Here is a 144,179-nt window from a genome sequence, read left to right as displayed (position 1 = left end):
GACACAAGGAGCCACAGGATGGGCTACTACAATATGGGTGATAATAGTGACAAAAAATTGGGTCATAAAACATAAAACCATCTTGAAAGAATATCTGTCACATGGGAGTGATCCTCACTATTCTTAATAATGCTGTTTTTTTCTAGGAGCATATTTCTGCTAAAAAACAATTTAATTTTTTTGATACCCCCAGTTCATGTCCAATAAATATCATCCATAGGTATTTTTAGATATAATCTGATTCAGTAAAGTGATAATAAATCTTGAATTTTAATTTTGACCTGAGCTAGGTCAAATTTTCTCAACAGAAGATGCTGGGAAAAATTTAATGAATAAAAGGCAGTAAATAAAAATATCACACAGGTGAATTGCACCTGGAGAAGCAGGTAGAAATATATAAAATGGTTGTAGCCCATAGATAGCCAGAAAGGGAAAATAAATGTAGAAACTTTGCAATCTCATCTGTTTTTAATTTATAATGAATAAAAAAACACCGTATATATTTTGGCAGGTATATTTTATGTCAGTAAAACATTAGGACAAAAACATTTTTGAGGCTTGGAGATATGTAAAAGATAGAGTTATAAGTCAATGTGAAGAAAAAAATGAAAATATAAAGTATAAATACTATTTTTCCCTGCACAATTGGAGTATCTTTCCCTAGGCCTATTTACAGGAGTTGCTCTAAAATTCCATATCTATAAGCATGTAAAGTTTTAACATACTATATTCCTGCTTAGATTCATTTAAAAAGGCTGATTGACTCATAAGACTTGTAAAGAAGTAGCAAGTTTGTCTTGGATGTCAGGTTTCATTTCTTATAAATCCCGTGTATCTCATTAGGGTTACCTGAGACTAAACTTGATGAAATATATGTGATGTATATGCAGCTTCAACAATGAAAAATATTTGTGGGCTTCTTTTAAATTAAGTGAAGTAATACAAACCATGAATGGGATGTTAATGAGGTCATTAAATTTGGGGAGTAATGCATTATCAGTTGATACAGAGATAGGGTATAGCTGGATTTATCCATGGGGTAAAAGAAGCCATGGTAATTATTTCTATAGAGGTTATACAGATAGTCTTAATTAAAAAGTTTAAAGGAAAAGAAATTATTTAAATGATCTATATTAAAAGTAAATGTATAGTAGAAATGAAATTATTTGAAGTAATGCCATGGTTTGTAGGGGTATATTTTAGCCTTTTCTTTCCTATTTTCCTCTCGTGTTAATTAGGTATGAAATGCCAGAGTGCTAGTACTTGTATTTTAGACATTAAATGATATATTGGACTTAAAAATAGACTGTTTTTTAGTATTTAATTCTTCTGTGGCAAAATAAAATTCTAAAGTAATAGTGTGCTTATAAGCTCCTTTTAACTCTTTGTTTTAGAGTTCAACTTCTAGAGTTTCAGAATTATAACCTTGATCTAAGAAGCTATTGAATTTAACAAATTTATGGTAAAACTTATAAAGCAAATGAAATCTATAAACACATAACATGTATCGTGTCTCAATTTATAGTTAATTCTGTAAACAATATTGGTTTCTTTTTCTTAAAAGAAGAATATAAAAATTTACCTAATTTTTTGATAAATTTCAGTCTCCTATAGATGAGGAGAGAAAGAGATAATTCCAATTACCTAAAGGATACCTGAATAAGTTTCATAGAAGAAATTTGAACAGGATTAGCCATGGCTGATGAAGTTGGTGTCTAGCCACCCCACAAAAAAGTCTGCCTGAATTACAAACATTCTTTATTTTATTGTGTCCAGAAGATACCATAAGAAGGAGTAAGAAATTAAGTCTTGAAGTATGCAGTAGGGGAAGATAAGAAAGGAAAGTTGGGGCAAATAGACAGTTGGCCCCAAAGGAAATGGACACTGTGATTTATCATGTATCAGCCAATGATCATCTAATTTCACTTTTGCATACAAGAAGCCCAGGATTATAAAATTTCTGGTAAAAAGAGAGAAGTAAAAAAGTATAGTATTTTCCCCTTATCTGCAGGGAACATGTTCCAAGACATTTTGGAAATGTCTTGGAAACTGTGGCTAAGACTGAACCCTACATATACTATGTTTTTTTCTTATATATACATATATATGATTAATGTTAGCTTACAAATTAGACATAGTAAAAGATTAACAACAATGAATAATAATAAAGGAGAACTACTATAGAAATAAACTATAATGAAAGTTCTTTGAAACTTTTAAATTATTTCTGGAATTTTCCATTTAATACTTTGGATTGAGGTTGATCCAGAATAACTAAAGTTGTAGAAAGTAAAATCATAGATAGAGACCACTGTAGTTAGCAGCTGTCTGTGGACTTGATTAGATGGGGAACGTATTGGGGTCAGTGACTGTGCCCTTTACCACTATATCCCAGGAGAGTCTGGTTTAGAGCTGTGTTTAGTAAATTATAGAATGAAGGGATTACTATATAAATGAAGCACCAAGCACATTTATATATAATCAAGGAAAAAAAAACAGAACAAAAGTTAGTGATTTGAGATTTGTATCCTATCATTAGTGAAATAAAATATTTAAGAAAAATAGAGAGACTCTCCCCCAAATAACCCCCACAAAACCCCACAAAAATACACCCTACTACAGTTATTCAGGATCAGAGACAATTAAGTTCTTTAGAGTTGCCCTCCTCAAATTGTGAGCTGCTGATCAGCACTAGCCTGCAATGAGACTAAGTGCTTAGAAACATTTATAGCAGACTGTCTCTTGAATCTAATAATGAAAAAAAATCGGGGCTTGCATTTATATGCCTCTATTTTAAATTAGTTTTTCAGTAATTAATTTTTAATGACACTTAAAATGATACCAATCTGTGATGGGTTGGAAAAATAACAACAAAACTGTTCCTTCATCATTAATCATACGAGAAACACAGCTATAGAGAACTTAGACTCTGAAAATACCGTGCAATTCCCCAAACTACTCACAATTGACAATAAAATCCCTAAATTTTAAAATGCATTTATAAAAAGTGACACAGAGATTCTTCTTAGATGTTTTGCTCTCTGTCTCTCTGGACCTTAAGTACTCATTCCATCTACCTCTTGGCTAATTTAACCTGGTGATGTGATTCCCAAATAAGATGAGAAGGGTAAGCTGCTTGTGTGGTTCTGATTGACTGTGTTATTTGGATTAACCACTGGGCCAGTGGGAAGAAATCTAATCCACATGTATCTGTGTAAACTAGATGAGGTTTCTTCTTTGGTAGGGGCCCATATATCCAGGGCACGATGGTGTTATTCTTGGTAATGAATTCCTGTTCCTAACATGGTTAAAACCAGTGACTCTCACATAGGAGGGAGTAGACAAGTTCAGGAAAATATAATTTAACATGCAGTTATCTGCTTTTTGTAATTTTCAGTTCAGGAATGAATAGTCTGTACTGGAGAGATTCTTTGGATTGCTCTGTCAAATGGGATAAATCATTTTGCTTGCAAAATGAACAGTGGGCTTAAATGAACATCAGCAGTTTCAGAGCTGGTGCACCCAATTCCACACTTCTGACTCTCTTAGAGCTCCCATTGATTTTAATGATGATGTTCAAAGATTCAGTCTGTCACACCTAGATGAGAACTGGCCTCATAAAATGTGCCTGAAGCTGGTGGATTTTATCAGTAGGTAGGGCAACACTGATCACCTTGGGGAAAATACTTGTAATTGGCTTAACTCTTGCTGTTTGTGATTAATCATCTATTCTGAAATAATATGATACGGTATTGTCTGCCCAGTAATTTTATAGTCACATAAAGCACTAGCTGGCTAGACAGCAAAAGTAAGTTTGAGTTCTTTATTTTAGCATTCCTTCCAAAATATAGTTAACTATGCTATCATATGTAGGCGTCCAAGGATGTCTAATAAACACAGCATTTTAATTACCCATTAAATAATAATGTACTAGATGCTATGGAGAGTACACAGGAGGGGAGCACAATATTTTAATGAATACATTTGTATGTGATTTGAACTACATTTAGTTTTCTCAAGATATGAATGCAGTATTCTATGTTTTTATTTTGGAGTTAAGTCATAGATGCCTCAGAGATTCCTGATACTTTATCATTTCTCAAGTGTCACAGAATTCCTGAGGGTCTGTGATAAAGTGAGGAATGGGTTAACAAAGAGTTGATAAAAGTTAATGGTTAAAAATCAAATGGTGGGCTGGGGATATGGCTCAAGTGGTAGCGCGCTCGCCTGGCATGCGTGCGGCCCGGGTTCGATCCTCAGCATCACATACAAACAAAGATGTTGTGTCCGCCGAAAACTAAAAAAAAAGTAAATATTAAAAAAAATTCTCTCTCTCTCCCTCTCACTCTCTCTTTAAAAAAAAAATACAAAAATAAAAATCAAATGGTTAGAAATACAGAAAAGCAGTTCCCCTCCCATTTAAAATCATATATAAGGATGTGTAACAATATTTGTAACTAAAGCAATCAGACAGGAAGATTTCTTCCCCTTCTAGATAATTCCATCAATTAGGGCAGGTTAGAGTATGTTGAGACAAGAAACAACATCTGAAATTTAGAGGTTTGGAGCTATAGAATTGTTTTCTTAGTCTGTAGTCCCCCTCTTCAAGAGTCTGAAGGACTCTTCAGATCAGTGGTTCTCTAACCTGCAAAACAGTAAATCTATCATTTTGTAGAAGCATCATCCGGGAGATTCTACTTCCTTAGGCAGTGTGGTGGGGGAGGACCAAGTTGTGACCAGCTGTTAACTTTTCCTATCTGGAATGACATATGTCAGTTTCTTTCTCTCTCCCTTCACTCCCCCACCTTTTTTTTTTTTTTTTTTTTTTTGTTGGTGCTGGGAATGGAACCTAAGGCCTCATGCATGCTAAGTCTATGCTCTACCACTGAGCCACATCTGCAGCTGGACAGAGGTCATTTCTACTTACTGGCCAAAGCCAGTCATCAGGTTCGACTTAACTTCAAGAAAGTGGAAAAGTATGATCCTCTTTATACGTGAAAGAAGAGACGAATTGGAGATATTGGTGAGCAATGGTTACATTTACCACAATTATCAAGTATTAAAAAATTTGGCAGAGTCATGAGAAAACAGAATTTTATGCACTGAGAGTATACATGAATTGATTCAATTTTATAAATGTCCACTGAAAATGATTAACAAAATATACAATTTGTTTTCTCTAGCAATCTCAGCTATGACTCTGGTTAACTTTACTGAGCTCTTGTATATACCAAGTTCTGTAATGAGGTATTTACATACTTTATTATATTTAGTGCTTACTTTGGGAGTTTATTCTAAGAAAATAAATGGACATATCTGTAAAAATCCCACAATAACTTATTTTAAAAAAGGGAAATAACCTATTTATCTACCAAAAAAGGACTAATTAAATAATATATCTACACAATGGAGCACTATACCATGGATCTGTGCTCTTGACCATTATCTATAATTTAGTGGAAAAAAGGAAAACAAGTATCATATTGTCCCATTTAAATGTATACAAAAAAAAGTTTGAAAAGAAAATTACTTAATTTTTAAAAATTTAGTTTACTTGGTGTGATAAGATTAGAGAATATTTTCTTCCTTTACACTTTAAAAATTTCCTGAGTTGCTTACAATATAGTGTACATTTCCTTTAAAATAAAGAATGTAAATCCTTTCCAGAATAAATTATAATCATTTACTTTTATTGCTTCAATTTGTAAAAGACATTGCTGAAACATGCACTTATAAAAGATATATAAAAGGGGTTGTGGCTCCGTGGTACAGCACTTGCCTGGCATGTGTGAGGCACTGGGTTCAGTACTCAGTAACACATAAAGATAAATAAATAAAATGTATTGTATCCCTCTACAAATAAAAAACTTTTAAAAAGGTATATAGATATAGATAGAATTGAATTAAAACATTTCCTTCTTGATGTCAGGATTTTGGAGGGAGAATCTAGCTTAGACATTCTTCTAAAAAATTGGTTGACCTACAATACCAAGCTTCCATATAATAAGAAAAAAATTATTGGGTTCTTCATTTATTTAAATTAGCTTTTTATTCTCTCCCCTTCCCAATACATCTTATTAATAATCATATCCAAAATTTTTTTCTATGTTGGGAATTTACTACATTATTTCTTGGAGAATATAAGTCAGTATAATTATTAAGATGTAAATTTTTTTCAGTTTTGGATGTAGGCAAAATTCTAGCATTCAGGTGGAAAGGATTTATATTTCTTATCGATTGCTTAGACAAACCATGTTTTGTATTAAGGGTACTGGATTCTGAACCAGATTTTATTATTTGTTTCATTATAAGCCTTCCGACTGTGAGTTGAAATTCTGTCCAGGTCCCAAGAACATGATTTTCTTGTGTTTTTAAATATCAATTTGAAGAAGCTCAGAGAAGGCTCCACCATGGAATTGAAATTTCTAATAAATTTGTACTGCAACATTTATTAAAATGCATAACATCAGGGCATTCTTTGTGGAGGATTTCTTTAAATAGTCAGATAAATTTAAAAAGTATTCTGGTTGTAAACAAATATTCTCTAGACTTGTTTTAAACCAAATATATTCTAAATAATTCAGTTTCAACCACAGTTGTTCTCTATCTGTAGCAGTCATACAGTAAATATATGTATAGTTCTTCAGTATTTTTCCCACTTAGGGCAGACTACATGGCTGAGTTGATTAGAAAAGTATATGCAAGTCCAGTACTTAATAGAAAAAAGCATGTCCCTATCGATCAAGAAAGCCGCACTGAATGGAACAATAAACAGCTTTGTTTTGGTGATTTCACTTTTAAAGATATTGTTGCAATTATTGAAATATATAACTTTACTTTTCTTTCCTTTCCTAAAGAAGAAATGAAAATGGTCCAAGCAAATAGTGAAATATTAAGTAGAATGTGAGTTTTGTATTCCAATTTTAAATGTGCTCAAGGAAAATTAAATGATGCTGATTGTAGCTCCAAGTTTCTATTGTACTGCAGTGCTAAATAATAAAAATGAAATACATTTTTATAACCCAGTAGTGCAATGGAGCTGTAGTTGGCTCCACCACATATAAGAAGCCTTGTTTTGGCTGCATTTTGCTGAAGATGCTTTGTCTATTTATAAGCTCAACAGTGAAGGCTACCAGGGGAATGACTACTTGGTGTGGCCATGTTTCTGTCAAAGAATTTATAAAAGAGGGTGGGGAGAAGGGAGAGGGAAAGGGAGAGAGAAACAGAAACCTCTGGCATAGAACATGCTGATCAATATGTAATGATATGGCTAGATCAATGACTCCTAATTTTCTTGGTTTGAAAAATGTCAACTGCACGAACATATTGGCAGATTTCAAAAAGTTTCTAAGTAGAACAAATGCCAAACTCCAGATAATTTTTATTATTTCTTTTATTCATGAGCATCACATTTTATTTCAGATAAAGTTCATAGTCAATAGTGTCTTCAGTCTGCAAATGTTACACTGTCCAAAATTTTCTTTTTTTAAACAATAGAATTTCTGTCTGTTCTTTCCCACAGTGAGGTGTTTACATTCACACTGTTTAATAGCACCCCAAATGAAAGGCACACATATCTGAGGTGGTAAATATCCTAACTTGTGAGGAGGCAGCAGTTTTCTTTTAGACATTATATTTTCATATTTTATTTTTATGTTTTTAGAGCCCAATTATAAATAAAGTTTTTTATATGTAAAATAGTATCAAACATATTACCTGCACAGCGCTACAACTGTATCCTGGCCTGTGCCAGGTTCTCTGTGCTGAGGGGATTTGATATGATTCCATGTTTCAGTGTATGTATATGAAGCGTCCCTCCCTACCTCCCTCTTTTTTCTTTCTCTTCCTGTCTTTTTTTTCATAATTTCTCTTTTCTTTTTCTTTTCAGCTTTGTTTTTTTAAAAAACTTTTAAAAAAGTTATTATAAAATGAATTCATGCTTATTCTGGAAAATTTGATCAAAATTAAAAAATGTAACATAAAAGTTGACTTCTTCAAAATCACCCATCATTAATATTTTCATATAATTCCCTTCAAATTTTTCTTTAGTAAATAGTTTTGTTTTATAAAATTGACATGAGGATATATGAGCAATTTTATATATTTTGCTTTTCATTTAGCTCACGTCAAATGTGATGTCAAGTCTGGTAGGTGATACCTTGACCAGCTGAATGCAGATGATGAGTCAAAAGCAGAGTATGCAATGTGATCATACAATTCAGTATCCGAGCAGGTCACTTTTTAAAGTGGAAGGATGCTATTAATTACTTGAGAATGAGAGGCATAAAATGAGACATGCTGGGTACCATAGTACACATCTATAATCCCAGCTACTTGGGAGGCTGAGGCAGGAGACCTCTGGAGGCCTGGAGTTTGAGACCAACTTGGGTAACATGGCACCTGCCCCGCAACCTGTCACCCAAAAAATATACCTATGGCCACTTTAATGCCAAGGGAGAGTGGGAAACTACATTTCCCAGTGTGCACTGCTTCCTGAAAGTTAAAAAGCTTGACTGACACAAAACACCTGGGACTGTGATTAGTACTATTTAGAGGTTTACAGTCTAGGGCTGGTTTGGGATATGACGACTTCTTTCTGTGAGACACTTAACCAGACACCAGCTGGGTGAGATTTCAATGGAGAATAAGTCTTGCTGGAACCTCTCTCTCCCCCACAAGTCATGCTAGAACAGGTATGAAGCTGGTGTGTGCTAGTCCACTGTTCTCCTGGGTGCTGACTCCTTCCCACAACTTCTAGTCTTTGGGGGGGTTCTGTTCCCACTACACTTCAAGTGAACTGTTGGCCTGGGCATCTTCCACAGAGGAATGTCTGCCAAAATCAACCTGGATATCCCTGTCCAGCTCTTTCATGTTGAGTTCCTTCAGAGATAGTGCATTCTCCAGGCCTTCTGGTTGAGGGAGGTGAGATTTGGGAAGTGCCTTGCTTGAGGTACTTTGGGTGAATCTGGCTCCCAGAAATCCTGAAGAGTGCAGCATTTACCATATGCCTTTTGCAGATAGCGCTCCATTTGGTCCCATACATCACAATGCAGCAGGGGTGAAGGATGCACATCTTCTCTCTGGTTGACTGCTACATTGAGCCAAGGAACTAACATGGCCTTTTGGGTCCTGTGCTGTCTCATAGTTGTATCTACCATCTTTCCTGGCAACTTTTTGCTGTTCTAGAGAACTTATTCTCTGAGAGCTTGGGTGGGATTCTGTGTTTGTTGCATTTTTTACAGAATGATTCTTAATGAGGGGGCTTTTCAGGGGGCCAAGACACTGCAGCTTTCGCGTCCAGGGACTGCTCTTACCCACTGCTGGAGAAAGCTGTCTTTTTTTTTTTTGAGATTGGAGGGACCATCCAAGTGCCCCTTCTTTGGAGGTTCTTAGTGCAACTTTGGTACTTTGCTAGGGGGATGGTTCTTTCTTTTCAGAAAGACTCTTTGCCAAGAACAGCGCTCCTTGACAGATGTGACTACTTGACATTTCCTTCTAATGCTCTTTTGGAAGCAGAGTTTTCCAGCTTTATGAGCAAGGCAGACTTGATGGTACGTGGCAGGAGAGCAATTGGGAAGAGCAGTTCACCAATGGAAGGCAGGTGAGGGACTCATCCTCTAATGAATCCCATTTTCCAATATGTGGAGCTCTGAAGCAAACCTAAGATTTGCCACACCAAGAACTTTAAGCCGATTTTTCAAAGTATAACCTGAATTTTTGGTCCCCACAAAAGCATGTCATTTGTTAAAAGCTTAGAAAAGCCTGCATCATTTCAGCATCTTTCCATTTTCTCTTTTATAATTGTAATCTTTTTCTCTCAATCACTTCAGTCTCTGTTCTCTTAAAGTATGCACTAGTCTGTCTCATCTTAAACATATTTTCTAATCCTATGTCCTTCTCCAAATACTGACTTTTTCCTTCTCTTTGGAGTTAATCTGTCCTCATTTTAGAAACAATTCTATTAAGACTTCTGTCTATTTAACTGCTCTGAAAAATGGCAGCACTGAAAGGGTGGTTCAATCCGTTGGTTTCTTACCATGACCTCTCTGTCTCTCTCTCTCTCTCTTTTTAATGGCTACTCTTCCTCTGCTTGTGTTAGTGTGCTTGTGTCTTCCAGGGCTCGGTCCTTATGTCTGTTCTCAAATTTCACACTCCAGTGATGGCTGTCACAACCTGTGTGTCCACAAACTTCAGACTCAACTTTCCATTAGCTACAAGATTCCTTAGTTGCTCTTTAGGTAATTTCAACTCTTTGTGTTTAAATGCCACTATTCTCTCATTTTTCTGCTTTGTTTTTTCTTGGATTCTCTTGTTTGCTATCCTTGTTCCAAAATCAGAATTTTGGGGATGCTTTTTGATCCTTTATTTCACCCACTGACTGCATCCCCTTCATTCAACAAGTCCAAGTGCTGTGAGACCCTCCTTCATCCTCTTCTCCTTTTCAAAGCCATTGCCTTGACTGAGTCTTATGATGTTGTTAGCCTGAGTACATCTGGATCCCACTACTCTGGCTTTCCTTTTCACTAGTGTTAGTGATCTTCAATCTACTTGCCAAATACTACTCAAATTTTAAGACTGCAGTTAAAGGTTAATTTTGTGCATATTCATGTCTTTCTCCCCACAGTTGGCTATGAAGCCTTCTACAGCAGGAATAACATTTACAAGAGTGTGTACTGTTTTCATATTTATTGTGCCTGGAACATAGGAGATGTACAGTGAATGGTAAATGAAAGCTTACTGCTTTTATAATATTTAATCTTTTTGTTTAGTCTTAAAAATATTTTCAATTTTCTGCCTATAGCTAATGCTGTAAAATATATCATAAATCTCATTTGAATTTTTCATTCTTTCCTAGCGATAGAAATAATCCCCAGAAGTGGAATTACTGAGAAAAAGAGAATGAATATTTTAATGAGTTCTAACATATATTGCCTAACTATGTATCAGAATGTTTAACATTTTTATAATTTGACCCAAATTTTAATAAAAAAGTTTTTAAAACAATAGCATAGTGAAACCATAAATTCTTTTGAGTTTTCCAGCTTGGAAGTCATTTTTGGATTGAGTAATATTCAGCTTCTATTTGCAAACTGACATAGCAACACACTGAAGTTAGTAATATTAAATTAGGCTCTACCTCCCAATGCTATTGAAAATATGGAAGGTAGCATTCAGAATAAGCCACATAGGCAATGTACAAAAGCTTATTTTTTTCCTTTCTTTGCCTTTTGTCACAGCCTAATAAATTCCTAGTGGACTTTGATTATTAAGACACAGTGCAAGGCCTACCTTTTTAACCTTCCTTTCTGAATAGACTATTGATTCAACTTAAACTGCTTTTTAAAAATTCAATATGCGCATCTGGGGAGTTTGCTACCCCTGTGCTTTACAGGAAGGTTGTGAAGATTAATACGTTTATAGAGCATTATGTGCTTCTTTGGATGAAAGGTTCGGTATAAAATACAACTCTAGTATTGTTATTTAAAAGCAAACTTTCTTTGGGGAAAGAAAAAAGGCTTCCACAGTAACTTTTGATTAAAAGTTATGTACTCCAGTACTTTTTTCCAAAGGCTATCTCCAAGGAAGTCTTGAAAATTGTACGCCTTGCCATCTGCTGACATGATGCGGCATAAAGGAGATGCTCTCATTTCTGTCCATCTATTTCAAGCCAGTGTGGGTTTGATTTGGTCTCAGCTTATCATGGTGGCTCTGAGTTTATTGTTGTGCTTTATTTACATTTTAAACTATTCCTTGCCTGATTTTAATTGTTTAATTGGACCTAAATTCACGTGAATAATTCCTGGCAGAACTCCCCTCCCTCTCTTTTCTTTTTCTCTCTCACAAAGAGATCCCATGTGATCAGGAATGCATGGGGTTTTGGTAGCTATGGTAACCGCATCATAAACCTTGATGGATGGCAGGTGCTTTAAGCACTTCAACTATTAGAACCTTATGGGCACTGGATGTGTTCAGCCAAGAATGACATTTGCCCACAGGGATCATAAAACAAAAAGAACCTTTACTCTTGATTTGGCAGCAAGGAGATAACAGACACGTACTAACGAGGATGTAATGAAATCAGATGAGGGTTACTCTGATAAATACTGCTAAAAGGGAGAAAAAGGGTTATAGCAGAGGGTATAGTTTAAATGGGGAAGCAGTGTAATCATTCTCTACACTGTAAGTTGCATCTGATAACAAACACTGTGTTTATATCTGTGAGTTCTGGTATCCTGAGTTGTGTGTGGATCACGAGTAAAAATTTTAGGAAGCAATTCTAAGTCCAAAACTTTTAAAAAATTATGTTTATCTGAAAGAAGGAAAAGAAAACATATTTGTTATGTTTTTGAATGACTCAGGAGTGTGAATGAGGAGATGGTAGGCGGCCTGTTAGATGACAGAAGTGGGATTCAGAATCACTCAGATGGTCTAAAGTGGGTATAACCCATTTAGTTATAATAGGAAAAATGGTTTGAAAGAGATGAACCAGCGGTCATGCTCAAGAAGAGGCATTTTAGAAAGATATTGAATATGCCCCTAACAGAAGAATTGCATTTAGGAGAATAGATTATTTAATAAGTCAAGAAATCCCCAAACTGGTAGATTTGGACTGGACAAACACAATACACACGGTAGTTTTAGAAGACTGCAAGACTGAAGGATCAAATATGAAAAAAAAATCAAATTAACAACGGCTTTCAAGAGCATGTTTTTTTGCCACTCAGAGCTCCTGATCCTAGGTTAAAAGAAACAAACTAAAACGGACAATAAAGATTTAGAAAAGTGATGAAGGCATTTCCAGAAGGTTAATTCTGTGAACTGTTCGAACAGCTTTAGTGGGGCAGATTTTCAAATTGTCTTCCTTAAGAGTCTTTAAAAACAGAATGGTAATTTTGTTGTTACTAGAGACAAGTGGAGTAATGACCCAGGCTGTACACTGCTCTCCCACAGTTCTCTCCAATAGACTTTAAACACGTTTCTGGGGCTGGGTGTAGGCCAAAGCAAGAGAGCATGCCTAGCATGCCTGAGGCTCAGGGTTTAATCCTCAGCTTTGCAAAAATAAATAAGTAAGTAAAAAAATAAAGCCCGTATGATTTCTGATCAATAAAACATAACATTCTGATGTGCTAATGCACAATAGGGTGACTATAGATGACTATAGGTCTCAAAAAGCTTTTAGAAAGGCTTTTGAGTTTTTACCATAAAGAAATAATTAATGTTTGAGGAGATAAATAAGTTTTATCTGATTTAAGCATTACCTGATGTATATATGTATTAAAACATTACATGGTACCCTATTAATATGTGTTAATATCTGTTTTTATATATTACTTAAGAATAAATTTAATTAATAATCACTTCAAACCTCAGAACATTTTCATTTTCTCTATGGGATTTGCTGACAAAATTGCATGGAATGAAAACTCACTTAGTCTAATCTATCATTTGCTTAAAAATTCTAAGTCTCAGGAGATCCCAGTGGACCCAATCATTGTGATAAATTGTCTTCTTTGGACATCCTTAACTAACCTGAGTCAGCAATTTTTCCTGTTTCTTTTTTCTTACAGACTTTTTCTTTAGTTGAAGCATTAATATACGAAATGTATCAATTTTTCAAGCTCTTTCATGATATGATGATAAGAATTTCTGTGACAGTTTAAAATTTTGTAAAAGTAACACTATTTATTGAACTTAATTGTTTTCTCAGCGTGTTGTGTGTCATTATTTAGAGTATTTTAATCTTAATTAAGGATCTGTTGGCTCATATAATATAAGCCACTTAAAGTATCTGAAGTTGAAACAGTAATTCATCATAAGACAATGAAAGATCTCATGGAACTAGAAGTACAGCTATTTCACTGAAGGATTGAAAGTAGAAACCAGATCCATGACAATTCATTTCTCTATGCATCTCATGTCAAAAATGTAGAGACCTTTAGTGACCAAAGTAATTGATATAATAACTTGAGCCCCAGTGTCAAATTCTCTTGAGAGACATTCTAAGGTCATTTTGGCTCAACTGTGCATCCTTGAGCTGATCAGTTTATGGCCTGGAGAGTGCTGAATGTCAGGTGCTTCTCCAAAGAGTAGCTTTTGGAAAAGTAGTATTAACATCATCTGGGAATTTGTAAGAAATGCAAATTCTTGTGCTTACCCCAGATCTTTAAGCAAATGATAGATTAGACTAAGTGAGTTTTCATTCCATGGAATTTTGTCAGCAAATAAGACCCTCTGGAGCTAGGGTCCATAAATTTGAGTTTTAACATCCCTTCATGTTATTCCAAGGCTTACTAAAGTTGGGAAATCTCTGTAGGCTAACCAACTTCTTTGTTTTTTCCTCTTGGTCTTAACCCTGAAAATCTGGCATCCCAGGAGCCACTCAATCTAGGACAAACCTGCATGGCTGGCCACTCTAGTCCAGATCTACTTATTTACTTAAAAAGGGCATTGGAGCCTGGGCTTGTGGCTCAGTGGTAGAACACTTGCCTAGAATGCATGGGGTGCTGGGTGGGGGGGGGGTTGGAAAAAAAAAGGTGTGTGGGGGGGTTTGGAAATAGATGGTAAGGCAAGGGGGCCTAGAAGACTGTTTTAAAAGAAGAGGATGTGTTATAAACTGGTATTTTCAATTTGTGTAAGACCTCAATTTAACTGGAAAAAATCAAATTAAGACCTGTATCTAAGATATCCTGTCATACTTAGCATACACTTTTCACTTAGCACTTCATGTTCTTAAAACATGACCAGAACTTCAAGGTTAGTTTATCAAAGTATCTTACAGAATGTTAAGTTTCCAGGTGGCTTTGTGTTGGCTCATTCCAAGAATTAAAGAGAAAACTGCTCAAATTAACCTCAATAACAGGATGAATAAAGCTGAGACACGGCTTCTGTTGTTTTTGAAAACCCAAGGTCAAAGCAATGTGTTTATAAATAAATTTTAATATATGAGAATCAGAATTTCACATTGCAGAACTGCAGCAAGTCAGAACAGTACTTTGTTGCCATGGATAGCCAAACATATTCCATTATAGAGCTCACTCTGGGGACCGGTGCGTTTCATTGTTTGTTCTTTCCAGAAGTCTGGGACTCAAGGGAGTTATCATTCTACATTAAATCAAAAACCTCTAAACACCTTCATCGTAATGAAAAAATCTTTCACAATGGACAGTTTGAAAGATGTAAAAGTTATTCTCTGTCACTGAGATTTTATGGGAAAAGCTGGTTCTAAGCACTACCTTTCTAAGCTTTCCAATAAATCAACACTATTGAAAACATTTAAAAGTGTCAGTGCGGCATAGAAATTATCCCCATAGAAAATTATGACTTTTTTTTCTCTTTTCTATTGCTTCAAGAACACTTTACAATATTGCCAATGCCTGTCACTCCTCAGAACCCTATAGTGGATGTGAACAGAATCATATATTGGAAAACATGATAGCTGAGCATTCATAAAAACTTCTTATCGAATAAAATGCATTAACACTTCCTAGCTGCATTGGGATTTATAGTAAATCATCAGGAATCACATTCTGTGAGATTTAAAAGAGACTTAGAATTTCCTGATTTTAAAGACTTAAAAGGGAGCTCCTCTGGGGATTTATACAGTTTTCAAATTTGCTAATACTGGAAATGCTATTAATTCTAGGAAATCTTTATTAACCAAAGTAAATAACACCATGTATCTTTCCAGAGGAAAATTTAAAACTTATAGGAAGAAAATCCTATGTAAGGAATAAAACTTGCTTTAACAAACATTCCATTCCATCGAGAGAGCTGTTATGACTTTCTGTAGTTTAATTCTTTTATTTAAGAGGCTCATTGGTGAAGGCTCATTCATCTTTTCTGATTTATGAATATTAATCCTGGATCAAAAAAAAGATTGATAGGAACACCTAGGTCAATTTATGGAATAGTTGCTTCACAAACACCTTGAAGAGAAATAGCAAATGTTTGGACATTTCTAAATTTTGGAATAATCTTCTTTCCCATATTTCTTAGGTGCTTTAATTATGCATCTGAGTCTAAGCAAAGACCTGAGAGGAACTCTCTACCTTGTCATTAAATTATTGAGTTGGAAGAGAATGAAGCCATTAGCCAACTTCCTAATTTTACACATGAGAAAACTGGAACCATGAGTTGACCAGGGTTATTAGGTGGAAGGTACTCATTTCATGGGAAAACACTGGTGATCAAATTTGACACCGCTGAAAATGAATTGTACAGCTTCCCCAAATTGTGTCCTATAGTTTAGAAAATGAAAGTTCAGTTTTGGGAAAAGAGACTTTAAATGGAATGGTGCAATATAGATACAAATGTATGCAATTATATATGTATGTATGTACAATTATATAGAAACAAATTCAATAGTTTTGTATCAGATATATGCAAAGTAGAATCCTTTTAAAATAACGTATTTTCTTCCTTCCTTGAGTCATCATTACTGCTCATCTGATTACTTAAAACTCTTCCCTATGTATTCCAGTCACTTCCTGTTTGAAACTTAATTGTCCCGAGGTCCATCAGGCTCAAGCATGTTTCTCAGTCACTGTTTGTACCTAACTCTGTTCAGATAGATGGAAGTCTCTCTCTCAGACTTTTTCTTCCCCTTTTCCTCATTATCCCATATCCCTGGTGGTGTCTATAGCAAGGAACTTGCTGTGAAAGATTGAGCTGTATGTTCTTGTACAAATCCTGGCTTAGTTTTGGGACAGATTGTATCTCATCATTAGTATATAAGAAATTGACTCTTTTGGTTACCCTATTTATTAGGTACTGTAGTTAATTGTGGGACCACTGTCTTGTTCCTTAATCTTCTAGAACAAAATCCATACAACAACCAATGCTTATGATTCCTTTGCCTTCCATGGTTACCTACCTCCATTATTTATGCTCCCATTTATGTTTCCAAGAGGATGCTTTGGTTACACACAAATTATACATATTCACACCCCACAAAAATGAAAATTTCTGGATAATGGTCACTCTTGGAATGAAAAGAAAAACCAAACCCAGATAGTGCAAAAGCACATTTTTCCCTAATATTTTTCTGTTCATTGTGCCACACTGTCATTTCTCTATAGTTTTCTTTTCTTAGTGCCCAGTACCAAGGCGAATATCTGTGTGTTCTTTCCTTTAGTTAATTTAAACTGGGAACAAGGAGGTAACTGGAGTTTCCAAGGTCTTGGTCTGCAAGTTTCCCCAATTTCATAACCAAAAGAGTTGAATGGCACCCTCAAACTTTTGAGGTGGCACAATGAGGTGTTTTTCCAAGGAACACCTTCTTTCTCCAATCCCCAGGCCCAAACATCCATTTATTTCAAATTCTTGAAGACTGACAAATACCAAAGTATTCATACTGAATCATTTACCTCATTCACATTTTTACTGGACTTAGGGTCTAATGTCAATTGGTAAAATCTCATTTTAATTCAGATTATTTCAGAATAAGCATTTTTTTTTCAGTTTGTACAGTGATCTATGCCCTCTTAGATTAACCATTAAGGAGGAAGAGATTTTGGGAAGCTTAAAAGAATAAATAAAGAAGGTTTTTAATGATATTTTAGATTCCATTTTACCTATGGTTTTGGATAATCCAGTATACATCAAGAGAGAAACATTAACTACATTAAACAATTATAATGATTTTATAGTCTGCATGTTTAATACTAGTCATTGATCAAGCAATTTAGAAACCAATGGGGAAAACAAAGAAATTTTCATTATATTTCATAGAATAGCTTCAAAAGATGAAAATAGAAACATTTAGATATGTAGGGGAACATTTTCCAAACACTAGCAAAAACTGAATTAAAAGTAGATCATGCCCCAATGAAAGGTTGACTGACCACAATGAGGCCTCTAACAAATCATGACCACCATTTAGTTAGCACTTATTATTGTCCAAGTACAGCTCTTAGTATTTTATGTGTATTAAGTAAGTCCTCACAACACTATGCAGTAACTTGGCCAGTCTCTCCTGACAATTTACTGAGATAATAATATGACTTGCCCACCTGGAACAGCTAGTTAATGGCTGAATTGGGATTAGGAAACCGGGTATCTAGTTTCTGACTCTGGGATACTAACCATTATATACCAGATGGTTTCTCAAAGATATCATTAAATCTGTTGATGTAACTTATACTACCATTAAGGGTATGGCATAAAGAAAGGTATCACATCATCCTGCAGTGAGTTGTCTTTGCTGGGTCTCATGGAATATGCCCCACATTGCTCCTGTCTCAGAAAGGTGATAATACTACTCAGTCTCTCCTTCCCTGGCATATTTATTCTAGGTCTTATACAGAGTTAATTCAGAAGGTTGGGTTGGCATTTCTGAGATCTGTAAACTTTAGATGGCGTCTAAATGGTTCTGGTGATGTGGCAGGCTTCTTTCTGAAGCTTTGTGTTTACTGATGCCCTTGTTTCTCTGGTGAGTCTGTTTTCTGACCTCCATACAATGCTTTTCTACATATTACAGGCAGAGAAACTAAGCACAAAGTCCCCAGAGTGGGGTTGAAACAAGAGTTACATAATGAGAAGTGGGGAAGGAAGAGAAACTGTGATCCTCAGTGTTGGATGCTGTAGGACCTGATGGGCTATGGTATGGCACTGTTTGCACTGAATTCTAAATAAAATGGAACAACATGGCAGATTTTTGTAGGGGTACATACCACCAAATTCAATATCTAACTATCAAATAAAATTTGAAGCAGAATTTTCATGGAAAAACATTTCTGTTAGACTCTCCATCTAGCAGGAGATAGGTAGCGGGGCTAGTTTTCTGAAGATGTTTAAGTTTCCTTAAATATTTCCAACAGCTTACTTTTTATATTTAATTTTTTATTATTTATTCTTTTTAGATATATATGACAGCACAGTGTATTTTGACATATTATACATACATGGTGTAATGGTTCATTTGAATTGTCAACTTGATTATATTAAGAGATGTCAAGGATTAAGAGGTTTATGGGGGTGTCAATGAGGGTGTGTCTATGAATGATTGGCAACTGAAATGGAGACCCTCTGTAAGCTTGGGCACCACCGTCCAATAGGATGAAGGCTTGGATGGAATAAAAGTTGGAAGAATGAGGAAGCAGCAGCTGATGCAAGCTCAATTCTTCTTGAACAGGTTCTTGATTGCTGCAGTGATCATGTGAGGATATGGGCCTCTCGTTTCTTCATTCTTCCACAGTGGACTCTGTCAATGATTCTCCAGAAGCCTTTGGTCTCGGACTAGTGTAGTGCTTTTGATTCCTCTTGTTCTGGGGCTTCAGCCTCTTGGGTTGTGCAGTTGCTGGTTCTTACAACTCTTCAATCTGAAGATGGCCATAGTGGACTACTCAGCTTCTGGTTGTGTAAGTGAATCTAATAAATCCCCTTTTTATAATTATACTTCCTGTTGATTCTGTTCCTCTAGAGAATCCTGACTAACACACATGGAGTACAATCCACTCCAGTTAGAATCCCACTTTTGTGGTTGTACATAATGTGGAGTTACATTGAGCGTGTATTCATTTGTGAGAAAGGAAACTATGTCTGTTTCATTCTACTATCGTTCCTTTTCCCATTCCTCCTCCCTTCCCTTCATTCCTCTTTGTCTAATCCAATGAACTTCTATTCTTCCCCTCCCTACCTTCCCCTGTTGTGGGTTAGCATGCCAAAAGCTTATTTTTTTAATCTCATATTTTATATGCAATTTCACACACTACTCTATTATGTAATTGAGACAGCTATTAAAATTTTTATGCTTATTTTTAATGCAAATTTTGAAAATATTACACTTTAAAAATATATGTTCTGGAATTTATTGTATTAATAGAAAATTAATACACCTAGAAAATTCCAGAACATATAACCAATTAACACAAAGCATAGTGGCTTAAAATAGCACAAATTTATATGGTTACAGTCCTATAGGTTGAAAGTCATAGGTCTTACTTGGGCTAAGACCAAAGTGTTTGCAGGACTTTCTTCCTATCTAGGGCCCCGGGGGAAATACATTCCCTTGTTTTTTTCCAATCTTTAAAAGTCACCTGAATTCTTTGACTCCTGAGGCCCTTCAAAACTAGCCATATATCTCCTTGGTCATTCTTCCATGGTTACATCTCTCTTGAGCTGGTAAAGGGTCTCTGCTTTTAAAGCCCCACGTGATTAGATTGAGCCCACTCAGATAATCCAGAACATTCACTCCATTGCAAGGTCCTTAATTAAATCACATTGGCAAAATCCCTTTTTCCACCTACGGTAACATATACACTGGTTCTAGAGATTAATATGGACATCTTTCAGAGGAGGGGCATTGTTTTGTCTACCTCACTATAGATTTAAATTTTATAGAGTTCCATATAACATAAAAGTTTGGAGCTGCTTTGAATTTGGCATTCTAAATAGTGATTTTTCATTGAGGTTTTCTTTTTTCTCTATGAGATCAACAAAATATTTCATCATTTTCTGAAACCTTTACCAGCCCTCTTATGCCTTAAATGTGTACAGAAGCTTCTATATTACACATAAATTGTTTTTCTTTCAATTGTTTCCTCTCCCCAAGTATTCTTTCCTTTTATTTGTGCATTATCTTTATGTCAAAGCATTTCTCAACTTGACATTTTCTTTCCAAGGTTTTAGCCTCCCCTTGCACAGGCTCTTTATTGCTTCACAGGAGAAACTCATCACAAAATTGTTTTTATTTGCTACCTGATTATGTTTCTTTTTGACACCAGCATCATTTTAACCTCTAAAAAATATAAATGTTTTGTATTTATTAGAAAGAGGTTTTAGAAGGAGACAATTAAAAGTCTATTGGTGTTCTTGGTTAAGTGTGCAATTTAAAATGGATTGATTTATTTTTTATCTGGTTTGAACACATGTCTTGAACTCACAGTGTAACTTAGTGATAGAGTGCTTGCCAAGCATGCACAAGACACTGGGTTCAATCCCCAGCACTGCAAAAACAAATGGCAAAACCCCATATGCACTGCATACATACCTATATTTATGTCTATCTATTTGGGTATAGATGGATGTTTTCTGTGAAATTTCACTTATAATTTCTTCATGTTATCTTATGACTTTGCAGATGACTCCTATGAGGACTGAGAGCCACTCAGAGTTCTACTGAGAGTGTAAACACATATAGAAAGGGTTTGGAATATACAATCATCAGCAGATTATATATGCTACTGCTATCTACTTCCAAAGAGTATACTAGCCTGTTATATCACAGTTGCTATTAACTCCTTCACACAGAGTTCAGATTTAGAGTTAAAGCTCTTTAAGCAAGTCTTTAACTTGAAAAGTACATGACAGCCCATTTTTGTGTCTCTTCCACTTAGTAGAAAGGACCAAAAAACTTCTCACACGTTTTGTCATTTAATTTGCTCTGTCCCCACATTTTTGTAAATGTTATGGCTGTTCTTTGACAAGTCTCTAATTTTTCAAATAGAACGAATGTTCATGGGAGGATTTCAATTTTGAGCACTTGGCTTTTTCTTCTTCTTCTTCTTTTTTCTCCTTAAATATGCAGCTTAAATTGTGAAAATGCCAGTTTGAACTTCAGCTTCGCAAATTCAAATATCAACTAAAGTCTCCTTAACTCCTGTGATATTTCATTTGTGCTCAAATCCCCCACTTTCTTATGGCACCTTCAGGAACTCTGCCCACCTACTCTTTAGCAGGAGGGGAGGAGAGTCTAATGTCTAGAGCATTCTGTAAACTTCAATTTTTTTTTCATCTTTTGTTTCCAAAGTTGAGAAATTATAGTTGAGCTTTTTTGCAGTTTGGAAATATACTTTGAATTTCCCAAGAGGTGGGGTGGGCAGTTGAAAAATGAACATAAAAAATTGACATCACCATTGTGTGGGGCTGCCAGGGAGTCCAGGTTTCAAGAATGGCTTTTAGAAAATCTGTTTTCTTAATCTCTGAATTAAAACATATGAATCTTTGGAAAAGTATATTTCAATATAAGCTAATATAATTTAAGAAAATATTCAGGACTTTAAAATAGTTACTGGGTAAATTTGAAATGATATTACTTCTCAGTTTGGGAAGATATTCAGGTCAACTTACACCAATTTGAAAATATTATATTTGCAGACAAATGGCACAAATATATCATAGGCCTAAAATTGATTTATAAAACAATCTAAACATTACATGCAGAGTCAAGATATTTTAAGGATGTGCTTGAGGGAGTGCAAACCTTCATTTCATGGGAAAATAAAGAACTCAGTGCTAAGAAAATTGATGTTATGCTAGAAAGTTCCCTATCTAAAATATGTATATAAACTGTGAAAGGGAAAAGAAAACCATCTGTCTAACACATGACTTCCAAGCCCTGTATCAAATACAAAAGTCTATACTGTAGTGGGTATAGCTCAATATTTTAATTCTTCCATTAAAAACCTTGTGATAATTAATTCTTAAATATTTCTGTATTGAGTGGGTGAACGACTGTGTAGTTTGTTGTGGAGTATTCAAAGTCAAATCCAACATAGCGTGTGCACTCATGGTCATTTAATTGGAGAGAAAAATTATTCATGAAAATAATTGTTGAACTAGTACAGTATTTAGTGCCATAAAAAAGATTAAAACCTTGTGGTGCTTCAGAGGACAAATGGTTGTATCCAGTGGGTACAGGAAAGGCTTAGTGAATTTGGTATGTGAAATCATCCTTAAAGGTTCCCCTTACACCTGGGCACTCAGAAGAAACCGTGCAGGGACAGCACAGAGGGAGGACTGCAGAAGTTGTAGCTGTAAGTGTGAAAGGACAGAATGCGAAATAGGACGCACAGTCCAAGCCATGCTCCTTAGGCCATATCTTTTTGGAAGATGTGTTTTCATTGGCTCAAGAAATATCAAGTTTTCTTTTGAATTAGTTTTCTACATTTAAAAACCTAAGGATTTTATCTAAAAATACAGACTTCTGGTTCCTCTTGAGACACCAGGCTAACCTTGGTGCATGGCAAAAATCAGTTGGACTTGAGTGGCTGCAATTCTTTTGATGGGGCCTCTGGTCTCTACCCCAAGACCACTTCACACATTTATGCCTCTGCCTCTCCTTTGCCAGTATTTGAAGTCTCAACCCCTGAGTTAGGGCCAGATCATGAAGGGCTTTGCATGAATAAGCTCATGTACTTCATGTTTAGCTTTTCCTGTAAGAAATGGTTTTTGAGGGACAGAGTGTCATAACCAGAAAGACCTGTGTGGCAGCTCTATTTTAGATGCAAAGCCACAAAATAAACAAGGCAAGAAGCTAGAAAAATGGCCACGTAGAGAAATTGTCAAAGTGGAATTTATCAGTTTTTGAGGTTTAAGAGGAAAGAATTAAAGTGTTTTATTTCCCTTCACCACCTTCTCCGTGATGCCTTATCTAGTCTTTAATTCATTCTTAAAGGAGATCAAAGGAAATAGCCCTATGAAGTTTTTGTTTTTATTTATTATAAGAAGGCTAAGAATATTGTTCCTATATTACACAGAATTTTTTTGGGTAATCCATGAAGGAAGTTTCTGTCCGATCTTTGTACTATAAACAGGTATGAAACTGTGGTGTGTCTTTTCTTTGTATGGACACTGTGAACAATGTTCCTATTCATATTTATTTCTCTCTCTCTTTTTAATCATCTTAATCATTTAAATGTGTACCATTCAGCAATGGTAAGTACATGTATGTTATTGTGCAACCATCTCTATTATCCATCTCCAGAACTATTCATCTTGCAAAACTGAAACTCTGTATTCCTTAAATAATAATTCCCCATTTTCCTCTCCCCCAGTCCATGAAAAATACCATTTTGTTTATGTCTCTCTAAATTTGACTAAGTACCACATAACTAGAATCACGTAGTATTTGTCTCTTTGGGACTACTTATTCCATTTAGTATAATGTCCCCATGATCCATCCATATTGAAGCATGTATCAGAATTTTCCTGCTTTTGAAGACTGAATAATATTCCATTGGATGTATACACTACATTTTGCTTATCCATTCATCTGTTGATGGAACTTTTTGCTTCCACATTTTAGCTGTTGTGAATAAAGGGGCTACGGAGACAGATGTACAACTATCTCTTCTTGATTGGTAATTGAAAAGACCCTGCTTTCAATTCTTCTGAGAATCTTCCCAGAAGTAGGATCACTAGATCATATGGTAGTTCTATTGTTAATATTTTGAGGAGCAGCTATACTGATTTCTAATTACTTTATAACATTTCACATTCCCACCAATAGTAGCACAAAAATTTCAGTTTCCTGATATTCTTGTTAAAAATTTATTTTCTGTTTTTATGACTGTAGCCATCTTAATGGGGACAAGGGAACATCTCATTGTAGTTTTGATTTTCATTTTCCTAATGGTTAATGATATTGGGCATCTTTTCATGTGCTTATTAGCCATTCCTGTATCTTCTTTGAGGAAAGTTCTATTCAAATCTTTTGCCCATTTTAATCTTTTTTTTTCTTTTCTTTTAAACTATTGTTGCTACTGAAGTTCTTCCAGGAACAATGCTTAGTACTCTGCAGCTCCAACCATCATAAGAGCTCTGTCTGGCTCTGGTTCTCACTTAAGGCCAGCAGCTAGCTGTTCATAGTACCAGAAATTTTGCCATTTTATTACACTTACCTTTATGTCATTCAGTGCTTTGTCACTTAATTTTCACAAATTATTGAAGTCAAGAGTATGGATTATCTTCTGATTTCACCAATATAAGAATGAGGAATTTTAGTTCCTTCTATTTCCTTTTCTATCATTTGTTCCTTCACCAATTGTCTGGATTTTGTTAACAAAATTGCAGTTTGTGGTTTCTTACATTTATTATGTATTTTCTCCATCTAAGAAAAATTTAAATTTTATTTATGTTTACTTATTTAGGATGATATTTTTAACTTTAGCATTATAGTGATTGCTTTTAATGAGCCTAGCCAGTTCTTTTATTCACCACTCATTAACACGAGAACTGACATTATAATTTTCTTTGAAGTCTACTTGAGTGCATCTTCAGATAAATTTTTAAGAAGGATACATAGAAGCTACATTTTCTGATCCCTTATGTTTATAGGAGTTTTCCCGATGACTTCGGGAAAGAATAACCTTAGTGAAAATTGAAATCATTATGTCTTAAGGATATTGTGCCAAGTTTTTATAATTATTGTCTCATTTATTCTGGTATAGAGGATGTTAGAAAAATATACCAATCAAGGTTTCTAATCGAGTTTGACTTTTGTTCTCTTTTGAGGTACATCTCTCTTATAACTAAATTAGCTTAGAATTATTCATTTGTTGTTTGTTGAATAACGTTTACAAATGTATTTTTAAAATTTTTATTGATACACGAGAATTGTACATAATAGAGGGATTCATTATGCCATATTTGCACTTGCACATAATTTGCTCATTCTCCTTCATAAGTACCTTCCGTTTCCCTCTTCTCCTCCCTTTCCATGATCTGCTTATTCTACTTTGCTGATCTCCCTCACCACTCTCTCTTTACTTTGTCTGATAGAGAAACCTCAGAGCTACATATGTGCCTACAGTAATTTTGCTACATGTACTTTATTCTTGGCTCCATCTTAAGTATTTTTTTGTAAAAAAATCTTTTTTTTCCTTTTGTTTTGCTTCTCCCCGCCCCGCCCCAATGCTGGGGATTGATCCCGGGGCCTTGTGCATGGTAGACAAGCTCTCTACCACTGAACTGCATCCTTAGCTCTATGCTACTTATTTTAAAAGTATTTGTGTAACATAAGGCATTTTAAAAATTGCTTTATATCCTCTTCAGTAATAATCTAGTGTATAAAAGATATGATCATATTAATTAGTCTCACATTTGAATTAGGCCTGATATTTCTTATTTTATGATTTTATAAATATAAAATAGGAAAATAATTGGATTTGATAAAAAGTAATTAACAGTAATCTTTTATGAAGATTCCTAAGGGTTGGAAATTCAGAAAAAAAATTATAGATCCAAAGACATATCAAAAATGGATACTCAGAAAAGGGAAACAGTTCATGGCAGGAAGAAGAGATCTTGTTCCAGTATAAAAAGACTATTTAAAAACAAATGTATTCCAATGTTCTGTAAGATAACATTTATTCTGATTTTCATGTAAGTTTAACCTGGAGTTACACCTGAAAAACATCATTCAGGTTTGGGAGCAAAAACAAAACAAAACACATAAACAAAAACAACAACCAAAAACCTGACTCAGTGACTAAAAAATGAATTAAGGAATACAACCCATCGAATTCAAACATTTTGCTAATAAGCAGATAACAATTTGTTGGTTTCATTTCTTGATTCTTTTTTTGCTTGGATTTTCAAACAATTACATACCTTTACTCATCATCCCTTTCACGCTTTGGAAATACTGAAATAGGTGTGAGATGTTTCTGCCCTTTGAATAGAAAGAAATTGATCCCAAGACTATGATGAAAATATTCATGGCAAAACATTAAGTGGAGAGAAATAATTCAGCATGCATTTTTTGTTTATATCAGGAAAGTAATGTTATTTGCAAGGTCTGGGAAAATGGTGTGTTATTACCTATTTTGTTTGAAGTTAATATTTATGATACGATCCCAGTTTAGAGAAAAAAAGCATTAGGCTGAGAGTCAGGCTTATTTTGGATCTGTTACCAATTGGCTCAATGATTATCAGCAAATTGGTTAATTTCTCTGCCGTTCATTTCTTCATTTCTGAAATGGCACAGATGTCTTAGAACAAGACAATCTGCAAACTCCCTTCCAATTGTAACATGGTATGATTGTCATCTCTATTATCCCTACATGGCAAAAAAGATTTATGCTGGACAATTTCTGTGTATTCATGATGAGATCTTCAGTGGTTTAAAAATTTCCTTTTGGTTTGATATTTGTGCTTTTGCTTTGTGCCTCCCTATTTTAAATTTAAAACTATTATTGATAGATTCACAAAATGAATGAAACTAGACCATGCTGAGCAGAAGGAAGACTGAAAAAAAGTGAATAGAGCAGAAAAATAGGAGAAATGTGTAGAAATTGAGAACATAGCTAACCAAGAGCAAAAGAAGAGAATGTTGAGAACCGTAGGCTCAAATTCTTCTGATGTAAGAGACATTTCTATTTGCTGTGACATTTTATCACTTTATTTGGAATTAAGTATATGGATAATTTTTTCAGACTATTTCTGTGTGTCAAAGTCCATGGGTCAGAGGTATTTGGCTAATCTCTTTCAATATGTACTTATTTTGTGCTTCTTTTTGATATCTGATTGTAATTTTTGTAGGCTCAGTTCATCCACCCATTTGTATTCAAATTTATCCTTAGCATATTCTTATAGTCATTCCTTTTAAGAATAATGATGAAAAACTCCTTACCTTCTGGGGCATACTTTTTTGCATCTCCTTCAACCTCCTTGACAAATTCATTTCCAGATCTTTTGCTGGTTTTGCTCGTCTTTGAAATGGACTTCTAAATGCTAGAATGCCGCAGGCTTCATAATGTCTTTTTCTTTATTGATCTTTGGGTGATCTCATCCAGTCTTCTTGTTTTCCATACCATCTTCATATGCTGAAAACTCTCAATTGTCAGAGTACCTCTACAGAGACCACCAAGGAAATTTGCTCATCAAGTGCATTAAGTTTATTGAACTGGATGACCAAGAGCGCTTCATCTCAACAGAGAGTCAGGAATCTCTAAAAAGGGGGAGGCTTAGGGAAGGGGTACATAGAGCTCTAAGGGCTGGAGTTAGTCCAATAGTAGTTGGATTGACTCACATTGAAGTGAGTAAGTGTGTCTGGGCAGGAATTGGTCAGGAATTGGTCAGTGTTAAGTGAGTTTCCCTTCCAATGCTACTTTGTCAGTGGCACTCTTGATCACCCACCGTACATACAATGGAACAACTTCACCTTGACGTTCTTTCACTGACACTGCTGGAGGATTCATGACATATTCCCATCACTTGACATGATCTATGTTGACCCATTTTTTAATTGTTACACTCCTTCCCCTGTCATGCAAGTGCTCTCCGAGGGCAGTGTTCTCATGCAGCACTCAGAACAAAGCCTAGTACGTTATCAGCGATCCAACATACACTTGTGAAAGAAGTGAGTAAGGGATACTCTTAATTAATGCTAGCTGTAATTACAACTTTGCCATTGAAGTCTCCAGTAATTAGCTATTTCAAGGATTGCATGTCAGTTGGTGCCTGCAGAGCTTCATCTGTCTGAGGACCAGTTTTCTTGTGTCCAGATCTCCTCTGTCACGTGATGATAGGTCAAGGGAAGTGTTCTGACACTGTGGTTAGTGGATTTGAGAGACATGACCCATTGTTTTCATTTCACTATCTTTTTGTTCTGTAAGACTCTATGAAAGGAAGCCAAAAGCATTTGTTTTTTGTTTTTCTAATTTCCCCCCCTTTTCATATCTCACTTGCCTCTTTCTCCCAGCTCATCTCCTTTTATCCTTTATGAGGGAAATTGTTAGGTTAACATTTACCTAACACACTGAAAAACAATTTGATCTAACTAATATAGTAGAAGAGAATGAATCATTGTTTTTAATTTCTGCCAAAGCTTTCCAGAACTTTCTCAAGGTTGTATTTCTACTTATATAAACATTCAGCTTTAGTATAGGTAAAAAGTGGAGTGTCTACCGGGAGTGCCAACTTGAGAATGGGCAGAATATGTGAAGATAGATTTCATTTTATGTGGTATCTTCACTTGTGATTTGTGCTGGATTCTGGCAGAATTTATTATAGATTTGGCAACTGACTAGAGCTTAGACTAACCAGGATTGAAGGGTTGAATTAGGATTTGGGATCTGGATATAAGAATACAGCCAGAATTGTACCTGAAGCTGTGAAGAAAACTAAGGAAGAAATCTTACTTTCATTTCATTCAGTGAATTTTCTTTTTTTTTTTTAATTTTTATTGAAGGCGGCTTTACCATTTTTAACACACTGTAGAGTATCATACAAAGTAAAGCATTTCAGTGTTATGTAAAACCATTACCACTGATCCAAATATTTTTGCACATGAATAAAAAGGTGTCTAAGAACTTAGGAATAACATTCTTATCACGACTCTATAAAAATAATCATGACGGATAAGTATTGCCTAATATTTACTCCATTGCCTCTTTGTGACCAAGCTGTAAGGGTATTTCAGTGTTGGTAAGGATATCTTGATTGCTGGTGGTGGTATTAACAGTTTCTATCTCCACAACAGAACCTTGTCGAATGTTTGCAAGGTTAAGTATTGTTTCTTCTGCAGTAATCCAAACATTGTTCAGCTCCCACAGATGCTAACACTGTACTGCTGGAATAAATAACATTTTTATTTTGATGTACTTTAATATACTTAGCAAGTGGTCACTTCTCATAAGGCATTTGAAACATGCTGGATGAACAAAATTCTTCTCATGTGTTCTCTGTGCCTTTGTAATTCATCACTTTGAGTAAATCTTTGACCATGGAATATTTTAGTTACACATAAAAGGTCACTCTCCAGAATGCCAATGCACATGTGCCTTCAGATGTGAGGTCTTCCCGTAGACTTTGCCATATCCTGGTACATGACAGATGTGTTGCTTCTTTTTCCCAGCATTGGTCCCTCTCCCATCACCTTCTTTACAGTTGGGATAGGTGCAAGCTACCCTCAGAAATATTTTTCTTTCTTGATGTTGTTGGTCCCTTCTTTACCTGCTCTCTTAAGTGTATTAGGTTATTGGTGTTCAACGAGGTGTCACTCTTCAGGATTAGGTTCTTCCTTGAGCCTACTATTGCAGGAATGTCAGCTCTCTGGATGTAGCTAGATTCTGGTGGAATCTATGGTTTATTATGACTGTGTATTTGGCAACTGAGTAGTGCTTAGACTAACCAGGATTGAAGCCAAAGCTCCACCTGCTGTGACTCGACCTAGCCCAAGTGTTTGAACAGGCATTGACATTATTATTTTTGGCAGTAGTATTCTGTATTTGCAAATTCTGCAAGTTCTGGACCCTTTGTACTTAACATGTTTGCCAAATTATCTGTCCAGGAATCACTATCTGTGCCTGTATTAAAAAGGCTTCAGGATTCAGTCTCAGGTAAAAATTTTGCAAAGCCTGTTATATTTTGACCACTAGCTTGCACACCGTGGCTTGTCTGTGATATAAATCTTTGTATAATTTGAGCATGATTGGTTGGCTGCTGAGACTCGAAGCTGTAGATGGTATACAATAAGCTGTGCTGCAGAAACCTGCATATTTTGTCTATGTCTCTTCAGAAACAGATAACTGGATAAAATTTCCCTAAGATCTGAAGAATGGACTTAGTGAAACTATTTGTGTCTTGTTGAAATGTACCTATACTGTTTATTGTAATAGGCAACTGTGATGAGGAATATATTGGCACAAATAAATCTCTATCAGTCTTAGTTTCATTAATATCAGGAGAAATCAGCATTAATCTTTTATGAATGTGTGAAGTATCCATAGCTTCTCCTGTGTTTATCAAGTGTCTATTAGCAATTAATCACTGCAGTCACTAAGAATTGACCAGTAGTCCCAAGAGTTTAGATCAACCCTATTGATGAGTACCGTGGTAATGGTTCCTGCAGACCAAGAGACACATTAGCAAGTACTTGAGTTTGATCACAAAAAGATGAACCAGCAGTTGCAACTCCTCAAACCTGAACTTGTCCATTCCACCATGAGATTCTGGATATTAACAGGAGGTATTCCCAGAGCAAGTAAGGTTTGATTAGAGCCACAAAATGATCTGAATTTGACTGCTGTCTTGACTTATACTCCATTATCTGAAGATCCTGTAAAATTATTCTGAAATTTCTGTCTGTTGACTGAATCTGTTGTGTTGGTTCATGTTGAACACTGGACACTGTGCCTTTTGATAAATCTGATCCCGGTGCAACTGAAAATGTTTGTTATTCTGGCAAAGTCTGAAGGGGAAGGACATAATATTCACTGTAAGTAGCAGCACTTGGAATCTATACTAGATTTATAACTTCATATTTTAGTTATAGAGTGTCTGATAAAACCTTCCATCTGTTTGGTGTTCCTCCCAATTTTACAGAAGCCAAATCACCTGTCACTCTAAGGGCTGTGGCTACACTAGCAGGTTCTTTTTTCTCATCTGCCAGTGAACTACGCACCTATACTCTGGTCTTGTTTTATTTTGCAATACTGGTTATTCTACCATTGAGACACAGTCTCAATCCTTAATTTTTTGAAATTGTTCAAATGACCCCAAACCTGAATCCTCCTACTTCAGTTTCCCAAGTAGCTAGGATTATAGGCAAGTGTCACCAGGCCCTACTGGCAGCACTTTCTGCAGGTAGTGGCCAGTAGAGCTAGCAGTGATGGCTGAGTGTCCTACGTGTGATCAGCCAATACATTTTTAAATCAGATAGACCTGGATTTGAGTGGTTATGACATTCATTGTCTGGATGAACTTGGAAAAGTTCATAAACTCTCTAATCCTCTATAAAATGCACCAGACATTTTTTAGTACTATTATGGGTATGTAATAAGAATTTGGTTAATATTACAAATATTAAATACTTAGATGACCCATTATCCCCTGATGTAAGAGTAAGCCTGCTATATAATGAACACTTTTCAATAATCATTCACTTTTTCTTTAGTATATACTTTTCCTTCTTATACATTCCATGGTATGATATAGCCTTTTAAAATTTTGATAGTGTTGATAGATTTTTAAATAGGAGATTAATATCATTTTACATCACAATAAAGAATATATATTTCATTACCCTGGAGCCAGCATTGGACACTTTTCTGATGTCTTTAATCTTTGCCAATCAGATAGTTGGAAAATAACAGCTCATTATTTTAAAATGTTTATATTTCTTTTTTTAATAGTCCTTAAATAGTCTTAATATATTTGATAATATTTTATTAGTATGAGAGCTGTTAAAATGTAACATTTTAGAAAAATCTATTTATTAAATATAAATACGCATAAATATATACAACATATATGTTCTAAGCGTTTTCTGTAAGATTGTTGGTCTGTTTTCTGCACTGCTTTTTTTTTTCTATAGAAGATGCATTATTAAATATATGCTGATATTTTGATGCAGTTTTCTACCTTTTGGAAGAATTAAACTTTTTGGAATTTTAAGCTCAGCCTGAGGAGAAGACTTGGTTTTCATCCCTTTATTACTGAAAGGATATATAGATCAATACAGCTGATATGTTTTCAAATTATAGATATGAGGTCCTTGGAGTCCTGCTGGGGCTCTGAGGTAGGTTACTTGACAGACATAACTTGGCAAATCTCACAGAAGTTTATGAGTGTGTTTTTCAGAATTTAAGATATGTCATTTTCTGATTCCATGCACATTCAGTCCAAAAGTATTTAGAAAACTCTTGACTGTAAGGAAACACACAAATTTGTACACATTGTTGATGATCTTGCTGCTTCCTCGTGAAACACTGTGGTTATATTAAATGAGATTCAAATGATGAAATGGTGTAGTCAAAGAAAGGTATCATGATCCTCACCACCAATTTCAGAAACAAAGATAAGAACTGAAATCTGCTGCCTAAAGTCTGATTCAAGTGAAATGGCATCTGTCTCTGCCATAGCTTTTACCTGTCATCTTTCATTGGCCAAGTGAAGATGCTGTAAATGAAAGTATTTGGGACCACTGCAATGATAGAGAATTTTTTAGAAACCATTTTTTTAATAGTCTGGTTGAACTTGCTCTAACCTGGCTGGTTTCTTGCTATCACTTTGTCCATCAAGGTATTTGACAAGATGGTACATTAGTTATTTAAAGTCGCTTGACACTGCCTTGTTAAACTTTTCTCATCACTGCCGTTCAAACTGTCTATTTCAAGTATGTCTATTGATATAAAATTCTGGAAGGCAACCTTATCTGCTTATTAAATTGGTCCCTAAAAACAATGTATATTTCCCCAAATTTCTATTAATATTTGAATACATTCTGCTTTCCATCTGACATTTTTCTCCAACATGAGAATTACTAAGCTTAAGTTAAGTCTTAAGTGTTTTCATGTGGCTCACAGATAGCCTTGGATTCTGATAACCTGCTTCAATGCACACTGCAAACTTGCAAAGAAAGCAAATCAAAGTAAACAATATTTCTCTTGTCAATTGAGATGCATAGAAAACCTTGACAATGGTTTCAGTGTACAAGGAAATAAAAATCACTGATATCATGACTAAGCAAAACCTACTAATAAGCAAGAACACTGAGTTTAATACTAATAAAAATTTCTCACTTGAAGTAGTTGTAGTTTACAATTTATTAAAGATAAACCATTGCCTTTTATTATCTACTCAAAATTTTATTATCTGTTCAATATACTGCATTAGGGGTTTGTGGTAAGAGTGGATATATTTTATAGTTTCATAAATTCTTCTGGTTTTATTTGTCAATATTTACTATTTTGAGATGTAATATTTTTATTAGCCTAGTGCAATTAGCTTTCAACAAAGTTCTTAAATTATAATCTGTGCTGCAATAAAAAAACTAAGATTTATTGTTGCTTTCTACTCTACTAAGTTTACTCAACATTTAAATTCATGACATCTACAAATTCTTTGAAGAAAATTATGTGATTCAGAACAATTTTTTGTCTTTGATATGTAATTTGCACCTGAGGGTTGTTTATATTTTTGAAATTTGAACAACTGTCTCTCAGACTTCACTAACTAGTTGTTATAGACTTGTATAGGAGGAAAAAAAATCATCTATGAAAATAACAGTGACATCAGGGGTCATCCAACTATGGCCTCTGGGTTAAATGCAGCCCAGTGCCTATTGTAAAGTTGTATGGGCACACAGTCAAACTCATTAGCTTTTGCATTTTCTTATGGCTGCTTTTATGCTACTTTGGAAGAGTTAAGTAGTTATGACAGACATCTATTGCCCACAAAATTAAATTCTATCCTATTTGGATCTGAAGAAAAATTTTGCTAGTCTCTGAGCTTGATTATTTTTTGAAGGCTGACTCACATGACCATCAAATATTTTATTTTTGATATACTGTCTTCTGTTTATTCAAAAACACACTCTATTTTTTTTAAATACACTATACTCACGTGATATAAAATTCAATAGAGAGTACAGTGAAAATTAAGCCTTTCTTCCATATACTTGTCTTTGAGTTCTCCCCCTGAAAGGCTACCATTTCATTTTAGAAATATTCTATATCAATTTTATATAATATGATTAGAATTCACATTTTTTACACTGATTAAACATTCTTTTCAGAATTTCACTATTTTTAAAAACTATGTATCTTACAGATTCACAATTGTACATGTAGAGGGGCATTTTATTTTTAGTTACTAATATTATTTCATTTCAAAAATTATAATTTAGGTAACACCTTATTAATGAACTTTATAACCAGTTTTGCTATTATAACATTTTTGGATAGGCTAGTATATGTTTCTGTGGACATGTGCAAATATATCTGTATAATAATTTCCTGATACTGATTTCTACACTTGAAAGATGTATATGCTTTAAATGTTTTTGGTTGTTGTTGCCAAACTCTCCTACACAGAGGGAGCACTAATTTACATCCCTAATTAGAAAGATGTAAGAATGCCTATTAACACATACATATACTAACATAGTGTTTTATTTGTTCTCAACCTTTGGCTATTGAGAAAAAAAAATGTATCTCATTGTTTCAGTCTGCTTTTCTGTCACTGTGACCAAGATGCTTGACAAGAACAACTTGGAGGAGGAAAGGTTTATTTAGGGTTTACTGTTTTGGAGGTCTCAGTTCTTAGACTGCAGACTCTATTGCTCTGGGCCCAAGGTGAGGAGCACATAATTTAGGGAAGGGCCCAGAGGAGAAAAGCTATTCAGCTGATGATTGGGTCTGGAATGAAGAAGGGGCAAGAAGGAGAGTGAGTGCCGCAGTCTCTGGCTGGGCACAAATCACGAGTCTCCACACAGCTTGTAGATTCAAACAGCAATTCTTTATTCCCGAACTCACACAGGCCGTCTACAAACACGTTCTGGGGAAATCCACGTTCTCTGCCCAAATCCACTCTCTGCCCAAATCCACTCCACATGGGCTTCTGTCTCCCAAAATATACTGTCTGACCCTAAGAACTCAAGAGGAACTCAGCAGCAGGATACGCCCTATTCTAAAGGGGGAACACCCTAATCTCCTATTATGCTAAACTGCCCTATTCTAAAGGGGGAACACCCTAATCTCCTATTATGCTAAACCGCCCTGGTCCTTGAGCAAGGTCACCTTTCAGAAGTCCATCCACAGACAGCATGGAAGTAAGCTGGCAAGGAGATTGTCTTACCTACTTGGCTGATGGCTCCCAGCATCTCCCCCCTTCTGATTAATTAAACAACAAGTAATATGGCTTAAGGACCGTGCCTGGTAGGTTGTCCAGTTCAACATATGGCCCTTACCCGTCATTGGAAAACTGACCTTTAGGCGTCAGCCTCCTGTCTTAGGTTGATACCACTGCAACTGGATCATACCCGTCACTGACTACCGGTCCAGCATACAGCCATACTTGTGGATAGGTCTATGCACCAGTGGGGGGGTGAGGTTCTTTGCCTCACCTCTGTTGGCCCCCAAATTTGGCCTTGGTGCCAGTGGGGGAGTGAGGTTAATGTGGCTTAAGGACCGCGCCTGGTAGGTTGTCCAATTCAACATATGGTTCTTACCCGTCATCGGAAAACTGACCTTTAGGCAACTGACCTTTAGGCGTCAGCCTCCTGTCTTAGGTTGATACCACTGCAATTGGATCATACCCGTCACTGACTGCCGGTCCAGCATATAGCCATTGGCCCCCAAATTTAGACCATCACTAGCAGAAGGGAGGAGGATACAGAAATGCCACGACACCAAGCCAATTGACAGTTCCTTTGGAAAAATTGCATCATTGGTGACACCATCAGCAAAGATCACTGGTGACACCATCAGCAAAGATATGCCAGCATTACCACAATTTGCTGCACTAAACGTAGTTACATAGTCCAGGCAAGTTCTGCAAGCAGTTCAAAGTGAAGGAATCTATCAATATGTCCGTCTCCTCCCAAAGTCCATTGCCTCCCAAAGTAAGTTGGCTCCTTGATTGAGCATACTTGTTGAGTTATATTCATTGGGATGAAGATAGGAATTCTGGCAATGATGCTAAAAAGACATTATCCTGAAAAGAATTATTAAATATAATGAAAAGGAAAGGTGAAAGTAAACAAACAGATCTGTTAACCTCCTTAAAAAGCAATCCTTAACAGCTGTTTACCTGATTTAAATTAAGCCATTTAAATCACGTGAATAAAAAAAAATAATTCGGATCCATTTTCTCATGAGCGCTCCTCATATATGAAATACGCACACACAGACATACAACACAAAACACAAATGTGCAAACAAACGTACAACACATAAGATAATAATAAAGGCCTTGTAGCTTTACCTAGGTGAAATCTCCATTGCAATGTTTAAAAACTCCACAGTCAAAAAATAAAACTGATCAAAAAAAAAAAAAATTAACCTAGGTTTGTATGAGCTCAAAAAATAAAAATAGAGCCTTATGATGTGGAAAAATGCAATAATAAAATAGATATTGAAAAAAGCATCCTGGTTAATCACAGTCGCAGATGTAAGAATGGCCAAGCTGGAGTTCTGGATATCAGCTGTTATGGATTTGAGTCAAATTATCTTCTTTTTGATCTGTAGAAATCGTTTTGGTTAGTCTTTCTGGAATCCAAATCGGCTGCTGTTCTCCCTGTGGAAACACGCAAACAGAGCCCCGACTCCAGACAATTACTGGGTCAGGACCTTTCCATTGTCCTGTTAGAATATCTTTCCAAAGAACTTTAGGCTTATGCACATTTTTTGGATACATATGCCTTTCCGCAGCACTAAGTCCTGATGAATCCAAATTTAAAAAGTTTAGAGTAAAAAGGGTTATTTTAAGTTTATCTTTGGGGGATATATACCCCTTTCCAATTCCCTCTTTTTGCTTTAATAAGCACGTTTTAATTCTATCTTGAATGTCTGTATCTAATAATTGTCTTAGCTTTTTGTATTTTTAATTTGAAATACCTTTACTTGACATTTTTAACCATTTTCTAATTCTTGTCTTCCTACATCTTTTCTAACTTTTTTCTTTTTAACTTTCTATACTTCTGTCTTTAAAGTTTTTCACTTCAAATTTTTAATCTTCTTTATCTAAATATCTTTTATCCTATTATCTTCCCATTATCCTGGGTTTTTTTTTTTTTTTCCTCCGTCATGAAGGCATCTTAACCACCTTCAATTTAACCTTTTAAAGCCTTTTAATGATCATCTATACTGTACTTTTAAATGTACTTTTTCACTACCTACCTACAGCTTCACTATTTTAAACGAGGCTTAGATTCTGTTTAAATCGCTTAATGTTAGTTTACATGGCTGCCCTTCAACCAAAGGCCTTTTTTACTCCATTAAGAAGCTTTGTCTCAATCTGCCATGTACAAATACCTTTTTTTTCTTTCTTCCTTTCTCAAACTTTTAAAGTAAGTCTAGTTTCCTCAAAATCTTTTTAAATGGCATTTTATAACTTTTTACTTTACCACACAGAGATTATCTCATCTAGAAACATTTCTTTTTCTTTTAACCTTCCATATTAAAATATATTTTCACATCTTCAATCTTAATATCTCTTTTCTAGCCGTTAACCCTTTTTATAAATTCACATTCTGAAATAACCCTTATAAAATTTTTGATCTAGACAAATTACTCCACTTTAATAAGATGAAATACTTTCATGTTTTGTTTTTATGGTACTATAATACTATAATTAAAACCCAACTGAAACTTCTTATACTCTTTGTATATAAATTACACCTGATAGAATCTTAACTCTTAGTAACCTTGTTTTAGCAAAGACACAGACCAAAGCAATATTAAACCTTTTTCCATTCACCAATTTATGAAAACACACATAATGATTAAATATATTACCTTATGGAACTTAATAAGTAAAGAGTACTTGATTTTATATTTAGTGGTTGATATTTTAACACTTTAGCTTTGTAAATTAATTAGAACTTTGTAGAAACCAAGATCTTAGACAAATGTAGTAAACAGAATTAGCCATCTATTTCTTGAAGAAAAATCCTTCTACAGGATACCATGATGGTCCAATTGATATATTTAATAACTCGTCTTTAAAAAGCCATGGGCTACATCTTTGTATTGTATCAACATATGCCCTAGCTGTTCTTGGTCTTACTGGGGTGCCTTTTTTCTCTAACAATTTCTCTTCCTCGGAGGTGAACAACTTCAAACTTTGAGTCAACCATTTTCCCCAGTTTGCCTGAGAAAGTTCTAGGAACAGGCAACTTGAAATAAAAACAAAATAAATTAGAACAAGAACGCATTGTTTTTTGAAATGCTCATCCATTCTTTCACTCTTCCTCAGGTGCGAACAATTTCACTTACCCACAAGCTTCAGGTGTTCCGCGTACGAGCCACCAAAAGTGAGAACACCAGGGAGAAGGAATTGCAAGGCAGATATACACTTGCAGGACATGTTCCCCAGTGACCCACCTCCCAGTGGATGTTTGAAACCACAGATAGTATTGAAACTATGTATGCTGTGCTTTTTTTTTTTTTTTCTCCAACCATGCCTTCTCACCTGTCTATAGTTACAACCTAGCCATTCAAACTAGGATGGACAGATTAGATTCTACCTCTAATAATCTAATTATCTCAACTCTGAATATTCCTGCATTAAAATGAGCTTTTGGAGAACACCTCATATGCAAACTACAACATTATTTTGGTTTTAATGTATGCATATCTTGTTATGAATGAGATTTATCATATTTTATTTATTTACTTATTGTCATGCTGGGGATTGAACCCAGAACCTTGTGCATGACCCCAAACCACTAGCATTAATTAATATATTATAAGACATACATATATATATATATATATATATATATATATATATATGTATATATTAGTCACCTTTATCTGCAGGGAATATGTTCCAGGACTCCTAGTGCATGTTTGAAACCACAGATAGTACTGAAACTACGTATGCTATGCTGTTTACTAAGCATACAACCTATAATTAAGTTTAATTTATAAACTAGTCACAGTGAAAGATAAACAATAATGAATAACATTAAAATAGAGCGACTACAAGAATATACTATGAAAAATCTTATTTAAAACTTAAGAATTGGGCTGGGATTGTGGCTCAGTGGCAGAGTGCCTGCCTTGCATATGTGAGGCTCTGGGTTCGATTCTCAGCACCACATAAAAATGAATAAACAAAATAAAGATATTGTGTCCATGTATAACTAAAAAAAAATTTTACAAAAGCTTAAGAATTGTTTGTTTCTAGAACTTTTCATTTAGCATTTTCTGACCATTGTTGCCTGCGGGTCAGTCAAACTGAAAAGTGAAATCAAGGATTGGGTGGTGGTGGGGAGAAACATTGTGTTACCTTTCTTGCGACTCGTTAGTTTATGCTACTGAATGTATTAGAATCAAGGAGATATATGTCCTGTTACCAGCCCCTTTCTCTCCCTCAGCTTTAACAAACAAATGCATGCTTGCTCCTAGAAGTAGGTGGGTTAGCTATTTTCATCTCTATCACTTTAAGTGGACTATTTTTGAGCTTCAGAACTGGGGGAGTGTTATGTTTAATTTCCTGTCATAATTTTGTTCTTGTATAAAATACATAACCTTTCTTTTGGGGACATGCAATTTAATATATTCCTATCCACAATTATTAGAAAAGAGAGGATAGCTTTCAATAAATGACAGCAAATTTAAACATTTTTATCATAGAACTATTTCTTTGGACAAATATCTTATGCACATATCTAAATATATGAAACAAATTTGTTTTTAAAATGGATTTTAGAAGAAACTACTTAAGATCTTGTCAAGTTGAATACCATAAACTCCTTATCACCTCTAAAAAGCTCAAATAAATCCTTAGAGGAGGATTAGGGCTCCACTGTAAGCCATGAGGAGATTTTCACCATAACTAGCCATGGTAAGACTTTGGTGAGTGACTCTATTAACTCCAGATTGAGTTTGACATCTAGGAAGACCATGTATCTTACCCTAATTACTAGGAAAAATACTCAAGCTTTTTAGACCTGAGATAACTTACTGATTATAAGCAGGTTATGCTGACTAATTTGGTCAGAAATACTGTGCTCAGACATACCAATGTAAAACTAAACATTTGCTGCAGTATCTGCACATTAGTTTTAATCATTCAATTATACAGATGTATAATTTGCATCCCATTTATCCTGAAGGATTCATCATGGACACTACTTAAAATTGGACTATGTAGAGTTGGGTCTAATGGTACAAGGGTGGGTCTTTAACTGGGGAAGGTTTTCTGCAGGCTCAGAAGCTTTAAGGTGAATGTGATACTTCTTTTCAGAGTCTCAATTTTTCTTGGAAAAAAATGTTAAATGTATTATAAAGGTATATATTTAAGTATATTATAAAGGTATATATGTTATATGTATTATAAAGGTAAATTTAATTAATGTAAAATTGCATATTGCATGTGTATTATATATGTGTCTACACATGACCTACTTATACCACTTAACATTTTTCCATACATACATATATATGTATATAGATGTACCTGTATATATACACATATATGTATACATATGTACTATATGTGTATATATATGAGAAAATACTGGAATTCTTCCATATATATATACACACATATATAACTGGAAAAATGTTAACTGGTGTATCTAGGTCATGAATTCTCATCTGGACCAGTGTTTCCTTTAATAAAAGTGGATAATCATTCTTGAGAGACATATAAAATATAGGTATGCATAGAGTACACAAGCAGATATACAGTATATCTACAGTCATAAAATTTTATTGGATGGGGATTGGCAATTAGGAAACAGTTTTGTTAAAATTCTTCTTAGGATGGCAGTATTAAAAAAGAGTTTGAAAACAAATAGTGAAGGGTATATTCATGATTATTGTACTATTCTGGTAACTTTTCTGAGGGATTGAAATGGTAGGCCCTGGTTCTAATAAAAAAATTATTTCCACTTGTTTCTTCCTTGGATAGTATTGGATAGTATCAAATAATCTAGGTGTAATTTACACATGTGTAAACATTTTAAAACTGGCTTTATTATAAGCCAAACAGCAAACTCCTTTTGGACCAATCTGGTTGCTGGTTGCTTTGATGGCCTAGAGAGACAAATAAGGACAGAGGAGCAAAAGTGTGAAATTACAAGATGGGTGCCATGACAGGCAACCTAGTACATACCTGCAGTGGAGCCCAGACAACCTGAACCATGCATTCTGGCTGATGGAATAAAGGAATGAAAAGACATGAGCACCACCATTTTTTTTCCCCGAAATCAGTTTTTCTTCTCTTAAGTCATGTGTTTTAACTTTTGATTTTACACTGAAAAAATTATTTTCTATAGATTAATTCAACTTCTTGCACCAATGGTTACCCACATATGTATGTTATGTTAAACATGTATGATTATGCCAAAGGTCTTCTTCATCCTATGATGTTTTTTTGTTTGATATAGTTGTAGCCTAAATTCTTTATTTGTGAGTGAGTTTGTGTGTGTGTGTGTGTGTTTGTGTGTGTGTGTGTGTGTACGTGTGTGTTGTGGTTTTTAAAGCAACCTTTGTTCACTTCCTTAAAGTATAATTTAAAAAAATTTTTCAGTTGGTAGTAACATTTGGGGATGAAAAGGAAACACTTCAGAGTATACTTGAAAAGTTATTAAAAATAAAACAGATAATGAGAGTAAACTCATGGCAATAGGAGATCAGCAAGGGTGAATCAGACCTGGCATCATTCCTGAAAGTCCTCAAAATCAGCTCTAAAGTGGTAAGTGTGTTAGCAATCAGCTACCCGTAACTGCAGAATAAAGATGTCAGATAAAGAGGAGTGTATTTTAAAATTCAAGTATGAAATTGTCATCACAGAAACACAAATGAGCCCAATCTATGTATCTACATTACATTTGTAAAAATGTATCAAATATATGGGTCTATTACATTTTCAGTGACATTTGCAAATCACAAAAAATTTGGAAGGAAAATCTTAGAAAAAGAGGAATATCTTGGCCAGAAAGAATATCAAAGAAAGTCCAAATAGTGGAATAAAGGTATTTTTAAAATCCTATAGTCAGTTTTAGTATCACCTTAAAAGGTATCTCTCCTGTGATAGGAATCACTGTGTGATAGAAATGGCTGAATCTATTTTGGATCAAAACCAGGCAGCCAAACTAAAAAAAAAGTTCCCTTACAAAGTACCACCTATTCTAGTGTGTGGAAAAGGCATGCTTTCAACACTGATTGAGAGACTCAGGCTCAGCTGGTTGGATAAAAGCAAGGATAATAATAGTTTGGCTTATTTTTAAAATTTGGCTGTGTTTGCTGTATTTATCATGAAACTTCTGAAGAAAGGTTATTTTGTAAAGTGCTTTGTAGATAATAAATTTTCGGTAAGGGGAGTTTAATAAAATTATCCAGGCATGTGCACAGATAGGCCAAATTTATTAAGGAAAAGAATGCATCAGGAACTCTGAATACACTGATAGCAACCTCAGTCTGCCTTCTGTACTTTTCACTATGAACCAAATTGATGGGTGGATGAAAGGATGAAAATTACATTTTGGGAAAAAAAGTTATTTGATTGCTGAACTTTTGGGCAACTTTATAAATTTAAAGCTACTCCCCCCGCCCACCAGTGGAAAAGAAAATGTAAGCCAAAGTCTGAAGAAAAGATGACTAAAATGAATGAATCTACTACTTAATTTAATGTGGCTGAAAATATCAAGAGCAACTGTTAAAAAAGTTTTTCTGCAAGAATAAAAGAAGTTTAAGAGTTAGACGCAGACAGTTAATTATGGGAACTATGAGTTATTTGAGATCCCAGAGTTGCAGTGAAAATTAATGGAGTTAATGAATACAAAATTAGATGCCCAACTCAAAGCAGGCATTCAAAAAAGATAGGTTGTTCCTCTTATACATGTTGAAAAATAAAGCATTAGTGAAATAAGAAACATAATTATTCACCTTCAGTGAAAATATCATAGCATGAGTATCTCCCCCACCCCAGGTAAAAGAACATCCAGTAGATCTGAGTGACCTGGCTCCTTGGTAGCTAAAAAGATAAAAATTTCCATTACTGGTAGCTAAAAAGTTGTATGCTGTATAGATAGTGGCATGCTAGAACCATCTTTTCTTGACTTGCAAGAATCAATTGTAAAGTTTTCAGAAATTTTTGTAAGCTGGTTGGTATCACATTGGCAGACTGAAATATGTCATGATGGGAATCTTTATACCTTGGAAATGAGTAAGCTGTATAACTCAGGGTTTTTTTTTCTATTGTATAGAACTGGTTGCTAAAATTTTGCTAGTTTACTACATACATATAGCCTCTTGGGCAAATTCTAGACTGCTCAGATTTAGCATCTAGCAGTTAAAAAGCAGGTTATTACTTTTATTCTTATATTTATAAATAAGAGTTTTAAAAAATATAATATCAAGTAGGAGAAAATAAACCAGATACTAAATCTGACGTACGGTGCCTCTTTCAACAATTTAGCCCACTTAAAATGACTTCATAAATGTAATATTATTTTTCCTGCTAACAAATTATTTAAAATGTGTAAGTTTTTAATTCAAAGAAGTGTGTATTAATTACAGTGTGAGAGCTAAATATTCATATGTATACCTAAGCTAAAATGAAGTATTTCAAAAAATGTTTTGAATTATAAGTGGATCGATAGTAGTTTTACCTTTTCAACTGTTGAAAAGGCATGCTTATTCTGTTTGGCCACTAAATATTTTTTCAACTAAATCTTTAAGAAGAGTAGATGTGCACTGAATAAACACACCTCTAAAATTCAAGTTTGTAAGAATGTGACATGAAGGAAACTTTTGTTTTAATGCATACCCTGCCTCACCTCAAATAGCCTTCTTTGTGAGGTTTCTTATTAGTTTCCTATTGTTGCTATAACAAATTGCCATAAAATCAGTGGTTTTTCTTACAGTATAAAGTTCTAAAGTTCAAAACCAGCTTCACTGGACTAAACTCAAGGTGTTGCCAGGTCTCCACTCCTTCTGGAAACTCCAGGGGACAATCAATTGTCTTGCTAATTATAGAGGTCATCTGCATTCTTAGACTCTTACTCCATGTTGAAAGTCAGCAGTGTAGCGCTGACATAACACAATTAGAATTTGGTGAGTTACTCTAGTGTCACAGCATTAGCACAAGGGTCACATTCCTCATCAAACTTTGCACACTCATACCCTCACATAACATGTATAAATGTTATGCTCCAATTCGGGACCCCCAAAAGACCACCAGAGACCAAGATCCATGTAAGCAGCAAAGAGGTGTTTATTGAGAGCTAGCTCAGTCCTCCGCGCACACACAGCAACTGGTGATGCTGAGAGGCCCCAAGCCCAGGGTTTGCAGCAGTTTTATACACTCTTTGGGGAAGGCAGGGACTTCACATACATCATAGCCTCTCTTAGCAAATAATCACACATAGTGGGAAAATCATAAAACAACTCTAAAACATGATTAGCACATTCACTGGCGGGAACAAATTGGGTAAGGCTGATTGGCTAGTACAAGAGGGGGATGGCTTAAGCCAAGAGGGGAGTACGTGCTGAACTACATGGTTTCCCAACATATTATCAACCACCATAAACTACTGGGAGGGTCATCTGGCATCCCGGGTATTTCCCTGCCTCATGCTGATTGGTGGCTGCTAGGGGCTGCTATGGATCTCCACCTAGCCTGACTGAGTCAGGGACACCTGGTGCAGCAGATCTCTCCTGTTATTTGTAGATAAACAACTCAGCAGGGTGGGTATGTGCCTAGGAGTGCTCTGTGGGTCTTTCCAAGGACAAAGGTCAGGCCCCCTTCCTTGGACAAGCTTTGCTCTGAGGTAGAGGCTGGCTTTTCATAAATTGTCAGGTTTCTTCAGAGAAATAGAACAAATAACACACACACACACACACACACACACACACACACATAAGCATATACAACACACACAACAAAATATATTTATTATGGAAGTTGACTCATATAATTAAAGGTGATAGGGTAAGTCCTGGATCAAGTTCAAAGGCCTGAAAGCTAGAGGCACCCAAAGAAAGGATGAAACAGAAGGTCGAACAGAGAAGGTCAATTCTGTCCTTCCTCAGCTTTTTTGTTCTACTCAGGCCCTCAATGGATTGGATGTTCACCCACATTGGTGAGGACAATGTTCTTTACTCACATAACCTATTCAAATATCTTCCAGAAGTGATAATGTTTAATTTATGCCAGTCAAGGGAAACACCATGACAGAATGATGTGTCACTGAGGAAGATTGGAAGAACAATTCACACACAGTAGGTAGGGAAGAACACAATGAGGATGTGACATTCACACCAAGTTATGGATGATAGGAAGGAACTAGTCTTTTTAAAATCTTGGGGCAGAGAATTGCAAGCAGTGTAACTGTGAAAAGTCCTAGGCAGGAATGAAATAGATGTTATTAAAGACGACCAGGGTGGCTGAAGACAGAGAAGATCAGATTGCTGGATCATAGGCGTTGGCAAGCTCCTTGTACTTAAAGGATTGTTTTTATCAGGGAGGTGTAAGTGACTGGAGGATATTAAGTGGAGGATGACTTGACTGTATTTGCATTTTGGAAAGATGTCTTTAGTTGATATACAGAGAATTAACTCTGTGGTGTGTGTGTGTGTGTGTGTGTGTGTGTGTGTGTGCACGTGCACACGTGCATGAATGTGTAGGGGTGCTCAAAAATGAAAGCTGTAAAGTTAGCAAGGAGGCTATTGTAGGAATCCTAGGAAAAATGAAAAGTGGGTTGGACCAGGGTGGCATCAATGGGGAGGGAAAGAAATAGATCTGGTTATTATTCAGAGCCAAAATTGCAAGAACTTAGGTGTATATGTGTGTGTGTATGTGTGTGTGTATGCGTGTGTGTGTGTGTGTGTGTGTATGTGCGTGCACGTGTGGGTATGGGAGGGTAGGGACACAACTCAAGGAGGGGCAGTGAGACTGAAATTACAGAATTTTACTAGGTTTTTGGTGTCATGAATTGGGTGAACCATGTGAAATGAAAATGACTAGAGAAAGACTAGATGTGGTGTGTGTGAGAATGTGTGTCTGTATGGAGGTGTATGTCAATATTTTTCACTTGAGTATGTTACATTTGAGGAATGTATTAAACATTCAGAAGGAAATGTAATCAGTTGTATATATAGATTTTTGGAGCTTGGTGGTAAGGCCAGGCATAGAGATCTGTATGTAGAAATATTTGACATAGAGCAGGTATACAAAGTCATGGCACTGGGTAGGATAATTTCTGGAGAAACCATGCATAGAGCATGCTCACATGTTATGATCATTTTCTAACCAGAGAGAAACAGGATTGGGCTTAGGGTTTAGGCTGAGACAGTTAAAAGAATTCCCTAAGGTGCTAAAAGGAAGTTCCTTAAATTACTCAATCTAACCAAGTTTACAAAAGTTTTAATGACAAAATTATATTTTGTTTTCAATTGGGCACTTCTCCTGTATCTTTGAAAGTATAGAATTCATGGTGAACTGTAATGGAAAGCTGTGATTATCAAATTTTCAAAACCGTGGCCACATGGGAGTTTCAAAAAATCCTTAGTGCCCTTAGCTTATAAACTATTACTTTCTAGTGGATTCTATCTTTGTGAAAAAAAATCACTGGAGAGAAAGAAAATAAATTGTAGTAAATATGTTGCTAGCAACATATATGAAGCATTTCTTTACTTTAATACTATTTTATTTTACAGAAAAATTCTCTGTATACTTGAATACAATCTGTAATCTTGATATAAGTCAGTAAGTTGAAAATTAAAAGTCCTCTAGGAAACAAATTGCTTTTATAAAATTCTAGCTTTTTACTAGTAAGTGGTACAAACAGTTTTTATTTAAAGTTATGAAAGTGACTGTCACTTATGTGTTAAGTACCTAAAATGGGATTTAAGATTTTCACTAAGGAAATCTCTCATCTAGGGAAGGGCATTGGGCTTCCCAGCCTGCATTAGGTTGTTGTGCAGAACCACATTCCTTCCTTATATTGTAGGGTTCATAGGAAAACTTTCTTTTGTAATGCTTGCCCTCTGGACAAATGTTAACTTGTAATGAGAATGTCTTCTTTTGGCCTCATAATCATTTGTAAGATATTTGAAGTTGTCCATTCTATATTATAAGCATGAAGTTGCAAATTTGTTTTAATGCTGTGCATAAATGATAAGGCTTTGGTTGGTTTTTGTGGAGTGCTTTGAGTTTTATAGTTTACATGGACATAGACCTTGACTCCCTGGTCTCCTAAAACTTGTTTTTCTGGGTATCCCAGTTTGTCAAAACTCTTATTTCCTCTGTTGATGTAGGACTCATGGAAGGGTTTCCTGTTCTCTGAAGCTACGAGGATGATGTCCACCCCTTACCCATGTGCCATCCATGTGTACAATGCTCCGTCCAGGTCATTCTGGGATTTGAAATTTCTTTCTCTTTCTCTGTGAAAAAGGTTGAAGAGATAAAGTGCTTAAATGTTTAAGGTAACTGGCATTGAAATTTTCTTTTTACCAAAATGTCTGGTAAATATGTATTTTTATACAGTTTCTGCTTTATGAAAAAAAATAGTTCTTAGTTTCAACTTTGTAACATAGAAAATTTGGCTTAAAATAGGTCAAGTCATTGCCCAAACAGGGGTTGAGCTTTCTAAACAAAACCCTATACAGAAAATTAAAGAGTGAGTAATTTACATTCCAAAGGGGGTCGGGGGGAGAGAACACAGAGACCAAAGTTACAAATGAACAAATAAAACTTTCAATGTTTTCAGTATTCATTAAAATTAACGTGGGCGAAATAAGTGAAGCAAGTAATGAGGCAATGAAGTAATTTTAACACAGTAAGTGAGTAAGAACTAAAACTGACCCATTTTCAGTACCTTATTTTGGTTCCTAGAAATTTATAGGGTTTCCTTTATGCTTGAGTTTATATTTTTCATGATACTGGGAACCAAAACCAGGAGCACTTTGCCACTGAGCTACATCCCCAGTCCTTTTAATTTTATTTTGAGACAAAATCTTACTAAGTTGACCAGTTACCTTGAACTTGGAATCCTCTTTCCTCAGTTGCCTGAGTCACTGGGATTATAGGCATGTGCTACTGTACCCAGCTTCTATGTGATTTTACTATGATGCTTATTAGTGAATTCTCATATATTGTAGAAAATATGTATATTTAGAGGCATGTGTGTATGTGTGTGTGTGTGTGTGTGTGTGTGTGTGTGTGTGTCTTGCTCCATTAATTCTTCTCATTATGGATTTTTGATTCAATTTTTAATTTCAGTATCTTGGGCTCTTTAATGATTTCAGATATCAATTAAAAATTGATGTTGAAGATGGGAAAAAACTTAGAGATTTTAATTTGTTTGACATTGTTGGGACATTCAAAATCCTCTAGTGAAAACATAGTCTTAATTCTGTTCATGGTCATTTCAAGCTAACCTATAAAACTTTTCATTTCTTTTTCTTTAACAGGGATCAGCTCATTCATTCCAGGGTGGGTGTTTCAGAGCTTTGCAGGCCTTCAGAGAAAAATCCTTTCGTCTTATTCTCTCTTTCTTTTCCCTTCTAGCCCCTCGTTCCTGAATGTCTTCAATTATCTCCAAAAGAAGAATGAAACTTTGGGTCCTGGAGTAAAAGTTTACAAGCTTAAGAAAAATTTATACACAGAAATAATCCTATTTATATAATATTTTGTAGTTGAAGAGAGATATAAAGGGCTTTGGAGTTCAAAAGACTTAGATTGGAGGAATGACTGTGTCCTTGGGAAATTGATTTCTTAGTCCTCCAGTTTCTTTGAACAGTACACACATAAAATGAGTTAATACATAAAGAATTCTGAACAAACTGCCTGACATATTATGTTTAATAAGCTACTACTAATAATTTCTATAAATATTATTACAGGTATATGAGAATTTAAGTGATGTTTGGTTTGGGTATGAGGTATACTCCAAAAGCTCCTATTAATGTAGGAATATTTGAGGTGAAATAATTACATTATGGGAGTTGTAACCTAACTGGTCCATCCTAGTTTGAATGGACTAACTGGGTTTAACTGCAGGCCAGTGGAACATGGTTGGAGAAGGTGGCTCAATGGGAGTGTGCCCTGGAAGGGCTCATCTTTCTTGTGGCCCCTTCTGCTCTTTATTTCTTAGCTTCCATGAGCTGAGCATTTTACCTCTGCCACATACTTCTACCATGATGAATCACCTCACTGTGGGCCCAGAGCCTTGGAGTTGGCTATACATGGACTGAACCTCTGAAACTGTGAACCAAAATAAACATTTCCTCCTCTAAGTTGTTCTTGTTGGGTATTTTGGTCACAGTGAGGAAAAGTGAACTAACACAGTAAACATTTAGAAAGATACACTTTCTTTTGCAATGAGTCACTTTTGTATCATGAAATTTCTGTTAATGAAATTCTAGGCACTATCACCTTATGTCAGACCAGTTATCAAGACTTTAGTATAAAGTGGTCATTGTGGTAAGTGACTTGCCACTATGGTCACTAACAATATGAGTATGCAGTTGAAGAATTTTAAATGATCAATGTGTGGTGGGGACAAGAGGCAATTCAAGGGAACAACGTTACTGAATTGGCAAAAAAAGTGGGAAAAGAGCATTTCTTCTAAGTTGTGATTGCTAAATTTTGAAGGATTCTAACAGGTAGTTGTTTAAAACCAAATGTAAGACTGGTGAAAAAATAGGTTTACTAGTCATGAATGCTGTGGTTTAAGGATGTGAAATAATCACACCTGTAGAAGAGGATCAATACTACTGGTACAGGTGAATTATAGAACTTTCCATGAACCCAAATCTAGATTGGGCTTTCCATTTTAACCCCATGACTGAATATTTCATCTAGTCCCAGACCTGGTTGCAGACAACTTGTAGGTCTTTCTTGACAGTGGCAATATTCTACCACTCTGCTTACCATTGAAGCAGATATCAAGAGGAGAACAAATACTTCTTATAGGCTTGCAGAAAGATTAGAAAGGGAGAGAGAGAGAGAGAGAGAGAGAATATGAATGAATTCCAGAAGACACGAGAGAGAGAGAGAGAGAGAGAGAGAGAGAGAGAGAGAGAGAGAGAGAGATCCCTTATGACAATACTACTTGGTAAGAACTGTTTGCAGTTGCTGTGTCTCATTATATGGCTGCTTCCAATGTTGTCTTTGAACAATTCTTGACAGAATTAATTTATGAGAATGATTTTTAGCTGATAGGTTCCTAAGTTCTGGGGATGAAGAGAACATGGCTTGGTACATTTGTGGGTGAAGATGGTCAGAGTATGGGAAGTACAGTTTAAGTTAATTGAGGAGTGTCCAAGAGATAGAGAAGAGTGGCATACCTATGTCTAGGAGAGTAGAATGGCTTCTCTGACAACCTTTTTGTCTTATTGACCAATGGTACATATATGTTTTATATAACTTTTCTTTCTGGGATTATTGCATTGTAACTGGATGAATGAAATCTTCCTATTCTCCCCAACACAAGGTAGGGTGGAGGGTGCCATGTTGTATAAGTTTATTGAGTACTTGGTAATTTTGGAGGTCTGTCCAAATCTTTACTCAGCAAGAAGGAGGCCCAGAGCTGAGTTGGCTGTTTGGATTAAAAAAAAAAAAAAAAAAAAAAAAAAAAAACTGAGTTGAATTTCTCTGCATAAGAGAGTGGCAAATTATTTTTTCTCTTGAAGGGAAGTTGGCAGAAAATGGAATGGAGTCAAGTGGAGCCAAGAGATAGATCAGTGGCTGAGCAGCAAGGCAGAATGATCAAAGGATTTAAGAGCAGGTATGTTTGTTTTCATTGGGAAGGCAATGGAGATGATTAGAACTTGCAGTACTCTAAGGGAAATGCAACTGTCCTAAGAGCACCTTACCCCCTGTGAATGACTCCTGTCTCCCTAAGGTTTCATAAAAACCAGAAAAATCACAGCTTTGCTTTCTGCCTGAGTCCTGTGCTCTTGGAAAGTAGCAGTTGTTAAAAAATACCTCCAACATTTTTTGTTCTCTGGGAAATAGCGACAAAAGAAAATCTTTGTTTTGCACATTCTGAGATAAGCCTCTCTGACATCCCCGCTTTAGGTTCCATAAGACTGAGAATAATTTCTTGCTTATTTGCTTTTATCAAACCCCAGACCTGGGCTGGGGTTGTGGCTCAGTGGTAGAGAGCTTGCCTAGCATGTGTGAGGCTCTGGGTTCAATTCTCAGTACCACATAAAAATGAATAAGTAAAATAGTGGTATTGAGCCCATCAACAACTAAAACAAACAAACAAACAAACAAACAAATAAATATTAGGCCCGGCCGGGTATGGTGGTGCATGCCTGTAATCACAGTGGCTCCTGAGGCTGAGGCAGGACGATCCTGAGTTCAAAGTCAGCCTGAGCAAAAGCGAGGTAAGCAACTCAGTGTGACCCTGTCTCTAAATAAAATACAAAACAGGGCTGGGGATATGGCTTAGTGAGTGCCCCAAGTTCAATCCCTGGTACCGAAAAGGAAAAAACAAAACAAAACAAAACAAAAACCCCAAATCCAGGCCCTCTTCTTTAAGATCTTTTCATTAATGATTGTTATCTCTATAGCAATAGCTGGAATAAAATCATATCCTTAATTGTCCTGGGCATGTTTGTCTTTCACAGTTTTGGTGCTGTGAATTGCATTGAATTGGTCCTCTGAGTGAATCTCATTTATTACATTTGGGAAACAAGTCTTCTCAGAGTCCTTTGTGCTTTGTTCTAATGGGCTTTCCAGGGACCCTGGGTTGAGTCCAGCTCCTGGTACTGTGCTCTGGACCTGGGTACACTGTTAGGACAATCAGCATTTGATGTTGATTCTAGTTTTGCTTCCTTTCTGATGTCAGCTTGGTTTGGTCTGATAGTCTAAACATTTGTAGGTCTCTGTCAATGGACAAATGGCTTATAGATATCTTACCTCTGTTAGGTAGAAGACAAGAGAAAATTTGGTTGGTTAGTCTCTTTTATTTTTATGGATATCTTTTTTGAGGTCAAATAAATTAAGAATCTTTATTGACTGGGAAAAGAGCAGCTTTTCTGTATTATGGACTTTGTGCTTCTAGTTATGCTTGATCCTATGGCTTAAATTTTAAAATTGAAGTGTGATAAGCTTTTTCTCTCTCACGTTTCTTTCTTTATATGTCTGAGATTTGGGAAGGCCTTTAACCTTTCATTCTGCTAGTATGTAATATTTTTCTATTTGTGGGTGGCATTAGCAAATTGGATTATAAAGTTTCTTGGAGGAATTTATTTTCATTGGCTTAGTATACTTACATAAATTAAATGTGCATAAAATTTCCAGAAATTAGAGAAAATGAAATAAATATTTTCAAGGTTAAAAAATAAATTAAAAAATAATAGAAACTAACTCAGTAATGTTTTTAGTATATTAAGTTCAGGTATGTCAACATAGTGTTTTGTTGTTTAATTATAGGACAATAATAAAATGGAGTTTGTATTTGTTATTTCTAGTTTGTAATATTTAACACTAAGGTTAGGTTGAAATGAAATAAAATATAGAAAAAATTTTGCAAAAAAATTTGTGTTCAGATAATTTTGATAAACTTTTGGCAAATAAGACTTACAGAAACTCCTTACTTGATATAGCTTAACTGTATGCTTGGTATTTTTATAGTAAATGATGTCTCAGAATTAATACACATTATATCAGAATTTTTTTTTCTTTTTGAAAGAGATTGTACCCTTCTATTTTTATACATTAGTTTTGTAGGCCATAAAAACAAATTTCCTTGTCAATTACATTATTTTGATAATTAAATCTCACCAGATCATTCTTTTTTTATTTTTAAATTTTAATTTGTTATATGTGACAACAGAATACATTACAATTAATATTACACATATAGAGCACAATTTTTCATATCTCTGGTAGTACACAAAGTAGAGTCACATGTACTTAGGGTAATGATGACCATGGCATTCCACCATCTTTCCTACCCCTATGCCCCCTTCCTTCTCCTCCCTCCCCTTTTCCCCTTTGCCCTATCTAGAGTTCATTTAATCTTCTCATCTTCCCCTGCACACCCCCCTCCCCCCAGCATATTATGGATCAGCATCCTTAAATCAGAAATCATTTGGCATTTGTTTTTTTGGGGATTGGCTAATTACACTTAGCATTATATTCTTCAGCTCTATCCGTTTACCTGCAAATGCCACAGATCATTCTCTTTTGACAGTTATTAGTAATACATTAGCCACAGCTATTTTATCTTTTGTCATTTATAATTTTTTTTTGTTTTACTTCAATATTTCTCCCAGAGCACTTGCAATCATCTACAAGACAGAGTATTTTGTTTTCAACAAAGAAGGACTGTTTGAGAAAACCATGGACCACATACTTTTGGCATAGATTTCGGATGACATTGTTTAAACAACTTTGAGATGATATTACTAGGCAAAGTCAGGACTTCTAGAATTATAACTGAGAAATCTATGTGTTTATGAGGCTGTGAGCCCAAGATGAATAAAATAAAAATTAACTGTTTGGAGTATTATTGATGTTTTAGTGTTCATTTTCTGGATATATTAAAAAGCCTTTGTCTTTCAATTTGTCTATAACTGATGACTAGTAAACTATGCTTTTGTAAACTAAAACAAAACATCTGTATATGATATCTTTTTCTCCCTGCCTGACAAGTATTCATGTTTTCAAGATAACATAATTATTTGCATAGGCTCCATGAGAATTTGTATGAAAACATATTTGAAATCTTTGGTTATGCAGGGCCACTCCTAGAATGTCATATTTGACAATAAATGATATAACCAAACACTTTAAGAGGACTCAGCAAATTTTTACAAAGTCCTCTGGGGAAAACCCATGTGGTACCTGCAGATAAGTTCCCTGTTGTACATGTGAGTAAGGAAGTCACTCTGTGGTTGGTCCAGTGAGTAGTAACGGGTAAATTCAACAAGTCTGTGTTGTTTATTACCTGGATATCTAAAGAAAGGTGTGGTGCTCCCTCCGGCTCCTGAGAGGTAATTTTTAAATCTTGTGCCATGAATTGAATGTTTGTGTCTTCCTCATCCGGCAAAATTCATATGTTGAAACTCCAAGTCTCAACATGAAGGTATTTGGGGGACCTAAAGGAAAATTATTTGGGGGATCTTTGGGTCATGAAGGTTGGACAGTTATAGTGGGATTAGTGACCTCCTAAGAAGAGGCAGGAGAGTTTGCTTTGCTCTCTACCATAATAGCACACAAGAGGGTGTGCCTTCAAGAGACAGAGTGGATCTGACAGCTTTTGGATCTTGGATTTCCCAGCTGGTACTGTAAGAAATAAATATTGGTTGTTTATACTTGGGGGTTTTGGGCCACACCAGATAGGTTATACTAACTGTAACTTATGGTGGTATTAGCTTGGCCTCCAGAGGGACTGGGGCTAAATTATGAGTAAATTACAAGTAAATTATGGATATGTAAACTTTGTCTTTTCTAGTAGAACTTTAACTGACTGCTTACCTGTCGAAAACCCAGGTTTTGTACCTACCTATGAATTGGACTGTGTGTTAGGTTTTTGTTGCTATGGTCCAAAAAAACCTGACAAGAGAACCTTAGAGGAGGGATAGTTTGGCTCACAGTTGTAGAGGTCCAATCCATTGCTCTGGGCCCAAGATGAGTCAGACTATTGTGGAAGAAAGGCATGGTGGAAGAAAGCTGCTTCCTTCCTAGAAGCCAGGAAGCACAGATAAAGAGAGGTGGGAAGGGGCCATAGGGAAGATGCACCCTTCCAGGGCATGCCCTCATTGATCTACCTCCTCCAGCCACACCCCACCTGCCTACAGTTGCTACCTAGTCTATTCAAACTAGGATGAACTGATTAAGTTACATTTCTTATAACCCAGTGATTTCACCTCTGAACATTTCTGCATTAATACAGGAGCCTTGGAAGGACACCTCATATCCAAACCATAACAGACTGAAAACTTTGCTCAAATTGTCAGTCATTTCCAAAGTTTCAGTTTTTCCAGTTTCTTTCAAATATGGTTACAATTCATCAGAGTTTTAAAATAATTTCTCCCTCACTCCTGGCTTAGTGTCACTGAAACTAAAATATATATATACATATATATATATATATATTCCCAGATCCCTATTGGGACTAGGTTGCCTGGCAATTGGACCTATTCCCCAAGATCTGAAGAAGTTCCCTGAAATGACATTTTGATAAACACCCAAATTCCAGACCATGCATGGGACAAGTCATTGTTGTGACTACTTTGGAAATGTGGTTAAACACTCTGGTCAGGCAAGCCCTTATATAAGAGGTAACCAAGACTTTAATAATACCAATAGCATCATCATTCTGGCTTGAGAGCTTTGTGACACTCTCATGTTTTGGGCATCCCTCTATTAAGATGCCTGATCCTTAGGATATCAAACAAGGAACCTTTACCATCACCTCTCAACAAATGGTTCAACCAATTTTGTAGGAGAAATGTCAACAAGTATCCTCCAGAAACTGTTTCTTAGACCTGTTCTCCCACTTAGGAGGTTTATGTTTTCTTTTAGATTGTTCAGCAGCAAATGGCATTTGTTCTGACAGAAAGGGAGGATGGACAATGTTGAACTTACCAGAGTCTTGTTCTGAGAAGCAGTGATGATTAGGAAGTTCTTCACACTTTGTGTTCCTGAAATGTATAACCACAAGGGCTACCTTGCTGTTTCCTATTCCAAGACAAGATCCATGTCTATTTTTCCTCCTGACTTCCATAAGATTTGCAGATGACGAAGTCTTGCTTACCAACCTCTAAAAAACCCTCAATTTTCTCCATTTTCTTTACAATGTTCCTCTTGAATAAATGTTATTCATATTGCACTAGTCTGAATAAATAATCTCCTTAATTACTTAATTTCCCAGTGTGTTTTGTTTTTCACATCAATTGTAGACCTTATAAGTAGCCTGTGTGTTGTATGTGTGTGTGTTGTGTATGTGTGTGTGTGTGTGTGTGTGTTGGGTAAATCAAGGACAGAAGTTGTTTTCTACTTTTTAAAGAAAATTAAAAAGAGATAAGAGAACAGTAGCAACATGCAGAGAGAATATTATCAATGCAAAAAGGTCAAGTGAAGTGACCATAAGCAGTTGGCCCCCTGGGATTTCAATTCTCTTGAAATCTTAGGGGCGACTTCACAGTAGTGCTTCTCAGACTTTAATACAAGGACAAATCTTTTCAGGAGTTTGTTAAAATGCAGATTTTGATTCAATAGAGCTGATATGGGGTCCAAGTTTCTTCTTTTTTCCCCAGGTAATGTTGATGCTGCTGTCCAGGCTATGCACTTCCAGTAGCAAAGCTCAGCAGGACTTGGAATGAGAGTTTGAGCTAATCTTTTCTAGAGTTCAAGGATGACCCCAGCTGACACTGGGTTATACAACCTATGCAATGATGCCAGTTTATGTTTGATCACTTTGTACTTTTTCAGAGATAGTTGGATCTATAGTATATAGACCACTCTCATGATAGTGTTGGGAAGAAGAATAGCTGACTTGCAGCTTTGTTCCCAGGAGGCAAAATTAATAACCACAACAAAAGGTGGTGACTCTTTTCAAGGCTATCTCATAATAGGTAAAATCAGTCAATAAGAGAACTGAGATTCCAAGCAATAAGCTTGATGCAATATATCACATAAATTTATATCTCATAAATCATAATAAATTTTGAATGTAGCAGTTTTAATAGCTACAGCCTTTACAGAGATTTTTTAAAGCAAAGTAATTAACATTGTAATTTTTGAATTAAAGGAAGTGTTTATTTCAGTTTTCCTATTGCCTTAAAAGCAGGTATGAGAAATTTGTCTTTGTAGCATGATACTAAAAGCAGTATTAATATTTAAACTATTCTCCACCCATGCAAAATTATATTATCTTTTAAAAATACAATTTCATCTTGGCTTCTTATAAATACGTGACTATCTAAATGCAGATTTTTTTTTCCAGTTAGATCTTGCCTTACTCAGTTATCCAGCCAGATATCAGATACTGTACTCATCTCCAGGATAAATTCCCATTAGAGAGCATGAGATTGAATTTACAGTACAGTATGAGCCCTTCCTAGCACAGATTATACTTTTGAATTTACAACATGCTGTTTCACAGGAGATGACTGAATTATAGATACATTGAAATGAGACTGTCTCCTCTATTGTCCCCACTGTTTGTAAACCTGGGAAATTGACACCAACCTGTGTGGTGGTATTAACCTTGATGCAAAACACAGTTCCTGGTGTCTGGATTCCAAGGAGTTATATTCACAAATCCAGTTAGCAGAAATAAGAGTTTTGGGCAGATAAATCCTCCACCATAATTTTGAAATTATTGCTCCAGTGAATTCACCCATATGCCCAGCACTTTCAAATGGAATAGAAAGGGATGACTACTACTGTCACACTTTTCACCAAAAGGGAATTGAATTGCAGTGTGCTGCAAAGAAAGACAAATAGACCAGACATGCTTAAATAATTTTAGTGGCCTAATGAGATGAAGAGAGTGCATTTAATTGTATAGTGAGCAGCAGCATCATTACCTTTTATATGTAGAGATGAGAGGGTGTGTGTGTGTGTGTGCGCGCACACACACAGGCATACTCATACGGGTATATAGATCATTCAGACTTGTATCTGAAATAATAGGTGATAATTTTTAAAAACCTGATTATGACCTTAACAAGATAGTGTCAGAAAAACTAAGCATTTAATTTACACATTTCTATTTACATATTTAAAACAATGTTTTACTTGATTTTTTTAAATCCTCATTTACTTAGAGTCACAAGTATGGAATTCAAAGAATGCAAATTTACCCATTTTTGTCCTCAGTGTAAGAGTCACATTGTACAAACTCAGCAGTTACACAATACTATTATTCTAAGTAAATTTTCAATAGCTCATCTATACTGCAAATTAGGCAAAAATAAAAGAACAAAGGAACAAGATAACTGTGGGACATTTTGGTTTCTTGTGAAAATTTGACAAAGTTAAGCAGATTGACAATGACAAAGCAAATCAATGATTATAGCACTTGTTTTAATTCTCTATCAATTTCACTCTCTTTCATCTCTTATTTAAAAATTTCCTTTGTCTTAAAACAAATTGTTATACCCCATTCCACTAGGCCCAGCATAAAAGTTTTATAAACGAAAACAATCAAACAGAATTTGAGACCTCTGTATTGCATATAAATTCATCTTAACTTCTAATATTCGGTCAGCAAGTATTGCGCTCAACAGGGGTATTCTAGATTTTCACACAAACTCTCAAGTACTTTGCTCAACTCCCAGCAGATACTGATCTTGAAAAACTAATGTGACTCCATTTTTGAGAAACCAGCCTCTACCTCAGAGCAAAGCCTGTCCAAGGAAGAGGGCATGACCTTTGTCCTTGGAAAAACCCACAGAGCATTTCTAGGTAGATAGCCACCCTGCTGAGTTGTTTGTCTGTAAATAACATGAGAGATTGAGGAGCCAGGTGTCCCTGACTCAGTTAGGCTAGGTGAAGACCCATAGCAATTCCCTAGCAACCACCAATCAGCATGAGACAGGGAAAATACCTGGGATGCCAGATGACCCCGCAATAGTTTATGGTGGTTGATAAGATGTTGGAAAACCATGTAGTTTAGCACGTACAACCCCTTGTGGCTTAAACCAATCAGTTCAAACGAATCCCCCTCTTGTACTAACCAATCACCCCTACCCTACTTGTTCCTGCCAGTGAATGTGCTAATCAATGTTAAGAGTTATTGTTTGACTTTCCTTCTGTGTGTGATGAATTGCTAAAAGATGCTATGATGTATGTAAAGTCCTTGCCTTCCCCAAAGAGTGTATAAAACTGCTGCAAACCCTGGGCTTGGGGTCTCTCAGTGTCACCAGTTGCTGTGTGCCCAGAGGACCAAGCTAGCTCACAATAAATGCCTCTTTGCTGCTTACATCTATCTTGGTCTCTGGTGGTCTTTGGGGGTCCCGAACTTGAGCTTATCAATCTAATCACAGAGGAAATGAACATCAATTGTGCTTATTCCCTGGACCTTAGCAAGGCAACATTCCTACATCCTTCTCACAGTGTGAGCTAAAGACATGGCTCCCTATTCAAAGCTGATGAATAATATCTCTCTCTCTCTCTTCTTTTGTACTTTCATTAAAACAACCTTACAACCCTCCAATATAATTATTTATCTCCTTTTCAATGTGTATATTTCATGTTTTTCCTATAGTATTTTGCAATGACTATAATTTCCAGGATAATGTTAAATAATGTTGTTTTTTTTTAATTTAATGCAACTTCCTTTAATATTTTACCATTAAATATTAAATAATGATGTTTTCTCTAAACCAATTTTCTTCTACTTTATTTATGCTTATTTGATTTTTCTTTTATTTGGCTTCTCTAATTGAATTCTGCTTAGTGCATTAATTCTTTTTTTCTTCCTGGGTTTCTGTTACATACATTGTAGTCTGCTTATTTTTCTCTAGGTATTATTTGAGCTATATCCAGTAGGTTTTGATATGAAGTACTTTCATGTCATTCATTTTTGGAAGTTGAGAATTTAATTTAGAATGAAATTTTATAATTTCCTAGTGAATAGATTTTTTTTTCAGAAGTCTTACATTTCAGTCAGAAAATATGGCCTTAATCATTATCATATATTTTGTAGATTAAAATTTTGTTTGTGCATATACACATAACCATATTTTTATGTTACATGGATGTTTAAAAAAACCCTTTATAGTTTATACTTAGATGGATTCTTTCATTGTCACAATTATGTATAAGGAAGAGAAAAAAGTTTCCTTTTACCCTTCCAAGTTTTTGGTTGGTAACACCTGTACCAAAAACAAACAAATAAACAAACAAACAACAACAACAACAAAAAAAAAAACCCCAAACAAACAACATATCACAGAAAAACAAACAGAGATATATCAATAGATACACCTCATATATACATGGAAATGGGAAAAAATAAGTAACTCTCAAAGAGTGGCTTGGAATTCAGCCTCATGTGGCATATTTAGCTAAAAGCAAAGAACATAGGCTACAGGGAAGCCCAATCACAGCGAGGTGACCAGGAAAGACTTGGCAAAGGAGAACAAGGTTTGTTATGGAGATTTAAGCCAGTGCCTTCTCCAGTAATACGAGTTCTCTTGTGGTTTAGTCTTCCTTCTCTTTTTGGTACAGAGAAGGAGGCACTCTTACAATAGGAAATTTCATTTATAGATATAAATTTTTATTACAAAAATGTAACTTCTACTGTGCTTTCAGTCTTCTTTTGTGCTTGCCGTTTCTCAAAATAATTGGCCTGAAATAATCCTTATGCTAAAGAGGCATATTTTAGCCTTTTCTGGTCTCTTACATTTATATTTTGGGGTGGCATATTCTGGTCTTTTACAGTTATATTTTGGGGTAGCATATATTAGTTTTGTACAAATGTTGATCTCTATGTTCTTAAAGCTCTCTCAGGACTTTGGGATCCTCTTCTAGCTTGAGTTCTTTATTTCTTTATTTTTCCTTTTTTTGTTCCCCTTGTAAACCTTCTTGAAAGAGTGAACACAGACTTGCTAGATCTCCTTTTATACTTGCCATTGAATTCAATATTTTTCAGCCTGCCTTTCATTTCCAAAAGGCATTCTCAGTTACTAATGCAATAGAATTTTCTCAGCCTTTATCTCCTCACTTGGTCTCAATTTGCAGTCACATTTTGAAGACTAAATATTTACAATTCACTGTCTATTCTAAGAATATATGCAATGTGTGAGAAATATTAGTTTAGAGAAATTATTTAATTTATGCAAATTTTAAAAGGTGGTATAACCAGAGTCTAGGCCAGAAGCCTAACTCTGAGCATCTCAATGGAATCAAGTCTAGTCACTCACCCTGGAAACCAAATGGAAAAGGTAATGGTAAAGGAAAAGAAAGGAATGTATTCAATAAAAGTATATCAGGAAGATAAGGAGATCAAGCATCCTCAGCTCTTTCTTTGGGGATATTGATCAGTTCCAGGTTTAAATAGAAAATGAACAAAAATAGGGGTGGGGAATGAGGAGCACTTGACTGGCCTGGTTGATCATTATCTCAGGATTGGTCAGGCAGAGGTTTGTCTGAGATAAAAGCTGCCATTCCCTGACAAGGGCAGTTTTGACTTTCCTCACAAGATGTTTTTTCATCAGATCCTGCCGCAGTCTGGCTGGGCACAAAATAACCGGGAGTTCATGAGCCACATGTAGGTTCAAACAGGAACTACTTTATTGCCTGAACCCCACGGGAACTCTCTAGAACTCCCCCAAAACTCCGCGAGAACCAACGGGGACTCAACGGGAACTCTGCGAGAACTCAATGGGAACTCAAAAGTAGCGGGCACTCGAGGTAGCAGGAGCCGCCTTATTGCCGGACAGCAGAGGTTTATATACACAACTGAATACATAGCTTGTTTCAATATAGCATCATCCAGTTACAGCAATCAGTCATTATCTTAATAATTATACACAGCTTAACTTAATTATCATCATCTTAATGGCTCGCTGGCGTTATGTCTCAACCACTCCTTCTGGCAAAATGCCAGGTGCCCTCTTGACTTGGTTGTGGCTCTCAACAAGACCCATTGCTCCTGGAATCCAAGGTAACTGCAGGAGAGAATGACTCAGAGCAAAGGAGACATGTGCAAAATGGATGTAGAGATGCCAAGCTTTTATTGTGCTTTTAGTTACCCATTAGGCATGTGCAGGCATCTACAGGCCCAAGAGTCAGGACTTTTACCAAAAGCAGCCTCTAAGTCCTCATGAAAATAGTTGATGTGCTTCATTTGGAGAATAGAGTGGAATTTTAAAACTTATCTACAGTCCTAGATTTAACCTAAGTCAATGTAAAAATCCCGGCTGTATGATATTGGATCTTCTAGCATTCTGGTTATCCCCTTGCCACATGTCATGCTTTGCTTATCTCTAGAGGTCACATTGGGAGCAGTGATGAACCCAGCCTAATTCTGTCTTAAGATTGAGAGCCATCTTGTCACAAAGTCATGGAAAGTTTATTTCTGTTTTACTGTAAAATACTAAGATTTCTATTTGGCCGTATCATAATTTGATGTTTTAAAAACTGGCACGGGATTCTTTCCCATGCTTTAAACTTACTCATGTCTGGCTGTCCTTGACCAGATAACAACCCTCCCTGAAATCCCAGCTGCTCCTCATTAACTTTGATGTTGAAATCTGAGTTTGCTCTCTACCTTAAGATTTTAAACAATATTGATCAAAAACCTGCTATCTGCCCTTGTATTACACTTGCCTGAACTCTGTCAGCTGTGAGTTCCAAGAAACCCCCCTTTTTGTAACTTTTGTGTTATAAAAACTTCCATGTAATCAGATCAGTTGCTGTCCTCTGGCCCTGTTTTTCTGGGTGAGGCAGCTGCTGGCCAGCTCTCTTGTGTACACAACATAAGCTTGCTTTAATTTGGTTTAAATTGGAGTCGACAGTCTTTTCTTTGTGTTGTGTTTCAACAGCAGGAGGAAGAGGCAAGGATGGAATTTGACATCAGTCTGGCAGAACCTCCACCATGCCTTTTTTTTTCTTCCTGTTTTTAAGCTCAGGAGTTTTCAAAGTGCCTTCATTTCTTCAGATTCCACAATGACTTCATTTGCAGGGTCACTGGAACTCTAGCTCTGCAAACTATACCTTGTGTTGATCTCCTGAAGTCAGGTTTCTCAGTGCCAGGAGAATGAGGTAGATGCAGACCTATGAGACATGACAGGGTCCACCCTTCAGGTCTAATTGGTACACTGAACTAGCAGAAGAGAACAGGAGGACAAAAAGGGGGTACAGAAGTCTGGGCACAAATTCAGGTAACAGAATCCTATAGCTAAAATTGTTAGAAGAGCTGGCAGAAGAATAGGTAACAGTAATGAGGAAATCCTTGATTCCTTAGCAAATTTTTGATCTAGCCAGGAGCATTTTATGTGCTGCCCACTTAGTAGAAAGATGTCTAGAAAATATACAGGATGTGGAAGGAAGGAATAAAGGGTAGCAAACAAAGTTTATCTGAAATTTCACATAGTGTTTCTGAGTTTGCTTTGAGAGAAGCATTTCTGCATTCTTTCTATTCTTTCATGATCTTTGAAGCAACAAAGGTCATTTTTACATAAATACCTCTCCCTTGAATATAGAAATGTTGCTGGAACTTTTGAAGATGTTAATTTCAAGTGTTTAATATCCCCCAATAGCATAAACAACACATGAATTGGATTACCATATGGAAAATGACAAAATTTTCCTCCTTTTTATTTTGAAGTCAACAGGATGCAGAAAATCTATTGTTACTTGTTACTGCTGTTTTGCACATTAAAAATAATAGAGATAAGTGAAGCTGAGGTCAATCTGGGCTTCTATTCTGCAGTTCTTCTATTTTTCAAGGTTACTGTGTTACTCTTTCAGGGTAGACTTGAAAAGTATCTGCTGACATTTAGAAAAAATGAGATTCTTTGTTATAAATCATATAAGCATGATGCTTCTTTTTCTTTTCTCCCAGAAAGTGAGAAAACAGAAAATTTCCAGGTTAGAATGAAATTTAACAGACTCTGATAATTAACAGCTCAGTGTTTAGATCAAAATTTCTCACTTCTTTTCTTTCTGAGGAAATAATTATCAACCTTGAAGCTGGAACAGGTTACAAAAGGTGAGACTGAATTCGAGGGCTGGGAGCTGTAGGTCACAGAGAGGGATGCTGCTGAAATATATGCTTGGAAGTGTCTATCTTCATTGTAGCCTTTATTTTCATTGTGACCTTTCATTGCAACCTATATAATTGTAGGTGCCTCCTGTCTTTTTTTCCATTTTCTTATCCCAACTTCTCTCAGCTCAAGATGTTTTCAAGTAGCCCTTATCCTTGAGCTCAGAGTAATTATAATAGGGCAATGTGGCAGCAAGAGTGGAAGTGGTTAGGGAAATAGACAGATTTGTATTGTAACTTGTCATATAACAGGTTCAAAACCATCCTCTGGAAGACTGATTCTTGTTCTGATTTATTTTCAGAACCATTTTATGTTCTGTTTTACCAACAAAAAAACCCAGAGAGTAATATTTAATAGATATTGAAAAACCAAGAATTTATTATATGTGCTTGGCATGTATTAAATAATATAAGAGAGATAATAGTTAAGGTCTCTTTTTACCAGAGTTTAGATGGTAAAAAGAGACCTTAACTATTACTCTAAAAAAAAGTAATATTTATTACTCTAAAAAAGAGTTCTCCTGTCATAGGGGGAGCCGCTTACTATTTGTGAGTAAAAAGCACTTCAATGTAGGTAATCAGAAGTGAGATGAATGTTAAGTGTAAATTACACACTGAATTTTGAAGAATTAGTATGGGAACATATCAAATACCTACTAATAGTTTTATACTGATAACCATTAGAAGAAATATTTTGATTAAATATAATAGTAAAGTTGATTTCACTTGTTTATTTTCATATTGTTAATATGGCTATTAGAAAATTTAAGATTATATAAGATGTTTGTATATTTTGGCTCACATTATATTTCAATTGGAACTCTCCAGGGTGTTGGTTAAAATAATATATTCTTATCCTTGGGATGTATGTAGTTGAGTGGTAGAATGCTTGTCTAACATGTGAGAGACTCTGGGTTTGATCCCAGCACTAAAAACCAACCAACCAACCAACCAACCAATAACAACAAAAACAAAACCAAAACCAAAACTAAATTAAAATAATAACAACAAACATGTTCTCTCATTTCATTCTCAGAGACTCTGATTCAGGCTTCCGGTATTTAACTATGACTCTGCATTTTCTAACAAACATCTCAGATATGATCTAAGGACCACATTTTGAAAAATTAAAAGTGGACTATAGGGCAGCTGTAGAGACCACTGAACAATAAACAAAATGATTAAAGAATGATAAAAACTATAGTGGGAAAAAGTCCAGTGTTGTTCAGTGCTATGTTGAGACATATAACTGAGGGGATGTAAGCCCAATTAGTTTTTCCAGAGAAATAAATTGAGTTAGAATGCTGAGTAAAAGTTAGAGGAAGGTGAAGTCTCTCTTCCAATAAATGGATGAATGCAAAGATCGGAGCTTTGAGCATGACACATTGGTGTATTGCAGGACCTAAAAGTTATAGTACGGTGGGAAAGTGAATAGAAATTGGGAGAAATAATAGATAATTTTAGAAAAATAGGTAGGAACCAGCCCAGGAAATACTTATAAACTTAGTTAAGGGATCAGATTTTTATTTTAAGATAATGAAACGTCATTGAGGGTATTTTAAGCATGAATATTTTGTGGATGAATATTTTGTAGTCACAGATATACCAAGATATATCAAGATACACATATATACATAGATATACCAAGACTGCCCATGGAACCAAGGAATGAGAATATTTGCTTGAAGTTCATTTTTAATCGTATTATAAATCTTACGATTTTATCTTCTCTTTGCAGTGCTTACTTGGAAATGTAAACCCAATTTGTGACCCTATTTAGGACTATATGTGATTGAGTGGTTAAAATTTCTGTGCTGCAGTTTTACTAGTAGAATTACAATTTTTCTGTCCTTAAATTTCTTTGACTCCTATCCTCTCAATTATTTTATTCATTTGTTTTCTATGAGATTTTAAACAATCTTATTTTGTTTGTGTAGTGACTTAACAAAGATATAAATAAATATGCAATAATGTGACTTTGGAAAAATATTGCTGAATAAAGATGTGACTATGAACAGTGTTTTTTTTAATTGTGAAAATTAAGAATAATGATATAATTCTTTGGAAAATATAGATATTGTTTTGCTTAACCTATCATATTTATTACTAATATAGTAAGAATTATTTTTCCTGTTGCATGCACAATGTTCTTCTAGGCTGAAAGTAAAGCTATTGTTCATGGTTTCAAATATATTTCTTATCTGTTTTATTTTGCATGTTACCTTTCAGTTTTAAACTCATCATGTGAATTTATTTATATTTCTATAAAGTAAATCCCCCAAACATGCTCTCCATTTCGTAACACTCATGCGGAAAGGAGCTGTCAATAAAAATTCTATTAATCTCTGGTATCGATCTTTCCAAACTAGGTGATAAAATTCTGCATTATTTTTTATATTGTCATTGTCATATGGGGGATTTATTTCATATACAGTAATAGAACTTGACATTGATGTTGATATGATAATTTCCATTTATCTCATCTTTTTTATTCTACTGCATTGAATTACAGAGTTCTGGGGAAATTGTTCTGAGAATTTCTTTCTAAGCTAGGAAAGAGTATATATCCCAGACCAAATTACAAAATGTTTTCTCAACTTTTTCACTGCAAGGTTCTAAAATTGGTGTGGAGCATTGTTACAGAGAAGTTGAAATTGTTTTTGTGCTTTTAACTTTTATTTTATTAGAAAAATATAACTGTTCATTATAAAATAATAATGAGTTAAAACTTTAGGATCCTTCCCTGGTTTCCAGGACACCACACACTTCTTGTTTACTAGTTTTTCTGCTAACTCCCTTTTCCTTCCTTAGTTGAAAATTTTACTTTATAAAGGGTTTAGTCTTTGACCTTTGACCTTTCTTTCTTTCTGTCTACACTATCTCCTCAGGTGATATGTTCCAGATCTCTGCATTTAAATATAAGTTTATGCTGATGATTCTCTATTATGGTTTAGATGTGAGATGTCCTCAAAAACTCCTGTGAAAGACAAAGCAATAAAGTTTAAAGGTGAAATGATCAGAATTATTAAGCCCTAACCTAATCAATGCATTAGTTCATTTGAATGGATTAACTAGGTGGTAACTGTAGGCAGATAGAATGTGGCTGGAGGAGGCTGGACAGTGAGGGTATGCCTTTGGGATATATATTTTGTCCTGAGTGAGTAGCACTCTCTTTGCTTTCTGATTGCATTGTCCTAAGCTGCATTCCTTCACCACATTCTTCCACCATGATGTTCTGCCTTACCTTGGGCCCAGAGTAGTGAAGTTTGCCATTTGTGGACTGAGATCTCTGAAACTGTGAGCCTGAAAAAAACTTTTCTTCTTCTTCATTGTTCTTGTCAGGAATTTTGGTCACAACAATAAAAAAGCTGACTAAAACACTCTCAAAGGCCTATCTTCACCACTAACTCTTTTCTTAAGTTCCAAAATTGTAAATTCCTTTAGATTTCTCACAGATATCCCAAATTAACAAATCCCAAAAGACAACTCTGGATTTCCTCTTCTTGAAATTCACATCTTCCCAGTTATTTTCTACTCCAAAACAACCTTGCCTACCCAGTTAATCAGACTAGACCTAGAGGACACTTCTGATTCCTTACTTTAAGTGATAAAGATGGTGGTAACTCACATTTCTTGACTATGTTAGTATCTGCCAGGATGTCTTGTAAGGACTTTAATTCTATGAAATAGATGTATTTATTATCTCCATTTTACAGATGAGGAAACTTAGATTCAAAGAGGTTATATAAAATTGCCCAATAAATAGTGGAGCTGAGATCCTATCAGGGGAAAGACTTATTAGTTCTACATCCAAAGTTTGTCCAGAAAATTTATCCATTTATCTTTATTTTAAATTATAATAATGTAGTCTACGTTACAGTTCCTTCCCAGCAAGACCTCAATATTTCCAAACAGCTTCTATTTTTGTTTTCATTCAGACCATTTTGTAATGGTCTTTTCATAGGCAACTCAAGTTGAAGGACTTCTGTGATTTCTCATGGGACTCAGGAAAGAAAAATATCTAAACTTCTCATAGGACCTATAAGATCCTACCTGGTTACCTCTCTAACTTTTTCAACTTCTCTTCCTTTGTAGTTTTTAAGAAAACAAAAGTTGTCTACCTCAGTCTTTGTATTTGCTACATTCTCTACCTGGAATGATCTTTCCTGAGATTATTAAATGTCTTGAGATTATTAAATTTCATAAAATTATTACCTCCCTAGACTCAATGCCTTGACCATTCCTCATCCCTATCCTCATGTGATATTTCATTTTCCCATTTTCCTTTCTTTAGAGCACTTATTACTTCCAATGTTACCTAATGATTTATTTTCTTTGTTTGTTGCCTTGCCCTAGACTCTAACCACTATGTTGGCAGGAGCTCCGTCAATAGCCTCACAACTGTATTATCAATTCTAACATATTGCCTGGTCAAGATTAAGTACTCAACAAATATTTGTTATTAAATGTTTTTTTTTTCCCTAAGAAGTTTTCCAAAGATGAGTAACTGCTATTGCTGCTGCTATTGTGTTTTGTGGTCTGGATAAATTGATATCTTTGATATCCCAAGGGATTTTCATCTTAAAATTTGCTTGTCAATTTTTCAAAAACAAAGCTCACTAGGGCTGGAGTGAGGATAAATTGAATAAGGTCCTTATATTAAGTACAAGATTTAAAGGAATACAGAAAATCTTAGTGATTAAGGTAAATAATATTAAATGTAATATTTTTAAAAAAATCGAATTGGCAAACAATCGCCTCCAGAAAAAGTGACCTGCTTTTATAGATGGAGCTCTAAGCTTACACTGGATGAGGGCAGGGAACTTCCTTGCTTTGCTCACCACTGGTTTCCCAGTGCCTACCTAGAACAGTATTGTGTACATAGTAGGCATTTCATAAATATTTGATGAATTACTAAATAAATACCCCAAGAGAAAAACAAGCTATGAATATTTACCATATGGAGAGTACTGAATCTTTTACTATAAATTAAAACAAAACTTGAGATGACCTCTGTCCTCCAGATGAGTCTAAAAATCACAAGAGGCAGTTTAGGATTATGACTCCAGTCACAACCAACTTGATCTTCAGCTTTCTGTGCTACTCTGAAAGCTCTTTCCTCTCTCAACATGCTACATTGATAACTAGCTCCCACCCTGTTTTTGGCCTACTAAAGAATATCTTTTTTTCTTTATCTCTTGCTTTTATTTTCTTAGTCTCTTTCTCATTTCTACTCCCTGGGCCAATACAATATAGTCAAATTAACAGAATGGGGGAAAGGGAACAGTAGACAAAATGATTGTTCTTCCTGGAATTGATGACCCAAAGGTGAAAACACTCAGCCCCAAGCCTTAAGAGACTGCTTCTTCTTTCACTATGATCATCTCCTCATTTTCGGCATCCGTTCTGATTCCCATTGACACATCTGAACATGCTAGTTATAATTAAGGTGGGTCATTTCATGAAGGTGCAGGTACAGGATTTTTGCGCCCCCCCCATACATGAAGATGAATTTTAAAAATATTGTAATTGACTTTATATTTAAATGTACACGGGGATCTTTTAAAATTATATGAAGGCAAAGGTTATATTATCTTGAAAGTTAAGACGGCTACCATTGCAGATCAGTACTCTGCATTGTCAGAATCTTTTATTTCTTTGATATTTGACAGGATGACATTCTGCATTGTTATCAACTGAAGGGCAAATTATTACTAACAAGTTTGTCTGCTGAGATTCGCTTGTTATCTCCTTCAGAGAGAGAGAGAAGCTGAAATAAATATTATCGTATTTAATATAAGTAGTTGAGTTAGAAATCTACTGGGTTGATAGTAAGATGAGGAAAATATACTGCCCTGGGGAATGTAGATTGACACAATGCTTTTCAGAAAAAATTTGCAATATATACATTTATATATAGTTTTAAAGCAGTGTAAATCGATTCTGTAATTCTGCTTTTGAGATTATAATCTATGAAAAACTAAAATGAGGAACAGATATATTCAGAAAGATAATTGCTACTGCATTATCCCAAATGGAGCAACCTAGATGCTCTCTTGCCCCTGTTCAGTGCAGGTGATGGAATTTGGGGTTCCTCTGCAGGAAGAGAGCTGGCTGTGAAACAAAGCTAAGAAAAGAAGGCCCGGGGGGAAAAGTAATTTTAGAAAGTAAGGGCGGGAAGACTCTTTGACCTTAGAGGTCCAGCTTCCACACTGGAAAAAGAGAGCTAGAGCATGTTTGCTTTATTATGTGGGGGAAACTTCAAAGGTTTTCCATAGAATGTTCTTTGTTAAATAAGGAAGGAGGTGGGTTGTCGGGTTTACAACGGGGGACGCCCAACTCCAGAGCTACTAGATGGGTTCCCCTAGCCCAAGGAAGGCAGAGGTCAGTGCCTTGTGCAATACATAGAGTGGGAGGAGCCACAAAACAGATTGCAATGACAAACCTAAATCTCCTTGTCTCTTGGCTGAGTGAAGATGCTCAAATAGCTCACGGGTGGCTTCCCATAATGCCCCACATGAAATAAATGTTAAAATTAAATAACAGTGAAACCTGGTGACTGATTGGTGACTGATTATTTGAGTACATTTTTTGTTACTATAATCAAACACCAGAGGCAAGATAACTTGCTAAAGAAAAGGGGTTTGTTTCCTCATCATACTGGAGGTTCAAGGGTATGGTGTCAGCATGGGCGTGGTTCTGTATAAGACCTCATGATGAATTGCAGATGTGAAGGAAGAGATGATATCATCTCAAAACAGGAAGCCAGGGGTGATTCTGGAGTTGGGGGAGGTCAGAGGTCATGAGACCTATGGTCATGAGAGCTATGGTAAAACCTTCTGAGGGCATCTCCCCAAAGGACTTAAGGAACTCTCAGTGGCCCATCTTAGAGGTCCTACCATCTCTTAGTGCCACACACTAAGGACCAGGCTTCCAACACATGAACCCTTGGGAGACACACAATCCATATCCAAGCCTAGCAGGTGCACATCAGAGTAATATTTCAAAGATTTAATTTTTTTAGCTACAATGGAAAATATTCTATGAAAGATCCAGGGTATAAAATTGTATATAAAGCTAGATCTTTAAGTAAAAAAAGAAAACAAACCAGCAAACAAAAAAAGAATTGCATAGACAAATCTCTCTAAAGTGAAATCTACTGTACATGTAATAGGCTTCTAGATGATGAATTCATAAGTAATGTTTTTACTTATTGTTTATAATAAAAAGATCTTTAGAGGAAATATAGGTCACTTTAATAATTGGGAGAAACAAACTTTTTTTTTTTCTTTTTTTTTTAAGTGCAGTAGCTCCTCCTTCGATTCAGGATTATTCCCTGGAGTTGTGCTCCAGTTGTGACTGCATCCAGAACCTTAAGATTCCTCAGCTGCCTAATAAACCAGAGAACTGAGTGATCTGGATGATTCATCCAGGATTTGGCTTGAGCTGGTGTATTTATCACAGGGTCCTCCTGTTCCTGAGCAATGATTGTGGGGTTTATGAGCCCTGGAAGGGATAGCAAGTTAGAGCTGGAATTAGCTGCATTCTGATCTCAGTTACACAGATGCAGCTTTCATTGATTTTTATGGGAGATTTGTGCACATAATGGGGAGAAAAATGTCACTGATTTGTTTTAATTTAGCTTGAGCAGTAACCCTTTACTAATGGGACTCCTTCTATACGAGGCAAATCTGCTCTCGTTTTTGTTTCTTCAGCCACAAAAAGCACTGGTTTAGATTTCTGTGATGAAGGAAGTCTCAGGGATTTCAGATTAACCTAGGCACTTGCATATGAGTCATGCTATTCAATTTCCATTGGCTCAAACATGTAATGATCTCAGTTATAAGTTAATGAAACCAAGATATAAATAGTGTTGCTTCCTTCCTCCAGTTCAGATTAGACATTAAAAAGGGGTTTCTCAACCTCGCCACAACTGACATTTTGGGAAGGATTTTTTTTTTTTTTTTTTTTTTTTTTGCAGAGGGGTGGTGGTTACTGGGGATTGAACCAGAGCCTTGTGCATCTGTGGATGCTGGGAAATTGTTTTGCCTCTGAGATACATATGCAGCCTTTTTGTTTTTGTTCCGTGTTTCCCTAAGTTACTTAGGCTGCCCTTGAACTTTCTATCATCTTGTCTCAACCTTCCAATTAGCTGGAGTTAAAGGCATGGGCACTGTACTTGACTGGAGGGGCAATTGTTTGTTGTAAGGGACTGCCTGTGTGAATGTTTAGCAAATTCCCTAGCCTCTACTACTTCATGCTAATAGCACCCTTTCCTCCAGTTATGACAAACAAAAATGTCTCCAGATATTAAGAAATATCCTCTAGAGTCTCCAGGCAAGAAATATTGGATTGGACAAAGAATAAAGAAAAGGTGAAATGGAATGTAATAATTTCAAATTACAAACATGTTATTAAAATCATTAATATTCTTATTAATTTAGGCACTAATTTAAGATGTCTAGGAAAAACATATATACTTCCCAGAAAAGTTTAGAAAAAACAAATGAAGTAATCAGCATAAAGAAAAGTGGATAAATTGGACTTCAGCAAAATTAAAAACTTTTTATAAAGTGATTGGTAATAAGATGAATAGACAAATCATACATTTGGAGAAATTATTTGTAAACCATATATGTGATGAAGAATTTTTATCCAGAAGATATGAAGATTTCCCACAATTCAATAACTAAAATACAATGCAAAAATGAGCAAAAGACTTGAATTGATAGCTTACAAAGGAAGATACACAAATAGCCAATAAGCACATGAAAAAAGTGCTCAACATCACCAGGTGTAGGGATCACAATTTAAAATGAAAGTAAAGTCATTTCCCTAGGTACATGAATGATTGCACCAATGGTGTGACCCTACTTCGTGTACAACCAGAGAAGTGAAAAATTGTGCTTCATTTGTGTACAATGAATTGAAGAGCATTCTGCTGTATAACTTATTAGAACGAATTTAAAAAATGAAAGTAAAGTGACACTACCAACCTACCAAAATGGTTAATGTTAAAAAGACAACAAAGACCTTTGGGTATAGACAAGGAGAGGGATAGCTGGGTCAAATGGTGATTCCATTCCCAATTTTCCAAGAAATCTCCATACTGCTTTCCATATTGGCTGCACCAATTTGCAGTCCCACCAGCAATGTATGAGTGTACCATTTCCCCACATCCTCACCGACACTTATTGTTGTTTGTCTTCATAATACCACCATTCTGACTGGAGTGAGATGAAATCTTAGCATAGTTTAGATTTGCATTTATCTAATTGCTAGTGATGATGAAATTTTTTTCATATATTTGTTGATTGTATATCATCTTCTGAGAAATATCTGTTCAGGTCCTTGGTCCATTTATTGATTGGGTTATTATTATTATTATTATTATTTTTGGTGCTTAGCTTTTTGAGTTCTTTATATATCCTAGTGATTAGTGCTCTATCTGATATGTGAAGGGTAAAGATTTGCTCCCAAGATGTAGGCTCTCTGTTCACCTCATTGATAGTTTCTTTTGCTGAGAAGAAACTTTTTAGTTTGAGTCCATCCCATTTTTTATTTTAATTGTTGCACTATAGGAATTTTTTAAGGAATTTGGGGCCTAATCCTGCATGATGGAGATTAGGGCCTATTTTTTCTTCTATTATACACAGTGTCTCTGCTTTTATTCCTAAGTCCTTGATCCATTTTAAGTTGAATTTTGTGCATGGTGAGAGATAGGGGTTTAATTTCATTGTGTTGCATATGGACTTCCAGCTTTCCTACCACTATTTGTTGAAGAGGCTATCTTTTCTCCAATGCATGTTCTTGGCACCTTTGTCTAATACAAGATAAATGTAGTTTTGTGGGTTAGTCTCTGTGTCACCTGTTCTGTAGGGACACAGCCACATCAATGTTTATAGCAGCACAACTCACAATAGCTAAACTGTGGAACCAACCTAGATGTCCTTCAGTAGATGAATGAATAAAAAAAATTGTGGCATATATACACAATGGAATATTACTCAGCAATAAAAGAGAATAAAATCATGGCATTTGCAAGTAAATGGATGGAGTTAGAGAAGATAATGCTAAGTGAAGTTAGCCAATCCTAAAAAAACAAGTGACAAATGTTTTCTCTGATATAAGGAGGCTGATTCATAGTGGGGTAGAGAAGGGGAACATGGGAGAAATAGACAAACTCCAGATAGGGCAGAGGGGTTGGAGGGAAAGGGAGGAGCATAGGGTTATTAATGATGGTGGAATGTGATGATCATTATTATCCAAAATACAGGTATGAAGACACAAATTGGTGTGAATATACTTCGTACACAACCAGAGATATGAAAAATTGTGCTTTATATGTGTAATAAGAATTGTAATGCATTCTGCCCATCATATATAAATTTTAAAAAATTAAAAAAAGACAACAAAGACAATTGAACAGTACATGGACAGATGAAACTAATAGAAGGTGAGGATGTGAATTGTATACAATAGAGGGAACCTTTAAAAAAGGTTTGCAGGGGTTTTGTCTGGTTAAAGATATATATATCCTATGACCAAAAGCAATAAGCCTAGGTAGTTACACAAGAGAAACACAACAGTGACAAAAAGACTTGTGTAAGTATGCTCATAACATTATGGTTCACTGAACCCCAATGCCAGAAACACCCCCAGTGCAGACATCATCTGCTTCCTGAATAGTGCCACCGGAAAGACACAGCATCATCCCTGTGGTGTCCCTGCCCATCATGAATATGTTGAATCCAGTCATGAAGAAATTCAAATAAACCCTGATTGTATGCTTAGAAATGTCAGGTCAAGAATGACAGAGACAGTCTAAGAAACAATTCTGGAATAAAGGAAACAAAATTGAAATGACATGAGTACAATCTGAATCCTAGAACAAAGAAATTAGCTTCAAAGGACTTCCTATAGTTTGAATGTGAGGTGACCCCCCAAAACTTTCATAAATGCAGGAATATGCGTAGTGAAGTGATTAGATTATGAGAGCTGTAACCTAATCAGTCCATCCTAGTTTGAATGATGGGTGGTAACTGTAAGCAGGTGGGGTAGTGCCCTGGAAGGATGCATCTTTTCTGCGGGAGGGTGGGCTGAGGGACTCCCACCCTCACCCTCTCTGCTCCCTTGTTGCCACGAGGGGAGCCGTTTTCCTTATCCCATGATGTGCTGCCTCACTTGGGCCCAGAGCAATGGAGTCATTGTCTGTGGACTGAGACCTCTGAAACTGGGAGCCTCTAGTAAACTTTCCCTTCTCTAAGTTGTTGTGGTTAAGTGTTTTGGTCACAGCTATGGAAAAGCTGACTAAAACAGCACTTTATTAGTACAATTATATTTCACTATGAACTATAGATTAGGAAACTAAACATAAATCACCTGTTTTTAATAATTAAACTAGAAGGCAACAAAGTGTCATTTCTTGAGAGGGAGAAATACACACTGAAGTATTTAGTCAGGATAAACAAACATTTTTCAATTTATTCTCAAACACTCAGAAGAAAACTCATGCACACATATGTAAGAAAGTAAACAATATAGCAAATGGGCAAGATATGAACAATTGACGAATGTGAATAAAAGGTATATTAGATTTTCTTGTGATTTTTCTGTATGTTTAAAATTACCAAAACAAAAAGTTTCAAATAAAAAAGTGATAAAAGTATGCAAAAAATAAATAAGGGTCATAAAATTGAATTGTAATAAGAAGATGGATTAGTATTTATTATTGTGTACTCAGTTGTCACAAATTTAGAGCTTAAAATAACACATTTATCATTTCAGAGCTTTCATGGGGTAAGATGTTAGGGACAGTTCAGTTCACTGTTTTACAAGGTTTCAATCGAGATATCAATGGGGTTCCTTTTTATTTGGAAGCATGAATGGGGAATAATCTTCTTCCAATAGCATGAAGGTTATCAGTGGTTTATTTCTTTGTGATTGTATGATGGGAGGGTCTCAGTTTTTAACCAGTTGTCAACTGAAGGCTGGTCTCAGATTCCAGAGAGCACCGGCAATTCCCTGTCATGTGACCTTCTCTATAGATTGTTCACACGTGTCTGTTTCCTTCCTCAAGGTAAGTAGAAGAGTGTCTCTAGTTTGCTTAGATTTTACATTTTACTATATAATGTTACAAAATCAAGAGAGAGACACTCCAAAGTGTCCTTTGACACTTTCTATTTGTTAAGGAACATTACAGGTCTCCCCATGCTCCAGCAAAGGGAATTTTACATGGATGTGGTCACCAGGAATTGAGAACCTTGCATTTCACTACTATACAGGAATTTATGACTAAAACTGGAGTGCCAATGTAATAAAAACCTAAGTTTATGTATCAGTTTAATGGTTGATCAATTGCTGGTGAGAAAGTAGAAGTTGGAAGAACAGAAACATGTCATCTTCAGGAAGGAATTGTTTGATAAAACCTCTCCCATGAAGCAAATCATGTGCTTAAAGATTATACAAGGGGAAGAAGTTAGAAAGTAGAATGTGAGTGCCATATATTGATTTCATTGACAAAGAATAGCAAGAAAGATTTAAGGTACAAGTTCAGGGACCAGTGCAATGCAGTGTCAGCAGGGCAAGCCACAGTGTCTGTGCTCAGTAGCAGTGGCAAAGGACTGTCCTAGAATAGTCCCACTCTGTTTTGAAAATTATTTCTGGCTACAGAACTGTGGTACTTGACTGACCTTCTGGTTCTCATGGGAACTCTGGGGTTATCTGATTTCATCTAATAAATCTAATTTCTGCTTAAACTGGACTCAATATATTTGCTGTTTTAATGAGGATTCTGATGATACAGAAAGTATTCATACTTTCACTCATATTGGGGCATTTTTATCAAGCAATTTCTGTGTACTAAATTCTGGTACTAAATTCTAAAACTAATAATAAATATGATAGGCATAGATTTTTATTTCAAGAGGCTTAAATTTTTTAAATGTTCAGATTTGTTTTTGAAGAGATTTATGAACTTAAATTTAACATATGCAAATAATCTATGATATCAAAGCTAATTAATCTTATAATTCCAGTTGAAATACCATTTTCATAAATAAATACATCTGTTATTATACAACATTTAATAATGGGATTATTTTTCCATTGACTCAAAAACATAATCAGAAACAATAGTAATCAAGAAAACATTTCTATCACTTATAGCAACTTTTTCTAGTTTTTAACATTCACTCTAATTTACTTTTGTTATACTTTTTAGTTTATTTCTTTCTGGAGCATTATTTCACCACTCAACATTGAAACAATATTTTTAAATGTTATTGCTTATTTTTAAATTTGACACAAGATGCTTTATTTTGAGAAAAAATATTGTAAGAACAGAATACAATTGCATCTTTTAAAAAGATCTCCTCTTTACTGTTTTCTCCATATATGATGAATTTTGATTAAGGAAATAAAAAATTTAGACTTTCTATTGCAATTGGAAAATTCATTTATGCAGAGCTGCAAATTATATTTGACAAAATAGAAAATTAACATTCCTTCTGAAGCTATGTTTTGCAAACAGCAATACTTCCCTGGAGTTTTAGCTGAAATTTTATTTATTTATGTATTTTTATAAACACTCAGATGTATTTAAGGTATAATTAGTAGGAAGTCATTTACCTAAGTTAAATTTCTTGGACCAGTGTGTTTTAAAATTCTTGGGAGTTGAATTTTGATCATTGGAATTAATTCATTTTTAATAAGAAACGTTTTTACGTAAGAAACACTTTTGAATATAAAGTGTGGACTTCAGAGGTAAACTTTCAAAGTCAAGATCTATTAGCAAATTTCAAATGGTTCAGACATGATTTATATGAGGTTTCTTGTCAGAGTAGTCTTTGGAAGGTGCATTCTTAATTGCAGTTGAGAACAAGGTGAAGTTTCCCCTCAGGAACGCTTTGTGGTAGGGAGGAGGTGGAACAAAGGGGCAAGATCATGGGATCATGAGACTTGCACTGTTATTAAATGTCTTTATTTATTTATTTTTACTGCACTGTAAAATTAGTGAATTGGATTATATGATCATGAAATTTCCCTTGGGCTCTACTTTCTATGACTATGCAACAAATAGGGTAGAAATAATAAAAATAATCGATACTTCTTTAAGCTGTTAAGTTAAAAAAGAGACTGAAAAAGAACTCTATATTCAAAAACATGATTTTACCATGGATACTTATTAGAATTATTTGATGTTTATACCCATGGGGTTGATTACATGAAAACAATTATTCTATGTTTAATTTAACTAATTCTATAGCAAGGGAAAATAAAAACTATCCCACTAAGATAAATGGAAAGAGATAAGAAGAATAGGGCCAAAGATTAAAATCCATTCTCATTTATTTTCTTTTTTTTTGATGAATTCATTTTGTAAATATAGTTACTTACTACTCTTTGACTTGTTTGAACATAAGGAAGCTAAGGGTAAAAAGAATCTGCCTCATTGTCTGGAGTGAGAAATTAGGATTTGTTTTTAAATATGCCTGCTTGGAAGTCTGGTCATGATTCGTTTTAGGTGGAATTTTGTGACTCAAATAAAAAGTTGATGGTTATGGTACTTGGTGTATAAAATAAACATTTCCTTCTTATAGGGAAAACAGGAAGTGTTCAGAGTGTTTGTCTTCATGTAGGCAACTTCTTCATATCTCTGCAAAAAAGAAAGATTATTCTTCCTGCAAAACTTTTTAATACTCTGAATTAATCGTTAATCTTGCCTTTCTTTTTCTTATTGGACTGATCCAGCTGTGGCGCCTCTAATCCTGATACTTTTTCTGTCACCAAGATACAATCTCTCTTAGAATCATTTGCTGGCCTTCTTACAAATTGTGCATCTGAGCTGATATAAAATTGGTACCTCTTAATATGTAAAGCACTGGAAATGGAGTGACCCCGGGTGAGCGTTCCTACCATGTCCCCTTACTTCAACTGGATGCTTTATTTTTAAGCTCTTTGAATTCAGTATCTTTTATTAGGTTCCCAGGGAATAGTGGATGCTTAATAAATAATGATGAAAGTTTTAAAAATCTCATTTTACAAACGAGAAGTCAGAAGTGTTTTGACCGATGAGGATTAACGAGTCATCCAGTGAGGCAACCTTTATCCTCAGGATTCCCACTGAGTATATCCAGTTCAACCTGATGTACAACATCAGGTGAAATTATAAAACGAGCATATCTACCCAGCTCAGGATGGGAGAAGTAGGTCTTTCTAAAAACAATAAAATGTTCATAAATGAAGATATTTCAGTTGCTAGTGGCAAGGAATAGAAATATGTACAGTATTAGGATACCACTATGCAATTATGCCTAATAAATATGGCAATAACGATTTGTTTCACACAATAAAATGGGGGATGAATATTGTGATATTATTTAAAGATAATTATGGCATGTGAGAGGTATAAACAGGAGAAAATAACCTGTAGACCATTTTACATGAGTATAAAATCAAATTAAAATAATCTGAACTCCTGATTACTAAGATACTATGCCTTATCCCAGAACAAACAAAGGGCCATAAAGATGTATATGACCTTCAAGGACTTTATAGTACATGGGGTTCAGGGATGGTGTGGGATGGGGAAAAATAAAAGAATAAAATAAAATAACAGATGTCTTTATTTCACACTTATATAATCACTACCAAGATAATGGAACACCATGAGTATTCTTAGAAGGCAGAGAATTTATGTAAACAGAGGAATTAAGAAAAACTTTGCCATGGATTCACAACATGTATATAGTTCTTTTTTGTTTATTTGTTTGTTTGCTTTGGTCCCGGGGTTGCTTATGCACTGAGCCACATTCTCAGTGCTTTTTATTATTATTATTATTTTTTTTTATTTTTGAAACAGGGTCTTGCTAAATTGCTGAGGCTGGCTTTGAACTTGCAATCTATCTCTTCAGCATCCCAAGCAGTTAAGATTGCAGGCATGCATCACCACACCCAGCTACAAGTATACATTTTTAACAGGCTCAAATAGAGGTAGATATGGCAGCATTTTAGATAAAGGAATCAACTCTGTTTCATTCATTCAGAAATACATTGTTAAGCTGATACCTTCCTCGGGTAAAAAAACGGCACACATAAAGAAGAAAAATATGCTCTTTGACTTGTAGAAACTTCCAGTCTGGGCAGACTTATCTAATTGTTTTTCATGTTGCAGGCAGGGTCCTGGTTGCCATAGGGGATTTATGCTATTTTTTTTTTATTGATATATGTTTTCTTTTTTCTTGTTTTTATTGGTTGTTCAAAACTATGATGCCACCTCAGTAAGAAAGACTTCCCCTCCTCACCTACAGTTTTTCCCAAGGTGATTGGGAAGTACTTAGCCTTTCTTTGAAACACACTTCCTGACCCACCACATGGCGCTGGAGACGTGTGATGGGAAGGAGGCACTTTAAACATTTCCCTTTAACAAAAACATGAGCCTATGATGTCCTGTGTGTTTCGAACTCCAGATCTCCATCTCTTCTCCGTGCTCCCTCCTTTCCCTAGAAGTACTGTTGTCAGATGCATGGCATTGGGTGCCTCGCCATCTTTCGGGAAGTTTCAATTCTCTGAAGGAGAAGGTTACATATTTTCCTGAATATTTTAGTGGTTTGTAAATATAGGGCTTCGATTCTCCTTTTTCCATCAGAATTTAATGACTCCAAAGGTGGAGTGGAGAAGTTGCATAAGCAACCCTAGGACCAAAACAAGCTCCCATGGTGCAGGCAATGATGCAATCTTCAATTGCCATCACTTTTTCCCATCTACCTAAGGATATAGCATACTTTTTCAACCTGGGCATCCATTTTTTTTTCCCCAAGAAAAATGAGTACTCTAATATATGGAAATATATTTCCCCTGTTGAGTTTAACCCTGCCTTATAAATATAGTGATGGGAGCATTGGGCTACCAGGTTTTCTACATAAGAATCACCATTTCCACTCTAATTGGATGTTTCTCAGCCACTTGAGAAAGGGGTGCCAATTCTAGTTAAGTGATTTTTGGTTTCAAATCTCCTCTAATATGTGTCTTATGTGTATGCACATACGTGTATATGTGTCTGAGTCTTCTCTGTGTGTGAGAACATCAGTTTCTTTCTGAAAAACTTGATATGGGGCTAGTGTTAAAAGAAAGCTGACATGCCATGGACTAAAGAGTTTACCACGAAGTAGACATCTATTAAGAGATTTTGCAACAAACTGTATAGTGTTTGTATAGGTTGCACGACTCATTCATAGATTATACAACATGGTATCAGAACAAGGCCCAAGGGATTAGTGAGCCATCTCTTTTGAAATGAGGTTCAGCTGCTACCCAGGATACAAATACAGCTAATGCAAAGGAGTGTGGAGAGGAATTTTCCTGAAAAAGAAATTTTAAATGGTGTACCCTATATATAGTTCCACACCATTTTACTCCCACGGAGAAGATGGCATTTGTTTTAGGGAGGTAGATTTGAATAAATTTGCCTCTTTGGGCTGCTAATCAGTATTCAGAGTTGCGTCCAAGAAAAGCCAAATTCTCTACTATAATTTTAACTCACTTGGAAAATTTTGGGGTTTATACTTCAATTGCTCAGGTAGCCTCTCTCCTTTTTTTTTGCCTGATAGTGAATTAACTGTTAACAATTATTAGAGGCACAACCCTACTATTAATATCAGTGACTTCTATACCAGAGGTGCTAGCTTCCAACTTTGGGTGTGAATTATCAGATCAGATGTTAATCCAGTGGATTTCTTGGCTCCTGAGTATCTACAGAGGTGCCTTCACTCTGCTGTCAATGGTTCCTCTCATTTTAATGTCTCAAGGACTCCAAAGGCTACCTGCATATTGTGAGTTGCTAGAGGGATTCACAGATTTCAGCAGAACACACACAGTCAAGATTTATTACAGAAGCACAGTAAGGATACACTGCCAGATCAGTAAGGGAAAAAAAGTACATTTCTCAGGCAGAATCTGGAGATTCCATGCGTAGGCTTCCTATGCTCTGTCCTTCCTGTGAGATCGGTGCGTACAACACTCTTGCAGTAGTAGTTAAAATGAATTAACATGTGTGCAATGAATCTGCTTAGGTAAGACTGTGACTCAAGGTTGAAGTTTTCACCTGGGGTTGATCACAAAGGCACCTGTACCCATCAAAATTCTAAGTTCTCAGACAGAAAGTGGATGTTCACCATAAAAAAGATTCATATATTTTCAACAGTCAGATTTTACCACTTAACCTATGTTCTAAAAACCAAGTTCCCAGATGCTAGGCAAGGGTGAATCTTGAAGGCAGGAGCCTAAAGATAGTAGCCTCAGGCCAATGTATTGACTCTGCGGAAAACTTCCCCCTTTATTTCTGTTTGGTTTTGAACAAATGGTATAGGTTTGAGTCTTCCTGGATCTAGGTTTCCTCATCTTGAAAGTAGGTGTGAAAACCAGCTACCAGTGGTTATCATAAAATAATTTGGTTCAAAACAATTTGGTATAAAATAGTTTGGTTGGCCTGACTTTATATAAAATAAATTCCTTTATTAAAACTAGTTGGGGATGTTTCTATCAAAATGCTATGTAAATTATAGATTGAAATGCTTTACAAAATACTGCCTATTATTCCTAACTTTTTGGTCACCAGCATGATAGCCTGCAGCCTCCTCTGGGTGGTTCCCAGGTCTTCTTGTATTCTGGGTTCTGAGACACCCCAGAAGACAGCAGTGGTTGTGGTGGTGGTGGGGAGGACAGTGATGCTTCTGCAGGAATGTTGTAGTGTGATTTTTCTGGGGGTATTGACATCATTTGTATTTTACTTATCTCAGTTTAGAAATGAAAGACTCATCTGATCTTACTTGTAGTCCAGAGGGTTTAGAAACACAGATTCTAAATCCAGATGACCTGGTCTTGAATCTCACATTTTCTACATACTGGCTTGGTTACCCAGATAAGTTACTTACCCTCTCTGAGCCTTAGCTTTCTTATGTACAAGATGAGATAAAGCATCAATATTGGTGGTTTTCATAAAAAATAATTGATCTAATACATATATAGTACTTATAAAAGTGTCTAGTACTTGAGAAATACTATTTTCAACTATTATTTTTAATTTTTTTTTTTTTTGGTACCAGGGATTTAACTCAGGGCCACTTAACCACTGAGCCACATCAACAGCCCTATTTTGTATTTTATTTTGAAACAGGTCTGAGTTGCTTACTGCCTCGTGATTGCTGAGGCTGACTTTGAATTCGCGATCCCCCTGCCTCAGCCCCTCAAGCTGCTGAGATTACAGGCATGTGCTACCACACCTGGTTTTAACTTTAATATATTTAAACATTGTGCTTTACAATAGAAAGAAAATAGAGCCTTAAGTTCTTTGGATTTCAATATTGGCTCAGTCACTTATTTTGTGTACTACTTTGGGGGAATTTACTCAACCTCTCTGAACACTTTTCTTCTTATATAACAAAATGAGAATGTTTATCTGATGGGATTTATGCATTTTTGTATATTTGTGTGCTTAGTATTAAAAATACTATAAATCAGGGCTGGGGTTGTGGCTCAGAGGTAGAGCACTCACCTAGCATGCATCAGGCACTGCATGTGATTCTCAGCACCATATAAAAATAAAATAAAGATATTGTGTCCACCTATAACTAAAAAGTAAATATTTAAAGACACACTATAAATTAGCCAGTGCATGGTAGATACTAAATTACTATTCCTACTCATTCTGTAACTATTTACAGACTGTCAATTATGTGCCAGACATTATTCTAGACTTTGGAGAGAGAGTGTTAGGAAAATAAGATGAGTCCCTGCTGCTTGGTGCTTACATTAAAGTGAGGGAAGACAAGTGATAAACAAAGGAACCAGAGCATACATAAAACAATGTCAGATGGTGATGAGTGCAATGGAGGTAACAGGTAGGAAGATGAAGCCAGGGTGAGGTTGGGAAGATAGGGAGGCTGAAATGGAAGATTGGGTGCAGGGGAAAGGTCTTTCTATAGAAGGGAATAGGAATAAGGAGGATTAGAGAAACATGCAAAGACCTGGGAGAAGGTCTAGACAGATGCAGTGGGAAGGGCAAAGGCTCTGAAATGGGAAGGAGCTCTGTATATTAAAGAACAGTGACAATCCAAGTGTCAGGAGAAAGGTGAGCAAGGGGAGAAGGGTGGGCATGACAGAGACAGGCAGGGACAAGTGAGGGCCTTATGGCTCAGGGTAGAACTGTTAACTTTTCTTCCAAGAGGAAGGAGGAGCCATTGCAGAGTAAGCAGGAAAGAATCTCATTTACACTTCAGAACTCAATCCAGCGGCAGGGAAAGTTTGGAACCCGGGAGAGCAGGTAGGAATCATTTTCAGAATACAAGGTAAATAAAGATGGTGGCCAGGACTGGGTGGTGGCAGTGTGGATGCTGAGACGATGTGATTACCAATACTATTATGACCAGTATTACTGTTTTAGCTTATAATTTTTCTTAATATTGTTAGCATAAAATAACCGTCATTTTACTTGGAGCAACAATAATGCAAATTAACCTTTGCCAAACTAATATTTTTGAAGAGGTTTTTTTTTTTTTTTTTTTTTTTTGGTATTTCAGGAAAGGAAATATCATAAAGGAGGAATTTTATGAAGTGGCCTTATTTTATTCTCCTTACAGCTATATGCGAGCAAGACTTATTACTTTTGTGATTTCTCATATTTCCTCATTATAAAACTCCCAAACAACTTAGAAGAGGAAGGAGCATAAATGTCTCGGGTGTCATGTGTGCAGTGATGATTCTGAAAATGTCGCATCAATTTGTCTTGGCTGGTTAGAGTTTTCCTTTAGGATGTCTGCTTCTTGCCCCTCTAATGGGGTGTTGAATTTCCCCAGAGTAGGTGTGAGAGCTCTGTTGTCAGGGTGGTTATGGTGTTTTATGCAGGTTGTTGCTTACCCTTCTGTTAGGACGTTTTTCTCTTGTTAGCATTTGATTGGATTCTTTCATCTGTGATTCAGTGTCCACATTGAACTCCATTTGAGTCTCTGCTCCTCTTTAAGACTCTATTATGTGGGGAAAAAGCCGACACACTTTTGTGCTGATTTTTTTGGTCTTTTGGGAGGCAGTCACTAGTAATGCTACACAATAAAGAATATTTAAGGTTGATGAACCTGTAATGGGTTATTACAGAAGAGGGTTCATCAGGATGATGGTTGTCAGGTTTGCCATGTAGGAGTGAAGTTCAAAGGAAAACTTTAAACACCCAAACAGGTTACTTGGGTAAGAAACATAAAACCATTCCTTAATGTCACATATTTACCCGGGAGGCAGAAAACTATGGAAGCACACACGTGTGTACTTCAGAAAAGTCTTAGAGCGTGGTGGACTGAAATCATCTTCCTTTGTGAGGCAATAGATCCCTTTCTAGTCAGAAGGCAGAGAAAGCACAGTATTTTCCCTCTTCTTTGAAGGGATCTGCTGGAAGTCGGAGCTTGGCGCTTGCTCTGCCAGCTCTTTGTGATATATTTGGCACATCATTCCTCCTCTGTGGGTCTAATTTGTAAAATAAAAGGCTGGACTAAAAGATTTTAAAGATTTTTTTTTAAGTTCCCTTTATCACAACCACTGGGATGCACTGATGATTTTTCTATTACTATTTATGTGAATATCTCTAGCTACTTCTGAACTTGGTTATTATTTTTTAAATTGCTCATCCAAAAAGTAATTTTTTGATCTTTTGTTGTCTTAAAGTCTATTAGACAAGTTTAAGAATTTTCTGAGTAAAACCTGCTTTTAATGAATAAAAATGTCTGGTGTAACAAGACCATTTACATATCTCTACAGGTGGCCCAAAGTAACAATATTTTACTGAATTCTATTAAACTTTTAAAAAATAGTCTTTAAAATGAAAGTTTTCACAAGGTTATGTTTCATAAGAGAGTCAATTAATGTAAGACTTATGAAAACATTTCTTAAAAACAACAATAATGGCATTAGATAGAGCCTGTTTGTTGTCTCCTACTTGGTAGTATTTTATATAAATATCATTTTATTTACTGAATAACAGGAAAGTAAATATTGGTAATGTCCCTTTCAGAGGAGGTAACTGGGACAAGAGTTGAAGGGTTTTGCTTACCATGTTGTTTACACTAATGAAGTCAAGTTCAACCAAATTCAAATTCATAGTCCACAATGTCAAATACAGAATTAAGTGATAAAGGGTAGAGAAGGAGAAAGAGATGGTCTCAGGACACAAAACACTTCCAATGTGGAAGGGGAGATTAAGAACTTAGAACAGGTCCTCCTGCCTCTGCCCTGGACTTATTTATAACACCTGAGGTACTATGTATTATTATTATTATTATTATTATTATTATTATCCATCTCTTCCAATTAGAATGCAAGTTGGATGAAAGCAGAGAATATACTTTTTGTCATTTAATCATTTATGTCAAAACTTGACAATGTTGGCCATACAGTAGGCATTCTAAATCTATTCATTAAATGAAAAAAATGAACCGTCTATAGTCTGGGGCACAGTGAAAAGTGATACACAGATTTTTAAGGGAGATTCTGTGGGATACAGTGCTGGGAGTGGGGGTTGATTTTGACATATCTTGAGTAAGATTTCACAAAGGAAGAGTCATTTGGATTGGATCTAAGAGACGACTTGGGTTTAATTTGGTAGAAATTCTGTGAAAAGTGTTTCTCCAGGAACAGCCAATGCAGGAAAGCAGAGGGCATACTGAGAGTAAATTTAACAACCAGGAACACTGATTAACTCTTTCTGCATTAAGTGTTTCTCTAAGCTGCTGTTGCATACATTGTCTTATTTGAGCTTCACAGTTACATGGAGAAGTTGGGAATACATCATTCCCCTGCTTTGGGAATGGTAAGGCTGTATGGGATGGAGAGTAGGCGGAAATAAAGATACCAGCTTAGGTTTATATTTTTGAACACTTTTCATGCCAGGGTAAGGAATGTGAACTTCTTTCTGAAGGACACAAAGAGACATTTGTAATCAAAATGGTTTCATCAAACCCATGACAGGAAGGTGACATTGATTTTGGGGATGACAGCTTGGAGGTTAAAGAAACTGCTAGCAGCCTGGTCACAGAGGAGACTATTTCACCAGTTCAGAAAAGATAATGAAGGTTCAACTTCTCTAAAGAATATGGGAAAGAGAGAAGTGGTATTTAAGTGGCACTGTGGCCTTAGAATTAATCAGATAAGAAATCAACTATGACTCTGAGGTTTTAACACTGAGTGATCCGTGAATGATATCAAAATTGGAATACCTGAGAATAACCAGATTCTTTGTTTAACAAGTTTAAATTTATTTTTGACTGTTTTGGATATGATATGCTATTAGCTATCTATCATTGTGGGAGATAATCAACCTAATGAAAGAAAAGTTTTATCTTGGCTCATAGCTTCTGCTTGTGGTTACTTGGTCTTGTTGCTTTGGGAAGCACAATATACCATGGTGGGTTGGGAGGTTTGTGGTGGAGGCAGCCTATTCACCTCATGGTGGCTGGAAAGCAGAGAATGGGAGAGAGAGGGAGGGAAGGAGGGAGATAAAGAGAGAGATAGAGAGAGAGAGAGAGAGAGAGAAGACATGGGGCCAGGATTTTTACATCTCCTTCAATAGTGCCACAGGCTGGGGACCAAGCTTTCAATACGTGGGCCTTGGGGGGACATTTCAGATCCAAACTATTAGCATATGCCTTTTGTATCCTTAATGTGGTACTAGAATCACAAACTACTTTAGTTGTACAGTATCATAAAGGTTATTTCATAATTTAATACCTTCTTTTCTATATGAGGAAACTGAAGCCCAGAGAGATGAGTGTCCTGATCTACAATGAAATATTTTAGTCATTGGCAGAGGAATTTAAGAAAAGACACAGGAGGGCTGGGATTGTGGCTCAGTGGTAGAGCGTTCACCTACCATGCATGAGGCACTGGGTTCGATCCTCAGCACCACATGTATGTAAAATAAAGATATTGTGTCCACCTAAAACTAAAAAAATAAATATTAAAAAAGAAAAAAACTGAGGAATATGGATTTAGGTAAGCAATGTGATTGAGTCTTGAACCCTTGACTAAACATTGTGATTTCTTATTAATAGTCCCATAAAAGTATTGAATTCAAAAGAATTTCTGAATTGCATATAGTGGCAGGGAGAAAAGATGGGACTGGGGAAGTTTGTCTTATATATTTTAACACAAACAAAACAGAGAAACTAACAATCCAAACTCCAGGACCGCATCCCTTTCTGTATAGTAGATGTTGTATTTCTCTGCTTTAGTGAAACTCTAATGTGATGAAGCAATTTCGATGTTCTGTATGGTTCACTAAAGCATAATTCTACTACTTCTATGAATTCTTGTACTGTTGCCCAAAGCAAGTTAAATATTTTTGTGGAAACACTATCCTCACCGGTATATCTTAGAACTACTCTGTTTTACATAAGGAAAGGCATTCTACAAGTTGAGTAAGATCTTAAATACAATACAATTCCAGTTCAACACAGTTGATTCACAGTGCTTATGTAATAGTTTCTCTCTAATCCTGTAATTTACAGTGAAAACCGAGTTATTCTCTCTCCAAATACCTTTATTAAGCAGAGTCTCTTAATAAAAGTATTGGATCATCTAGAAAAATGGTTCTTGGGCCGCTAACAATCAACCAACAGTACTGAAAACATATGAATACTATTTGTCAGAGTAGGGGGAGAGGGCACTGTACTCCTGGGTTCTTCAACATAGATGGTAGACCCAAAAGTCATGACTGTGGGAGGTGGCTTGAGTTTTGCTGTTCAGCCATCAGAACTGCTCCTAAATTTCTAGTAATTTCCTTATGGGCATATGTATGAATATATATGTATCTATATATAAAAATTTATATGTAATATAAATATAATAAGTAATATTAATATATGTAATATAAATTTATATATAATGTATAATATATCCATATATACACACATATATAATATATCCATATATAATATATCTATATCTATATCTATATCTATATATATATATATATATATACATACATACACATATATATTTATTTTGCTGTTAGATGAGGTTTAAAAGGATCCAAAACTTTAAAATTCTACTTCAAAATATTTTCCTTTACTCCCAGGTATACTTCCAAGAATTCAGGCATCCAGTGGACAAATCTGCCTGGTGTTTGTTTTACATAATGCGGCAAGAAGATAGATCTCCCATAGGTAGCCAGGATAAGGGCCTTGGAGAAGGACAGGAGGGGAAGGCATCATGCCAACCTGAAAGGAGACATCAGGTCTGAAAAACATGCTGCAATTTGCTACTTCCTGACAGCTTCAACCACAGTGACTCCATCTTATAATACCATTTCTGTTCCTCACAGCTTTAACTACAGTAGCCCTTCTTTAGTTACCCTTTCCATTACCCTTAGCAATGGCTGACTAGAAGCAGACCCCTACCAGAAATGTTTCTTCTCCCCCACAGACATGTCAAACCACAAGGTTGAACCTGCTCTCTTAATGATGTAAATAAGAGATTGAAATTATGCACTTCTGATTGGCTTAGCAACCTTGGAGCTTGAAGAGCTTGATTGGTTCATGCTGGCATCCCTTACCCTACCAATCACCTGTGCTGGGCCATCAGATACGCCTTTTAAAACCATAGACAACAGACACCAATTGACATCCCTCTCCTGAGACCCTTCCCTTCTGGAGGTCTGCTTTCTTTCTTTCTCTTACTCAAAGAAATCCTATTACTTTGGTTTCACCCTTGTGTTTGTGAATTTAATTCCTTAAATTCATGACACAAAGAATCTGCCTAGATCCATGTTACAATAACAAATATTGATTCAGTAATTTTTGCAAAAGTACCTTCCTACGCACTAAAATCATTTAAGGTTAAGGTCATCCTTGGACCTCTCTTAGCAGGTATTATCATTGATACTATTTCATAAATGAGGCAAACAAGGATGATATATGATGTGGGAGAATTCTTGTCAATCATTTTCATGACTTCCTTTTGCAAAAATGAAATGAGTGCAATTTTTCTTTTGAAAAGGGCTAGAGAATGAGTGAAAATATGTGGAGTAATTTTAGCAATTTGGCCTTGATCAACCTAGAAGACATGTAGTGTTGAACTGATAATAACTTCTGTTGCAATGTTTAGATTAGGTTTTGAGTTCAATCCACTCTTTTTTTCTGACTATTTGAAATGAATTCTAAGATACTTTTTTATTCCCTGATTTGCATTTATTTGTTTTTTTTTTCTTTTTGATGGTCCCTAATGTAACCTTTTCTTCAGAGTAAAGATTCTCTTCTGGTGATCAAATGCTTGCTTATCCAGACTGAGATGATATGAGGCTGCATATGCAATGAGATGAAATCCATTGCCAAACCAAGATTAAAGAAAAGAAAATATTGAGATGTAGGAAGTCCTGGTATTGGTAAGGGCCATATTTACTTGAATGGAGGTTTTTTTCTTAATCTCCTCTTATTTGAAACACATATTTCTAGCACTACTATGGGTATGACAGTTAAGTGGAATGAGAAAAAAATCTAATGGAGTGATTATTTTTGTCTCCCTGGTCTTAAGTTTGTGCATAAACTATATATGAATTCCAATGACTGGTATCAAAGAGTTAATGAGGTCATTTCCATAATTATTCATCTTCCTAAAGTGGAGAGAAGCAGGAAGCCACTTCAGCTGTCAAAATTAACTGGGGCATCAATCAAAAGCCCATAGATTTTGAGATAATTCTGTATTTAAACTCAATTTACTTTTCACAGGGGGACTCTAACCTGCCTAGGAGGCTTAATTAGGCTAACTGCCTGAAAAACAGCATAAAACATATGGGTGGGTTCCCATTCAAAACTGGGTTTATGAGCATTCTCAAAGCTCTCACAGAAAATGAATGAACTTGCAGAGATCTTCGACTAAACCTTCTGTTTAGTAATTCCATAAGGGGACTGGCAGCAGCTTGGAAGGAATCGATCTTTTATGAGTCATCTTTATATTTTGCTTTACTGTTTGTATAACATGATTTGAGCTCTGAGAACCCAGGAGAGACAGAGTACATTCAGGGGGGCTATTTTTTTTTTAAAGTTTCCAATGAAAACTGAAACTTTAACTATCCCAAGGGAATGCCACTTTGTTCTTGTACCTTCTGTAAAATTCAATAAATCAAATACGCATTAAGCATTTCTTATGTAAATTTCCAAGGAACACAGAGATAAATAAGATACAATTTTTGTCCTCAAGAATCTTAATGATAGTGATAGATACATATACAGTCAATTAAGATAAATATTAGACTGTGGTGAGCACTAGAGATATAAATAAACATAAATGAGAGCATAAGGTAAGGAGTGACTAATTCTGCATGCTGAGATCAGAGAGGGCTTTGTTGAAGTCTTTTGTAGCTGGGTTTTGTAGACATACTGCAGAAAAAGGATAGGTCCCACTCAAAATGTGGACCAAATGTGGAGACTGGTCATGCCACACAGGGTATAAAATGGTTTATTACTTACATAATGAGGTTTCTTTGGAGAACAGGGTAGGCTTCTCAAACTGGTCAGCAAATAGAAAATGAGACTAACTTGGGGCTTTACTGTGGTTAGAGGGTGAGGCAAGACTTAGTAGACTTAGTATACCTGAACATGGGTGAGTGCTTGCTTGATTTGACTCTCCTGCCAGTATCAAAGGAAGGAATATTGAGGCTTACTTAGCAGCTTGCTCACATGAGAGTCAAAAGAAGGAAAAGGAAGAGGTGGACTTAAATGCTGTCAGCAGTCAAGCCTCACAAAGTGTAATCAGACTCTTCATTACATCCAGATCCTCTGGACTCTATTTTACAAGGACATCAAAATATTGCCTAAAAATTACTTTTTATTTGAAACAGTAAAGGTTTCAGGTAGCTCACGGTGGTCAAAAACTGTGAACCTCATCAGTTCTCTGGTTGGTATCACCAAAGCTCTTTTTCTGGAGAATCCAGGCCAACCAAACTCACCTTGCTTCAAATGGTGACACCATGTGACTGGTGTCACCTCCTGTCTCTGCCCCATTCTCCACCTTCCTTCTTACCATCACCACTTATTGCCTCCACACGCCTAGTCTGCTAAATAATGGTAGGTATTCACTATTTGCTTTTACACAGTATTTCTTGTCATTACCCCAGGAACATTCCACTTTTGTTGAGGGAGATAAAGAAGGGCTTAGACAGCCAAGGCAAGAAGGTGAGTAAGGAGTTGGGGGGAAGGGCCAGAACAAAGGAGCATGGAGAGAGCCTTCTAATAAGATCAACTTCCTGGTTGACAAAAGTGCTCTTGGACATAAGTCGGGGACCCAATCAGACAGATACGTCCATACTTGTGTCCCTAAGTGGATGACTCCAATAGAAAAACTAAAATAGACACATGGACACAGGGGGCACTGATCAATAATAGTGAGGAGAGCAAGGAGAGGGGAGGAGATAAGGAACAAAGGAAATGCCAGAGACATAAAAAGAATAAGCCAAACTTTCCCCACCAGACTCCAGGCTCTGTGGCCCTTCTCTTCAGAAACCTCTGTATCCTGTTGTTCAATTACTTGCTGAATGAAGACAACAAACCCAGCACCTCTAGACAGTAGCACTATGAGCACAACCCATCTGTTATGGTTTAGACGTGGTGTTCCCCAAAATCTCACGTGTGAGACAATGCAAGAAGATTTGGAGGAGAAATGATTGGGCTCTATCTTTAACCTAATCAGTGAATTAATTCCTAAGGGGATTAAATGAGTGGTAACTGGAGGCAGGTGGGGTGTGGCTAGAGGAAGTGGTTCCCTGGAGGCAGGGCTATGGGGTATATATTTTGTAACTGGAGAGTGGTGTCTCTGCTTTCTGATCACCATGTGAGCAGCTTCCCTCTGCCACACTCTTCTCCATGCTGTTCCTGCCTCACCTTGAGCTCTGAGGAATGGAGCCAGCTGTCAGTGGATGGGGACCTCTGAATCCATGAGTCCTTAAATAAACTTTTTCCTCCTAAAATTGTTCTGGTCAGATCTTTTAATCACAGCAGTGAAAAAGCTGACCAAAACACCATCCAACATCTTAGTGTAAGAACTTTCTGCTTCATCATGCTTCAGGTATCCACTCCCCAGGTCGCTTCCTGGATTGTCGTATACATTCTGAGATCTTAAACCTGAGTTTTTTATTCTAACCATAACCTTATCTCAACGTTGCTTTGAATCTCTTACTGTTGGCATTCTGTTCTTGGGTCTCTGTTTTCTTTCTGTCTGACATTACATTCTAATGTAACTTCACTAACTTATAATCTCTTTTATACTGATACATCTTTTCCCTTAATTCATTCATTCACTTAACCAACATTTAACTGATTACCTACTGAATGCCAGTCACTTGTTTAGACCCGTGGAAATATGGTGTCAGAAATAAATAAACTTTACTTTTATTTTGGAGTGTATAAGAAGAGGAAGGCAGACATGAGCAGATTTATATACATCAGAATATGATAAGAGCTATGGAAAAATACAAAGCAAGTTAAAAAGGGGTAGAGTGGGCCAGGAATGAGGGAGTTATTATTACTTTATATGCTACAGTTGTCACGCAAGGCCATACTGAGGTGACATTTGGAAAAAGACTTGAAGGAACTCAGGGAATGAGCAAGGCAGATCTTATGAGAAATGGTTTCTAGGAAGAGGAAGGAGGTTGTACATGAGCTCAGAGTGAGAGTGTCTTTGGCATGTTTGTGGACAGCAAAGGAGCACTGTGTTTGAAGCAGAGTGAATGGCAGAGGGCACAGGGAGAGGCATCATGAAGGACATGGGTGGGGACCAGGCTGGATCCAGTTCAATCTGATTCCTGCTAGCATTTTATTTATTATTATTATTATTATTTTTTGCTTATTTTTATACTCTTTAATGGATCTTCCTCTAAACATATAAGCATGCTCTAGTACTTCTCCTGGACTAAACGAACAAACCACAAATACAACGATTTTAACTACCACCTGATCTTTCTCCTCCTCTTGCTAATTAAGCCTCTCAAAAAAGTAACATTAATTTATAGTCCCATCCACACAGGCACATCTCTTATTCCTTCTTTAATCCACATAATCATATGCTACATACTGAACCTGCTGTTGTCAAGGTTGTTGCTAAAATCAAAGGACATATTTTAGTACTACTTTTACTTTATACTCTCTCTCTGGCTATGAATTATTGACCATTCTTTGGTCTTGAAATTTCCTCTATTGGTTTTCAGGGCATGATATGTTCCCCAGGGTTCCATTTTTGGACCTCTTCTGTCCTCCACATCCTCTTCTCACAATGCCATTCACTTTCATGGCTCCAATTGTCATCTATATGCTGATAAGTCTTTAATATATAATTCTAGGCCAAGCTGCTTTTGTAAAATTTAGTTCCAGCCAATATATCAAAGTTCCTGCTACCTCCCTTGAATGTCTCAAAGGTACTTGAAACTCACTGTGCCCATAATTTATCTTCTTTTCTTCTACAAGCTACTTCTCTCCTCTTTCCCTATTTCCCAAGTTAATGATGAAATCAAGAGTCAACCTAAGTTTTCAAATGAAACTTTGTTTCAGTCCCTTGCTCAAATGGTCACTAAATCCTGTGATTCTACATACAGCTAATACAGTCACATCCTTGATGAAAACCTCTGTAGCTAAATTCTATTCGTCTTTTCAGAGTCCTCTCAGTTGTCTTTCCATCTTAAGTTATTTCTTAGATTCCAGGTCCCTGCCCTTGGCTAGAGTAAATAGCCTTCTTACCTGCTTCAAGTGCTTAATATACTCTTTGGCAATCAATTTGAAGTGTCTTTGAAGACTGTAAGCAACTTAAGGGTTGCTTATGTATCTGTAGTGTTTATCATAGTGGCTGAAATATTGGAGATGCTGAACAGATATGTGTTGAAAGAATACAACTGACAGCCAACACCTGATAAAAGGTAAGTGAGACTTTATAAGGTGGAGAACAATTTGTTCATCCGAATTCTTATGATACCAAGTGGCAGGAACTCACTAACAGTTAAGAAGATACTCCGGTAGTTCCTAGAATGAGGGCTCTATGTTTACACTCCAGCAAGGCAATAACCAGAGCAGGTATGGGACCTGGGGAATGAACTAGGGATTTGAAGGTAATCAGGCTCTTTTTATTTCCTACTGTGTTCCTTTTCTGTGTTGGCTTTATCTTCTTAAGAAGGCTTTCCTTATGAGCTTAAAATCATGCATGCCTGGAGTATCTGGAGGCAGACCATATATATGTCAATTACTGGACTAACGAATGTAACCAGTGTGACGGAGTATATCAGATAGATGCTCATTTCCACTTGTGGATAAGGAGTGTGACCCCGGAATTTGACTAGTTAGAAGTGCAATTCTCAATCAGACTATGTGATCAGAGTGGAGATTGATAGTACTGAAAGAAGGGAAGATTTCTGGACAGACATTAAAGTATCTACTTACTAAAACTAGCAATGTTAGCTAATTTTCTAGTATCTATTTTGTAATAGGCACTCTTTTAAGCACTTCATGTGAATTTTCTCATTGAATTCTTATAATTACTCTATTGGATGAATACTTAAATTATTTTATCTGTAATAATATACTGCTCAACAAAGAGCGGCTTATTTGAAGGTTTTATTTTGTCCACATAACTACCAGTACAGAATAAGACATGTGATTCCAGTATTGTGTTCAGCTGCTCAAAGACATCAAGACTTTTGGTTGTCTTTTCTCCAGTTCCATTAGGTTTCCATTCATGATCACAAAATGGCTGCCATAGCTCCAAGTTCATAACTTCATGCACCCTATTAAAATGTAGGAAGGCAGCGGAGGCTTCTCCTTGTGCTTCTTTTTTAGGAAGAAGAAACATAACAGGAAAAATTCCCATCAACTTTCCTTGAGAAATAACAGACCAGAATGACATTTGATATTCATTGATCAAGTAAAGAAGGGAAAACAAGTCTTTTGACATTTTTAGCCTAATAGTGGAACTATATATTTTCTGGCAAAGAAGACAATAGGAGAAAGGCTGTTGGCAGTCTTCACAAGTTTTTAATTCAGAGTGTAATATTTTATTGGAATGTTTTGGTAAAAGAAATCAAAAAAGTTTATTTTTTTCTCTCATGACGTTTACTATTTTATCTTTGTTCTCTGTGTTTGTCATTCTTGTTATAATGTATGTCTTTGTATGGTTCTTTTGTAACTTTGTACATTTGGGGTCCTGTAAACCTCTTTTATTTTGATTCTCCTTTCCATTCCATTCTTTGAGTTTGGAAAATTTTCTGATATTGTATCATTGAAAAGATTGTGCATTCCTTTGGATTATATCTCTGATCCTTCATCTATTCTGATAACTCTTAAATTTGGTCTTTTCATGTTATCTCATAATTCTTGGATGTCCTGTTCATGGTTTCTTACCATCTTCTCTATTTTAAAGATTTTATATTTTGTCTTTATTGCCTGAGGTTCTGTCCTAAATGATCTAGTCTGTTGGTGATGCTTTATATTGGATTTATAATTTGGTTTATTGATCCCTTCATTTCAAGGATTTCTGCTTGTTTTTTCCCCCCATAGTCTTTAACTCTTTATTGAGGTGATCTTTCACTTCCTGTATTTTTTCTTTGATTTCACTTCTTATACTATCCTTTATTTCACAAATACATTTAACTATGTACATTCTGAACTCCTTCTTGGACATTTCTTCTACTGTGTTATCATCAGTGAATTCTGTCATTGAAACATTTTGGTTTGTTTGGGGCACTTTATTCTCTTGTTTTTCATGTTGTTTGTGTTTTCCCATCAGCAGTGTGGATCTAAGGCAGAACAAATTTTATCCTACATACCTATAGTGTCACTGAAAGTTTCAAGTGCCTCACTTTTAATGGTGAGACCAATATCAACAGTGCCTTAATATATATAGCCTTAAACTTACTAGTTCCCACTAAGGCAGCTACTGCTTTCTTGCATTAAATCAAAATGATGAGTTCAATAACTATCCATAGTATAAACAGAAAAATTGTTAAAACAGTTTATAACTTCAAATGGTGGAAAGCATTCCCTCTAAAAACTGAAACAAGACAAGGATGTCCTCTTTCACCACTTCTATTCAACATCATCTTTGAAACTCTAGCCAGAGCAATTAGACAGATGAAATAAATTAAAGGTATACAAATAAGTAAAGAAGAACTCAAAACTATCACCATTTGCCAATGACATGATTATTTATAAGATAAAAAAAAAATCCCACTAAAAATCTTCTAGAACTAATAATTAAATTCAGCAAAGTAGCAGGATATAAAATCAACACCCATAAATCAAATGCATTCCTGTATATCAGCGATGAATCCAGTGAAAGAGAAATTAGGAATAGCCTCAACAGATCACTAAAAAAAGAAATTGAAGAAAACCTCAGAAGATGGAAAGATCTTCCATGCTCCTGGATAGGCAGAATTAATATTGTCAAAATGGCCATACTACCAAAAGCATTATACAGATTTAATGGAGTTTCTATTAAAATCCCAATGACATTCTTCATAGAAATAGAAAAAGCAATCATGAAATTTATTTGGAAAAAATAAGAGACCCAGAATAGCCAAAGCAATCCTTAGCAAGAAAAGTGAGCAGGAAGCATCACAATACCATATCTTAAACTATACTACAGATCCATAGTAACAAAAACAGCATGGTATCATAACCACAATAGACATGCAGACAAATGGCACATAATAGAAGACACAGAGACAAACCCACACAAATACAGTTATCTCATACTAGACAAAGGTGCCAGAAACTTTCACTGGAGAAGAGTTATCCTATTCAACAAGCAGTGCTAGCAAAACTGGAAATTTATATGTAGTAAAATGAAATTAAACCTCTATCTCTCACCTGTACAAAAATCAACTCAAAGTGGGTCAAAGACTTAGGCACTAGAACAAAGACCCTGCACCTAATAGAAGAAAAAATAGGCCTAGATTTTCACCATGTCAGCCTAGGATCTGATTTCCTTAAGAAGACCCCTAAAGCACAAGAAGCAAAATCAAGAATCAATAAATGGGATGGATTCAAATTAAAAAACTTCTTCTCAGCAAAGGAAACAATCAATAATGTGAGAAGACAGCCTACAGATTGGGAGAAAATCTTTACCACTTGCACCTCCAATAAAGCATTAATCTCTAGTATATTTAAAGAACTCAAAAAACTTAACACCAAAAAATCAAATAACCCAATCAACAAATGGCTAAAAAACTAAACAGACACTTTACAGAAGAAGAAATATAATCAATCAACAAATACATGAAAAAATGTTCAACATTTCTAGAAATTAAAGAAATGCAAATCAAAACTACACTAAGATTTCATCTCACTCTCGTCAAAATGGCAATCATCAATACAGGCAATAATAAATGTTAGTGAGGATGTGGGGGAAAAGGTACACTCATACATTGCTGGTGGGACTTCATATTGGTACAATCACTATGGAAAGCAGTATAAAACTTCCTCAAAAAACTTGGAATGAAATCACCATTTGGCCTTGCTATCCACACCTTAGTTTATATCCAAAAGATTTAAAAGCAGCATACTACAATGATACAGCCACGTCAATGTTTATAGCAGCTCCATTCACAATAGCTAAACTATGGAACCAACTTAGGTGTCCTTCAATAGACAAATGGATAAAGAAAATGTGGTATATATATTCAATGGAATATTATTCAGTTTTAAAGAAGAATGGAATTATGGCATTTGCAGGTAAATGGATGAAATTGGAGAATATCATGCTAAGTGAAATAAGCCAATCCCCCAAAACCAAAGGCCAAATGTTTTCTCTAATATGCAAATGCTAACTCACAATAAGTAGGGGTGGGGGAGGACTATAGAAGAATAGAGTTACATTAGATTAGGTAGCAGGAAGTGAAGGGGGTAGGGAATGTAGGGATAATAAGAATAGTAGAATGAAACATACAATATTAATTTATGTGTATCTATGACTGCATGACCAATGTGATTCTACAACATGTACACTCCGAAAAATGAGAAATTATATCCCATCTATGTATGATATATCAAAGTGCAAAAATGTATTCTACTGTCATGTGTAACTAATTAAAACAAATAAAAATTATTAATAAAAAGAAACAGGAAAATTGACTAGCAATGATTCAATCACAAGGACACTTCTTGTTAATCTAATAATGAGTCTGGGATTAGGCTCAGCATTGTTACCAAGGACTTGCATTCTCTCTACCTTGCCATTCTCTGTGTTGGTGATATGGTTCCTCCTGGTTACACGTTGTGGATAATTCAAATGTCATATTTGGATTTAACATCTTCACATTCAGTATAGAAGGAATAGATGGAAGACATTGTTATTCAGTCTTTCTCTTATAAAGCAGGAAAATATTTCTTAAAATTCCCAACATTTTTCCTTTTTTTTTGGCCAGACTGTCATTCCAAATTATATGTCTTGCCTTAGATCTATTCCTGGCAAGTGAAAATTGTTTGATGTGGCTGGGCATGTTGGCACATGACTGTAATCTCAGGAACTGGGAGTCTGAGGCAGGAGGACTGTGAGTTCAAAGCCAGCCTCAGTGACTTATTGAGGCCCTAAGCAACTTAGTGAGACCCTGTCTTTAAATAAAAAACATAAAAAGGGCTTGGGATGTAGCTCAATGGTAGAATGACTCTGGATTCAATTGCTTGATATGATTGGTATGGATTAAACGTGTACAAGCAAAGTAGACAAGGGTAAGATTACATTTAAACAGTGCCCTGCAAGTGCATGTGGTTGAAACCTAGAGTGGAATGAGGGATACTGAATATTTGTCTCCTCAACAGAATCTTTTTTATATAAGTCATTGAATATTTAGACCCATTCTTAATGTTGGATATTTTTAGCCAACATTCAGTCAGGTTAGTACCATAAATACGTTTAGTTATGTATTAGGGAGTATGCTAGCAATATAGATACAAAGATGAATCAAACAAGTCCTTGAACTTTAAGGGGCCTGCACTCAGGCATTAAAGAGAATCTCTATATTTGATCTGCTATGTATTTGAGTTCATGTTTTTCTTGTGGCTTATATTTTCTCCCTAGAATTGTTGTATGAAGATGTTTAAGTGTATGAAGATGTGCGATTATTTTTCTTAATTATTATAAACTGAAAAAAGAGTTTGATCAAACAAGAATGGCATTACAGAATTAATTTCTTTTTCTTGCTGTCTAAAACTGTGTGAAAATTTATTAGCTGGTTGGTGGCACTAATTGGCACTCTCTTCAACAATCTCCAAGCAAGTAAGTATTAATTAGACATGGAAAAAAGAGTGTTCTCTTATCATGTAAACCAGCAGGTGGTTGCTACTGTTGAGGGCAGGGGTGGAGTTGGTGATACAAGTTGCATCTTGCTAAATCACTTTATTTTAGTGTAGAAACCTGTACATCTTATTCGTTAGATGCAAAGCATTTAGTTCAAGACTCCCCATGGACTCAATCTATGGCTTTGCAGATTTTTTCTATTCTTCTTGTGTAGGACAGAAATACGTACAATACATTATTAGCAAATCTATCCCTTCCAGCTCTTCCAATCAGTGTGGCAATGCGGTTCATTAAATAATGACTAATTTAAGTCTCTAGTCATATGTTTGGGCATCGATCCCTATTAATTTTATACGCTGAAGTGACAGTCCTTTTCTGTCAATTCTATTATCTCTCCTACCTTTCCTTTTGATTTTCTTTCCCTGGGGTTCTCTTCTCTTGCTGATTCATTTAAAGTACTTGCAGGACTCACTGAACCTCTCCCTTTTCTCTGTTAATCTGACCCATTGTCATGATTTTAACTTCCCTTTATAGCAGAGGAGCAGGCAGGTAATTAAATATGTGAATTGGATCTGTACAAGTAATAGGAAAGGATGGGGCCTATGGCAAACTGGAAAAAACTAAAGACATTTAATGTTATCCTTAGAAAAAAAATAAACCAAACAAAACTCCACAGTGCTGGGCCAAACAAAAGGTTCTGTCAGATGAATTCAGCACTTATTATCTGACTTCCTATGCCTAACTCTCAAATCTGTGATCTGTAGTTGGCCTGTCCCCAAAGGTTCAACCCACGTAGCAAATTGCCTGCTGGAAAAGCTTTTAAAGATTTTGCTGCTTAGGGGCTAGGACCTATTATTTTTTAACTTCCTTAGGTATTGAGAATCACCGCCAAAACACGTTTGTATTTTTTTTCAAGCCAAAGGATTTCTTATAATTTAAAGATGCAAATGGAAGATGATTGAAAACAAGAAGAGTGCTTTTAAATTTCAAATTTACAAATGTATAAATGTTTTGGTTTATTCTTTCTTGTATAGTATCTATTTCTATTGAATTATGGAATGTTATAGTTTTCTGTGATTTGTACTTTAAAAGATTTTAGATGTTTTGTGGGTAATATTTGAAAGATTCATTTTAAAAAAATGTGCATTCTCTCTTTGATAGGTAAAACATTCTTTCTTTTATCTGATATCATGCTTCTATGTTTCCTTATTTGAGAACTAACAATTTTGGAGATATGTATGCTAAGTCTACATGAATATATATGATTTGTAAATTTTTTCTTATAGTTTAGAATTTTATGTTTTAATGTTAAAGGTTCTTGGGGGGACATAAATTTATGTAATTATTTGCATACAACGTTTTTGTGAATTGTTACCCTTATCATTAATGATTTCTAGACACTGTAGTGAACAGCTACTTTTTTGGAAGGAAGGGTAAATGTTCGAAGATCTATCATATATTAGTCTGCAGACATAAATGTATGTGTGTGTGTGTGTGTGTGTGTGTGTGTGTGTGTGTGGTTTTTATATTTCTCTATTTTCAATCTGTCATTTTGTTTTAACCATCTTGTTAGGATGCTATACCTGGATTAGAAATTCAGCTTCTAATGTGACAGTTTGTATTTTTATAGTAGAATATAATCTATTTACATTTTTTGTGTTTATCAATAATTCTGAACTTATTCTTTTTGTTATTCATTATACTTACTTTTTTTGTTTGTTTGTTTTTAGTCCTTTTCTGCTTTCTGTCATTTTTGTCTTTCCAGAACTTTAACTTTCAGGAATTGATTTGAAATTTTGTACTCCATATCTTTGGATCTTATGTTATTAGTATTTTTGTATGTTGGGTGTCTGTATTCTTAAATCATGTCCTAGTTTTTTTGTAGTTAGCTTTCATTCTGGTAAAACACAATAGTAAATAGTTTCTCAAGAAATTATTTCAGAAGAATTTATATATGATAAAATTCCTAAAAATGTCTACATTTTTCTTGTACTTGAGTTTTGATGATATAGTTTTATAGCATCCTTATCTTTAATATATATATATATATATATATATATATATATATATATATTTATATTTAGTTGTAGATGGACACAATACCTTTATTTTGTTTATTTATTTTTATGTAGTGCTGAGGATCAAACTCAGTGCCTCACATGTGCAAGGCAAGTGCTCTACTGTTGAGCCCCAGCCCCTAGCATCTTTATCTTTATCTTTAAGGATTATGTGCCAAGTTTTTGAAAACATATTTTGTCTTTCTGCATTACATTAGAATTTGCTGTATTTTTGGATGTCAGAAATTTCACTGAGTTATATCTAAGTCAACTTCTTTCACTTAATTACTTACACGAATCTCTGAAGTGTTAAATTTTTTTTTTTTTGGTTAGGGAAATTTCCTTTCTTTTTAAGATTGCTCAATTTCTTCTTTCCTCATTGTTCTCTTTAATTTGGAGCCCCTGTTAGTTTTATTGCAGAATTTTCAGGCATAATTTGGTATCTTAATATTTTTCATAATTTTTTCAACTTTTTTCTCTTTACATTATTTATTATCCCTATGTTTGATTTTTCATCTGAAATAATTTATCTTCAGCTTGAACTTCTCAACCATTTAGTCTGTTTCTCTCAAGACTGAAAGTAAATAATGTAATTTCCAAGAATTATCACTCTCTCTTCCTTCTTCTCTGTTTCTTTGAGCCTTTTATTCTTCCTTAAACTATTCCTCCCTTTTCTTTGTTATAATCCCACATCTAAATTCATTTATATTAATTACATGTAAATATACCTAAATAATAATACTTATCAGAGGTGTTCTTTTTCTGAAGTAATAAAACTCCCTCAGAAGTTACCATTTCTGTTTGTAGGGTTTGGTACCATCCGTTGTTTTTCCTCAAAGTTTTGGTGATTTTTTTGTTTGTTTGTTTATGTAAATGAGGATTCTGCCTAGTACTAGTAGCTAGTGTGTATTCTTGGGTGAGAATCCTATTCTTCTGGGAGTGAAAGCAAATTTGGATGGGTGTAAGGGATGGGGAAATTTTTGCAGCATAGTCCAATTTCCTTGAAAGCAGATGTCCTAAACCACCCACTGATGTAAAAATTGGAAAACTTCTTATGAAATTAGAAATTTCATTTTTTAAAAAAATATGAAGATCTAGTAAATCTGGGCCCATGTCCATATATAGAAATAACAAATTAGAACTAAGTTGAGCCTTCTAGACTAAAAGCTCTGGAAGTTTTGGAGAGAGGATATTAGAAGGTCATTGAAAGGTTAATATTAAGTGGATGGATCTTGAAGGACAGAGCTATCGTTTGAATCTTAAACATCCCCCCAAATCTCATGTGTTGAAAACTTTGTCCTTATGTTAACAGAGTTGGGCCTGGGGAAGTGATTTGATCTTGAGGAAGCTGACTTCATGAATGCATTAATCTATTTATGGATTCATAATTTAATGGGCTATTGGAAAGTGGTGGAAACTTTAGGAGATAAAGTCCAGTTGGAGGAAGCGGGTCACAGGGTATATTTTGTCACTAGCCCCTTCCTTTTTGTCTTTTTCTTCTGGCTACCATGAGGTGAGTAGCTTTGTTCCACCATGTTATGATATCCTGCCTCACCACAGGCCTCAAAACAATAAAGACAAATACCATGAAACCCAAAACTAACCTTTTTTCATTTTGGTTGATTTTCTTAGATATTTTGTCACAGCAACAGATAGCTGACTAACACAGATGGGAAGAATCTGAACAAGGGGTGACAACAATTTCATTGTTATGTTTGAGATGAATGCAATCTGAATTAACGAAACTTTCTAAAAGAACTCATGGAGATTTTATGGTTTAGATATGAAGGGTCCCCCAAAAGTTCCTGTGTGTGACAATGTAAGAAAGTTTAGAGGTGAAATAATTGGGTTGTGAGAGTCAACCTAATCAGTGCATTAATCCCCTGATAGGGAATAACTGGATGGTAACTGTAGGCAGATAGAGTGTGATTGAATGTGTCTTGGGTTACATTTTTGTACTTGTTGAGCAGAGCACTCCCTCTGCTTTCTGATGCAATGTCTTGACCTTCTTTCTTCTACCACACTCTTCTGCCATGATGTTCTGCCTCACTATAGACCCTGAGGAATAGTCAGTCATCTATGGACTAAGATCTCTAAAATCTGAGCTCCCAAATAAACTTTTCTTCCTCTAATTATTCTTGTCAGGTCTTTTGGTCACAGAAGTGAACAAAGCTTACTAAAACAAAGATATTGGGTTTTATTTTTTATTTTTTTAGACAATAGAAGGGAACTCCTTCCCAGTATGATAGTTTGGCATTTTGATAGAGAATGTGGTCAGCTTGTACTTGCATATATTAGAAAGCTTTAAATCAAAATCTTTCTTAATTTTTGGAACTTTTCAAAATTCTCTTCAGCCATTTTTTGGTAAAAATATAAAAATGTAATTGAAAATATCGTAGGCACAATCGGAAACCTAGCTTCAGTAATGAAATTCCTAAATTTTTCAACTGTCATAGCTAAAACATTTAATTTAAAAAGAATCACTCTCTAAAAGGGATTCAATACAATTTATCTTGGACTTTCAGTAAGATGCTATGGTTCATCTCTTCAGAGAACTGTTTGTAGTGTGAGACTGAAATAGGGGTTTGATTATTTGAAAGAACTATCTATAAGGACAAAATCCTTGAATGTCACCTTCTCTACAGTTAACTTGGGATACAGGCCCACTTAATATTAACCATGGAATGAACTTTCTGCCAGGGCAAAGCTGTCATATGACTTTGGTGTGGCAACTTGTTTCTCCCATTTGTTTTGTGCAGATAATACTGATGTGGGTGTAGGCTGAGTGGCTAAAGAACTAGTAGGGAAATCAGAATTAATGCTAGATATTACTCTTGGTTCAACTGGTGCTTAATTTTTTGTCTTGGAAATTTTAGTCAATTTTAAACAGCAAATGGTGGGATTATGAAGATTGCCTTTAGAAATACAAAATGCTATGTGTATCTTTGAAAAGACAGCTGAATGACTCTTCTCCCCAGTCATTGAGTAATTTACTACTGCAATGGTTTTTCAATTTAATGCAGTTAATACCTCAGTATATTTCCTAAACACCAAATTTATTGCTTTTCCCTGCAGCAAAATAGTGATGCTGCTTTATTAGTATGAGTCTAAAATTGTTGCTTTCATCATGCTGTTTAATCAAACTTTTCTTTGACATTTTTTTTTTCATTTCGCTTCCAATATTGGCTATGGTATTTAGTAAAAGAGTTTTTATAAACTATGACTTTATATCACTTCTGAAATGTACAATTAAAAGCACCGTTAATATAATGAAGATGAATTTTTTCCCTGTTGACATCAGTTCAGCTGGTTTTCAAATACATTTATTCAAAACAGACATTCAGCATGATTGTAGTTTCATCCCTCTTTTTATAGCAAGCCCTGTGGCTGCATCATCCCCGTGGTCCATTAATCTCTTACTGCATTACCCTGAAATTGTGTTGGTTATAAGTAATCATAAACTGTCAGCTTTGAAAAGCTAACATTTGTTAACTTCATAGGCATGAAAAAACTATTGATAAGTGAGGTTGTTAAAAAGTCAAATTAAATGTTAATTGATGCAAGGGCACAAAGCAGTAAGGCACTTAAGAGTTTAGATGCAGGCACTACATTTATCAGACTTGACAAATTATTCTGAAGAGTTTCCATAGATATCTGCTTTTATAGTTTTCTTCATCACCATTCTCTATGTAGGCATGTCACAATTAAAAAAATAGTTAAAATACCACTCTTGCTAAGTATTTACATAGTCTCATGTGAAGCCATAGGCAAGATTCCGATTCTATTGTGTATATTTACAATGTTTTATTTTTAAGCAGTGTGGTGATCTAAGAAAAGAATCAAAGAACAGACTATCCTAGAAATTTGCATAAGGAGAAAAGAACATGCAAGCTCTTGGGGAATTAAAGAGAAGATTCTTTCTTAATCATCTCATACATTTAAATTACCCAAATTTGCATAAATGCTGAAGTGTGAATTGTTGCCTTTAAAAAAAAAATCCAATTCCTTTCAGACCATTGCTAATTATTCTTGGCTAATGTGGTAAAGTTAAAGGCACAGAAAGTCACTGATACTCCTAGGCTGCCTTACCCAGAATGCTGACACCAGCCATGGTCAGCTTATATTTTGTAGTTAGTGGACAAGGCAGAAGTAGACTGAAAATTTGTGACTAAAATTGTTTTGTTTTCTTGGATGTTTGACTGCCTGTAGACTATAAAAATATAGGAAAGTATTTTGTCTGACTCTAGAGGCATCACACTTTTATAGAAATGGCTAGTTAATCATAGATCTATTTTTGCTGGATTTTCTTATCATTAGAACTAGTCCAGAGCCAGTTATCTTGTATAAATTTTAGATTCTACTTAGTAATGTGCCAGTTTTTGGCAAAATCTCTACTTAGGAAGCAATGGAAAATATATTAAAAACAAAGGTCCTGGGCTTTTTGAAATACATTTGTGACTCTATTGATTCTTGACTCATTTTGTAAGTAAAATTTCTGGGGCCATAAACATAGAAATTCCCTCTCACATTCATGTTCATGGCAAGATGAACATAGTGCTCTGGTCTGAAACTGAAATGTATTTACAGAACTTATAAGACTTAAGGGCTTTTTCTTAACTGTTTGGAAAATTTTGACAGCTTAGTAACTGACCTGTCATTTGAACAGTCTTATTTCTCCATTAGAAATTTCTTTGAATTCACGTTTTCCGCTGAAGTTGGATTTTGGTGAAGCATAATCTTGGCTAGAAAGATGTTTGAGAGGCACCAGACTACTAGGGACAAACACTTTGTGTTTGAATGTAAGCAATGAGAAATTGAACTGAATTCAATGGATGTTATTGACCAGCCACATTGTGCTTTCCTGGGCAGACTACAAAAAGAAATCTGCAATTCTTCTCCTTTAAGATCAAATGGTCTTTTTAAAGAAGGTTGGCAAAATGAAGCAATAATAGCCACTCTGTCTTGTTGTTCAGCGTACCCAGCACAGGGGCATGACTGAGGGAAGCTTTGGGAAAAGACCCTTCTTTTGTTCTGTTTACCAAGCCAGGTGTTTATGAGCCTGAATCTGCCCTGTTTTTTTTTTTTTTTTTTTTTTAACTTGGATAATAGAAGCTATTGTAACATACATTTTCCATATTTCAAAGTAGCTTAAGAGGAGAAATGTAAAATGTAAAACCATTCAGTTTATATTTCTCATCAAGAAGTGGCTTTTCTCTATGTAATGATTCTCATTAGGAATCATTCTGTGATTTTTGCCAGTGTCACCAAATGATTTCCAAGATTACTGTGATTGTCTGCCTCAAATCAGAATGGAAAAGAGTAAGGAGGATCCTATGTAGGAAGTACCCAATGGTCCAGTCACACATCACTTTTGTTTACTTTCCATTGGCTAGATCTCAGGCATATGGCCACACCTTACCTCAGGTGAGATTGGGAAAAGTAGTCAAGCTATAATCCCAGGAAGAAGAGGAAAAGAGTCTGGTACACAGCTAGTGGTTAGTCTCAGCCATATTTTGCTATTTTGGTTATATATTAGGTATGTGTCTAGGTCTATATGTATACAATCTATTGATGGATAGTTGCTTTACTATCTTATCATTCAGTACAAAGTATATTCTAGAGCAAGTACCTAATTTTAATTAATTTGCTTTTATGTCATATTGCCTAACATACAGATAATAAAGTGTGAAATAATAATAAATGTTTGTTCAATTTATGCACCATTTCCTGAGTGAGAGCTCTTTACAACATTGCAGTTGAGTGCTGGGAGAATATTTTATTTGAATATTTGGTCTTTGACTCTGATTCCTGGCACAAAGCTCATAAAAATTTTATAATCTTTTGAGTGCTAGGAGCATCTGATAGAGTTTTCAAATCTCTCAGAATTTCCTGGATAGTAGAAAAATATTTTGTTCAAAGGCGGTGACTCTTTGTGGGTTCCTGGATAGTCTCAGGATGGGTGCTGGTTGCTAGGAGAACCAATCATGTGATAGAGGCAGGAAATTTTCAGTTCTACCCCCTGATTTCTTGGGAGGGACAGAGGCTGAAAGTTAAGCTCATCACCAGTGGCCAATGATGTAATCAATTATACCTATATATAATGATACCTCCATAAAAACTTAACAGGGTTCAGACAGCTTCCATATTTTTGATCACACTGAGGTGCTTGGAGGGTGGTATGTCCAAAAAAGGACATGGAAACTCTACATCACTTCCCATAGACTTTTCCCTATGAGTCTCTTCATTTGACTCTTCATTGATGTTCTTTGAAATATCTTTATAATACATAAGTAAAGTGTCCCTGAGTTCTGTGAGCCCCTCCAGCCAATTAATTAAACTCAAGAAGAGGGTCATGGTAACCTAGCCAGTCAATCAGAAGTAGAGGTCAAACCTGAGGCTTGTGACTGACATCTGAAGCAGCAGTCTTGTTAGACTGAGCCTTCAATCTTTGAATCAATGTTATCTCCAGTACATAGTATTAAATTGAATTGTAAACAGTATACTCAACTGATTTTTACCTGTAAATTGTTTGGTTGATATTAGGGTGGGGAAATCCACACACATTTTGTGAGTAGAGGTGAAGTTCTCTGAATCAAGCATTTCATTGATTGCAAAACTAGAAGGAACAATATTTTTTTTTCTTTTAGATATAGGAGCAGTAAATTGTGCCTGTACATCTCCCAAAAATGACACCCTAAGGTAGCATCTAGCTCTAAGTTCCTGATCTCATTGTTATGCAGCACTCTCTTTTTCAAATCTGGTCATGGCTCCATGTTGTGTGGTGGTCCATGAAGTAAAACAACAAAACACACCTAAGACAAACTATTCTCTATCCCTTACACCTTTAGGCTTCCACACATGTTCCACATGCCAAGGTAAAGCAGATAAGATAACTGCCCTAAAATCATCTCCTATGTTCAAAATGAGATATTGGGAAAGACATAGTTGTCTCTAGTTTGTAACATTAATTACTTCTAGCTGAAAGCAAGTGAAAAATCTATCTTGCCTGAAGAGGAAGTTTACCTATTAGATTGTAATTCTGGTCTCTGGAAACATTTTCTTGTCCAATGTTCTCCATAGTTGTTTCTTCCATCAGATGAGAAATTCCTCCTTATCTATCATCTTCCATGGCCACAATGGAAGTAGGAATAGGAGAGTATGTCCTCCCTGGGAGCTGCACAGATCTCACAGTTACCAGGCACTGGTGCAGTTTTACTGCACGCAAGGAGTTTTTTAAGATCTGAAGAAATCAAAGGATTTTTAAACCCCAGCTCACAGCTTCACTGGCAATGCATTTGACTGAGAAACTTAGTAGGCTTCTGATCTGTTTCTTGCATACTCTAATACCAAGAAATGCTTCCAAAGTTTTTTCCTAAACATGGTTTTAAAAAATGATTATCTCTTTGTTTTTGAAAATGGAAACCAATATAACATCATGTCCCTGTACTACTAAAACCAAACTTATGGTCCTGTTTTTTGTTTTTGTTTTTAGTTTTTTTGGTAGTGGGGATTGAACCCATGGGTACTTAGCCATCATATCCCATCTCCAGCCCTTTTAAAATATTTTATTTAGAGACAGGGTCTCACTGAGTTGCTTAGTGCCTCACTTATTTCTGAGGCTGGCTTTGAACTTGTGATCCTCCTGTCTCAGCTTCCCGAGCTGCTGGGATTATAGGTATGTACCACCATGCCCGTCAATGTTTCTGTTTCTATGTTAAATAATATTGAGACCAAGCAAAATTTATTTAGCTACATTCTCCAGGACATTCTTGTTCTTCAGAAATAATATTGTGGAATAATTCATACTGTCACTTTTCACAGCTTCTTATTGAGGCCTAACTTCACTGTGTTCAGCTATCAAAAGTTTTAAATATCCCATTTTACTTAGCTAATAACCACAATGAGCTTTAAATATATCTTGGTCATTGTTTGTGTATTCCCAATACTAACCAGACAATTTTATCAGCCAGCAATTAAAGTGTCATGGTTCTGAAAAAATTGCTCAGTTTTTGTTTTCGATCTTTCCAGTGACAAGGCACCCATTTTCCTGAGACTTTCATTTAAGAGATTTTCAAGGTCTCAATGTTCATTGAGAAACTTCATAATCACTACCTCCCTCAATCTTTGAGAGGGGCAAGGAGCAAAAGGGATCCTAAAATGAAAAATGTTAAAGATCTCGGTGTCCTTTGAAGTCTATGGTCTAAGACATTTTTGGGGGGCTTAATTATAATGAGATTGATTCCTTTTCACTTTCCTCCATGTTTTTTTAATAGGTTAGAAACAGGCTGATTCATGAATTGAGGAATTTCACCTTTTGTACAGTTCAGTTGAAAGCAGACATTGTCAAATATTGCAAGGGACTTCTGTAGTGCATTTAGTCTTATCACCACCAGGATTTTCCTAAAAAAAAAAAAATCCCATTTTGTATAAACTGAGATGTGGTTTTGTTTCTAGAAGAGATGTTAAAAATTGAAAAACCTTAACTTTTTTCTTTCAATTAAAAAAAAAAGGAAAACCTTTTAATCTCTGTGAAATAGATATTATCAGCCACTGTTAACCATTAATCCTGCAGTAAAGTTTGAGAGGTTTTACTATGGGGTAGTTGTTGATTGATGCCTATCAGTTTAAGAAATATAAACCATTCTCAGGTCACTGAAGACACCTAGCCAAAGACCTGAGACTGGTGATTTTTCCGTATCTTCCAGAATCAGTTAATGAGTTGAGAATAGACAGCTTTCAGGTATTTGAATCAAGTTGAAAACTACATGAAATAGCTGCTGTAATGCATTTAGTTTTATCACCACCTGCAGAACAAGATCTAGTTGACCAGAGTCAAAGATTACCATGCTTTAATTTGAAGCTCTCATTTATTTTTTCTAAATGTTTAATATATTCTTTATTGCTCTAAGTTTCTAGATTTGATAATATACACTTGATATCCATGATATTAATCTCCTATCCTTAATATTGATGTCTGCATCACTAACAACTCCTTGGGATGCATCTAGTATCTGGCTTTAATTTTCTTGTGATTTAGCTAAAAGATAAGTAAAAAATCCTCAGTTCTGTTAGAACCAGTTCTTCTAATGAATTATTCAGTATCTTGGCTGATTAGATTCAACTACCAAGAAACTTAGATTGAAAATATTACAATAGAACAGACAGACAAAATGTCATTTACCAACAACATCTAGGATGGGAGGTTCTGGTGTTCGCAAAAAAACAAAAAACAAAACTAATGAATAATGATAACATTTAAGGATTTTTTTCAATAGTAGTTAGCTTTTATGACAGAACTTTTACCAAAATAGAGCTTGAGTATGATTTAAAAATATGCTAAACAAGGGGGCAGTTTCAAGATGGAGGAATAGAGGAGGTTGCTTTCTTGGCTGCTCAGTGGTGTGAAACCATTCAAGCAGATAGGCAGCTTCCCAACAAGGTAGGTGAATGAAAACAAAGGATGGGGGTGAGGAAAACTTATTGGAATTTCATATTGGACATTCAAAGCAGATTGGGGACTTAGGATGCTTGATATAATAACATAAAGAAGAAATCTTCATTGCCACACCTGCTTCCATGGCCAGGGGCACCAGCCAGAGCAGTCACTCTGTGAGCACAGTGGAGAGAGAGGAATTTAAAGGAACCCACATTTTTAGGACAACTGAGGCATGTTTGTGGACAGAGAATTTAGAGATCATAGACACTGCCCAACTAAACTGAAAAGTGCTCCACAGTAGCCTTGTATGGGAAAGAAACTGCATCTCTCCTAGCAGTATGTGGAGGACAGAAAAAGGAGATGTTTTGCAGGTGCAGCTTAGTGACTGGTAGCTTAGAGAGCTGAGTCATGGAAATACAGGACTGGCAAATCCATGCCACACAACGTAGAGTGTGCCTAAGTGACCAGAAGAAAATCAAATGTGAAAAGAGGTTCAAATAGGGAACAAATGGTCACAGAAACCCACATGGCTCTTCCCTTCCCCCTCTCATCTGGCTGCTTGCCTAACTGGCTGGGAGAGACAAGCCTGGCAGAGAATTCAAAAGGGACAGGGCAGGAGAGACTGAATTTGGAGACTGAACCCAAGACCAGGAAACTTGGGGTGTGCAGGTGACATAATGAACTAAGAATTGGCTCCTCCACCACATGAGTGGAATCCAGGGGAGATCTTGGAGTACAGTTTTTCAGTGTGGACCATCAATTCCTGGACCCTGGAGTGTGCTGATTTAAAATCTCCAGGCCAATTGGCATCCAGAGAAGAGCCTGGAGCTTAATACACCCCTCCAGGAGTTCTGCCTAATGGATTACCTCTCTTACCCTAAAAATACCATGTGGAGGGTGGAGCAAGCATCATGCTCTATACATCCCCATCTAACTGATGAGAAGGGAAGCTGAGAATCTTTTGAACTCCAATGGAATCAATTCTTTAACTTTTGATTGACATCTTTTTATTTTGTTTTGTTTATCCTTTTTTTCTCTGCTTAATTATGACATTGATGGTTCATGTACATTAAAACATATTCAATTTTCCCTCTCATTTCTAGTATTTTTGAAATCATTTATTTTTCATGGATCAATTGTTTTCAGAACTAGGATGATTGATTAAAATAGTTCAGGTTTTTTGTATTTTTAATTTTTTTAAAAATTTTTACTTTATATATATTTTTTCTCTCACTTCTCTGTTTCCCTTGAATCTCTTTCTCTTTTTTTTCTACTAATAGCCAATCTCTATTCTTTCACTCTTCCTTAAATTTTAAAATTCTGTCCATCACATCTTACATCACTTCTTTTCTCTCCTTATCCACCATTTAAAATTGTAAACTATTTTCAAACTTACTGTTTTTATTGTAGGCAACAATTGATAATATAATTTTTGTTTATTGTGACAATATTGTAGAGGTCATAGCAGAAAACATTTGGTTTAATACTCTATATTGTTTGCATTGGTTGTTGTTATCATTTGTCTCCCTCTAAATGGTGAGGTACTGGAAACCTTCAAGGACACGATAAGTCTATAGGGCAGAAACTCTACTGCCTCATATCCCTACTATTTCATAGGTATACATACAAAAACAAAAACAACAACAACAACAACAACAACAACAACAAAAAAAAAACCACAAGGAAACAGATTACTCCAAACAAACAAGTATACCTCAATAATAAAATCCATTGCCACCACATTAGAAGAAAGGTCAGAGAAAGAGTTTAGAATGTACATAATTAAACTAATCAATAAGGTAAAGGACAATGTAGGGTTTGATATCAGAGAGAATAAAAAGGAAAATCAGATACAGGAGGCTTACAGGAACCAAAATATACAAAATTACAATAGACCCATGCCAAGAAACATGTTATGAAAATTCCTAACATATAAAATTAGGATAGTATTTTAAAGGCTGCCAGAGAAAAATTCCAAGTCATGTTTAGAGGGAAACCAATCCAGATTTCAGCTCATTTCTCAACCCAGACCCTCAAAGCTAGGAGGTCTTGGAATAATATATGTCAAGCTCTGGGGGAAAAAAAAAAAAAAGGAAGCCAGCTAAGAATACTATACCCATAAAAATTAAACTTCAGAATTAATGATAAAATAAAAACCTTCCATGATAAACAAAATTGGAAAGAATTCACAACTAGAAAGCATGCTCTACAAAACATACTCAATAAAATATTTCATGAAGAAGAAGTGAAAAATAAAAGTGAAAACCAACAGAGAGGCACTATACTAGAAGAATAGTCAATCAGAGGAGAAACTAATTCAAATTAAAAACCAGAAATAAATCAAAGTGTCAGGAAATAAATATCATATCTCAATAATAACAATATTGAATCTAAATGGGCTAAACTCTTCAGTCAAAAGACACAGACTGGCAGATTGGATTAAAAAATAAAACTCAACAATATGCTATCCCCAAGAGACCTCATAGGCAAAGACATCCACAGACTGAAGGCAAAAAGATGTGAAAAAAACATATCATTCACATTGATCTTATAAACAAGCAGAAGTTTCTATCTTCATATCAGACAAAGTGGAATTCAAGCCAAAGTTAATCAGAAGGGACTGCCACAGTCCGGCTGGCTGCAGCAAAATATCTGGGGGGTGACGAATAACTTGTGTACATTGATGCAGCAGGAATGGAAGCCGTTTATTGTAGGACAACCGAGGTATTTATACATTTTACACAGCTTATCTTAATTAGCATAAACTAGATACAGTAGTCAACCAATAAGGAATCTCCACACTTAATGGCTCCCTTTTGTTACTTCGCAAACCACTCCCTCTGGCATTTTGCCTGGCACCATGCAGACTTGTTTACAGACTCTAACATTTCTCTGGCAAAATAACAGGTGCCAATCTGACTTGTTTACAGACCTTAACAAGGGACAAAGAAGGACACAGCAGTACATGGATCCTTCTCTAAAACAGACCATATCTTAAGCGACTAAGAAACTTTTAGCAGCGAAGGACCAGCTGACAGCCGGGTGCTCCAGGCGGATGGCAGGGCGATGGGGTGGCAGAGAGCAAGCAAGACCTGGCGTCCGCTAGCACCCCTTGCTAGGTCCGAGAGCAGGTTCTGTTTCAGCACAAAGACCCAGGGTCCGGCTTCTCCTCGAAAGCCGCCGCCCTGCCCTTGACTTCCAAGGACAAAGAGCATCCAGGACCAGGCACGCTGGGGGCGCTGGGGCTGGCCATTGTCATGGAGGTGGGCACGCTGGACGCTGGAGGCCTGCGGGCGCTGCTGCGGGAGCTAGGGGTGCAGTGCCTGCTGCTGGACTGCCGCACCTTCTTCGCGATCAATGCCGAACACATCACCGGCTCCGTCAACGTGCCTTTCGCACCATCCTGAGGTGCACCTGGAGCACATCGAGTCCAACGCCAAGCTTCGCAGCTGCCTGCTGGCCGGTGCCTACCACGCCTTGGTTCTGCTGGACGAACGCAGCGTTGCCCTGGACGGTGCCAAGCGCGACAGCACCTTGGCCCTGGCCGCTGGAGCGCTGTGTCGCGAGGCACGGGCCGCGCAAGTCTTCTTCCTCAAAGGAGGGTATGAAACTTTTTCAGCTTCCTGCCAGGAGCTCTGTTGCAAACAGTCAACCCCCATAGGGCTCAGCCTTCCCCTGAGAACTAGTGGGGAAGGGTGTTCATCCACTGCCTGGCGGGCATTTCCCGGTCGGCCACCATAAGAGGACTAACTGGGTGAAGCTGGATGAGGCCTTTGAGTTCATGAAGCAGAGGCGAAGCATCATCTTCCCCAATTTCAGCTTCATGGGCCAGCTGCTGCAGTGCGAGTCCCAGGTGCTGGCCCCGCACTGCTCAGCCAAGGCCCGGAGTCCTGCCATGGCTGTGCTGGACCAAGGCACCTCCACCACCACCATCTTCAACTTCCCCGTCTCCATCCTGTCCACTCCACGAACAGTGCCCTCAGCTACCTTCAGAGCCCCATCACCACCTCCCCCAGCTGCTGAAAGGCCCTGGAGGCAAGGACCCTCCATCCCACCAGGACCACAGGCTCTTCCTCCAGAAGAGAGGCAGTAACTCCAGAGATGGGCTTGAGAGTGCTGGTCCTTATTTATTTGATTTCACCCAAGTTCCCTGGGTTTTCTTTCTCTTATCTCTTCATTAGCTTGGCTAAGAGTTTATCTGATATTCAGATGCTGACTCACAATAGGTGGTGGGTGGGGGAGAGAGAAGGGGAGGTTCACTGGATTGGACAGGGCAGAGTGGGGGGAAGAAAGGAGATTGGAAATGGAAAGACAGAATGAATCAGACATAACTTCCTATATTCATATATGAATACATGACCAGTGTAACTTCACATCATGAACAACCACAAAATGGGAAGTTATACTCTGTGAATATATGATATGTCAAAATATGTTCTATTGTCATGTGTAACTAAAAAACAAAATTAAAAATAAAATTAAAAAATATGCTATACAAGTTTAAACCACTTGCTACAGACTGATTTTTTTTTCTGTCAAAATTCATATGTTGAATCCCTAATTCCTAATATAATGGCATTTGGGAATGAGACCCTTTAGAAGACAAATAATTTAGATGAGATCTGAGGGTGGGACCATCAGGATGGGATTAATGCTCTTATAAGAAGAGATATAATAATGTTCCCTCACTCTGTGTCTGTGTCTGTTTGTCTCCCTTCTTGTGAGGACATAGCAAGAAGAGACAATTTGCAAGAAAGGAAGAGTTCTCACTAGACTCCAACCATACTGACACCTTGATCTTGGATTTATTGCTTCTAAAGCCGTGATAAAATAAATGTCTATTGTTGAGGGCAACCAGGATATAGTATTTTGTGATGATAGCCCAAACTGACTAAGACACCACCTTATTTTAACAGACTTGCAGGAAGGCTTATTAAGCTTAACCTTATGCTATTTGGCTATACATCCATCTGCTGATTTCCCTAACTTAAACCTCACCATCTGACTCTAATCTACACTTACTGAGCAATATAATAAATGTGAGAAATAATTAAATAACCCCATGGATATTTTTGTTTAAAAAGCAAACATTAGGTGATTGGTGACAAACGTATTGGATTTGTGTATGTAAAATTTTCCATCTACTACCTGTAAACTGGAGAGGGTTTTATTATCTCAGTCACCAATGCTTATATTCAGGATGGTGCCTAAGTCACTGGGATCCATTTTGATGCATTTTTCCTATTTTCAAAAACAAAGTAAAATTTAAAAAATAAATAATAAAAGAAATCTTTAGGAAAGTTGGCTCAAAAAGAAGAAAGAACATGTCTCAATTTGAGACCCTCCACCCCCAACTTAACTACTAAGAGGGGATTTGAAGCTTATTTCATCTTCCCCAAGTCTTCCCATTTTTTACTTTCCAATATTCCTTCAAAGTAGGAACATGTCTACATGTTATAGCTCATATATTGACAGGAGAACTTGACAATCCATCTAAGACCAAAAGTTCTGTGCCTGAGAAAGTCATGTCACCAATTGATGGTGATTCAAGGCAGAGCAGCCCTAGATGTAATACTTCTCTCTTCAAGTCCATAGACTTTCCTGGAGTCCTTATTACTTCTAAAACACCTAGAAAGCCAAAAAGTAAATTATGTACTACAGGTTCTTCACACTGGGAATTTAATATGTTCATTTTTTTTTTTTTTTTTTTTTTAACATTTGGGCACTTTTTACTCTTGTTTTAGAAGTAAATCACCAACTATGATCATGGTTTATAGTATGATCATATTTTCCCAGATTCCAAAGATCACAGGTTTTACCACTATTCTCTTAAATTCTGTCATGAAACCACTTTTCTATCAAACGGGTGCAGAAAGGCTTGTTTTTCCTGGCAGTGAGATAAAAAGGTGACCAATGGAAACTGGGACACTCAGGTGTGGGATCAGTCAGGGAATCCACTAGCTCCAGTGAATCAGAAGTTGAGGTAGAGGATTAAACTGCTAAGCTAGATGTGTAATGGTCCAAAAGTTAAAGACCCAGCAGGAGTGGTTGAGGAGGCTGATCCAAATCTGCTCCCTACTCCGAAGAGAAATTTACATACTACCCTGATACCATATGTCTGAGTAGAGCTAGTGGAGCTGGGGGTCCAAGTTCAGGCAGAAAATGAAAGAAAGAATAGTAGGATGGCTTCTCTGCTTGTGGCACACCAGAACAAAAGGGACAATGTCAAACGGTGTAGAATTTTCTAAAATGGCTTCAGTAACAGCCCACTCTGTTTTACATCAACGTCTTTATTCTAATGCAGCTGGTAAAAGTGTGGTGTCATTATTGTTTGGCTGCTTCTCACACTTGCAATATGTGGCCAAATTCAGGAGATATTCCTATGCTCAGGGTACCTGGGCCTCTATGAAAGAACCATAGGCTTATTTCCAAGAACTGGGAATGGAATATGCTATTTATATGTAGCCTTTTCCAGAACCAGACAGTATGACTTTCACTGCCAGAGGAGGGACATAATGTTTCATGTGGCACCTCCACCCATTTAGGGTGCTCTGGTATGAGTATTTCCCCCATTAGTAGGGTATTTCATTCAGCAAGCAGCACAGCTGATAGATCTAGGGAAGATGGGAAGACTCTGGCAGCACACTGGAGTCCATGAAGCCCAGCCAAAATTAGAAATGTCTCTTTGAGTCCTCCATAAAAGATGGGGGTATACTTAATAGCTACAGGAGTGGAAAAAAGTAAAATAACAAAATCCACTCTGGTACAATTATGGAAATAACTGCCAATGATAAGAGATTTCAGGGACTGGGGTTGTGGCTCAGTGGTAGAGTGCTTGCCTAGCATGCGTGGGGCAGTGGGTTCGACCCTTAGCACCACGTAAAAATAAGCAAATAAAATAAAGATATTGTGTTCATCTACAACAACAAAAAATATATTTTTTAAAAAGAAATATTTTAGTTCTTACCTCCAAAAAAGAAAAAATGGAGGGTATCAGAGGCAGCATGGATTCCTACTCCAAAAGGAGGCAAAAACAAACATCTGCTATTAGGAAATGTAATGAAAGCAGAGTCCATGGCTCCCCCTGAGGAGACTTTGGGTCCTTGGTTGTGGGACAGTTAGTGGGGTGGTCAAGATTCAGGGGTCTGAGCCATGTCTCAACAAGAGAATATATAGAGAGAATTGGCAATGCATTGCCAGTTCTTTTTTTTTTTTTTTTTTTTCCTGGTACCAGGGATTGAACTCTGGGGCACTCAACTATTGAACCACATCCCCAGCCCTATTTTGTAATTTATAGAAACAGGATCTCACTGAGTTGCTTAGTGCCTCTCCATTGCTGAGGCTGGTTTTGAACTCAAAATCCTCCTGTCTCAGCCTCCCAAGCTGCTGGGATTACAGGCGTGTGCCACCATGCCCAAACACGCATTGCCAATTCTTTAAAACAATTCAGTGAGCAACGGCATCAGTGGGCACAGGAACCCACGATATTTACCCTGATAAATTCTTAGGTAGGTTAACTGCTGTTGATGGATATGGGGGAAAAACAGTGAGAATTCTAGCTGTAATGTTTGGATACCTACTGCCCACCTCTTTCCCAGTATTCATATTTTCCATTTTGCATGTATCTACATGTAACTACATAGGGGAATTCCACTTACTTTGCTGGGAAACTAAGCACATGTCATTTGAAAAGCCAACATCAAGGGAGCTTGCTACCTGCTCCCATTGTTTTGCCTAAACCTGTACAGATAATTACCATCAAATAATTCAGGATCCCAGTAATCACCAGGAGCTAATAAAGACTATACATGAATTAGCTAAAGTAAACCTAATTCTCTCAATTTATAATACTTTTAATTCCTCTGTGTGGCTGGTAAGAAAGCTGAAGGAACTTGACACATGACAGTCAGTTATATATAATGCATCCACTTTATGCATCCATTCTCAACATAGTCGTCACTCTGGAGGAAATTAGCACTCAGCTGGGAACATATCATTATGTACGAGACCTTAATAATGCCTTCTTTAGTACAGATATAACTCCTGAGAGTCAAGATCCATTTTCTTTCAGATGGAAAGGCAGACAATGGACTTTTACTATGTTACCTCAAGGATCTCTAAAGCCCCACTGTATGTTATGGTAAGGTAGCATAAGATTTGGAAACCTGGTTCTGACTTCTACTGGTAAAAAAAAAAAAAAAAAAAAAAAAATCATTATATTTATGTTTCTGACTCTCAGTGCTCACTGAGGCAACCCCTGGGCTTTTGACTCATTAGCAAGGGAGAGGGTGAGCCAAGAACCCCAACAAAGGGCCAGGTCCTGGCTTATTGATGAAATGCTTGGGTATGGTCTAGTTGAGTAAGACAAAGATTATACCTCAGACTGTAGTAGATAAAGTTCAGTCGATTCTACTTCTTGAATTACAAGAATTTTGAGGCTTCTTAGCTTTTGAGGGCTTTTGTCCTTCATCTCCTTTAGTTGTTATGGACCCTATATAATTTGTGTAGGAGGGGTACAGTATGGGATGGAACTTACCAAAATACGGAGGCATTTAATCAGACCAAAAAAAAAAAAAAAAAACAAAAACACTTAGACAGGCTCACATTCCTGGGACATCATCAAACCCACTGGAACCTGTTGAGCTTACTGTCCATGTCACTCGAGATGGTTTTGGATGGGGTTTATGGGTGGATAATGGGAGATAAGGCCACAGTTGGAATTTGGTCACAGTTATAGAAGAGGGTGGGGGAACATTATAACCTGTTAGAAAACCAACTCTGTACCACTTATACTGTCATCCTCACCACGGAGCCTATCACCAGGAAGCAGTGGTAGAGGTCATACAATTGGTGAAAATAATGTGGCTAGAGGAAGCCGCAGCAGAGGAACTTGCCACTTGATTACAAAGCATACCATACTTTGAAAGACCACGTGGCAGTTGCGACATGCTGGGGATTTTCCGTAAAGATGTGTGTTCATGTTGTTAAATGCCAAAACTATCTTGCCTGTTCTCAGCATTACCTAGAATGACTGGATGCCACTGAAGGTTATATCAAGCGAGGTGACATCTCTCTTCAGTGAGAGCAAATAAACCACACTGGCCTGCTCCCATTATCAGAAGGGACCAAATATGCATTGACTTGTGTGGTCATAGTAACAGACTTGATGCAAGTCTTCCCCAGTAAAAGAGCCAATCAGAAGGCACTATTAAGGGGTTGATCCAAATGAGCGCCAGGTCTGACATACCACATGTAAGTTTTTATTTTTTCTTTTTAGATATACATGACAGTAGAGAATATTTTGATATATTATACATATATGGAGTATAACTTACTCTGAATAGGATCTCATTCTTGTGGTTATACTTGATGTGGAGTTAAACTGGCCATGCATTCATATATGAACATAGAAAAGTTATGTTCGATTCATTCTACTGTCTTTACTACATGTAACTGAAAGATCAAGGAATCCATTTCACATGCTACAACATGCAACAGTGGGCTCAAGAACAGGACGTGTTATGGATTTTCCACTTGCTGTACAATCCAACTGGAGCTAGATAAACTAACTGAAAGAATAAATGACCTGATGAAAAATAATGATTCTCTGCTGGAGTGGCCTGCTCATTTACCTGAGGCACTGAGAACATTAAATGTAAAACCCAGACATCAGTAGCCTGCAGGTATTTCAGGGTTAACATGCCCATGGTCACCAGTATTAAGATTACACATCTACTGAATATTTTCTTAAACCAGGCTGGGGCATAAGAAACAACTTACTGTTGCTATCCCCTTAAGGCATCACATCTGAGACAATAAGCATGGGTTGGTCATAGACTTTATAACTAAGACCCCAGTGGTTAACTTAACTGATCCCTTGAGGGAAGGGAGAACATCTAAATTTACAAGTGAAGTCTACTGTGTTGGAGCCTGACCCTCACGAATACAGATGTTTTACCCTCAGGTGTACCCCAATGAATGCTTTATTTCAGTTTATTGCAGTTATATATTCCATATATATTCTTTCTATTCCCTCAACATTCAAATAGATAGATTGGTCTGGTACACGTGCCCAGGAAAGTTATATAATTAACTTAGGTGCCTCATCAAGCTGATTTGCCATTTTTGGTAACTATTAAACACGTCATATTTTCCATTAGATTAGTAACAAGTAATCTATTTCTGGGCTGGGTAATGGTAGTTGCATATCAGACTAAAAAGATTGACTGTTGAGTCTGCTCAGAACTCCCTGTGACTGCACCAAAAGGATTTCCCTGGGTAGTCCAACCTGAAAATGATATGGAATGGACTTTGCTGACACAGAACTAGTCTAAAAACACAATATTCCTCATACTTTAATTCAAGTATCTAAACAAATAAATTCTATTTTAATTAGCTTAGCATGCCTGATGATAGACTCTTTTCCTTTGTACTGCTATTATGAGATATGGCTGTAATATACCTCTAGGATGGATTTGGGGCAGTACAGGATTGCAAGGGACATTAAAGGGTTTCGGAGGCACTTAAAGGGTGGAGCATTGGGGTAAACACAATTCAGTACCTAGGAACGCTTGTTGTTCTTGGTAGTGAGAGAAAGACTCCAAAGAATGTGTTGAGAAAGGAAACTGAGAAGGGAAGCTGGCCACTTCACTTAGCTCCAGTCTTTAGGTAGGGATCAAAGCAGAATGACCTTGATTGCCAAATAAAAGAGTGTACTTATAAAACATCTGAAGGAATCCCCTGTGCACTGGGCATGCAACCTATCCTATACATTCCTCCTGCTTGTAGATATGGTAAAGCCCTCCATTTTGTCCTGGCTTGCCATCACCAAGGAGCTTGTGAGTAATAAAATGTTAAAGCCTCTCTGGGAAGTCCTCTAAGTTCTCTCTTTGGGATCTGTAAATAGTATGTTGGGGCTTCTGCAGCTCTGGGGTTGAAAAAATGGTCCTATAAATGATCATCTAAAAAATTTAGCATAGAACCATGATGCATTAAGCAGCAATGGACATTTGGATTGATCGTGACCCTGGATGATAAATGATCTGTCCTCTAGAATAGGCTGAAGAATGAGTGGAAGTCAGAATTAATAACTAAAGCCAACATAATTTCTTGTATCCATGTTGACCATTACTTGGATAAACTTTCCTGTGCCTGTGGACATAGCTTATTTTCTCTGAGTTAAGCAACAATGAAACGGGGCATATATCTCATCCCCATTTAAATAGTTCTGAGACCAAACATAAGTTAGTTGTTTGTTCCATAAAATACTTTTTTTTCCCCACCTGGAATATAAGGCTTTGCAGCAATTAACTTACTCATTAAGAGCGGCAGCTTGTTGCTGCTTTAAACCATGATCTCTGTGTCCACACATCCAAAACTAGTAAGTTGGAATTTGCTCATTCTAAACCAAATCCTCCCTTTGCAATATCTGTCCTAAAATCACTCAATCCAGGCCCTAAAACCTTCTTAAATTCCCCCAATTTTCAGCTTTTGAAATACTGCAAGCTTAATAAACACATTTTCTTGATCAATATGCCTTCCTGGTGTTGTTTGTGAAAGGACTTCCATTCATCTTGCCCCTATTTCTCAGTCTGATGGAGCACAGATAGGCTTTCATGGGGAGGAAATGCTCTCAATCTGATTTGCCAGAGTTAAGACACTTTGCTTAACTGAGCAATCATAACGAGCTATTGTCCTTTGAAATCATTTTCAGCCTTTTATTCTTTTATTTGAAGTCTAAAAGCAGTTGCATCTTTCTCATTTTCTAATCTTCAAGGCCTTATGTTGCTGGGTTATCTATATTCCCCTCTGTTTTCCTTCAAATTGCCTAATTATTTTGTCAGCACATTTCTTTTATTGACATACTTTTGTAAAAAGCAGAATGAAAAAGTAATCCACACTCCCTTTTTGCAACTGTTTTCCAGGCTCAGTAGGCATGTTATTTGCACTCCAGATTATCTCAGGTAAGAGTCCTGCTCATGTTTGCTATTGTGTAACATTGGTCTCTATATTTTCAGCATTCAGTGTCAATTCCTTTGCTATCTACTGGCTAACCACTAGCTAACACTATTTCTGATACCAATGTCTGTATTAGTTTCAGTAACACCAGCAGTTACAACAAGAATTACACAATACCAGTGAATAAACACAACACATTTATAGAACACTCATGTAACAGTCCTAACAAGTATTCCTGCAGAGGAAGCATTTTTCCCCATAGAGAGAATACATCTTGTGGTTGTACCATCTTCAAATTCCTATCCTTTAAGACTGATGTGATTGTCTGACTCAAATTGAGAGATATGGAAAGGAAGCATAGAGAATTGCATGAAGGAGGTTTGTAATGAGGTAGGGCCAAGTGCCACACATATTTTTCATACACGTTTGATTGACTGCAAGGAAACTTGGAAAATGTACTGCAGCTATAAGCGTAGGGTGAAAAGAAAATGAGTTTGATGAAAAGATAATCGGTGCCTGCTATAATTGTATCTTTCTGAGTACATAGATTGCCACATAGGTAAACTGAATATTAGGCATTCAGCAATTGTCTCAGAGACCAATATGAAATATATGAGTCTGTGATGTAGCTGGGAAACTGATTGGTGAAAGACATCATTAATGAAATGGATCAGGAAAAACATCAAATGTGAAATATGTGAGTGGAATATACAGGGTTGGTATCCAGAAATTGTGGGTAAATATACTCTTTTTGGAGAGAACTTAAGAAGCAAGTGTTTAGGGTAAAAAATAACTATGATCTGTTTGAAGGAGAATTAAAGGATTTGTTGGCTATGGCAGAGTTCCTTTAGAGATTAAGAAAACTTAAAAATTGACTAGGGAGGTCAAAATGGAATAAGGACCCTTTATTACAACTCACACTAAAAACCTCTTATTCAGTACTATGGTATTGATCATTTAAGTTATTGTTTATTATAACATTATACTCTTTAGTTCTGCTGCCTGTATTTCAGCATTTGATGTTTTTTATTTAGTTGGAAAAGAGTTCTGTGTAAAGACAAGATACACAGGCTGAAAAGGAGATATGTTGGGAGTGGGGTATTTATTATGCATTCGTTGTATTACTCTAATGTCAGCAGGAGTTTTCTGGGTTGCTGGTAGCTGTGAGCATAATGGCTAGAAGATTGAGTACTAATTACTAAGATCACTTTGCACTGCCAAAGTACAACTTGGTTAGAACATAATATCTTTGTCTGAGGTGATTAGACATTACAGATAGGGCTTTTAAAAGTGCACAGGTAAAATTCTAATTGTTTCTGTTCAACCAACCCAATTCTAGTAGTAGATAATATTCCTCCTTTTTTAAAATGAAAACTTTACAGTAAAATCTTTCAAAAGATAAAGCCTATTTTAAATGAGAAGAGAGCCAATTCATACTAATTCAGTGTTCATATAGGACTTTGTTATAATGAAAAGGCTAATTTTATGTTTTTGTGAGTAATCTGAAATATGCTTCAAAGAAGCAAAGTAAGCTGCATAGGCAGGAAAAGGACAAAAATACCTGCATTCAATCCTGTCTCCCTAGGGAACGTTTTTTCTCTACATGGAGTGACCTAGGATGTTCTCTGATGGGGGAAAAATACCAAACATAACTATTCAATTTAACCTTTCCCAAAGTTGTTGACAGCAAATCCAAATTCAAAATAATATATTTGTGTTGTTGTAAAACTTATAGTTTAATAATGGTAGTCTCCACTTTGGTTGCTTAAAGATGCTATTGAGTTGCATCTTTCAACAATTATATGATGTATATGAAATGTATACTCTCTGTGATTCACAGTTTTCATTCATCAGATTGTATATAGGTAGCATGCTGAGACAAGTAACTTATGAACTTGAAAAGAATACCTGATTTCCTTCTCTTTCTAATATTTGTGATATTATTAGTAAGTGGGATGACCATATAAATTTATCAACCAGATTGGCATACTTTTGAGAGTGACAGTGGTACAATTAATGATTACTCTGAAGCCAGATGTGGTAGCTCATACCTGTAATCTGAGTGGCTCAGGAGGCTGAAGCAGGAGGATCACAAGTTTAAAGCCATTTCAGCAATTTAGCGAGGCCCTAAATAACTTAGCAAGACCATGTCTGGTAGGGATGTGGCTCAGTGTTTAAGTATCTCTGGGTTCAATCACCAGTGGAAAAAAAATTAGTCTGGGATGTAGATGTTAACTTGGACATATGTCTATCTATTGTAGGTCTACACGGTTAACTGAGATTGGTAAGAAAAGTAAAAAACCCAGCTCTTGTTTAAGGTACTTATCACTTTCATGTGACAGGGTCTCTACTAAGTACTATATATGTATTATCTCATTGAATTCACTCACCCATACAAGGTAATTGTTATGACAGCCTTTTTTAGATACAGAAAATATGGCTTACAGAAATTAAGTAAATTCTTCAAGGTTCCTTATCACGTATGTGCCAAAGGCAGACTTAAAGTTCTGTTTTTTTTTTCTTTAAAACATTTACCTCTGGCCTATTTAAACATTTGCTATTTTGTTCCCAAAAAAGAAGTAATTATTACTATAGCAATAACACATATGATAAAAGAAGAATTTAAACAGTACAGAGAAGCATAAAATGAAAATCAAAGGTTATCATTTCCCACTCACTTCATACCTCAATCTTCATAACTCAGAAGTAATATTTTAATAATTTTTGTTTTTACTTATTTGACAGGTTAACTTGAAAGCTCAAATGATGTACTCATTTTTCATGTGTGATTATTTTTATATGAGAGAATAACTATCAAATATATTGCTTATTTCATTTTATATCTTTGAATTAAATTTCTAGATTTCCTTAAATTATCTTTTAATTATTTAACATATTTCTGGATATTTTATTATTTTGACTATGTAAAGAATAAAATGTTTTTTCTCTTTCTACACCCAGATATTAATGTAATGAAAGAAGAAAGTTAAGCATTTATATACCTTTAAATTGAAAAAGGCATCTTACCAATTCCCTTATTAATTTTGGTAAGGTTTTTTCCTTAGTATAATTTTTGGGATTTTCTAAATACACAGTTATCCTCAGACATTCTATTTTCCCATAATATTGACACTGACTGTTTAATTTTCTTTTTTCTTGTGTGTACTAGAACTTCAAAAGCAATGATGAATAATGATGAGGATGTAGGTCATTCCTCCTTGAGACATGCATAATGAAGTTTGCTGTTATATTTTGGTAAAGCCCCTCTAAGTAATTTCTTTTTGTTACTGTTTGACTTCCATTTAATTAGCTGATTAGTTTAAAAAATTCCATGTTACCATCTGGAAATAAAATAATTTGATTGTTTTTATTCTTTAATTTACAAGGTGATAAGTTATATTGATAGATCTTCTCATTTTGAACCACCTATTAGTTTCTGGAGAAAATTATAATTTGATTCTGAGCTGGAAGTTCTGTGGGGTTCTTTGGTGGATACCATTCCTATCTGTTCTGATCTGTCTCCAAATGGACCTCTCTGCTTTCTCTTTTCCAACAACCAGAACTCTCTTACCTTATTCTTCATGTAGATTACTTCCAAGAATTGCTTCTGGATTCTTATTTTCTAACACTATGCTTAATTCATCTTTTTCTACTTCTTTTTTAAAAAATCAGTCTTATTAAGAATATAATTCTTATTAGGCTTAGGGGTTTACAAGAGGTAACTTAGGGATGTAAGGGAAGAAGTTATGTGTGCTCTTTGTGCCTTCAGAAATTGGAATTGTGAAACTATATTAGACTCGAGGTCTTTTTGTCTGAAAAGCACCTAAGTCTGTACAGTATATTGCCTTTATATTCTATTAACAATAGAGGTCTTACATTGGTAATGACATACATATGGGAATAAATTTGAAAACTGAAATATGATGCTATAGAAAATCAGAAGAGTAGGAATACAATTAAGAAAAACAATAAAAGAAGCAGCAGAAAAGATCTGGAAATAACCATCATCATTGTAGCAATGACTGGTGTTGAGAGCAGACCAGGAAATAGAGACTTAGTATTACCTAAACCTTCAGAGACATAGGTCATTTGTACATCTCCTATGTATTTTTTTAGACTAAGAATCATTGGTATACCCTTGTTGAAAAGACCACATAATTTATGTAAGAATATAATAGATGTGCTTAATACCAACATTTTTTTATTATTAGTTGTTCAAAACATTACATAGCTCTTGATATATCATATTTCATACATTTGATTCAAGACATTTTGCTTATGTATCTCTCTGTGTGTGTGTATGTGTGTGTGTAATTTCATCCTGTGAAATTATCCAGTATTGGTGAATTCGAAAAGTTTAAAAGATATTTTCCCACAAATATTGTATATTATAGTGAAATTAATATTTTCAGATTATAATTTTTTTCATTTGAGTTTTTGCACATTTATAAAGAGCAAAGTTGAGAACCATCATCATGGAACGTGATGGTAAATTCTGACGAGATTCTTGGAATGTCATTGGTTAATATAGACTTTATCATACGTGTTTCATTAATTGTGGTGTCTGTAAGAAATGATTGAGAAAAATGAATTAGTAAAATTTAATCAAATAAAAGCGGATAAATTTTGAATGTGAGCATTGTAGTTCAGGCAAATCCTTGAGGTTCAAATTAATGCACTCTTTAGAATATGTATAATTACATACTTATTAGGATGAATAATTTTATCCTCTGTCCAGAGGCAATTTTTAAATTCAGTTAATTTTGGTTAACACTTTTTAAAAACTGTGTTAACACTCAAAACATTCTTTACTTTTTTACATGAGACTTTTAAAAACTACGAATCACTGCTCTCTAGAAATACACATATACACACACAGTTTTTGTAATGGGATAGTATCTCATAAAGACCTTCATCACACAAGTTTTTAACTTTAATAGTTTGCCTTTATTTGACCTCTTCCACATGGGTTGATCATGTAAATCTTTTCATTTCACACATGCCTGGAGTTTGCTGGATGCCATAAAGTTGTAAGTCCTATTTTCTTGTTATGTGTACCTTGACCTTTGATAAAAGGTAGTATTCATAAAAGTCCACAGGTTTAATTTTATTTTATTTAAGAGTGTTGTTGTGTTGTATCTTATGGGTTTACCAGGGTTGCCATAACAAAGTATCATGAACTAGATGGTTTAAACGTCATTAAAATGTTATTGTCTCACAAGAATTCTGAGGTTGAGATGTCAGCAGGGTATAGGGACATAGCTCAATGGTAAAGAACTTGTCTAGCATATGTGAGGCTCTGTGTGTGTATGTGTGTGTGTAATTTCATCTTGTGAAATTACCCAGTATTGGTGAATTAGAAAAGTTTAAAATATATTTTCCTTGAGGTTCAAATTAATTCTATCACTAATACCATAAAAAAATCACTTGGGTTGATTTCTTCTAAGCTTGTAAATGACCACCTTCTTCCTATGTCTTCACATAGTCTTCCTCTGTGGGTGTCTATGTCCTAATATCCTTTTCCTAAAGAACCCTAGTCATAATTGATTAGGACTTATCATAATGATCTCAGTTTAATTACCTACTTAGAGGTTATTTCTCCAAATGCAGCCATATTCTGAGGTACTACAGTTAGGACTTCAATATGTGAATTTTGGGGGTCACAAGTTAGCCCATAGAATGTTACTGGTATCTAATAACAAATTGTTAATTACATTAGATTAAAAAATCCCCTGGTTTTTGTGTTTTTTTAGTAAATAATTAATAAAAATTTTCTCTTGTTAGTTACAAGCATAAACTATGTTCATTTTAGGGAAATAGTATCTTTCTGGTTCCTTTCAGTCCTAAAATTCTATTATTTCATATCTCTCTGTGCAATTCTTTCTACCTTCATCTCCCTCCTATAACTTGGCAAGACTGTTTCTCTCTTGTTAATATATGAAAATGTAATTCTGAAAAATTACATTTGAAAATGAAGATTAGAACAATTGAAATTTTGTGAGTTTTAAATAAAGTATAATGATTATTCATTAATGATCAGAGGCAGATATTTAACAACCTATTTGCTTGTGTGATTGAATAAACACTTATTTGCATCAATTTATCATATATTTTCACTTGCTAAAAGTTACCTAACATGGAATGCTGAAAGAAAAAAGAATAAGGTAGTATTTAAATTACATTTAAGTCTAATTTGAGAGTAATTTTACTGTTCTTTAGGCGTTTCAGGATCTTTGCCTCAATGGGAAAATGACGAATATTAGTTATTTTTGGATTGTTTTAATAAGGGGAACAATGGCAGCTACTATTTATTCCATTTCTCTGTAATATGTTGCATATGTTTATATAATTTAAATATTTAAAAGAAACACAAATTGGGCATTATTTCTCCATTTTACACCAGAGAAAAATGTGGCACATTTAAAATTTTAAGAAGAGAAGGGAGGTGAATTATGAAGATAAGAAGTGACGATCCTAGGATTCTCCGGAAGGTCCATTTGTTTTTAACTATTATTCTGGTAACTAGCCCTTGCCAGGTATTGAAAGAGAAGTTCCAAGGACATTCAGGTCAGATGTGGGATAATTCCAATGCCTATTATGGCAGTAGAAATGAAAGGTCCTAGGAAATAGCATTATTACCAGTTGTAATTTAATGAGGCAGGACCAATGAGAAATTCAGGTACAGATTAAATATTTGCTTTGGATATTTGAGAGCATAAGACCAAGAGAAGTCACAGTTCTGATCATGAGAGATATTCTGTTGTGCCAAAAAATTGAGAAACTAAGTATAATAATGCATTCAAATTATTGAGAAAGATATTTCCAACTTATAGCTACTGTAAGCAAATTATTTAATTATAATTTTCTATCATGGACACCGGAAATGAAAATATCATGAGAAAATGATACTTAAAGTCATACAATCACAGTTACCTTCTAGCAGTTGAGAAATGCTAATTGTATCCAATCAGAATGTTCTGACTGTGATGGGTATTATTTGTAGCTTGTATGGGAAGAATTTTTCATTTTTATGTATTCTGCAAGATCACTAAGATGCTTTAAATAAAAATTGATATCAAGGAACAAAATAGCAGCAGCATCTATAACTAAACTGCATATCCTGGGAGCCCAATGGCAAGAATGTGTGAAATCTAGCCTGGAAGATATAATATCAGGAATCAGCATGATCACTGGCTGAAGGGAACTTCAGATGGGCATATTTCATGGATTTGCCATTGGGTATGAGGAAGGAAGGGTGGGCATTAGCAATTAATCCACCCTTGAGAACAGCATTATTTACTCAACCTCAGAGATGTCTGTGCTGGATATGCCTATCTTCACACATCCTCTAACATCTTTTGTTTTATATAGGATTGATTTATTTATAATGAAAAATGATGTTTAGGTGGAGTAAGCATTATTGTTATTTTGTAATTGAAAGGATTTGGCTGCATCTTTTTGGACTCTTCTTCCTTGTAACTTCCTATTGTATTTGTTGAATTTAGAACATTGCAAAATATAGTAGATTTCCTTTTCTTTGTCCTTGATCGTTTCTATTATTTCCTAATAATTTTTAAAAACTTAAAATTTATTTGTCTTTTTTTATGTACCACATTTTCTTGTGTAATGATGGACATCTAGGCTATTCCCTAACTTGGCTATTGTGAATTGTGCTGCTATAAACATTGGTATTCATGTATCACTACAGTATTCTGATTTTAGTTCTTTTGGAAAAATGCCAAGGAGTAGAATAGGTGGGTCATATGATGGTTCTATTCCCAGGCTTTAGAGGAATCTTTATACTGATTTTTATAGTGCTTGTATTATTTTTCAGTTCTATTAACAAAGTATAAGTGTACCCCCCACATCCTCTCTAGTATTTAATATTTGTATTTTCCATGATTGCCATTTTCACCAGATTGAGTTAAAATCTTGGTGCATTTGCTATCTTATTGCATTTTATATCATCTGTAAATTATTTTTAACAATATTTTATTTAAAAAAATAAACTTCAGTGTTCTGTCTCACAAGAAAGGAAAAACTTTTTCTCCATTTAGTTTGTCCCTTCAGAATATGTTACAGTTCTCATTTTCCATGAATAATCTACAGTTAAGATTGATATGGTAATATTCAAATTTTGGTTCCTTAGTGCATTAGGGTAATCCTTTCCTTGCCAATGTTTTATTTATTAAACAATGCAGTAAGCAATAAAGGGAGCAAAGAATCATCACAAAGTAATTAAAATTTGTTTCCTGACATGTTTATTTATTATATATTTAAAATATAACAAATAGCAATAAATTGTTGTCTTATATATTTATTGTATAGATACATATAAACATAGATATATAAATTAAACAACTACCAAGAAATTGCATAATATTTAATTAAAGGATTATCTAAACTACAGTTTTGTAGCCTGCTATAAATGATACTTTGGTTCATAATCAAATAATTAAAATTGTATGTAAAAATCACATGACTACTAGTCTTTAATTCTACCATTAATATCTGGTTCTATTCTTGTAAAACCTAGAGCATTGACTATTAAAACAAATGTTTTATCATTTATCATCCAAATAATTCTTTCTTCCTCTCTATAGCTTCTATTTTCTTCACATCAAGCTTATTAGTTTCTTTGGGTAATTAAAAAATGGTATCTACTGTCTATTTCCAAATTGCTATTGTGAGTTTAGAAAATTCATACAAGATAATGTTTACAGTTCAAATAGCAATGTGCATCAAACACTGAAGTGTTGTAATAGATCCTATTTATACTCTTAAAATGTAGTGGTAAAAACACATGACATAAATTTATCACCTATCTTAGTTTAGGTGACTGTAACAAAAACTAGAGACTGGGTGGCTTATAAACAATAGAGTTTTTTCCTTGCAGTTTTGATCAGGATGTCAGCATGGTCAAGTGCCGGTGAGGACCCTTTTCTGATTTTCAGACTATTTATTTCTCTCAATGCTGGAGAGCAGGGAGATGAAGTTGTAAGGGCACCAATCTCATCCATGAGGGCTCCAACCTTACTAAATGACCTATCCCTAAATGACCTTCCAAAGGCCTGTCTTCCAATACCATAACATGTGGGGGTGTTAACATGTTTTTGGAAGGCACAAACATCTATTCCATAATACCATCTTAATCCTTTTTAAGTGCATAATATGGTAGTGTTCACTATATTCATTGCTGTATAGCAGATCTCTAGAACATTTTTACCTTGCAAACATGGAATTCTATACCCACTGAACAATTCTCCATTCCCCCTCACCCAACTTAGCCCTTGATAACCATCATTCTACTTTTTCTATGAGTTTGACTACTTAAGATACCTCATATAAGTGAAATCATACAACATTTGACTTCTATGACTGATTATTGCCCTTAGCATAATGTACTCAAGTTCCATCCATCTTGTAGCATGTGACTGGATTTTTCTTACTTTTTTTTAGGTTGAATTATATTCCATTGCATGCATATACTGCATTTTTTTGGTCTATTTTTCCATCTATGAACACTTGGGTTGCTTTCATTTCTTGGCTATGGTGACTAATGCGACCATGAACACGGGAATGTATCTCTTTGAGACACTTTTTTCAATTCTTTTGGATATAAATCCAGAAGTTGGATTACTGGTTTGTATTATAGTTCTCTTTTGCATCTTTTGAGAAAACACTATAATGTTTTCTTTATTGGTTGCACCATCTAGTATTTCTACCAATAATGCATAAGGGTTGCAATTTATCCACATCCTAGCCAACATTTGTTATATTCTGCCACATGTTTTCTTAAATGAGGATTTATAACATGTAACCCTTCTTCCAGGGGTTATCAAAAAGGTATGTGTTTGAAACATGAAAAGTGATATATTTAAAACACTCTTGAGTATCAGAAAATTAATCCATCAGTGAAAAGACAGTGATGTTTTCTGTATAAGTCAGATTCAAAGGATATGTTATTATTTTAGAGAACTGGATGTTCTTAGATATTTAATTAAGAATATAATCCATGGGAAATTAACATTGCATAAATGTTATTTTCATGTGAATTTCAATTATCTACATCCCAAAACTTCATGAGAGCAGAGGCATGAATGAAAAGCTTTATTTAAAAAAAATTTTTTTAAATATTTTAGGTTGAATACATAAAATTGTTATATAAATAACAATTATTTTTTTAACCAAATGTTTTATAAAACTCTTGCCCAAACTTAGGACAGTTAGTGATGGTGGGAATGATAAATTTGACACATTTTTTTTTCTCTTCTGAGGCTACTCTTTAAAGTGAAATAAATAGTCATGGCAGCTTATTCTGACCTGTTTCCTTTATGTTTCCAAGACTTCTTTGTTCAATGCCAAAAGAAAGGAATAGAAAACTTTTTTAACATTTGTGATTAATGACTATGCCGAATGAAGTTACACAGCATAATTTATAGGGTACCATATCATACAAGTCCCCCGAGGCTTTTTATAATAAAATAAAAAAACTATATAAACACAGAACTTATCTGTAAATTAAAATATAATATTTAGTTTTGTATCAGTTGAAGCAATAATACGTTTTTTTCTTTATTATACAAATATAAATTTAACCAAAAATTCTCATCCCAAGTATATGTCTTGTGTATTATCTTAAATTTTTATTTTTGTCTTGAGTTATTCTGAATTTTCCTTGTTTTTACAGTATTAAACTCATATACTCTTACCATTCAAAGCTTGTCAAAAACTTATAATAGAACAAATTTAACCCATAGGCATACAAATTTGATGTTAGAGAATTTTCTTCATTTTGCATTGCTGTTATTTGAAAGATTTGTAGGTAGGCAGGGAGGAAATTATAGACTAACACTTTTATATTATTTTACATCTAGATTTAATGTCTTCGAATCTAATCATATTGTTATTATGACATTTTGGATTTGTACATACTTTTACAAAATCTTTCACATTAATTTTTTTCTTAGCATCCTCACAAATATTCTACGAAAAAGGAAGGACACGTATTTTTACAGATTCATTTATAGATAAGGAGATGAAGTCAGAGGACATTTCAGTGACCTACCCAAAGTCACTCAACAATTAAGTGGTAAAGGCAAAGCTCTAGTTTTTTGATCCTGACTCTCACAGGTCTGTGTCATATTGTACAATGTGGGTTTAGAGCACTCAGAAAATGTGACAGATTCAGAGGGATCATTTCTAATTTCTAACCACATTGATATAGAAGTATGGTAACTTTATGTACATATTGCAGAATATCTTTGTTTTGTGACCCCAGCTATAAGTCTCAGAAAAGTTTTTTGACTGAAGGAAATACTATGTTCCTCTATAGCACGAATCTAAACCTCAGTGACTGATGTTTATCAAAATAAAAGGTAATGGAATGAAAATGATTAAACAACTCCAAGTAAGAGCCTCAGTACCAAGCAAATAGTTACAAAAATTATGAGGATTAACAAGACATGGAGGCAGCTAAATTTTGTTGAGAATATTGAATGAAAGCAGATGTACTCAAAGAAACACCAAAGACTCAATTGTCAAAGATGACATCTTGATCAGGTGTATAAAAAAGGACAGGAGAATTTTTTTTCACAGGTCATAATTAATTCTCTGAAACAAGAATGTGGTAAATATGAATAAATTAGTATAAAACAAGGTGACATGGGGCCCACTGAATGGTGCTCATAAGGTCCCCTGAGTCATGGCAGAACAAAACCTGAGGTGTCTCAAGGGTTCCTGCAGGTTCTGAAGTGAGGAAGCCCTAACAAACTGGTTTCAGCTGCTTATCTTTATCAAATGCTATAAAAGATTATGTCTAGTGAAGCATGTATATTTCTAATTACAGAGTATGGGTTCAATCAATCTCAACAAAATCTTAATTTGTCTGCATAAAGTTAAAAAATTCCTCCAAGAGTTGTTATTAAAGATAAGCGGACAGGACGGGGGGCAATCTATATAAACAGAAGAATTTATGAAGAATTTCTGCCTTAAGATTTTACAGGTATTTCTGACGTCCTGCCTGTGAGAAGGAACAGGAAGAAGCTGTTGTATTAGAAACTGTTTAGGGGCCTTAGAGTCCCCACATTTACTGACTTTTCATTTAATGTTGCCACCATAAAATGCCTTGTTTCAATCTCAGTAGCTATGAATACTTTTCAGTGAAATACCTTGAGGACTTTTGTGTTTAGCTTGTTTAAATTTATTAATTTCTTACATTTTTTTTCTTCAGAGGTTCTCAGCTTCCAGCTCATTAATCATGCTGATAATTCTCTAGAATTTTTCCATACACAGTTATGTAGCTTAAAATTAGACACAGTGAGTGCTTGGCCGATGTTAAGTCTAATGAGATGACATTCTCATGAAATTTGCACATATGAGACAATGATTAATAAAAAAAGCAGACATGAAAAAAAAAAAGTTACATGGTATCCAGATCTCAGACAAGACCTAATGTGCTATATTACATCTGGCTGAAAGTAAACAAGGAAACTGAATCTGTTGTGCTGTTACCGTTTGCAAATAACCTAAGCTCAAAATTTTATGCCTAAGATTCCAAATGACATCGATTATCACATTTTTTTTTTCTGCCCACAATACACAACCACCACGACCATCACTGCCCCAACTTCTTTGTTCTTCAATTTCTGTAAGTATCAGAATCTTGGTGGGATATAGGAAAGCAGAGTGATAATAGCAGAAATGATTAGAAACTGGAATATAACATGCAGAGGTGAAGGCAGGATCTATGCAATGTAACTTGAGAGAGAATTTGCCCACAAAGAGAGAAGTACCTCACTTAGTAAGAGGCATGACTCCAGAACCAAACTTCTAGGTCTGAATTCTGACCCTTACCAGTTGTTTGACACTTAGCAAGTCACTCAACCTTCTAGCCTTAGAATCCTTATCTGTAAAATGAGGCTAGTAATTATACATACACTATAGAGTTTTACAAAATTAAATAAGTGAAACCTTTGTAATTGTTTATGGGATCTGAAACAGTCATATAATTACTTATTCCTGTATATTTTAAAAATAATTTTAAGGGCTGGGGTTGTGACTCTGTGGTAGAGCACTTGCTTATTATGTGTGAGGCCCTGGGTTTGATTCCCAGAACCACATAAAAATAAACAAATAAAATAAATAAAGGTATTTTGTCCATCTACAACTAAAAAAAATTTTTAAAAGCTAATAATTTTAAGAAAAGTGCTTGATACTTTGATAAAAATAAGCATGTACAAAGGATAACTGAGATCATCTTTGCCCTTGAGCAATGAGGAGCAATCCAGATGATTGTAAGTTCTTCAAAAAGTGTGCAGATTGTTGGCCAATATCACAGTCAGACCATTTGTATCAGGCTTGCAGTTAATGTGAACCAATTCAATATCCAAGTTCAGTAGTTGGGGAAAATAACAAATGCATATGATAGAACAAATGACGAATATATAGGCCCAAGGTCCCATGAGTTGGCATTTCTCTCAGCAAGCAACACATCAGCAACTATATATTTATCCATGTCATTTAATTTCTCCTAGAAACTAAAGACAAAGTTGAATATCTGTAAGTATTTGAATTTCAGGCTTTTCATAGAATATTATTAAATATACGAAGAACATAGGCTCATTCGATATTTTTACACATTACTATTTGACACAGGACCTTTATCCCTTAAGCTATTTAATGATTATCCTTTAAATTAGTAGCGTACACTAGAGCTGATATTCATAAATTTGTCTTTGGTGCCCTACCCTTATGTTGTCAATGTTTATTTATAGGCCTTAACATTTAAGAACACATTTTTTAGTTTCTGTTGCATTTAAAATTCACAGGAACAGTAAAAGTGGCCAGACATAAATAGGTATATACTGTATGATTCCATGCATATAAAATTCTAGAGAGGGGAAAGTATAATGATAAAAAGCTAATCAGTGTTTACCTAGGGCTAGAGACAAAGGGAGGAAGGACTGCAAAGGGCCCCAGGAAACCTTTGGAGGTGATGAAAGTGATCTGTATTTCTATTGTGAGCATCAAGCAAGACTGACCAATTTGTATATTTAAAGGGAATCATATTACTGCATACAACTTACACCTACCTCAATAAGGTGACTTAATAAATAAAATTCATAGGAAAATGTTTAGAGTCCCACACAAATATAAATGGGACTGCTCAAGAGCTAGAAGAAAGGATTCTAGCTAAAGATCAAGTGCAGTTCTACTCAACTATCTAAAATACAGAAATACAATTTTTACTGGAACAAATTAAACTAAAACTAGCATCTTAAAAAAGGTCATAGAACTAGGATGTCACCTAAGACAAAAATGAAAATCTGTGTTGTTATAAACTTGACGCTAAGAGAAATAAAACAAGAAGATGCAGACAGGTTTGAGGTGCCTGTCTCTTTACAGAAAATGAAATGGGCTATTGCATGCGGAGTTGTCAGGAATATTATAGTGACTGATGGTTCAACCTGAAAATTTTATGGAATCAGATGTTAAAGCTCTTCTCAAAACTCCTAATGGAGCCAGCATAAAGGATACTTGCTCAGTATTTTCCTTGTACTTCATAAAAATCTTCCATCCCACATCAGAATTTTAGAGTTCACATTATAATTAATTATGCCTATAGACTGTTGGCACATGCAAAAGGGTCATAGAGAAGGCTTTATGTCTCATATAAAACACCATCACAGGGTTACAACATACTATCGCGCTCATTACAATTTACCACAGTCTGACAAAATAATCAAATTCACTGGATTAAAACTGAATTAGTCTCCTCATTTAACTGGTACAGCCTGATTCACACATTCAAAGTTCAATTATAGCTATATATTTTTTTACCATTCTCCAATCCATTACCAAATCACTCATATATCAAATAGCTTTAAGTCTAGCATATTTCACTTGAAGTTTCTCCCTCCACCTAAACTATTAAAACAAAACAGGCTACAGCAATCTAGAGGCGGGGTAGGTATTATCGTGTCCAGGAGAGCACAGGGTGCCCACAGGTCTATGGCTGCCATTGCTTTTTCGCTGGACTCAGTGTTACAACACAGTCCAACTTAAAACTCTGTTTCCCCAGTCCAGCTCGTGATATAAAAGCTTGGTTTGAAGAGGTGGTCAACACCTCCCTGGGTGGGGTATTTTTGGAGTTGACACTGTGATGCACGAGCATTGCTCTGAAAAGCTCAAGCCTGCGCCACAGTGAAAAGTCTGAGGTGGACTTTGAGCATTAGTCATGTTTCCTACCAAAAGTCATTACTTTAATTTCCTGCAAAATTTTGTTTGGAGCCCAGACACATAAGCCTAGCATCTGTCTAAAGCTAATTTTACTTAAGACAATTTTATGTCAGAAGACTCACTGCCCTTCTTTGCATCTGAGAACTAACTGTTCAGGGTAAATCTAGTTCAGCCTTAACAGGTCATTTTAGCTTCATATGGGAAATGGAGGTACTTCAGAGATCCAGAAGAATAGTCCCAAAGGTGACCCTGAGATCATCAGAGTTGCCATACAAAGTGCCAAGACTGGATGGTTTAAGCAATAGCACTTTATTTCTCATAGTTCTGGAGGTTAGGAGTCTGATATCAAGGTACCTACAGATTTAGATCTGGCCAGGGATGTCTTCTGGTTTTCAAGAGCTGTGCTTTTGATGTGTTTTCAGATGGTGGAAAGAGAGTTCTAGTGTTTCTTCCTTTTCTGAAAAAGACAGCCATCCCATCATGAGAACCACAACCAAGTCCTTATCTAAATCTAATAACCTAAGTCCCTATCTTTAAATACCATCATATTAGAGGTTAGTACTTCAATATATGATTTGAAAGGGGGAACTGAACACACTTCAGTCCCTAATACCATCTTCTATCCAAGGTCTTTCCATAAGCAGAAATCTCAGGGTAATGACATCTATGACAAAGAAAAAAATGTATTTTGCTAACCTTTAGTCGTAAGAGAATGTTTATCTATTATAACAAATGCAGTTGGCACCTTATTCACATCCTCTTGTTAGTTATCATTTCTGGATACATCTGCTTTCCTCCCAACTTCATACACTTTGCCTGAGGGATTTTTCTGGACTCTAGTGTACACTCTGTCCACAAACTGGATAGGCCAGAAGTGCTGGGGAGCTACCATGCTCAACAAGTACCAGATGTGAATTGTTGGTCACATAACACAGCTCCTTTGTTGAGTAGTCGAAGGAATGCTCTGTGTTATTTCCAAGTGTTCTCCAAAGGATTGGGCTCCATTTACCCACATTGGTAATTTTCTTGATAATTCACTTTTATTGACTTCCATCTCTTACTCCTACATGTCCCTGTCAGTGTTTCCTGAGATAATCTCCAAGTAAACTACTTGCACTCAAATATTTCTGTTAGGGTCTATTTCTGGGACAATGAAAACTAAGACACACACTAGTTCAGTATAACCAAGAAAGCCAAAGCTGGAGAGAAATGTCAGAGACAACATTCCAGAATATGCAGGTCACTTGGGAGAAATAACAGCAGAAAACCAAAGCAGGAAATTTTTAGTAAGGAAAACCAGACAGGTGGCCAATAAGGTCTGGTCATAATTGGAGGAGTTAAGAGAATGGCAAAGCACAGAAGAGGAAAGAATTCTTATATAAATGACATGGGCTGTTAGTGCTATCCCCTGCTACCAGGCAAAGGGAAGCCCTAGGGAAGAGTGCACAGGTTTCTTAATCCTGAATTTGTGCTCTTCAGAATGCCAGTAATGAGACACCTTCACGGCAGGAGGAACTGCTGTGGCCAGGTATGTCTGAATTGCTTCTGTATATTACTGAAGTTGATTCTCTCATGCTATCCCAAGAGACCTTTGAAAATAAATCTTATCTCTCCAGTAAGATTATACACTTAAACACATTCTTTATACTAAGTGTAGTTCAGGGTATTCAATGAAATTAAGCCAGACATATATAAAGCATGCATGTTTATGTGGGTGCCTGTGAGTATAAATCAACAAACAAATCTCTAATAGGAATTGTATTGCTTTATCATTTACAAATGATTACATGGGTTATTTAAGCCACATAGCTATTTTACAAGGTAGAAAGATAAGTATCTTTTCCACTTTGGGTATTGTATATATATAGTATCTGTGGGTTGGTGTGTAGGTGGGTTGAGTTACTATGTGCAAATTGGGTCACTCAGAATCACTAGAATCATGGTTGAAGACTCAAAGTGAATTCCAACCTAGATTATAAATGCTAATGTTCCTTCAATTGATTTGACTGTCAGCAACCTCAGCTTCTGGATTCTAATATATACCTCCAGCCAAGAATAAAGATAACTATATTTTTAGATTTAAAAATAAAGTGAGCTTTTAACCTGTTTTATCCCTGTTGTTTTTTCTCCTGGAACTAGAACTTACTTTTTGTCAGACAATTAAACCTAAATTATTCTTCAAAAATATTATTATTTAGAGTTTATTTTTTTATTACAGGACATTTCAAACACTAAGTGTGTTTGGTATGAATTTGTCATTTGAAAACTGATAATGTCTGGATCAGCTACTTAAATGATATTTCGTTAATTGCTTTCTCTCCTCCTAATAAGTAATTTATCTTCTAATAGGTAACAGGAAACAACAACCATGAATTTTCATCACTACCCTCAGTTTCTGAGACTGATTCTAGTCATTTCCACTTCAATATTTGTTGATAGCTCACTATAGAAAAAGTACTGAGATATTACTTTGGGGGAAGAGAGTTTGAATAATGAATATACATGATATCTGGCTTAGAGGAGCAATTTGGAACCAGGCAGAATTTGAGTAATTTGGTCAAGTTACTTAACCTTTCTGTGAGGCAGTTATCTAAATAAAGTTAAGGTACTAATATCTAACAATACTTGAAGGATTTTAGTTAGAATTAAAGATAACAATTATTAAACATTTAGTAGTGGGCCTGACACAGAAAGTGTTTATTACCATATCAGTAAGGGTAGTTTTTAATATAAAATGTTATTAATATCCATAAAAATAACATAAAGTTGAACAAGTAGAATTTCATAAAATTCAACAAAAGCAATTTTATAGTTTTCCTCCATTGTATCTTTAAATTCAATATTTGGACTTACATTTTCTTGTCCTCAAAGATCCTAGTCATGCCCCCAAATTATTCAATCTTTGATACTTTTTAAATTCTTTTGTCATATTTAGTCACAAAATAATCTCATATTAGCACTAAACATGTGGTAAATCCTGTGGTTACAGCCTCCCAGTCCTGCAGTTTGAGTCAGCTCCAGCTGGAAGTATATTGGAGCAAATTTCTCTACCTTGAGATTTTCCTCCTTTTTCTCCTGTGATAACTTTAACCATGGTTTCTGAGCCTGTCTGTTATGCAGACAGGGTCTTTACAGAGTTAGTAAAGTTAAAATGAATCATTAGAGTGGCCCAATTTAATCAGATTGGTATACTTTTATACAGGGAAATTTGGACCTAGAAATAGAAGTGCCCACAGGGAGAATGCCCATATGAAGACAAAAGTAGAAATGCAGGATGCTGCTACAAGCCAAGGAAGGCCAGATGTTATATCCAACCACCAAGAAGTAGGAGGCAAGCCTGAAACAAATTCTTCCTCATATCCTTAGAAGGAATCAACCTTGCTGACCCTTGAACTTGAACATTTAGCCTCAAAAACTCTGAGACAAAACATTTCTATTAAGTTTTATATATATGTACACAAACACACACACACACACACACACACACACAACTATGGAGCTTATTTTTCCATTCCAGGACATAAGATAGACATATGCAATGTGATATATAATAAGATATAAATATGTATGTGCATATATGTGTTATACATATATATTCTGCTTATGAAATAAAATAGAAACTATTTTCAACCCTTTTAAAAAATAACCTAGTAAGGTTTTTTTAAAAAAATTAATTTTCACTCATTGAATATTTTTGAATTAGTAATGTCCCATTCAATAATTTAAATCATTGTCAAGGAAAAATATCTAAAATTATGGAATAAATTTGCCTTTTCCTCTCTTATGTATCATTTTTTTTAGTGTTATATTAGCACTAAATGTGGTAAATCCCATGGTTACAGCCTTCCAGTCCTGCAGTTTGAGTCAGCTCCAGCTGGAAGTGTATTGGGGCACATTTTTCTACCTTGAGATTTTCCTTATGTTATGCAGACAGGATCTTTACAGAGTTAATCAAGTTAAAGTGAATCATTAGAGTGGCCCTTTTTCTCAAATTCATTTTTGAGATAATTTATAATTTAAAAATAATTGCAATAAATATTAAATTTGATGACATACAAGATTCTTTTGTGTCTTGACAATTCGGTAACTAATACTTACAAGCTGATGTTTCATAAGCAAGTCTTAAAATTCTTGGGTTAGAAAATAAATAAAATTTACTATAATTAGGCAGAGTTACCTGATCTAAATTAAAAGAATAGAATTGATGTTTCAAGATATAAAATAATGGAATTACTAATTTCAAAGAGCTCCTCAGTGGAAGTAAATTCTTGCACTTTGATTCAAGTATTTCCTGCTAATGCAGAAACATCCTCTAAATACAAGTGTGGAAAAGATCCAAATGAGGTATGATTAGGTTCTGTATAGTCCAGATGTGTGTCTCTTCTTACCCCGAATTCAGATTAGGCATTCTAGAGGAATTGTTAGAAGCATTTGTACTTACCTTCTCTGAAATAACACCAGCCATCTATTTCTCTTAATTCAGCACATTATTTTCCCAAGAAAGACAAAGAATTAACTTCTTATTCATTTAGACATTCACTCTAATTGTTTTGAACTTTCTTGGCCAAATGGAGGGATCATTTTTCTAGTCTTAAAATAAAACAGTAGCACAGCTTTTTTTTTTTTTTTTTCTCCCAAGAGAAAATTAATTCAGACCACAAAAGGGTTGCACTCCAGTTCAAGGGACTGTGTGAATTAATTAGTGTTAGAAGAAAAATCCTTTTTTTTTTTTATTCACATACCTTTTGTCTTGGTTCTTCCAAATAATGACTGCTTTTGTTCAGTGCTTAAAAGAAATGGGGTATATTTTTCAGGCGCATTTGGCACAGAGAAGGGTTGCATTACATCTTAGTGGAATTACTGTATGTTTGACTTAATAACTTTCTCAAGACATCAATTGTAATTTGAATTCTCATCCAATCAAAACTTAACTTACAATTAAAAACCTTTCCCAATAAATCAATAGTGAAACTTAACAGAAGTCCTTCATGGTCTTCTGACAAGTTAAGCCCAGCCTCATTAAAATAACCAGTTCTAGAGAGGTTTTTTTTTTCTTATTTTTATTTATAGTCTCCCCAGAAACAAATTAAGATTGGAGGGTAGACATAAAAAATGCTAACAAACTCAAGCAAGAAGTTTTGGAGGAATATTATTTGAAGGGCTTCAATACATCTCAATACAGCTCCTACTTTCCAAATTATGTCTCAAAGACTCAGGACTCTTAAGAGGCTTAATTCTTCAGAAAGCTGTTGACAATGTTTAAATGTTATAAGCTAGGTCATTTTCATGCTAGAAGAGTACTTGAAAAACCCAC

General features: G+C 35.6%; 2 pseudogenes; one reads left to right on the top strand and one right to left on the bottom strand.

The window, feature by feature from the left end:
• Positions 1-29,099: 29,099 nt before the first annotated feature.
• LOC143407904 (transcription factor Sp3 pseudogene) lies at positions 29,100-78,787 on the bottom strand (annotated as a pseudogene).
• Positions 78,788-78,939: 152 nt separating this feature from the next.
• On the top strand, positions 78,940-115,408 carry LOC143407903 (dual specificity protein phosphatase 1 pseudogene; annotated as a pseudogene).
• The last annotated feature ends 28,771 nt before the right edge of the window (positions 115,409-144,179 follow it).

This window comes from Callospermophilus lateralis, chromosome 10 (genome assembly GCF_048772815.1).
Source record: "Callospermophilus lateralis isolate mCalLat2 chromosome 10, mCalLat2.hap1, whole genome shotgun sequence".
Classification (NCBI taxonomy): domain Eukaryota; kingdom Metazoa; phylum Chordata; class Mammalia; order Rodentia; family Sciuridae; genus Callospermophilus; species Callospermophilus lateralis.
This window is presented reverse-complemented; position numbering and strand designations above follow the sequence as displayed.